Source organism: Oncorhynchus clarkii, chromosome 6, assembly GCF_045791955.1.
Source record: "Oncorhynchus clarkii lewisi isolate Uvic-CL-2024 chromosome 6, UVic_Ocla_1.0, whole genome shotgun sequence".
Taxonomy (NCBI): Eukaryota; Metazoa; Chordata; class Actinopteri; order Salmoniformes; family Salmonidae; genus Oncorhynchus; species Oncorhynchus clarkii.
The window spans coordinates 32,691,196-32,809,668 of NC_092152.1; the positions used below are offsets into that span (position 1 = coordinate 32,691,196).

Genomic DNA, 118,473 nt, shown 5'->3' on the forward strand with positions numbered 1-118,473 from the left:
AATCTTCCATTCCTCTCAAATTTTTTAGAAAAGGCTGTTGCGCAGCAACTCACTGCCTTCCTGAAGACAAACAATGTATACGAAATGCTTCATTCTGGTTTTAGACCCCATCATAGCACTGAGACTGCACTTGTGAAGGTGGTAAATGACCTTTTAATGGCATCAGACTGAGGATCTGCATCTGTCCTCGTGCTCCTAGACCTTAGTGCTGCTTTTGATACCATCGATCACCACATTCTTTTGGAGAGATTGGAAACACAAATTGGTCTACACGGACAAGTTCTGGCCTGGTTTAGATCTTATCGGTCAGAAAGATATCAGTTTGTCTCTGTGAATGGTTTGTCCTCTGACAAATCAACTGTAAATTTCGGTGTTCCTCAAGGTTCCGTTTTAGGACCACTATTGTTTTCACTATATATTTTACCTCTTGGGATGTCATTCGAAAACATAATGTTAACTTTCACTGCTATGCGGATGACACACAGCTGTACATTTCAATGAAACATGTTGAAGCCCCAAAATTGCCCTCGCTAGAAGCCTGTGTTTCAGACATAAGGAAGTGGATGGCAGCAAACTTTTTACATTTAAACTCAGACAAAACAGAGATGCTTGTTCTAGGTCCCAAGAAACAAAGAGATCTTCTGTTGAATCTGACAATTAATCTTAATGGTTGTACAGTCGTCTCAAATAAAACTGTGAAGGACCTCGGCGTTACTCTGGACCCTGATCTCTCTTTTGACGAACATATCAAGACTGTTTCAAGGACAGCTTTTTTCTATGTTATCTATGTAACATTGCAAAAATCAGAAACTTTCTGTCCAAAAATGATGCAGAAAAATTGATCCATGCTTTTGTTACTTCTAGGTTAGACTACTGCAATGCTCTACTTTCCGGCTACCCGGATAAAGCACTAAATAAACTTCAGTTAGTGCTAAATACGGCTGCTAGAATCCTGACTAGAACCCAAAAAATTGATCATATTACTCCAGTGCTAGCCTCCCTACACTGGCTTCCTGTCAAGGCAAGGGCTGATTTCAAGGTTTTACTGCTAACCTACAAAGCATTACATGGGCTTGCTCCTACCTATCTCTCTGTTTTGGTCCTGGCGTACATACCTACACGTACGCTACAGTCACAAGACATAGGCCTCCTAATTGTTCCTATAATTATAATTCTCTCTTTCGGCCTTGTCTCAGGATGGTAAGTTGGTGGTTGAAGATATCCCTCTCGTGGTGTAGGGGCTGTGCTTTGGCAAAGTGGGTGGGATTATATCCTTCCTGTTTGGCCCTGTCCGGGGGTATCATCGGATGGGGCCACAGTGTCTCCTGACCCCTCCTGTCTCAGCCTCCAGTATTTATGCTGCAGTAGTTTATGTGTCGGGGGGCAGTTTGTTATATCTGGAGTACTTCTGGAGTACTTCTCCTGTCTTGTCCGGTGTCCTGTGTGAACTTATGTATGCTCTCTCTAATTCTCTCTTTCTCTCTTTCTTTCTCTCTCTCGGAGGACCTGAGCCCTAGGACCATGCCTCAAGACTACCTGGAATGATGACTCCTTGCTGTCCCCAGTCCACCTGACCGTGCTGCTGCTCCAGTTTCAACTCTTCTGCCTGCGGCTATGGAATCCTGACCTGTTCACCGAACGTGCTACCTGTCCCAGACCTATTATTTGACCATGCTGGTCATTTATGAACATTTGAACATCTTGGCCATGTTCTGTTATAATCTCCACCCGGCACAGCCAGAAGAGGACTGGCCACCCCTCATAGCCTGGTTCCTCTCTAGGTTTCTTCCTAGGTTTTGGCCTTTCCAGGGAGTTTTTCCTAGCCAACGTGCTTCAACACCTGCATTGCTTGCTGTTTAGGCTGGGTTTCTGTACAGCACTTTGAGATATCAGCTGATGTACGAAGGGCTATATAAATAAATTTGATTTGTTTTGATTTGTCTCTCGAAACGTTGGACATTACATTTTTGCATCTGAGCTCCTAGAGTGTGCGGCTCTCCTTTATTTTCTAGGGTCAATATTCACAGACAAACAGCTCGGTCTGTCTCAGTATAATAGTGTAGCCTACGTCAGTGCAGTATCCATTTGTTTCTGTAACTTGGTGACATTAATCACTAATGAAAATAAACAATCTATACTGACAGAGAGGTATATTTTTGGGGTCATTTAAATATTGACTGGCTTTCATCAAGCTGCCCACTCAAGAAAAACCTTCAAACTGTAACCAGTGCCTACAACCTGGTTCAGGTTATCAGTCAACCTACCAGGGTAGTTACAAACAGCACAGGAATGAAATCCATGTATTGATCACAACTTTACTAATGCTGCAGAAATTAGCTTTAAGGAAGTATCTAAATCCATAGGATGTAGTGATCACAATATAGCAGCCATATATAGGACAACCAAAGTTCCAAAGGCTGGGCCCAATATAGTGTAGAATAAGTTTTGTAAAGTTGGTGATGCAAATAATATTTCTTGGTCTGTGGTGTGTAATGAGGAGCAAAATTGCACTTATGAAACATTTATGAAATTTGCTTATTCCAGTTACTAATAAGCATGCACCCATTAAGAAAATGACTGTAAAAACGGTTAAATCCCTGTGGATTGATGAGGAATTAAAAAATTGCATGTTTGAGAAGGATGAGGCAAAAGGAATGGGAAATAAGTCTGGCTGCACAACCGATAGGAAAACGTACTGCAAATGGAGAAATCAAGAGACTAAACAAAATAAAATTAAGAATAAACTATACTATGAAACAAAGATACATTTTATAAAGAATTATAGTAAAAAGCTTAGGAGCACTTTAAATGAAATTATGGGCAAAAAGGCAAACTCAGCTCCATCATTTATCATATCAGATGGCTCATTCATCACAAAACCCACTGATATTTTTTGATTGGCAAACTTCAGCATGACATGCAAGAAACGCTGACACTACACATCCAACACATCCAAGTATAACTGATCAAATAATGAAAGACAAGCATTGTAATTTAGAATTCCGTAAAGTGAGTGTGGAAGAGGTGAACAAATGATTGTCTATCAACAATGACAAGACACCGGGGTCTGACAACTTGGATGGAAAATTACTGAGGATCCTATTTGCCATATCTTCAATCTAAGCCTACTAGAAATTGTGTGCCCTCAGGCCTGGATGGAAGCAAGAGTAATTCCGCTACGCAAGAAAAGTAAAGCCCCCTACTGGCTCAAATAGCCAACCAATCAGCCTGTTACCAACCCTTAGTAAACTTTTGGAAAAAATTGTGTTTGACCAGATGCAATGATATTTTACTGTAAACAAATTGACAACAGACTTTCAGCCCGCTTATAGGAAAGAACATTCAACAAGCATGGCACTTACACAAATTACTGATGATTGGCTGAGAGATATTGATGATAAAACTATTGTGGGAGCTGTTTTGTTAGACTTCAGTGCATTTTTTTACATTATTGATCATAGTCTGCTGATGGTAAAATGTATGTGTTATGGCTTTACACCCCCTGCTATAATGTAGATAAATAGTTACTTGTCTAGGCATACCTAAGTGGCACAGCAGTATAAGGCACTGCATCACAGTTCTTGAGGCATCTCTATAGCCCCGGGTTCAATCCCAGGATGTGTCACAGCCGGCCATGACCAGGAGACCCATGAGGTGGCGTACAATTGGCCCAGCGTTGTCTGAGTCAGGTGAGTGTTTGGCTGGCTGGGATTTCCTTTCCCCATTGCGCTCTAGTGACTCCTTGTGGCAGGACAGGCTCCTGCAAGCTGACGCCGGTCGCCAGCTGTACAGTGTTTCCTCCGACCCATTGATGCGGCTGGCTTCCGGGTTAAGCAAGCAGTGTGTCAAGAAGCAAGTCAGCTTGGCAGGGTCGTGTTTCGGAGGACACACGGCTCTCGACCTTTGCCTCTCCTGAGTCTGTACGGGGGTTGCAGTGATGGGACAAGACTGTAACTACCAATTAGGAAGAAAAAGGGGTAACATTTTAATTTTTTAAAGTTCTAACAGAACCTGTCTAACAGAACACAGAGGGTGTTCTTTAATTGATGCCTCCAACATAATCCAGGTAGAATCAGGAATTCTAGAGGCGAAAGAAACGCACACCTATTTAGGCGAGGTGCTGGCTAGCGGACTGGAACACTTAAAAAAACTTTTCGACAGACAAGCTGTCTTCATCCAGGTATAATGACAAACACTACGAGGTGACTCATTTAAATAGTGTCAAACGACACACACAGGGTGTCTGTAATCATGGCCGGGTGTGGCCTGATATCATTGGTTAATTCTCATATATTAAAATAGCATACAAAAAACATAAATGGATGGCATACAATCACAGATACAATTTGGCTACATAAGTCTACAAACATTTACAATAGCAAAATCACAATAATCATAAGAATGGCTTCAGATCAAAGTCTACGTTGAGACCGAAGGGAGCAAGGGTCTTTAAATTAAAGATCCAGGCAGCCTCTCGTTTTAACAATAAATTGTCGAGGTCACCCCCTCTCCTAGGGAGGTTGACATGTTCGATGCCAATATAACGTTGGAGACGAAATCGAGTGGTTTGCTTCCAAAAAGTGGGCCGCAACTGGGTAAGTTGAGTTTTTGCACCTAATGGTGCTACGATGCACCGAGAGTCGTACTTTTAATTCACGCTTTGTTTACCCACATAATTTTTACCACAAGGTCAAGTTATTAGATAAATAACTGCCTTAGTGGCGCACGAGATAACACCTTTGATTGGGATCTGTTTCCCTGTTTGGGGTTGTTTGAAGGCTCTACATTTATAAGTGCCATTGCATTGAGCACAGCCATTACAGTTTCCATCCAGTAGGGGTGCAAATATACATTGTGCAGGGATATCTTGGGGTGGTAAATCAGAGTTTACCAATTGATCTCTGAGGTTTTTCCCTGCGAGAATACAACCAAGGGAAGGTCTGAAAACACATTAACGATACTATCATCGGATCTTAGAATGTGCCAATGTTTGTGAGCAATTCCCTTAATTTGTTCAGAGCACATTGAATAGCGGGTAGTTAGAACGCAAGAACGCTTATTTTTGCGAGACTGACCTTGAAAAAGGTCATGTCTCGTTTTGTTTTTAATTTTTCAATGACAGATCAGGAATTCTTCAGGGCAGCTGTCTAGGCCCCTTACTTTTTTCAATCTTAACAAATGACATGCCACTGACCTTGAGTAAAGCCAGTGTGTCAATGTATGCAGATTAACACTATGCACATCAGCTACTACAGAGAGTGAAATCACAGTAACACTTAACAAAGAGCTCCAGTTAGTTTCAGAATGGGTGGCAATGCATAAGTTAGTTCAAAATATTTAAAAACTTAAAGCATTTTATTTGGGATAAATTATTCACTAAAACCTAAACCTCAACTAAATATTGTAATAAATAATGTGGAAATTGAGCAAGTTGAGGTGACTAAACTGCTTGTAGTAACCGTGGATTGTAAACTGTCATGGTCAAAACATATTGATACAACAGTAGCTAAGATGTGGAGAAGTCTGTCCATAATAAAGCGCTGCTCTGCCTTTTTAACAACACTATCAATGAGGCAGGTCCTGCAGGCCCTGGTTTTGTTGCACCTGGACTACTGTTCAGTCGTGTGGTCAGACGCCACAAAAAAATTGCAATTGGCTCAGAACAGGGCACCACAGAGGTGTCTGGTTAAACTACTTTCACACAGCTCGGACACCCATGCATACCCCACAAGACATGCCACCAAAGGTCTCTTCACGGTCCCCAAGTCAAGAACAGACTATGGGAGGCACACAGTACTACATAGAGCCATGGCTACATGGAACTCTGTTCCACATTAGGTAAGTGATGCAAGCATCAGATTTTAAAAAGAGATAAAAAAAATGCACCTTATGGAACAGCGGGGACGGCGGAGAGACACACACTCAGGCACAGACACACATTATAAGACATGCACTCTACACACACGTACACATGGATATTGTATTGTCGACATGTGATAGTAAAGTAGTGGCCTGAGGGAACACACTTAATGTGTTGTGAAAAGTGTTATGAAATGTAATGTCATGTAATATTAAATTTTTTATATAACTATATAACTATATAATATATGCCTTAATGTTGCTGGACTCCAGGAAGAGTAGGTGCTGCCTTGGATCCTTAACACGAACAGGAGACAGCACACACTCCCACTCTCCTCTTCTCCCTCTTTCCTCTCCCTACTCTCCTTCGCTCTACTCAGTCCCTCTCCTCTCACTCATACTTCCCTCTTGCCTAGAGATGTGGTGAACCACAGACTAATAGGAGCAGAGTGAGGTTTCATATAGCCACAAATGTGTGATGAACAATCAACTCCTCTAAACACACTAAACGGTATCAAAATCAAAGGGGTTTATCAATGTGTCACATCTTATTGTGAACACGCATTGTACGTTAATGTCTACCTCTTAATGGTTATATCCTCTATAAAACCACTCTGTAGGAACACTAAAAAAATGTTTTTATACAGTACATAATGAGCGTAGGCCTAAATAACTTAAATTAGACTGCTTATCGAGATTGTCATCCGCTTTAGAAAACCTGCAACTCTCCTCTTGACTGTCCATAATGTCTACAGTCTTCATCTGTGACAGCTTGATACAACCACACTTTGTCACCAAAGCTAACTGACACCAAACCTTTAATCAAGGCTAAACACATTGATTTTTACAGTCAAATTATGTTCCTGAAAAAGGAACTTAAAAAAAAAAAAAAACAGTATTCACAGACGAACAACCAATTATCGTACAGGTAATATGAATGGGTAATCTCATGTATTAGTATACCGGAAAGTATTCAGACCCCTTGACTTTTTTTTACATCACAGCCTTTATTCTAAATTATATATTTTTTAAATAATCTATATCAATCTACACACAATACCCCATAATGACGAGGCAAAAACAGGTTGAGAAATGTTTTCTCATTTATAAACTGAAATATCAAATTTACATAAGTATTCAGACCCTTTACTCAGTACTTTGTTGAAGCACCTTTGGCAGCGATTACAGCCTTGCGTTTTCTTGGGTATGACGCTACAAGCTTGGCACACCTGTATTTGGGGAGTTTCACCCATTCTTCTCTCTAAATCCTCTCAAGCTCCGTCAGGTTGGATGGGGAGTGATGTTTGATCAGGTTCAAGTCTGGGCTCTGGGCCACTGAAGGACATTCAGAGACTTGTCTCGAAGCCACTCCTGCGTTGTCTTGGCTGTGTGCTTAAGGTCATTGTCCTGTTGGACCCGGTCTGGGATCCTGAGTGCTCTGGAGCAGGTTTTCATCAAGGATCTCTCTGTACTTTGCTCCATTAATCTTTCCCTCGATCCTGACTAGTCTCCCAGTTCCTGCCACTGAAAAATATCCCCAGAGCATGATGCTGCCACCACCATGCTTCACCGTAGGGATGGTGCCAGGTTTCCTCCAGATGTGACACTTTGCATTCAGGCCAAAGAGTTTAATCTTGGTTTCATCAGACCAGAGAATCTTGTTTCTCATGGTCAGATTCCTTTAGGTGCTGAGGATTGGCTTCCGTCTCTTGCCACTCTACCATAAAGGGCTGATTGGTGGAGTGCTGCAGAGATGGTTGTCTGTCTGGAAGGTTCTCCCATTTCCACAGAGGAACTCTACAGCTCTGTCAGAGTGACCATCGGGTTTTTGGTCACCTCCCTGACCAAGGCACTTCTCCCCCGATTGCTCAGTTTGGCCCGGCGACCAGGTCTAGGAAGAGTCTTGGTGGTTCCAAACTTCTTCCATTTAAGAATGATGGAGGCCACTGTGTTCTTGGGGACCTTCAATAATGCAGACATTTTTTGGACCTTATAGACAGGTGTGTGCCTTTGCAAATCATGCCCAATCAATTGAAGTTACCACATGTGGTCTCAAGTTGTAGAAACATCTCAAGGATGATCAATGGAGACAGGATGCACCTGAAATCAATTTCAAGTCTCATAGCAAAGGGCCTGAATAAATCACATCAAATCAAATTGTATTTGTCACATGCGCCGAATACAACACCTGATCAAACATTAAATGCTTAATTTACAAGCCCTTAACCAACAATGCAGTTTTTTTTAAAGTAATAAAAGTAACAAATAATTAAAGAGCAGCAGTAAAATAACAATAGCGAGCCTATATACAGGGGTTACCAGTACAGAGTCTATGTGTGGGGGCAACGGTTAGTCAAGGTAATTGAGGTAATATGTGCATGTAGGTAGAGTTATTAAAGTGACTATACATAGATAATAACAGAGAGTAGCAGCAGCGTAAAAGAGGACCTAGACTTGGCGCTCCGGTATTGCTTGCCATACAGAGAGAACAGTCTATGCCAAGCTTCCTGCCTGGATGGCACCAGTGATGTACTGGGCCATATGCGCTACCCTCTGTAGTGCCTTGTGGTCTGAGGCCGAACAGTTGCCATAACAGGCAGTGATGCAACCCGTCAGGATGCTCTCGATGGTGCAGCTGTAGAACCTTTTGAGGATCTGAGGACCCATGCCAAATTTGTACAGTCTCCTGAGGGGGAATAGGTTTTGTCGTGCCCTCTTCACAACTGTCTTGGTGTGCTTGGATGTTAGTTGTTGGTGATGTAGACACCAAGGAAATTGAAGCTCTCAACCTGCTCCACTACAGCACCGTAGATGAGAATGGGGGCATGCTCAGTCCTCTTTTCCTGTAGTCCACATTCATCTCCTTCGTCTTGAACATGTTGAGGGAGAGGTTGTTGTCCTGGCCCCCCATGGCCAGGCCTCTGACCTCCTCCCTATAAGCTGTCTCGTCGTTGTTGGTGATCAGGCCTACCACTGATGATCAGGCCTACCACTGTTGTGTCATCTGCAAACTTATTGATGGTGTTGGAGTCGTGCCTGGCCGTGCAGTCATGAGTGAACAGGGAGTACAGGAGGGGAATGAGCACGCACCCCTGAGGTTCTCCCGTGTTGAGGATCAGCATGGCGGATGTGTTGTTACCTGCCCTTACCACCTGGGGACGGCCCGTCAGGAAGTCGAGGATCCAGTTGCAGAGGGAGGTGTTTAGTCCCAGGGTCCTTAGCTTAGTGATGAGCTTTGAGGGCACTATGGTGTTGAACGCTGAGCTGTAGTCAATGAATAGCATTAGTCAATGAATGAATAGCTGTAGTCAATGAATAGCATACTCTCCTGGTAATCCGTCTGGCCCTGCAGCCTTGTGAATGTTGACCTGTGTAAAGGTCTTACTCACATTGGCTGCAGAGAGCGTGATCACGCAGTCGTCGGGAACAGCTGATGCTCTCATGCGTGTTTCAATGTTACTTGCCTCGAAGCGAGCATAGAAATAATTTAACTTGTCTGGTAGGCTCGTGTCACTGGGCAGCTCTTGGCTGTGCTTCCCTTGGTAGTTTGCAAGCCCTGCTACATCCGACGAGCATCGGATCCGGTGTAGTACGATTCAATCTTAGTCCTATATTGATGCTTTGCCTATTTGATGGTTCATCGGAGGGCATAGCGGGATTTCTTATAAGCTTACGGGTTAGAGTCCCGCTCCTTGAAAGTGGCAGCTCTACCCTTTAGCTCAGTGCGGATGTTGCCTGTAATCCATGGCTTCTGGTTAGGGTATGTACGTACAGTCACTGTGGGGACGACGTAATCGATGCACTTATTCATGAAGCCAGTGACTGATGTGGTGTACTCCTCAATGCCATCGGAATAATCCCGGAACATATTCCAGTCTATACTAGCAAAACAGTCCTGTAGTTTAGCATCTGCTTCTTCTGACCACTTTTTTATTGACTGAGTCACTGGTGCTTCCTACTTAAATTTTAGCTTGTAAGCAAGAATCGGGAAGATAGAATTATGCTCAGATTTGACAAATGGAGGGCGAGGGAGAGCTTTGTATGCGTCTCTGTGTGTGGAGTAAAGGTGATCTAGAGTTTTTCCCCCCTCTGGTTGTACATTCAACATGCTGCATTAAAGTCCCAGGCCACTAGGAGCGTATTTCTAAATGTGCAAATATTTCTAAAATTCTATTTTTGCTTCGTCATTATGGGGTATTGTGTGTAGATCGATGAGGAAAATGTTTTATTTAATCAATTTTAGAAAAAGGCTGTAACGCAACAAAATGTGTAATAAGTCAAGGGGTCTGAATACTTTCCCAATGCACTGTATTAATGTGATACACAGATCTGGGGATGTTCTGGCATGTCTACACACATCTCCAATTAGACTGTTCTCTTCTTACTACTGTCCCACTCTCCCTCTCTACAGCCTCCATTTATCAATTTCTCTCTCCTCTCTCTCCTTCTCTCCTCCCATTCTATCTCGGCTGCAAGTGAACACACTCCCTTCTACCTCCCTTTCTTCCACCCTGTCCCAGCTGCACGAGCATATACGCTCCTGTTATTCACGTCTGTCAAGTGGCTTTAACATGAGGCCACTGTACGCATACATAAGGACCATGGAGTCTATGTGAATTTGAGTGTGTGTTTGTGAGAGAGTAAGGGTGGAGAGAGAAAGTGAGAGACAGAGGGGGGAAAGAGAGAGAGAGATAGCGAGAGAGAGAGAGAGTGCGAGAGAGCGAGAGAGAGAGATGAGCTGTCAGGATGTGTGTATGCATGCATGTAAGGGGGAGCTAGAGGCCTGATCCTTCACACAGCTTTTGTCAAGCTCTACATAAAAAATGAAGGGTGTGTGTGTGTGTGTGTGTGTGTGTGTGTGTGTGTGTGTGTGTGTGTGTGTGTGTGTGTGTGTGTGTGTGTGTGTGTGTGTGTGTGTGTGTGTGTGTGTGTGTGTGTGTGTGTGTGTGTTTGTATGTGTGTCAATCTATCTGTGAGAGGGGCGGAGGGGCAGCCCCATGTCTAATCCTCTGGGATGGGAGGGTTTATGTCGGAGAGGGAAGTTTGAGACTGGAGATGTGTTCACTGATGCATATACATCACTAAGCTGAAAGAAGCCATGGAGCTCTGTGTGTGTGTGTGTGTGTGTGTGTGTGTGTGTGTGTGTGTGTGTGTGTGTGTGTGTGTGTGTGTGTGTGTGTGTGTGTGTCACTGGTGCATATATCACGCAGGCTTCCATACTGAAGGAGACAGGTCTCGGGGGATCCCTGTCAAAGATTTTGAAAGAAAAGAAACTGTCCGGGTCAGATACTGTCTTTTTTTTTTTAAGTAATAAAGCTTTGGTTGATAACGGTGACTGGCACCAACTGTTTTAAGTCATGTACGAAATAAATAGATGAAGAAATGATCATCATAATTTGTAGTCTTCAACATAGTAATTTTGTCATAAAGCAGTATTTAGAAAATATTAATAAAACAAGGCAACTGTAAACATGTTGTCCCCCACAAATGATGCAGCAACGCCCTTGGGCCGATTAGTGACAACAATTCAAGCTCAAATGGGACAGCAGATACAGGGCCTTCAGAAAGTATTCATACAGCCTGAAAAATGTATTCAATTCATTTATTTTCTCACCCATCTACACACAATACCCCATAATGATAAAGTGAAAACATGTTTTTTGGAATAAATGGAAATACAGAAATATCACATTTACATACACTACTGTTCAAAAGTTTGGAGTCACTTGGAAATGTTTTTGAAAGAAAATCACATTTTTTTGTCCATTAAAATAACATCAAATTGATCAGAAATACAGTGTAGACATTGTTCATGTTGTAAATGACCATTGTAGCTGGAAACACAGAGGCCACACAGAGGCCACACATATCCACAGAGGCCCATTATCAGCAACCATCACTCCTGTGTTCCAATGGCATGTTGTGTTAGCTAATCCAAGTTTATCATTTTAAAAGGCTAATTGATCATTAGAAAACCCTTTTGCAATTATGTTAGCACAGCTGAAAACTGTTGTGCTGATTAAGGAAGCAATAAAACTGGCCTTCTTTAGACTAGTTGAGTATCTGGAGCATCGGCATTTGTGGGTTAGATTACAGGCTCAAAATGGCCAAAAACAAAGAACTTTCTTCTGAAACTCGTCAGTCTATTCTTGTTCTGAGAAATGAAGGCTATTCCATACGAGAAATCGCCAAGAAACTGAAGATCTCTTACAATGCTGTGCTGTGGCTCTAACCAGAATAGAAAGAGGGGTGGGAGGCCCCGGTGCACAACTGAGCAAGAGGACAAGTACATTCATGAAGGGGCGTGACCTTTCAAAGGTTTTGTACATGCCGGATCTCTATGGCAAGATGCATCATACACCCAAGCTTTGTCAAAATCGGACCAGTGATGTCTGAGGTATTGAGTGTGACTAAATAACATACAAATGACATTATGGACAGAGATGCGTGGCCTGAACATTAACACACATCGTATGTGGTATGGTTTAAGAAGCATAAGGACCTTATCTTTCACATCTGCAATAATATTTTTTCTAAAAACAAAAGGTTAAATTGATGCATTAAATGTATTGCGTTAACCCCTTATTTTTGGCACTAAACAATCTAAGCCCTGCCTAAGCCGGGGAGGGCGAATTGGCTCTGGAAGACAAAACAGCCAAATACTGAATCGAAACGTGAATCGATTCTCAATTGCGGTATGGTTCTGGAAACATAAATCCCTTTACTTTCATATCACATAAAAATATTTCCACAACAGCAAAATACACCGGTTTTAAAACAACAGACCACTATAGTGCCTGTGCCCAAGAACACTAAGATAACCTGCCTGAATGACTACCGAACCATAGCACTCACGTCTTTTAGCCATGAAATGCTTTGAACGGCTGGTCATGGCTCACATCAACACCATTATCCCAGAAACCCTAGACCCAATCCAATTTGCATACCGCCCTAACAGATCCACAGATGATGGAATCTCTATTGCACTCCACACTGCCCTTTCACACCTGGACAAAAGTAACACCTATGTGAGAATGCTGTTCATTAACTACAGCTCAGCATTCAACACCATAGTGCCCTCAAAGCTCATCACTAAGCCAAGGAGCCTGGGACTAAACACTTCCCTCTGCAACTGGATCCTGGACTTCCTGACGGGCCGCCCCCAAGTGGTGAGGTTAGGTAGCAACACATCCGCCACGCTGATCCTCAACACGGGGGCCCCTCAGGGGTGCATGCTCAGTCTCCTCCTGTACTCCCTGTTCATTCATGACTGCACGGCCAGGCACGACTCCAACTCCATCACCGACAACGATGAAACATCCTATAGGGAGGAGGTCAGAGGGAGAGGACAACAACCTCTCCCTCAACGTGATCAAGACAAAGGAGATGATTGTGGACTACAGGAAAATATTCCTATTATCATCGACAGGGCTGTAGTGGAGCAGGTTGAGAGCTTTTGTTCCTTGGCGTCCACATCACCAACAAACTAATATGATCCAAGCACACCAAGACAATCGTGAAGAGGGCACGACAAAACCTATTCCGCCTCAGGAGACTGAAAAGATTTGGCATGGGTCCTCAGATCCTCAAAAGGTTCTACAGCTGCACCATCGAGAGCATCCTGGCGGGTGGCATCACTACCTGTTATGGCAACTGCTCGGCCTCAGACCGCAAGACACCACAGAGGGTAGTGCATATGGCCCAGTACATCACCGGGGCCAAGTTTCCTGCCATCCAGGACCTCTATACCAGGTGGTGTCAGATGAAGGCCCTAAAAATTGTCAGACTCCAGCCACCCTAGTCATAGACTGTTCTCTCTGCTACCGCACGGCAAGAGTACCGGAGCGACAAGTCTAGGTCCAAGAGGCTTCTAAACAGCGTCTACCCCCAAGCCATAAGACTACTGAACAGCCAATCAAATGGCTACCCAGACTATTTGCATTTCACTGTAACCTGTTGTATTTGGCGCATGTGACCAATAAAATTTGATTTGAATTTAATTTTTCATTGACAACTAGTTTGTGGTGTCGGTCTTCCATTTACACACAGTTGTTCTGAGATGCAGATAGGTAATTACCACAGGTAGTCCACTCTGTCTTCCATCGGTTTTCTGTAAACAAGCGCAGCAATATGTAAATATGGCTTTGTGGGAACCTTAAATACATGAAAAAAAAAAATACAAATGTATCCTGATCTTTCTTATATGTCTCAGATATAGGACAGACACTTCAGAACAAACTTTATTTAAACACATTTGGGGCGACTATTTGTTGTTCCATGTAGTGAAACTATTACTTAATGTGTTTGTGTGGGCTAATAGCAGTAAGGCCAAATACAATGTTTAATCAAATATTTTTGTATCGATTTTTTTGCCATACTTTAAGGGGTCTTAAAATTCAAAATCAAATAGCAAAATGATCCTTGGTGTGACCTTAAAACAATTATATATAGCTCCCCCAGCTTAGACAGGGTTTAGAACATTTACAGTTCTTGGACTAAGTAGTAACGTTAGGCTTCATTAGTCCAATAATGGGCTAGGACAGATCCAGATCCACAGTCCCCTCCCTGATTTCATCCTGGGTGACAATAATTTGCCATATTACAAGTGCGTTTCTCTTTTTGACAAAATGAGATAGAATATCTACACACCTATCGTTACTATTTGTTTTGTGGGTTAGATCATATAATCACGTCGATATCAGTCTTCGGGTTAATAGTAACCAACAGATGACGCTGTTGGTCAAAAATTAACACTCAAAACGATGTTCGTTTCACCCGGAAATACTTATGGACCTTTAACAAAGCCGGAAGTTGGAGGAATTGCAGTTTGAAATTGTGATCATGGCGCTTGATGTAAAGTCCCGAGCAAAAAGATATGAAAAACTAGATTTTCTGGGAGAGGGTCAGGTAATGAGAAACAGTATTCTCTTGCCAAAGTAGTGTTTTGCTTATGAGCCGCTTTGTTTAGATTAACGTCAGCGCTTTATAGGTTCAGAGAAAACTAAAGCTCGATTGCTAGCTGCTACCTTATACTATCCTAGCTAGCAAGCAGCACAATGAGCTAGCCATGGCATGAGTTGTGATACGTTGCCGATTTCTGCAAAGGCAACAGCTTCAAAATTACAGTAATTAAAAAACCGTCTGATGATAACCTGAATTAACTAGCTAGCAGTAATTCATTAGCTAACTACACTAACGTCAGCTGTGTTTGAGTAGCTAGCTACATTTATGTGCTTGTCACTTTTGAAGTTGATGGTAACGTTAGTTTCACTCTGTTTTACTTATCAACGAATGTTGTTATTCCTGCCTTCCCACAGTTTGCCACTGTTTACAAAGCCAGGGACAAGACCAACGACACAATAGTTGCAATCAAGAAGGTAAAGTCCCTAAGATCTGGGATGAATGGTTCAGGATCAACAAAATGCACCACTAAAGAATGGAAAATGAGATTTGGTTTTGTCTAACAGGATGGTCTCAATGGTGTATCTGTAGCATTTCGTGAGAGTCTTAGGGGCCTAGCCAACTTACTTTATCCTCCTAAGGTTGAAGAGGCGCTGTTGCGCTTTCTTCACCACACTGTCTGTGAAAGGACCATTTCACGTCGTCAGTGATGTGCATGCCGAGGAATTTGAAGCTTTTCACCCTCTCCACTATGGCCCTGTGGATGGGGGCGTACTCTCTCTGCTGTCTCCTGAAGTCCACGTTCTGCTTCTTAGTTTTGTTGAGGGAGAGGTTATTTTCCTGCCATTTCTCCACTATGGCTCTCACCACCTCCCTGTAGGCTGTCTCGTCGTTGTTGGTACTCAGGCCTACCACTGTTGTGTCATCAGCAAACTTGATGATTGAGTTGGAGATGTGCGTTGCCATGCAACCATGGGTGAACAGGGAGTACAGGAGGGGACTGAGCATGCAGCCCTGTGAGATCCGCATGTTGCGGATCAGCGTGGCAGAGGTGTTGTGCCTATCTTCACCACCTGGGGGCGGCCTGTCAGGAAGTCCAGGACCTAGTTGCACAGGGCGGGGTTCAGATCCAGGGCACCATACGGTAATCACCCTCTCTGCCACCATGATCATAACATTTTTCAACTGGTTGTTCAGTACCGTTTCCGTTAAATTCAACGTTGCACACCGTTCTGTCGTACTGAACACACCCCTGATTCAAAGGGGGTGTGACATTTCAAAACATTTCCCCGATAGGATACACTTGTGCTTCCTCGGCAGGAGGAGATGGTCGAGGAGAGGAGGACACTTCTCTGTTCGGTTATCAACCAATTGACACTCCTACATATGGCTTCCATTTTCCCGGTCGTGGAGGAGGAGAGGACTGACTTTTGCTATGTTGAGAATCTTCCAAAGTACATTGCCAGCAGCAGCAATTTTTCTGCGTAAGGTTGTTGTGTAGGCCTTGTAGGGTATAATCTGGGGGCCGGGGAGAACAGGATGCTAAGGACAGACAATATGCAAATGAGCTATGACCAGGATTACACCATGCCATTCAATTCATCATGAAACTGTTGATTTCATATCCACACTTTAAAGCTATGGTGGTTTGATTATAATGTACACTATTAATAGTGTGTGCTGTTTCTCCTGACAGATCAAAGTTGGACACAGAACAGAGGCTAAAGATGGTGAGTGTGTGTCCACGCACCCCAGTACAGGAGCTTCAGAGTGGTTTAGATTCAAACTTATGTATGGGGTGGTTTCCTTGATACAGATTGACTTACTCCTGGACTAAAAAGCAAACTCAGTGGAGAATCTCCATTAAAATGTTGTTTTTTTTTAAGTCAAGGATTAGGCTTAATCTTTGTCTGGGAAGCCACCCCATGAAGTATGATTCAGAATATTTGTCTCATGTTTGTTGATCATGTGTCTCTCAGGCATCAACAGGACAGCCCTACGAGAGATTAAACTACTGCAGGAGTTAAGTCACCCAAACATTATTGGGGTAAGAATCAAACTAAACCACTGTTGTAATGGAAACTGTCAGTAGTAATATTAATGCTTTCCTGGTAGAGCCCTGAATCAGTTTCCTCATCAGTTGCATTTATGATCATTTAGAGCTCATTTGGATATGAATCCATAACCAAAGCATCCTTTCTAAACTATCTTCATTATCTTGCTCACCATCACCTTTACTGTGAAATTGTGTAATGTTCTCAAAGTAAGCACAATATCATGTATCAGTATATCCCTACATTTACATCACCGTGTGTCCATATCTCTGTTTCTCAGCTGCTTGATGCATTCGGGCACAAATCTAACATCAGCTTGGTGTTTGACTACATGGAGACAGATCTGGAGGTAAGACTGAGCTTTATGTTTTGTTCATATTGGGATGGTATTCTAGAAGTGGCTTTGGACACTAGAGGCAACTACAGGGATACTCCATTTCTTTCCAGAGAGAGAAGGCACTACTTGGGACTCATGGGTTAATATCCTTTTGAATATGCGAGAGGCTACCTTTAGACTAGTACTCTGTTCATTCTGAGAGCTCTCTGGTATGTCCTCCCTGAGGCACAGATGGGTTCAGTCAAACTGAACATCAAAGACTGCCCAGAGAGAGAGCAGCCTGAGAGCTATGGTATTAGTTGGTTGCTATCTCTCTCTGAGGAGCTCTGTAGGGCCAGCTCTGGCCCTGGGGAACAAATCTCTCTCTCTCAGCCCATCCCAATTTCTCTCGCCATCTCTCCTATTAAATCTGTATTTATGGGAGTCTGTGGCTGCCCGATGGCTTCAGATGAATCTCCAGTTTCACCGCCAGTAAAACTCAGGTAGAGAGCAGGAAAACAGACCCCCTAAGAGCCGCCATATCCCGCTCTCAAGATGATCTAATGACCATTATCAGATCATTGACAGAGAAAGTGCACAGAGGTCTGACATATGAGGATTTGATAGCCTTTCTATGTATAGAGATGTTGAGCTGAAAATCTGTCAGATCAGCTTGTGCTTTCCTGAGATGTGTTTTGTTGTCTGTGAACCTGAACCTGTAGAGTTAAAGGGGGTTGTAGACTATTGAGACTGACATCCCTGGTATAACTCCCTTTCCTGTGTTCTAGGTGATCATCAAAGATACCAGTCTGGTTTTGACTCCAGCCAACATCAAAGCCTTCATAGTGATGACTCTACAGGGCCTGGAGTACATGCACCACCACTGGGTTCTGCACAGGGTAGGTTAACACACACCTTCTCAAAGCATGCTCATACAATACACACCTTCTCATAGGTGCCTGTGTGAGGTAATGTTAGGGGCAGTAGACTGATCTTCAGAATCTGTTTGTAACTGTAAAACCCCAAAATATATACATATACTGAACAGAAATATGGGGTGGTGTGGTTACACATGGGTTGCGGTTGTGAGGTCGGTTGGACGTACAGATAAATTCTCTGAAATGACGTTGGAGTGGACTTATGGTAGAGAAATGAACATGAAATTCTCTGGCAACAGCTCTGGTGGGCATTCCTGCAGTCAGCATGCCAATCACACGCTCCCTCAAAACTAGAAACATCAGTGGCATTGTGTTGTGTGACAAAACTGCACATTTTAGTGGCCTTTTATTGCCCCGGCACAAGGTGCACCTGTGTAATGTTCATGTTGCTTAATCAGCTTCTTGATATGCCACACCTGTCAGGTGGATTATCTTGGCAAAAGAGAAATTAGTAAAATACTGTGTCTGTGTGTAGGATCTGAAGCCCAATAACCTGCTGCTGGATGAGAATGGTGTGTTGAAGCTGGCTGATTTTGGTTTAGCTAAAGCCTTCGGCAGCCCTAACAGAGTCTACACTCACCAGGTAGTCACCAGGTAGGTGTCACACTCAAACTCCTTTTCAAAGCCTTTGTCCATTTAGTTTTTAAAAAATGCATTTAATTTATATTTCATTGTGTTTGTGATGCAATCTTTGCGCTCTCTCAGGTGGTATCGTTCTCCAGAGTTGTTGTTCGGTGCCAGGATGTATGGGGTGGGCGTTGACATGTGGGCTGTGGGCTGCATCCTTGCAGAGCTCCTCTTAAGGGTATACACACTCACACACCACATAAGCTCAGTCCAATTTAAGCATTGAGACAAGACAAAACGACTCAATTTGTCTGTATAATGGTACAAAAATGCTGTGAAACTAGACAGCTCAGATTCATCGAAATTCCAAAATTGTCTTGTCTCATGGTGACTTTTTGATCTAGACTGAGCATTAAGGTTCCAGACCTGTATTGTCAGACACACATCTTTCTGTACACACGAAGGCTGTGTCACAAATGGAACCCTATTCCCTATATAGTGCACTACTTTTGTCCAGGGCCCGTAGGAATATGTTGCCATTTGGGACTGAGCCCATGCTCACTGCATGTTTGTGGTGTAACACCCTCTGTCTCTCTCCAGTTACCCTTCCTAGCTGGAGACTCAGATCTGGACCAGCTAAGTAAGATCTTTGAAGCTCTGGGGACTCCTACAGATGACACCTGGCCTGTGAGTACTTGTCTGTGTTTTCTGCGTCTGCAGGTGTGGTTATTTTAAAACAAAGCATCTGCTTTAAAATACCTGGTTCCTTAATTCTAAATTGTGGATTTAAATCATGCCTTCATGTTTCCGTCTCTCTCTTTATCTCTCTCTCCATCTCTAGGGGATGAGTAGTCTACCTGACTATGTGTCGTTTAAGTTGTTTCCTGGTACTCCTCTGGAACACATCTTCAGTGCTGCAGGAGACGACCTCTTAGAGCTACTTCAGGGTCTATTCACCTTCAACCCGTCCACACGCCTTACAGCTACACAGGTATGTTGGTGTGCTGTGGCACTGCGTATCTTTCACAAGTTACTTCATTTTTTACATGGTTGTATTACCCTGCAGATTATATGCACCTCCTAATGGCATCCTGTTCCCTATATAGTGCACTACTTTTGTTTTTGACCAAAGCCCTATGGGGAATAGGGTGCCACTTGTGATGCAGCCTTAGTTCAGCTTCTCTGTGTATATTCATTGCTGTTTCTCCTAGCTCTAAAGCCCCCCCCTCCACTCCCTGTCGCCAGGCTCTAAAGATGAGGTACTTCAGTAACAGACCAGGTCCGACCCCCGGGCACCAGCTGCCCCGGCCCAACTCATCAGCAGAGGCTCTCAAAGAGAAGGAGAACCTCACCATCGGAATCAAGAGGAAACGAGACGGACTGGAGACGAGTAAATAACACCCCCCCCCCCCCCCTCACCACAATAGCACAGGCATCATTATTCCATCATACATGGTTGTGTTTGACCATGGTATTAATGATATTGGGAAATATTATTCTACTTGCTTATTTAAACTGACAGTTTGGCTTGTACAACGGAGTCGAGGACTGGTTTCCAGATTTGGTGGGGCCAGAAAGCGGCCATTCCAAGAATGCATACATATTTTTGTACTGTGACCAATTAAATTCAATGAAAAACACGTAATCTCACAGTCTGAGCAACGTGTTGTTACTTGCATAGAGCTGGAATCCCATTTAGATTCCAAGCCCAGTTATTAAAAGGGTGTCAGTGGTAAAAATGACTGCTAGAGCAACCCAGGACTAGAACACACACAGTTGAAAGGGTGGTGGCAGTACATTTTACTGCAACAGAAACCGTGTTACTGGGAGGTTCCAAGCAGTGGTTTGGGAACTATTATGGTCGACTGGGCTGTATATTATAATACCCTGAGCGGAGCTTTATTTTTAAGAGGCTCTGGGTGCCGAAATCTGAATTGAGTTGTTAGCAGATGGTGAGTCTATATGTTCATTAAATCAATGGTTGTTTTTCCTTTTCAGGCACCATAAAGAAGAAACTGATACTGTGAGGGGGGATTTGATTCAGTGGAGCAACATGACCACTCCTGCTGTTGAACTTAGTGTGGTTCATTGGACTCGATAGAAGTTGCCCCTAACCAGTGGTCCAGGGTCATTTTTCTTTCTTTCTACATTTGGTGTTAACCACTGATCTAGGATCAGATTATTTAAGGGGCAAGTACTTCTACCTCCGGTGTGGTCTAGAACAGTGGTTCTGGATATTCTTCATTGCAACAATGATTTCTGAGCTCTGTAAGAGCCTGCTAGAGTAGAACTATTTATGTGGTCGAGGAAAAAAACAGCAAGACGTGCTTTTCGTTATAATTCATTTCATAGATTTAGTTTTTTTTTTTTTTTGTGTGTAAGTGATGTAGGATAATAAATGATTCTGTCTGAGTTGATGCTCTTGTTCATTTGGTTGACACCTCTGAAATAACGTGACACCTCAACTCTTAGCCAACTCGCGTCACAATGAAGTATCACATTTGATACTGTTTTTTTTCATGAATTTTATGAAAATTGTTAGTGGGACATTTTTGTGGAATATAAAATATGGAACTTGTGTTTGGGAATCCTCATGTCACCTTTCCCACTCTCTGGTTTGTGTTGGCATTCACCCCACATGGAGGGCAGGGCAGATTACACTACTTAAACAGTGACTCTGAAACCTGATAAATGTATAAAGAATAAACCTTGAGGTGAGGAAAGCAAAGAAACACTAAAGCATATAACACTGTATGTGGACAGCCCTCCAAATGAGTGGATTTGGATATTTCAGCCAAACTTGTGACGGGTGTATAAAATTGAGCACACAGACAAACATTGGCAGTAGAATGCCCTTACTGAAGAGCTCAGGGACTTTCAACGTGGCAACGTCATAGGATGCCACCTTTCCAACAAGTCAGTTCGTCACATTTCTGCCCTGATCAACTGTAAGTGCTGTTATTGTGAAGTGGAAACGCCTAGAAGCTCAGAACAACAGCCCAGCTGTGAAGTGGTAGGCCACACAAGCTAACAGAACGGGATGGCTGAAGCGTGTAAAAATCGTCTGTCCTCGATTGCAACACTCACTACTGAGTTTTAAATTGCCTCTGGAAGCAATGTCAGCACAAGACCTGATCGTCAGGAGCTTCATGAAATAAGTTACCATGGCCAGGCAGCCGCACACAAGCCTAAGATCACCATGCGCAATGCCAAGCGTCGGCTGAAATGGTGTAAAGTCATGCTTCATTGGACTCTGGAGCAGTGGAAACACGTTCTCTGGAGTGGTGAGTCACGCACGCTTCACCGTCTGACAGACTAATCTGGGTTTTGTGGATGCTAGGAGAACGCTACCATAGTGCCAACTGTAAAGTTTGGTGGAAAAGGAAAAATGGCCTGGGGCTTTTTTTCATGGTTTGGGATCCTTAGTTCCAAGGAAGGGAAATATGAACACTACAGCCTACATTGACATTATAGACAGTTCTGTGCTTCTAACTTTGTGGCAACAGTTTGGGGAAGGCTCTTTCCAGTCTCAGCATGACAATGCCCCTGTGCACAAATCAAGGTATATACAGAAGTGGTTTGTTGGGATCGATGTGGAAGAATTTGATTGGCCTGCCCAGAGCCCTGACCTCAACCCAATCTAACACCTTTGGGATGAATTGGAATGCCGACTGAGAGCCAGGCCTAAACGCCCAACATCAGTGCCCGACCTCACTAATGCTCTTGTGGCTGAATGGAAGCAAGTCCCTGCAGCAATGTTCCAACATCTACTGAAAAGCCTTCCAGAACAGTGGAGGCTGTTATAGCAGCAAAGAGGGGACCAACTCCATATTAATGCACATGATTTTGGAATGAGATGTTTGATGAGCAGGTCATGTAGTGTGTGTATATAATAGAAAACTAACTAAAAATACACATAGTTTAGTCTGCAATGAAAACCCAAAAAGGAGAATCTCGCAAAATAATGTGTGTGGACAGAAATATGGATACCGGCGACAGGGTTTGATTAGATTTTGAGTGTGCAAGTTCATTTTGCATGGTCCGGTTCCCCGAGTTGGTAGAGATTTCACTTCAGGACCAATAGAATGGCATGAAATGAGCAGGCCCTGCCCACCCTGGGGCACCGAGCCATGCAAAACAAACTTGCCCATTGTGTTTGTGGGAGGGAGGGAGAATGTGTGCGACAAGGAGACATAATGCCTCCAGGGCAGACGGTGGCACAGTTCAGCTCCAGTATGACACCAGTGTGCCACCAGCAGTGCTGTATGTCAACAGTCTAAAGTGACCTCCTGTCCCCTAGGGCTGGGAAATTCCACGGACTTCACAATACGATATTACGACAATACTTACAGTACCACTCAAAAGTTTGGACACACTTATTAATTCAAGGGTTTTTCTTTATTTGTACTATTTTCTACATTGTAGAATAGTAGTGAAGACATCAAAACTATGAAATAACAAATATGGAATCATGTAGTAACCTAAAAAGTATTAAACAAATCAAAATACATTTTATATTTTATATTCTTCAAAGTAGCCATCCTTTGCCTTGATGACTGCTTTGCACACGCTTGGCATTCTCTCAACCAGTTTCACCTGGAATGCTTTTCCAACAGTCTTGAAGGGCTTCCCACATATGCTAAGCACTTGTTGGCTCCTTTTCCTCAACTCTGCGGTCCAACTCATCCCAAACCATCTCAATTAGGTTAAGATTGGGTTATTGTGGAGGCCAAGTAATCTGGTGCAGCACTCCACCACTCTCCTTGGTCAAATAGCCCTTACACAGCCTGGAGGTGTGTTTTGGGTCATTGTCCAGTTGAAAAACAAATGACAGTCCCACTAAGCACAAACCGGATGGGATGGTGTATCGCTGCAGAATGCTGTGGTAGCTATGACAGTGTCACCAGCAGAGCGGCAGGTAGCCTAGTGGTTAGAGCGTTGCTGGATCGAATCCCCAAGCTGTCAAGGTATGAATCTGTCATTCTGCCCCTGAACAAGGCAGTTAACCCACTGTTCCCCGGTAGGCCATAATTGTAAATAAGAATTTGTTCTTAACTGACTTGCCTAGTTAAATAAAGGTTAAATGTAAAAAAATATATATACAAAAAAAACAGAAAAACACCCCCACACCATCTCCTCCATGCTTCACGGTGGGAACCACACATGCGGAGATCATCCATTCACCTACTCTGCGTCTCACAAAGACAGCGGTTGGAACCAAAAATCTCAAATTTGGACTCAACAGACCAAAGGCCAGATTTCCACTGGTCTAATGTCCATTGCTTGTGTTTCTTGGTCCAAGTAAGTCTCTTCTTATTATTGGTGTCCTTTAGTAGTGGTTTCTTTGAAGAAATTCGACCATGAAGGCCTGATTCACGCAGTCATCTCTTTGTCATTCCTATGGTATACAGTCTGATATACCACGGCTGTCAGCCAATCAGCATTCAGGGCTCGAACCACCCAGTTTATAATCAAAAATAATATTGTGATACTCTACTGTATATACTTTCCCCCAATCACTACTGTCCCCTCTGTCCAGACTGATCTAACACAACCTGACAAGTGAGAGCAGATCTCATGACAGACTTAGTCTCTCGCCAAACTCAGGGCAGTCAGCACTCCATAGAGGTTGAGAGAGGAGACTACCTTTTAGCTCTTCCCTGTCCAGTTGTGTCAGAACAGAGCATGTCAAAAGCTGCCATCCTCTACACCTGTACTGTAGTGAGGCCCTTATTGCCTTTCACCCATCAAATGCTGTTGGATCAGTGATTGTTATCTCAATGAAAAGGAAGGAAGGACATCTTATTGGAGTATTGGAGCAGGACTCAGTCCAGACAGACCTCTGTCATTTGGATCATGGGGCTCAGGGTTGAGGTGAGGGCAATGATGCCCCACAATACAATACAGCACTGGAACAGCAGAGCAGGGACACAATGGCCTTGTGTGGCGGCCGAGCCTGGAGAAATGACAGGGTCCAGTGTGTGTGTGAATGGATGGTGTGTGTGTGACGGCGGCGTCAGATGACACACACAGCAGTTGTACACAAGAGGCCAGTTATCAGCTCACACTGTGATAGCAGAATCACTCCAAGAATAGTTATGAGCGCCATTGTTAAGCCCTACATCGCTCATTCTGTGAGAGAATGCGAGACAGAATGAGAGAATGCACGTTTGACTCAAGATCAAATGCCAGCTCCCTTATCTGACTTTGACTTCAATATCACATGATATTGGTTCTCGGCATCACATGATATGAAAATAAATATTAATATTATGTTAAATTAAATAAACACCCAGGCTTCCCTGTCCCATATTACTCACAAGGACAGAGTAGGAAAAGGCTGCCTGTGTGAGTGGGCTCAGATAAGCCATTCTGTATCCATGTGAAGGTCATTTTAGTCCACACAAACACATAGACAAACACACACACACTGAGTGAGAAAAAAAAAACAGCCCCTCTAAACATTCCTCCCTGTATCTTGTTTGCGTTTCTCTGTGGAAATGAAAGAGAGAAAAGAGAAAAGTTTGAGAAGATGAGGTCAGTGTCATCACCCAGGTTCCGGCTAATAGACAAGTTGTTGAAGCTGAGAACTGAGATTTCGTTGTCTGTCACTATGGTGACTACAGTGATAGTCCCACTATGGAACATTATGAAAAGCCAACGCCAGAATCGGTAACACTTCTGTAACAAAAACACACAACGTGACAGATACATTAATAACAGACGCGCACGCGCACACACACACGGTTTATTCAAAATGATTTCACTGTGACTGTAGGACATTTCTAATCCCTAATATAACAGTTTATTGACCAACTGTTATGAACGGAATCTATATGAACCTAGAACAATGTGACTAAAACGGAAGTGAGAAATAAATGAGAAAAGACAATATTATAAATGAAATGTGTCATTGTCACAGTATCGTATCTTCTTTTGTCGTATTAACTGTTTATAACGCTTCATAGTGATTTATTACACAGTACCTCTACATCTTACTTGCTTTGAGTCACGCTCTAGTGACTCAAAGGTTAAATAGTGGCTTTTGTCTGTGCAATGAGTGGTTCAGCAGCTGCCTGTAGCAAGTAACGCCATCACGGTAAATACAGTGGGAGGAGAGAGGGGGAGAGAACGAGAGAGACGGGGAAGACTGGGTCACACGTACTGTCCCCACGGTCTTTTTAAGTAGATTCTACAAGAGAACGTCCGGAACTGGAAAAGTGGGCTACATTCTGAAAGGGTATTTTTGACCACCGTAACAAGATGTGTACCCCGCGCTGTATAGGGCAGGTGAGTAATAATAAGCAAGTGTGTTCACTGATGTTGGAATATTAGTTGGCACGTTTATGTAAAAATCTCCGGCACCAGCTAATATTATAGCTAGCTATCCCTGTTTTGCTAATACTTTAAATTCCAGCATAATGTGTAGTTTACATTTGATGGACAATGTCGACATGTAGTGGTTTTTGTTTTATTCTTAATTTCAATGTGTATTGAAGGTTTAAATTAATTTCTGTATTTTATTAAATGTGTGTGTGCATATGTGTCTTCCAACGGTTGGCTAAAAGCTAATTTAGCTAGCTATTCCTTGCCGATGACAACTCGAAGATAATTTAGCCAGACAGCTTCCAAAAATGTATACAAAGTAACGTTAGCGCACAATGCATCTACAAAGCTGTTGTGATTCGTGTCAGAAGCGATTCTGTAACATTTGTGTAAACTGGCAAAAATGTTACTGGTGTTAGCAATGTCAGTTCGACTGTAAACAATGTACTATAATATCGTTGCACTGTTTATCATGCGGTGACACAATTTTGGGTTCAGTGCCTAAATTTGCCGCTCAGGCTACCTCTACAAACATAGTCTAGCCTTTGTGTTCGGCTTGGTCCAATTCGTTTTTTGAATTGATCTCACAGTTTTCCAGTGACGTAATGCTGTGTGGTTCTGATGGCTTTGGCAGATCTCTTCTTTCCCAGTTTAATGATATGTGTCCGCTTGACTAGCAGTACTGAGTTTAATTCAATATACAATGCGATCTTCGTATTCTGATAGCAGAAGTCGCGTCTAAGTGTCAAGTGTAGACATGACCACTGGGACGTCCCTACCCCAAATCCTAACCTTAACCCCTAACCTTAACCCTAAATGTAACCGTTACCTTAACCACCATAGGAGTTACGGTTATGGTTGGGATTTAGGGTAGAGATGTCCCAAGAATCGTGTCTACACTTGACACATACATGCAACTTCTGCTATCAGAATAAAATTCGACATACCAATTAGGATCTAAAAATACTTGAAACAGTTATTGAACCCATTGCCCTTTATGGTTGTGAGGCCTGGGGTTCGCTCCAAGAATTCACAAAATGGGACAAACACCAAATTGAGACTGGATGCAGAATTCTTCAAAAATATCCTCTGTGTACAATGTAAAACACCAAGTAATGCATGCAGAGCGGAATTAGGCCGATACCCGCTAATTATGAAAATTCAGAAAAGAGACGTTAAACTCTACAACCAGCTAAAAGGAAGCGATTCCCAAACCTTCCATAACAAATCCATCACCTACAGAGAAATGAACCTGGAGAAGAGCCCCATAAGCTAGCTGGTCCTGGGGCTCTGTTCACAAACACAAACAGACCCAGCCCCAGGACAGCAACACTTAGACCCAACCAAATCATGAGAAAGGAAAAAGATAATTACTTGACACATTGGAAATAATTGACAAAATAAACAGAGCAAACCAGAATGCTATTTGGCCCTAAACAGAGAGTACACAGTGGCAGAATACCTGACCACCGTGACTGATCCAAAATTAAGGAAATCGTTGACTATGTACAGACTCAGTGAGCATAGCCTTGCTATTGAGAAAGGCCCCCAAAGGCAGACTTGGCATGGAAAAGAAGACAGGCTATGTGCACACTGCCCACAAAATGAGATGGAAACTGAGCTGCACTTCCTAACTTCCGGCCAAATGTATGACCATATTAGAGACACATAGTTCCCTCAGATTACACAGACCCACAAAGAATTTGAAACAAATCCAATTTTGATAAACTCCCATATCTATTCGGTGAAATATCACAGTGTGCAATATTTATGACCTGTTGCCACAAGAGGAGGTCAACCAGTGAAGAACAAACAGCATTATGTTTATTTGTTATTATGTTTATTTTTTTCCCCCTTTTGTACTTTAACTATTTGCACATCATTACAACACTGTATATAGACATAATATGACATTTTAAATGGCTTTATTAATTTGGAACTTTTGTAAGTGTAATGTTTACTGTTTATTTTTTTTGGGCTTGTTTCACTTTTGTTTATGATCTATTTCACTTTCTTTGGCAATGTAAACATGTTTCCCATTCCAATAAAGGCCCTTAAATTGGAATAGAAAATTGAATTGTGTTCAGATCTGGCTGACCCCTTCAGGAGGTGGTCAGGGATGCATTGTGTGCGGGTTTCTTCTCAGTCTGGACTCTGTCAGGCTACTGAAAGCACATACAGCGGGCGCCGTCATCCTCACTTCGCCCACAAGTCTTCATAAAATATGTGTTTTGGGAGCGAGAGGCACCTTTTTTTCATTAAACATTGGAGGAAATGCGTTCCTAGCCGGTGAGGAACGTGTTTGCTGGCTACATAAATGCTAGCCAGCTAGCTTATTAGGAAAACTATTTTTTGTTTGGCTAGAGTTATGCTAACCTTTTTGCAATCCCTTCAGTTGGCTAGTTACAGAGGCTAGCTGGCTAGTTAGCTACAGCAGTTGGCTACTGCCATCAAGTTGTTGTTTTGTTATTATCAGATTTATACTCGCATACTGGCATTTAAATATAGCGCGGGAAAAGGGAATCCAGACACTCCATGATCAGAATACAAAAGTTGCATGAGCTGCCAAGTCTAGACACGATACCCTTGAACTGAACTGTTGGTTAAGGGCTTGTTGTTTTCGGCGCATGTGGCAAATAAAGTTTGATTTGATTATCCTAGGTGTAGACACATGACGTGATCAGAATACAAAAGCTGCATGAACTGTCAAGTCTAGAGACGGCTACTTGGGGATGATATGGCCAACCCATTAGGTGATGAGCAGAGCTTCTATGGCTGTAAAGACTACGGGGTAGTTTACTCATAGGTTTCTAGTGTCAAACCAACCAATCAAAAGTCCACTAACACATAGTTAAACATGACTTCATGTTGAGATATTTGAGGAAAATATATCATCCAAGCAGGGATACAGAAAACGTATATTTCCCATGGAATAGACCTAGTTCTTGGCATTGTTCCATTAAGGAGGAGTGGATCATGGGCCAGGGCTGATCCTAACTGCCTGCTAGTCTAACCACACGGAATAGTTTCTCCTCCAGATGAATTTAATTACAGGGACACATCCCTTATCCAGTGCAGTCAGGGCCATCCCTTCAGCCCATTCAATGGAGAAAGGAATCAAAGGAAATGAGGGGTGGTGTGTGTGTGGCTGAGATTTGCAGGAAATTAAGCACAAACACTTTAGTCAAAATTGTCCTGCTGTACAGGCCACATGCTAATCCGGTCACAGACTCCTATTAGCTTTGTCCCTATCAACGTGTGTGTGTATTTGTGTTTGTTTTGACAGTGTGTGTATACGTTTGTGTGTGTCTGTGTGTGTGGTCTGTTCATTTCCTCCTTGGTTGAATGTGGGGGGGCTGGCTGTTTTGGATTAAATTAGTATTGGAGAGAAACGGGCCAGAGCTTGACAGAATAGGGACAGAAACGGTGGTGTAGATGGACGCGGAGAGAAGTAGTCTGGGACAGGAGAGTCTGGACCAGGGAGGTGTCTCTGATAGGTGCAGCCGTAACTCTGACCTACGTTGGAAACATAACGTTATGGTGACAAACACAGCAGTGAGAGGTAGGGACACACTGTAGTCACACACTGACTCAGCATACACCTGCCTTGCAGTACTAGTCTGGCAGACACACACACCTGCAGCTGACTAACATAAACATCCAGTAGATGTCTGTCACTCCGGGCCTGCCACAGTGCCACATGGCCCCACTCTGCATTCAGACACAGATCCCAGGCCTGCTGGGCAGTTTAGCCCATAATAGTAGAGGTCAGGCCTTGGGCAAATAGATCTGACCCTGGAACAGTGACAGAAGGTTTCCTTCTGAACCAACGTGGCTAAGTAAACACAGCCATAGTGTAGATATGCATAGTCAGTCTCATAGACTGACTGTCTTCATGTTTAGGAAACAACACGTGTAGTGATTATGATGAAGTGTCCTTTCAAAACCCCTCTGCCTGTGAGCACAGACTAATACAGGCTTCCATAGGAGGAGGGGACTTGAGCTGAGCCCTCAATCAAAACCCAGGATAATGTGGTCTTTGATTGGCTTGGCCTGTACCAGGTATAGCCATTAGAAGACTAGAGTTTGGCTCAGGCTACGATGAGAGCATAGTTGTGGTTGGGAGTAGGACTATGTCTGGAGCTAGTTGCTCTGCTTTAGTTTAGTGTGTGTTTATGTTTGGATGTTTATTTAGCATGTACCCGGATGTGCTGAGGGTCTGCATGTAGAGAGGGTAGTATGATGATACCCAGTGAAATGCCCGTCTGCTTGGTGCTAATGGAAGCGAGAGAGAAAGAGAGATGTAGACACCTGAGCTGAGCCATAAGGGAGACTAGGCATCTACCACCCCACTATCAGATTAGGGGGGTGGGGTGGGGAGGCAATGTAGCAGATTGTTTTTGTCTCCCCACTTTGGTTCTGAAATCACCATCACCCACCAATTCACTTGTCATTTTTGCAGATTAAGTATTTGAGCTAGTAATGTATCAATATTTATCGCCAAGGAATATATAGAACAACTTTGGATTTCACCCCCATCTCAAAAACGAATGGTCTTCTCCTCTTGCTTCTGCCATCCAGTAAGCCTCTCTAAAAGTGACCATATACAGTACACTGATTGTTTAAAGCAAAACTACCAAAACTATTGCTGATGGTGAACCTGAACAATCTAAATAATATCTATTGTAAGCCCCGTTCAGCAGGTAGCTTACTTTTTTTCCCGTAAAACACAATTTTCAACAGTGCATAGATATCAATAACCTAGCAAGTTACATAGTTTGTCACTCAACGAATAAAGCATAATATCACACAAACCATTTTAGTATTTGAACGCTGAAGATGCCGCGCAGATGTGCAAGATCAGGAAAGGTCAAAGATTTTTTTAAATTGGCCTCAGCTTCATGTTGAATCCACTCTTCCACTGTTTTGTAGCCGTGGTAATTGTAAAAGTGAGGCCTGCATATGACTGAAGCTCCCTGACCCAGTCTGCCCGAAGCGGTAGGACTTTCTTCCCATTCAGCTTCTGGCATTTAGATCCAAACAGTGCACTGCCACCACCACCAGTTCTTCTTTTGACGTCAAAGCGAAAATGTATTGTTGCGTTTTTGATAAATGAAGTGTATACTTTTTTTTAATGATCAACTTTTGCATAAATACTGTTTAGATGGAATATCATCAACCTAAGTTGTTCGTTTTGTGGAAATATATTGTGCAACCTTCCCTTGCCTATCTGTGAATCGTTACATCCCTATAAACCGCTGACTCAGCCAGCACTTGACAAGAGATGGTTGCATAATGCATAGGCATACATGTGTTTGGTACTTGATATCCATCTCAGATGAAAAAAGCTGCTACACATTGAAGTTTGACATGTAACTAGAGGTATTCCATTGTCTATAACACAGTTATTAGCAAGATGCTTTATCTGTGCGGTTGTGTCGGAGGTAAAGGTAAATATGGCTGTGTAGCAGTGTGTTATGACTGGACCACATTCTGCCTCTGTGTACTGTCTGTCTGTCCGCCTGTGCCTCTGTGTACTGTCTGTCTGTCCGCCTGTGCCTCTGTGGGTCTCTTTTCTTCAGTTTGTTACTGTCATGGATGCCTCTTGGGTTGCTCAACATTCCCTTTGTCCCTTTCTCTCTCACTTTCTCTCTCGCTTTCTCACTTCCTTTATACGCCTGTCTTTGTTTAGCGTAACCAGGGGCTGTATTTACCCCGTTAAGGAGTTGGTAAACCTGTGTGTGTGATTGTGTGTATGTGTGATTGTGTGTCCGTGTCAGTGTATAGGAAACAGTTCAGCGTAGAGGTCGGCCGATTAATCGGAATGGCCGATTAATTAGGGCCGATTTCAAGTTTTCATAACAACCGGAAATCTGTATTTTTGGACACTGATTTGGCCAATTTAAAAAAATGTATTATTATTATTATTTTTTACACCTTTATTTAATCTTTATTTAACTAGGCAAGTCAGTTAAGAACACATTCTTATTTTCAATGACGGCCTAGGAACAGTAGGTTAACTGCCTTGTTCAGGGGCAGAATGACAGATTTTTACCTTGTCAGCTCAGGGATTCAATCTTGCAACCTTACAGTTAACTAGTCCAACGCTCCAACCACCTGATTACATTGCACTCCACGAGGAGACTGCCTGTTACGCGAATGCAGTAAGCCAAGGTAAGTTGCTAGCTAGCACTAAACTTATCTTATAAAAAACAATCAATCAATCATAATCACTAGTTAACTACACATGGTTGATGATATTACTAGTTTATTTAGCGTGTGGTTATATGCATATAATCGATGCGGTGCGTATTCGCGAAAAAGGACTGTCTTTGCTCCAATGTGTACCTAACCATAAACATCAATGCTTTTCTTAAAATCAATACACAAGTATGTATTTTTAAACCTGCATATTTAGTTAATATTGCCTGCTAACATGACTCGTTGCGAACTGTGAAGACTATTTCTTCCTAACAAAGACAGCCAACTTCGCCAAACGGGGGATGAATATTTCGACTTAGGGATGCCACCCGTTAGATCAAATAAGGAACGGTTCCGTATTTCACTGAAAGAATAAACGTCTTGTTTTCGAGATGATAGTTTCCGGATTCGGCCATATTAATGACCTAAGGCTCGTATTTCTGTGTGTTATTATGTTATAATTAAGTCTATGATTTGCTAGAGCAGTCTGACTGAGCGGTGGTAGGCACCAGCAGGCTTGTAAGCATTCATTCAAACAGCACTTTCGTGCGTTTTGCCAGCAGCTCTTCGCTGTGCTTCAAGCATTGAGCTGTTTATGACTTCAAGCCTATCAACTCCCGAGATTAGGCTGGTGTAACCAATGTGAAATGGCTAGCTAGTTAGCAGGGTGTGCGCTAATAGCGTTTCAGACTTGGAGTGGTTGTTCCTTGCTCTGCATGGGTAATGCTGCTTCAAGGGTGGCTGTTGTCGATGTGTTCCTGGTTTGAGCCCAGGTAGGGGCGAGGAGAGGGACGGAAGCTATACTGTTACACTGGCAATACTAAAGTGCCTATAAGAACATCCAATAGTCAAAAGTATATGAAATACAAATCGTATAGAGAGAAATAGTCCTATAATTCCTATAACAACTTCAACCTAAAACTTCTTACCTGGGAATATTGAAGACTCATGTTTAAAGGAACCACCAGCTTTCATATGTTCTCATGTTCTGAGCAAGGAACTTAAACGTTAGCTTTTTTACATGGCACATATTGCACTTTTACTTTCTTCTACAACACTTTGTTTTTGCATTATTTAAACCAAATTGAACATGTTTCATTATTTATTTGAGGCTAAATTGAATTTATTGATGTATTATATTAAGTTTAAATAAGTGTTCATTCAGTATTGTTGTAATTGTCATTATTTCAAAAACATTTTTTTTTAATCGGCCGATTAATTGGTATCGGCTTTTTTTTGGTCCTCCAATAATCGGTATTGGTATTGGCGTTGAAAAATCATTATCGGTCGACCTCTAGTTCAGTGATACATTTCTGCACTGTGCATGTAGCTGCCTAGCTATAGAGAAAATGGAGCTGCTGTCAGTCAGGGGAGAAAGTGGCACAGGTCAACTCTACTCTATACTACCCCAAGCCCTGGCTCCTAACTCTGTCGGCCCGTGTGTGTGTGTGTGTGTGTGTGTAGGCAGGTGTGTGTTTGTGTGTGTGTGCCTAAGCCTTCTGTCTTTGTCTTCCTGGGTTTCTGTATGTGGTCACATCCTCTCTCGTTCTCTGCAGACACAAAGCGAGGGAGGGAGTGGGTCATAGCCATGGGAAGTAGTTTAAGGGTGGGGTTGCTGCAAATGTTTTCGCCAAACGGGGATGCTGGCTGGCTTGATGTAACCATAGCATGACTTTACATGTAACTGTTGTGTTCAGATACAGTCCTATCCTGATTTGCCGGTGTTGTGTTCTGCTTATTGTTTCACAGTCTGGGTTTGACCTTTGTTTGTGTGTGTGTGTGTGTGTGTGTGTGTGTGTGTGTGTGTGTGTGTGTGTGTGTGTGTGTGTGTGTGTGTGTGTGTGTGTGTGTGTGTGTGTGTGTGTGCGTGTGTGCGCACGCGCGTGCGTGTGTGCTCTCCACCCTCTTTTGTTGCTATCTCAGTCCTGTAGTGGTATCTCATAGTGTTAGAGATATCCCTCGACCTGGGAACAGCTGTGGGTTTCACACACTCATCTGTCTGTTGTTGTTGTGTCAACCTGCTGATTCATTCTTTTTCAAGCCCTCAATTTTGTATTGATGTCTAAATGCAGTGTGTACACTGAGCATGCAAAACATTATGAATGCCTGCTCTTTCCAAGACACTGACTGATCAGTTGAAACCTGGTGAAAGCTATGATCCCTTATTGATGTCACTTGTTATATATATACAAAAGTATGTGGAAACCCCGTCAAATTAGTGGATTCGGCTATTTCAGCCACACCCATTGCCGACAAGTGTATAAAATCGAGTGCACAGCCATGCAATCTCCACAGTCAAACATTGGCAGTAGAACGACCTCACTGAAGAGCTTAGTGACTTTCAATGTGGCACCGTCATAGGATGACATCTTTCCAACAAGTCAGTTCGTCAAGTTTCTGCCCTGGTCAACTGTAAGTGCAGTTGTATGTGGAAACGTCAAGGAGCAACAACGACTCAGTTGCGAAGGGGTAGGCCACACAAGCTCACAGAACTGGACCACTGATTGCTGAAGTGTGTAGCGCTTAAAAATTGTCTGTCCTCGGTTGCAACACTCACTACCGAGTTCCAAACTGCCTCTGGAAGCAATGTCAGTGAAATAGGTTTCCATGGACAAGTAGTCGCACACAAGCCTAAGGTCACCATGCGCAATGCCAAGTGTCTGCTGAAATGGTGTAAAGCTCGCCGCCATTGGACTCTAGAGAAGTGGAACACTTGTCTGGAGTGATGAATCACGCTTCACAATTTGTCAGTCCGACAGATGAATCTGGGTTTGGCGGATGCCAGTAGAACGCTACCTGCCAGAATACATAGTGACAACTGTAAAGTTTGGTGGAGGAGGAATAATGGTCTGGGGCTGTTTTTCATGATTTGGACTAGGCCCCTTAGTTCCAGTGAAGGAAAATCTTAACACTACAGCATACAATGACATTCTAGACGATTCTGTGCTTCCAACTTTGTGGCAACAGTTTGGGGAAGGCCCTTTCCTGTTTCAGCTTGACAATGCTCCTGTTCACAAAGCAAGGTCCATACAGAAATGTTTTTTCTAGATCGGTGAGGAAGAATTTGATTGGCCTGCATAGAACCCTGACCTCAACCCCATCGAACACCTTTAGGATGAATTGGAACACCGACTGCGAGCCAGGCCTAAACGGCCAACATCAGTCCCCACCCTCACTAATGCCCTTGTGGCTGAATGGAAGCAAGTCCCCGCAGCAATGTTCCAACATCTAGTGGAAAGCCTTCCCAGAAGAATGGAGGCTGTTATAGCAGCAAAGGGGGGGACCAACTCCATATTAATGCCCATGATTTTGGAATGAGATGTTCTACGAGCAGGTGTCCAGATATTTTTGGTCACGTAGTGTATGTACTACACAGAAATGCATAATTATGAATGTCATTCTCTACATGGTGATGTATCCTGAATAGGTACACAATGGTAGAAATATTTAATTTCCACTTTGGCATGTTTGGGTATTATTCTGCACACTGGCTAGTACTCTAACGATCTCCGCCCCAGACAAGACCAAATGTTCCGGATTGGACCAAACATGTGCCAATCATAGACGTCTATGTTTCACATGTTTGGACATCACAGCACAGTAGAGTAAAGTTCATTACAGTACAGCACAGTACACTACAGTATAATTCAGTAATGTACTGTATAATTTAGTTCAGTACAGTACAATACAGTAAATTATACTGTACTCTACTCTAGTATTCTCTACTGTACTAAACTCTACTCTACTTTTCTTTACTGTACTGTTCTGTACTGTACTGTACTTTACTATCAAACTTATGAAACAGACGTCTGTGATTGGTTCAGATTTGGACTGACCAAATTTCAACGACCTTTCAACGTCCATGGATGTCCCGTGTCGGTCGGTGCTCAGTGGGTGAGAGGGCTGTTTATCAGTAAATGGAAAGAGAGGGGACTCATTGGTGGCTGTCACTAAGAGCTGGGAGAGGTGACATTAACTGGAGAGAGAGAGAAGAGAGACAGGGAGAGAGAGAGGAAGGTGTTGTCCAGACAGTTTTCATACTCTTGCTTTGACCACCCTGCAACAGAAAGAAAACCGTTATGAGCTGAACATAACAGTATGTCAGTGGAAGGGAGGACAGTAGCAGGTGACCCAACTGTGGTTTGTCACTACTATGAATTCCCATTGTAGCCAATTCAGTTGCAGTCATTCTGTTACAGATTTATTGGTCATTCTGCTATCAATTAGGTAACAGAATGACACATTTTAGTCACTTAATAAGTTATAAACCAAATTGTTATCAGTAAAAACACTATAACTTATTGGTAGGTCTACGTTCACTTCTTTTTTCTGTGAGCTTACATTATCCTCACGAGGGACAGAAAATATCTTAACGGTATGTGGGTTTTTGGTAACAGAATTACAAAACAGTTGGTAATATTTCTTAAACTTAGAGAAGGCAAATAATTTCTGCAAAACTTAATTTGAATGTTGATATTAGTTGGCAGGGGTCTTTACTTCAAAATGATTGTGTTTTGATTAGGGTTGGGCGGTATCTAGATTTTCATACTTGATCTTGACATCTAGCTACTCAGCTAGAAAGTTAGCAAACCAAATGCATAGCTGGAGTCCTGAGCTGAAAGTCATTTATGACACATCTTAGATTTCTTATAGTTAGAATTAAAAGTGCAATATGCAGAATTGCGTCTCCATTTCCTGATTGATAAAATTCTAATAGTTCACCAAATTGTATTTTATGTGACAAAACAAATAGTCATTGTGTAGAGAATCATTGTACCATCTAAACTGCTGTGAAATATCTTTTACATAACCAAAAATATTGTATTTTCAGCTGTTTGAAGCTGGTGTACAAAACCGAAAGTAAAAGACACGAACTAAAACTAAACTTAAGAACAGGAAGCGTAGAAATAGAGCACCTAGAACAGATCTATCGCTTCCTAGATTGGCTTTAAACGATAATGACACATTTCCATGTGAATTTGGTCAGGTTGCACAGAAAGTTACATATTGTAGGTTTAACTTATAGTTAGTTAATATTAATGGCGTACAACGCACTGCGCAGCCCCCACAAGGCAGGGGTTCCCCCCCCAAAAAACATGTAATATATACAGTACCACTCAAAAAGTTTGGACAGGGTTATTTTCTACATTGTAGAATAATAGTGAAGACATCAAAACTATAAAATAACACATATGGAATCATATAGTAACCAAAAAAGTGTTAAACAAATCAAAATACATTTTATGAGAGATTCTTCAAAGTAGCCACCCTTTACCTTGATGACAGATTTGCACACTGTTGTCTGCTTTTCCTTCCAGCACAGAACCCCCACACATCACACCTCCTCCTCCATGCTTCACGGTGGGAACCACACATGCGGAGATCATCCATTCACCTACTCTGCATCTCACAAAGACATGGCGGTTGGAACCAAAAATCTCAATTTGGGACTCATCAGACCAAAGGACAGATTTCCACCGGTCTAATGTCAATTGCCCGTGTTTCTTGGCCCAAGCAAGTCTCTTCATATTATTGGTGTCCTTTAGTAGTGGTTTCTTTGCAGCAATTCGACCATGAAAGCCTGATTCACGCAGTCTTCTCCGAACAGTTGACGTTGAGATGTGTCTGTTACTAGAACTCTGTGAAGCATTTATTTGGGCTGCAATTTCTGAGGCTGGTAACTCTAATGAACTTATCCTCTGCAGCAGAGTTAACTCTGGGGCTTCCTTTCCTGTGGCGGATCTCATGAGAGCCAGTTTCATCATAGCACTTGATGGTTTTCGCAGCTGCACTTGAGGCCACTTTCCAAGTCCTTGAAATTTTCCAGATTGATTGACCTTCATGTCTTAAAGTAATGACGGACTGTCGGACTTTCTTATGTATACGAACCCCACCTGGTCACAACACAACTGATTGCCTCAAATGCAAGAAGGAAAGAAATTCCACAAATAAACTTTTAACAAGTGTCGTGGAAAATTGCAAGATTATGTTATAATGTTTGTATTGCATTGTAATAGTTGTTACATTCGACAGAATAGAGTACTGTGTGTGTGTTCCACTGAGGATGGGCCTCAATGAGATAGCACTGACAGAGGAGATTTACAATGTCTTTGGGTGATAAAACCTAAAGAGCATTCCAGATTGGATGAGGGTAATGGTTCTGTGCTATGAAGTACCAGGAACGAGATTAGAACCTCGTCTGAGGGACCAAACTGAACGATAATTTATAGTGAATGTTATCTGGCTAAGGGATACTCCTTTCTCAAGAAAAAGTATTTCTTTGTGAACAGTTCCTCAGATCTGTGGATCGTCATGTAAGTTGAGAGGGATGTATTTTGGCTATAACAGATCTTTGTACTTTTCTGGTGGGACTTTTCAATGGTTCATTAGAGATAGCGCATCATTGAAGGTCAAAAAGGGCTATTGCAAAGCTCTTAATAAAAAAATATGTAGTTTAAGTGTAACTCTGACTGGTGTGTAGTTTGTAACTCTCCTCATTTGTTAAAGCAGAAAAATGCCACCACACAAGGCACACCTGTTAATTGAAATGGATTCCAGGTGACTACCTCAAGAAGCTGGTTGAGAGAATGCGCAAGAGTGTGCAAAGCTGTCACCAAGGCAAAGGGTTGATACTTTGAAAAATCTCAAATATAAAATAAATGTTGATTTGTTTAACACTTTTTTGGTTACTACATGATTCCATATGTGTTATCTCATAGTTTGTCTTCACTATTATTCTACAATGTAAAAAATAGTAAAAATAAATAAAAACATTGAATGAGTTGGTGTTTCCAAATGTTTCACTGGTGCTGTATGTTTTTTTTAATGTTTTTTTTACAGTATTGAAAATCATACAGTCAGTATTTTGAAATACCCCGGTATACGGAATAAACGGTTTATCGCCCAAGCCTAGTTTTGATGTATTTCTAATACCTTTGAAGATTTTGTCTGCTAGATGTTTTTTAAGACCTCTTTTCCATCTGTTTGACCAGAAATCAAAGCATTCATCTATTCCCAATTTTTTGAACATCAAATTTGGAAAAAAATGATATATGCCTTAATTTCTAAAACATATAGACTCTTAGCTTTCATTTTACACCAAGTTTGATGTGCTTCTATGAACTTCACGTTAGTGCTCATGGGACTTTTTACATGGAATGCACTGAAGTAAATCCAAGGCCAAGCATCCCGTTATACTAAAGCTCTGAGTGGCCCACTGGTTTTACACAGAGGAAAATGGGTTTGTGCGTGGACGTATGTATTCATGCATGTGTGGGACTGTGTGCGTCTTTGTGTGAGAACAACAGGGCAGGGTCTCTAGTTTACCGACCCCTTTAGGGAAGGGGCTATCCCATTCCACCCCTAACTCCTGGGACAGCTGAAGGATGGGAGAGGGAGAAAGAGAGGGAGAGTATAACAGAAAGATCTAGAGGGAGAGAGAGAGTTGTCATTGTCCTTAGGGTCCAGCGATGGTTGAGTCACAGTGGGGGTTGGTGTGGTGTCAGTGGAAGAGGAGTGTGGTTGTGTAGGCTTTTTGTAGAACTGGTAGCCTTGCCATGTAACCCTTTGTGGGTGTAGTGTATGTGATTGCGTGTGAGTGTGTGTAGGGGGGAATGAGGGTGGTGTGGTTGGGATGAGGGGTGGATGGATACAGATTGAGGGGTAATAGTTTGGCAGGCTGGCTGCTAATATTGTCTGACCTGGGGCTTCCAAACATACAGGCAGACCACCTGAGGGAGGGGAGGGTCAGAGTTGGTTGTCATGGCATCTCCATTGTCTCTGTGTGCTGTGGAATGCCTCGGTACAATAGCTAGCTATTCACTCAGCCCCACTTAGCTCCTCTAGCCCCCTCATTGTCTGTTCGTCCCACTGTGTTAGTGTTAGAGCGTCCCCATACACTGGCTCTATTAGATTAGCTAAACGGCTAAATACACACTCACTAAAGACAGCCAACACCCACTCAACCCTTTTTCTACTCCACTTCTTGAGTCTGTGTTGCCTAATTAATTATTATCAAAGAGAGGAACTAATCCCATTTAGTCCTGTGTAGTGTAGTAGAGGATTTAGGCCCAAAATCAACTCCCTACCTCTACACAATATCCTGCACATTACCTCCAGCCCCCACTCGTTGACACTTCCTGTAATACCCCATACACTGGTAGATCTGAAAGAATTTGGTCACGTACACAGTTTAGCAGATGTTATAGCGGGTGCAGCGAAATGATTGTGTTACTAGCTGCTAACAATGCAGTAAAATGTCAAACAGGTACACACATAATCAACTAAAAAATAGAAAGAACAACAAGGAACGAATCCAGTTAACAGTTCAAATAGCACTGTAACAGTAATCCAAATGCTATCTTTACGTATCTACACCGGATGAATTTGCACTATATGTACTAGGAATGATATGTATAGCAGTAGATATATTAGAGTTAGCTACACAATACTGTACATATAAAGTGGGTCAACAGTATGTCAACTTTAAACTGACCAGTGACTGTTAGGTGGAAACTTTCCGTGGGAATTAACAAAAATATATGGAAATTAATGGAAATCTATGCAAATTAATATTACTACTATTTAAATGTTTTTTTGCATTGGATATATTTACCATATCATATGGAGACAAATATAAACCTTTTACCTTATCATAAGTAGACATAATTGCAAATGATTAAATTCTTCCAATAGAAAAATAAAAATAACAATTTAGTTACGAATTGAACTTTAATTAAATGAGTTGACTCTTCACATGGGGTGATTTCACTGAACAACAAAAGAAAGGGAACATTGAATGATCCCCAATGATCCTTCGCATCTCCCAAAAATGTTTTCAACATACATCTGTAAAATGATAGTCTAGAAACTAAAGCTTTAGTTGTTATCCTCTCAGGCTTCCATGTCTTCTCCCTGGACCTCCTCAATGTCCACCACTTGAACATCAGACTCTGAGGCCTCATCTTCACTGTCACTTTCCAACCTGGTTGAGGATGGCTCGTTGTCAGGCTCAAAGAGCCTAAACTTTGTCTGGATTTCCACCAATTTTTCAATCCTTGTATTGGTCAACCTGTTGCGTGCTTTGGTGTGTGTTTTCCCAAACAAGGACCAGTTGCGCTCTGAGGCGTCTGATGTTGGTGGGATTTGGAGGATGAAAAAGAGAAAGAGCCTTAGATCCACAAAGTCCCTTCCACCAGGTGGCTGATGAGATATGTTGGGACGATAGATGCCATATTGCATCTCCATCCCAAAGCCCTTGCTTGGAAGTGTACTTCGCCAGACTGCCAAGAACCTTGCCCTCATCCAGGCCAAGGTGGCGAGACACGTTAGTGATGACACCATAGGCATTGTTGATCTCTGCACCAGACTGGATGCTCTTGCCAGGATGCTTGGGGTCCAACATGTACGTTGCGGCGTGTATGGGCTTCGGCAGAAGTCTTAACGTTTTTTGATGTATTTCAGAATTGAAGTTTACTCTGCTTGGAGCAACAGTGAAGTGGGCAGGGTGGTACAGATTTCTTCTCTTACATCTGCAAGCAGAGTCTGAACATCAGACAGGATGGCATTGTCTCCCTCAATCCGTACAATGGCTACTGCTGTAGGTTTCAGGAGTTTCAGGCTGCTTACCACTCTCTCCTTAAATACATCATCCAGGAGGATCGTCTTGATGGGGCTGTCCATATCGGCAGACTGTGATATGGCCATTTCTTGGAGAGACTCCTTCCCCTCCAGGAGGCTGTCAAACATAATGACAACAACACCCCAACGGGTGTTGCTGGGCAGTTTCAATGTGATGCTCTTATTCTTCTCACTTTGCTTGGTGAGGTAGATTGCTGCTATAACTTGATGACCCTTCACATACCTAACCATTTCTTTGGCTCTCTTGTAGAGTGTATCCATTGTTGTGAACTCTGCATCCAGCAAATGAGTAGATATATCATGTCTGCTTGGAGGGGTGTATGCTGGGCAAAGAACATTAAGAAATCTCTTCCAATACACATTGCCTGTGCGCATCAGAGGTGAACCAGTTGCATACACAGCTCGAGCAAGACATTCAACAGCATTTCTCTTACTACCTTCCTCCATTGAGTCAAAAAAACTTCTGATTCCAAGAACATGAGCTGTTGCTATCGATAAGGTATCTGATTCATAATTTTCACCTTGAATAGAAGTAGAAGTACTTTTGTCAGAGGTTGCTTGTTGTGAGCGCAGAGGGGACTTTATGCACTTGGCCAGATGATTCTGCAACTTTGTTACATTCTTCACATATGATCTGGCACAGTATTTGCAAATGTACACAGCTTTTCCTTCTACATTAGCTGCAGTTAAATGTCTCCACACATCAGATAGTGCCCATGGAATTTTCCTGTAAAGATTAGAAAGAAATTAGAAAAAAATTCCATGTACAGATAAATAGTTAAACAGTTAGATTAAACAACTCCTTTGTAAGATTAATGTTTTAAAATGAAATGTGTATGGAAACAGGTGAATTAACACTCCTCAGTTAGAAGGCTCAAGCAAGCTAAAACCCACATGGTAGCAAAACCTAACTAGCAAAACCTAACTAGCAGAAGTTGTTAATGTTGTTAGAAATTATTTAAACACACTTTGTTGTAGGCTACTATTTACTAGTTAACAAACAATCATGTATGTCATATAAAATATATTCACCCCACCCAGAAAGCATGTAGTCCTTGGCTCAGACAGTGTAGTAGTGTGGGCTCAATAGCATCTTATTAGTGTGCAAGATCTTGAAAATCAGCTGTACATGTGATGGAAGAATGTATTGTGCATGCAGAGGGTTGCAACTCCATTGAATTGAGGATAGTTTAACAAAATATGCCACAAGACCTAGATTTGCCTTATGTGTATCCCACAAAAATGGTTCACTGTTATAAGCTAACTTTTTTTGATGAATTTAGGAGAAATTCCCCAAATTCCTCGGCTTACCTTCCCATGGAAAGTTTCCGAAAATTTCCCGTAAAGTGTCCGACCCTTTGCAAACCTAATGACTGTACAGTATGTACTGTACATAGGGCAGTGGTCACTAAGGTACAGGGTAGACCTAGTAGCCGGCTAGTGACAGTGTCTGAAGTTCAGGTCAGGGTACTGGGCAGAGGCCGGCTAGTGGTGGTCCAACAGTCTGATGGCCTGGAGATAGAAGCTGTTTACCAGTCTCTTGGTCCTAACTTTGATGCACCTGTACCGTCTCTGCCTTCTAGATGGTAGCGTGTGAACAGGCCGTGGCTGGGGTCCTTGATGATCATCTTGGCCTTCCTGTGACACCGAGTGCTGTAGATGTCCTGGTGGACAGGCAGTGTGCCCCTGATATTGTGTTGAGCTAACCACACCACCCTCTGGAGAGCCCTGTGGTTGCGGTGGGTGCAATTGAGGTACCAGGCGGTGATACAGCCCGACAGGATGCTCTCTTTAGAAGTTTGTGAGGGTCTTATGGCCCGGGGCCAAGCCAAATTTTTTCAGCCTCCTGATGTTGAAGAGGTTCTGTTGTGCCTTCTTCACCACACTGTCTGTGTGAAGGAACCATTTCAGGTCGTCGAACTTGACGTTTTTGACCCTCTCCTCTGCTCCCCCATCGATGTGGATGTCTCCTGTAGTCCACGATCAGCTCGTGTTAAATTTAAGGGAGAGGTTATTTTCCTGGCACCACTCTGTGAGGGCTCTCTTCGTTGTTGGTGATCAGGCGTACATACCACTGTTGTATCGTCGGAAAACTTGAAAATTGAGTTGGAGACGTGTGGCAATGCAGTCATAGGTGAATAGGGTGTACAGGAGGGGGTTGATTCTCCTACCCATCAAACCCACGCTGTTGAAACTGAAGCCTCTGAAGCTACCAATCAGCACACAGAGATGGGCCTGTTCTGTCTAACTGCTCTCATAAGCAGAGGCCTTGTCTTCTTTTCTGAAGGAGGGAGCTGGATAATTATACACCATACTGAGATACTCTCCTTTATTCCTCTAGTTAGAACCCCACCCTCTTGCTGTTCCGTTCTCTAGCCTAAAGATTTCCAATAGATCCTACAGAATACACACAGCTGTGGTGAGGAAGTTAGGGTGGGTTTGCACTGAGCTTCAGTACTGGGGGACAAAAACAGTGTGCACAATATCCTTTTCTGATCCCATGCCTGTCTTTTCCTCTCATGTCTCTCTTACATGATACATTCTTATAACTAAACAGACGGGATTTAGACCTACAGAGGCCTACAGAGTTTGTGACATAGTCTGTTATATGGGAGTGAACTATCCTACCATCTGAGATGCCTCTGTCTGTTGCATAAACTGTTTGTAATACAAAAGGGACACAAGCCAGTCTATCTAACCCTACACAGTAAAACGCATGTGTTTGTAACGGTCTGATGTGTTCTGTTCCAGTGCTAATGACCAACTGGTAGATGCTTATTTATAAAACCCTCTTAGTTCCTCACTCCACCCTATCTGAGATATCAACTGCAGCAATGTCTGATTTTCAAGGTAGGCTATTCCATGATGACTGATTTGCACATTGCAAATATTCAACCAGGCCTGGCATTATGGGTTGGCCTTAGGGACCTTGGCCCTCCTCATTGCCTTTCCAAATAAAATATTGGTCATTTATTTGACAGAGGCGCGCCACGACAGAAAAACGCATCTATCTCAGCGCCTGTCTGTCTCAGTATGTGTCGACCATGTATCTGATGCTGTCTGGACCAAAAGAGTATGGCTTGTCATGCTATTCCTGGCCAGACAGCATCAGATACATTGGGCGCTGTTTTCGCTCGTTTGGATGCTTTCTCCGGTGATATAGTGTCAGCAGAGAGGAAGAGGCGAAGCGAGAGGGCTCACTTTCCACAAAATCTGTCCAATGTAAGCCCAACTAGTTTCTATGGGAATAATGTGCAGACTTAAGCTTGTCACCTGCCTTCCCGCCTTTTGGACAAAGACTGCCATTGTTAGGGCGGAGACATGATGATCTCATCATTATATATAGATCCAGGGGCGCAACTTTCACTGGGTATGGTGGGGACATGCCCCCCAATTCTGAAATTGCATTTTAGAATTGGAATGTGAATCAAAACGGTGTGTGCTTTAGGACCATGGGGACGTCTCCAAGCAATCGGGTAGGCTGTTTGCAGTGTAAAATAATAATAATAAAATGAAGAAAACAAAGTCCCCCCCACCAAAGTTGTGCCCCTGTACAGCTCTCTGGTTTCAGCCTCTTGCGAATTGGAAAGGAAAGTTGGCAGGTGCACAGTGCACCGTTAGGATGGTGGATTGCCCTAAAGTAAATTGATGTTTCATCAAAATTATCTAAATGATATCATTCAAAATACTTCACCAGCCTCTAAAATATGTGTGAAGATAATGTGTCTTGAGTATAATTTAAAACTTTGCTTCAAGAAGAAGGGGAGGGGGGTTTGGCGAAGATATGGTGCGTCTCTCTCGACATAGCAAGCAAACAGCTTCGGGAATCCATCTGTTTTTTAATCAATTATATAGCCTAGATTAAAAATGACATTATTACAGTATATTCTTTCACTGGCCCAAGCTGCACACTGACGGGGATGATAGACCGGGCCAGAGGGTTTCAAATCCTCCCTATATGTCGAGCCCTTACACACACAGACAGGAGCATCCCTGTGCCTTTGTTGCCTTTTCAGAAAGTTGGTTTAATTTTGGTTAATTGCACATTACCGGTTGAATAAATCAGGAATAAAAAATAAAAAAAACGGTATATTTTTTTCAGTGGGACCCTCGAACCAATTTAAAATGTGTGTCGCACTGCCAAGCCAAATAGTCACAAATGCGACTGCAGTATCGAACCCTGTCGTGCTCTGTACTCTACCAGCCAGGGTTCTGCTGAAGCTGCTACTGCTCTAAACCCTGTTGCCAGGCTCAACCACTTAGCTGCATCAAGGCCCCCCCCCCCCCCCCCCTCCTCCCTCTCTCTGTGCAGTGCATTTCCCCTCCTTGAGTTGTAAGCAGAAGTTTCTGGGTCTGATTACATTGTTATAGGGATGGATTCCCCCTTCACAGATGAAGCCTAGTGCTGGACATAACTTTTTTTGTTTATCTCAATGGAGAATCTCCTTTGAAAATGCATTTTTAATCCAGGACGAGGTATAATCTGTGTCGGGGATACCGCCCCATAATGGTATTGAGCATAATGACATTCTACTGTATCGGTGCCTCTCCTCCTCTCTCCTGGTGTAGCTGGCGTGCTGCTGTGGCTCGGCAGGCTGCTCCTGTTGTTGTGGCTGCTGTCCTAAAATCAAGCAGTCCACATCGACACGCTTCATGTATGCCCTCTACTTCCTCCTCGTCACCGTCATCTGTGTCGTCATGATGTCACCCACCGTGGAACAGGAGATGAGGGACCACGTGAGTACGCGGACGATCGCATGTAGACAGTCACACCCGCACGCACACACACACACACCCGCACGCACACACACACACACACACACCCACACGCACGCACGCACACGCACGCACGCACTCACGCACACACACACACACACCCGCACGCACACACACACACACACACACACCCGCACACACACACACACACACACACACACACACACACACACACACACACACACACACACACACACACACACACACACACACACACACACACACACTCTGCTCTACATGCATGCACACACACATGAAACATGCTCACACCACCTAAATGTCTGGTCTTGTCTCGTATCCGGCCTTGATGTTGTTTTAGGCACAGAGACCCAGTAAATCTCTAGAATAGTTTTGGACGCTCTAAACTCCACATCAACCCTGTAATAAAGCCTTCCCTGGAAGAGTGGAGCGGTTCAATGGAAAAGGCTGCTGTGTGTCATTTCCTGTGTGTGTAATTGTACGGTAGTTAGGATGGCCTAGTTTAGTGCAGGCTGCCATGGGGGCTAACACAGAGTTACAGCCTCCCTCAGTGTGCTCTGTCCTGCTGTCAGTTCACTCCTGACTACAAGAGGAACGTGGCATGTACAGTAAACCCCACAGTTCAGTTACTATACCCTAGCTCAGTTATTCCAAATATATGTCCATGTACTGTAGGCTACATCTATTTACCAGGATACTCTACCAAGTTAATGCTTCATTCTCTGTCGGCCCCAGCTCAGTTAGTACAGAGGGCTCCAGTCTCCACATGGGCAGGTGAAGGCCACAGGTGTGAGGCTGCGAGGTGGTTATTATTCACAGAGGGAGGGTAGGGACTAGGGAGCTGAGTGAAAGAGGGAACGCCACGGTGCTATTCAGCGTTTCCTGGGTGTGTGCTTCTCTTTCTTCAGTATTATGGTGTTCTGTCTTTGCTGTGAGAAAGCTGCCACTTTCCGAATGGCTTTACTGCCCCAGACTGATCCTCTCTGTGGACTCTTAGCCAGTTGTTATTATGGAGAAAAGTCTTAGCAGCGCTCTGTTTGTTTGATCCACCCATTGTGAAAGTATTGTCTCGTGGGTTTGGACCGGTGCTGGAGCTGGGTCAGGAGTTGGGTCAGGAGCTGGGTCAGGAGCTGGGTCAGGAGTTGGGTCAGGAGCTGGAGTTGGGTCAGGAGTTGGGTCAGGAGCTGGGTCAGGAGCTGGGTCAGGAGTTGGGTCAGGAGCTGGGTCAGGAGCTGGGTCAGGAGCTGGAGCTGGGTCAGGAGCTGGAGCTGGGTCAGGAGTTGGGTCAGGAGTTGGGTCAGGAGCTGGGTCAGGAGTTGGGTCAGGAGTTGGGTCAGGAGCTGGGTCAGGAGCTGGGTCAGGAGTTGGGTCAGGAGCTGGGTCAGGAGCTGGGTCAGGAGCTGGGTCAGGAGCTGGGTCAGGAGCTGGAGCTGGGTCAGGAGCTGGGTCAGGAGCTGGGTCAGGAGCTGGGTCAGGAGCTGGGTCAGGAGCTGGAGCTGGGTCGGGAGCTGTAGTAGGGTCGGGAGTTGGAGCTGGGTCAGGAGCTGTAGTAGGGTCGGGAGCTGGAGCTGGGTCAGGAGCTGTAGTAGGGTCGGGAGCTGTAGTAGGGTCAGGAGCTGGGTCAGGATCTGGAGCTGGGTCGGGAGCTGTCGTAGGGTTGGGAGCTGGGTCGGGAGCTGGAGCTGGGTCGGGAGCTGGGTCAGGAGCTGGGTCGGGAGCTGGGTCAGGAGCTGGGTCGGGAGCTGGGTCGGGAGCTAGGTCAGGAGCTGGGTCAGGAGCTGGGTCAGGAGCTTGGTCAGGAGCTGGGTCAGGAGCTGGGTCAGGAGCTGGAGATGGGCCAGGAGCTGCAGTAGGGGGTTTCCCTTCTGGATGAGATTCCCTCTAAAATGAGCCTAGCCCTTCATGAGCTAATGATGTTATCTTTCTCTGTCTCTCCGATGGTGATGTTATTATGCCTCATTGTAACAAAATACTATTACAACACTTTTCTACGTGTCATCTGGCTTGGTCACTTGGTCTGAGTAAATAGGAGAGCGTGTCACTCTTGTTGACATGGTCTGTAGAGAGTGCAGCAGTGACACACAAGATCAACATGGTTTTGGCTGAAAACTATAACCAGCTTTAGTTCTAGGAAATAACACTAATTGTTTATCATATTAACTATTCAATTGTATTGGGATCCCCATTAGCCGACGCCAACATTTAAAAACATGAACATAGACATTACAGACTTACATTACTACATCTGTACATAGGCCTTAACTAGGTTAACTAGGTCAGACAGGCGTTGTTTTGTGAGGTGTTGTTTTATTGTTTTTTTTAAAGATAATTTTGCTGTTTGCTTGAGTAATTTGAGATGGAAGGGAATTCGGGTGATCATGGCTCTATACAACACTGGTTATATAATAACTATCATATTATAAGACCAAAGTAGGGCAGAGTGAGCGTCAGTGAGATCTCTTTTCCTCTCCCTATTGTATTTCCAAGTTGACCACCACTCAGACCAATCAGACTGTTTTACTATGGCACTGATTGGGACTACTCTACCACTGATAGAGCTGTCAAAGACTCTCTCTCTCTCGCTCTCTCTATGTCTGTCTGTGTCTCTCTCTCTCTGGGTCTATCTCTCTCTCTATGTCTCTCTATATGTCTCTCTCTCTAGGTCTCTCTCTAGGTCTCTCTCTCTCTATATGTCTCTCTCTCTAGGTCTCTCTCTATGTCTCTCTCTCTATATGTCTCTCTCTCTAGGTCTCTCTCTAGGTCTCTCTCTCTATATATGTCTCTCTCTCTATGTCTCTCTCTCTCTCTCTGTATAGAGCATACCCCTTGCTTTGTATCTCCATATGAAACAGATGTTTCACACACACACACACACACACACACACACACACACTTGCACACACGAACACACCATTGGCGATTTTAGCATGTAAATCTTGGTGGGGCAAACATGCATGTCAGCAAAACCACTACACAATTATTAGGGTGAGGCACACGGGCTACTTACAGCTTACTACACAACATAGTGAACATCCTACCCTTCTGTGTCCTACTACTCTGTATCCTACTATGTATCCTACTACTCTCTATCCTATTACTCTGTATCCTACTCTGTATCCTACTACTCTGTATCGTACTACTCTGTATCGTACTACTCTGTATCCTACTACACTGTATCCTACTACTCTGTATCCTACCACTCTGTATCCTACTACACTGAATCCTACTACTCTGTATCCTACTACTCTGTATCTTACTACTCTGTATCCTACTATTCTGTATCCTACTCTGTATCCTACTACTCTGTATCCTCCTACTCTGTATCCTACTAGTCTGTATCCTACTCTGTATCCTACTACTCTGTATCCTACTGCTCCTGTATCCTACTACGCTTTGTCGGCAGTGGCTGTGGTGCTGCACTTTAACTTCTTAAGGTATAGGGGGCAGCATTTTCACTTTTGGATAAATAGCGTGCCCAATTTCAACTTCCTGCTACTCATGCCAAGAATATAAGATATGCATATTATTAGTATATTTGGATAGAAAACACTCTGAAGTTTCTAAAACTGTTTGAATCATGTCTGTGAGTATAACAGAACTTATGTAGCAGGCAAAACCCAGAGGACTAACCGTTCAGATTCTTTTTTTTGAGGTCTCTGTCTGTTCAGTGAGTTCTCATTGGGAAACAATATTTCTTAGGAACTTGTTTTCAGTTCCTATCGCTTCCACTGGATGTAACCAGTCTTTGGAATTTGGTTGAGGTTATTCCTATGTGCAATGAAGAAGTACGGCCATCTAGGAACTGCATAACACTGTTGAGAGTTACGCAAGACTTGAAAAGTAGCTTGGTTTGTTGTCTTCCTATATTGAACACAGATAGACCCGTCTTCAATTTGATCGATTATTAACGTTTAAGAATACCTAAAGTTGTATTACAAAAGTAGTTTGAAATGTTTTGGAAAAGTTTACAGGCAACTTTTGAGATATTTTGTAGTGACGTTGCGCAATTTGGAAGCTGTTTTTTTTCTGGATCAAACGCGCCAAATAAATTGACATTTTGGATATACAGTGCCTTGCGAAAGTATTCGGCCCCCTTGAACTTTGCGACCTTTTGCCACATTTCAGGCTTCAAACATAAAGATATAAAACTGTATTTTTTTGTGAAGAATCAACAACAAGTGGGACACAATCATGAAGTGGAACGACATTTATTGGATATTTCAAACTTTTTTAACAAATCAAAAACTGAAAAATTGGGTGTGCAAAATTATTCAGCCCCCTTAAGTTAATACTTTGTAGCGCCACCTTTTGCTGCGATTACAGCTGTAAGTCGCTTGGGGTATGTCTCTATCAGTTTTGCACATCGAGAGACTGACATTTTTTCCCATTCCTCCTTGCAAAACAGCTCGAGCTCAGTGAGGTTGGATGGAGAGCATTTGTGAACAGCAGTTTTCAGTTCTTTCCACAGATTCTCGATTGGATTCAGGTCTGGACTTTGACTTGGCCATTCTAACACCTGGATATGTTTATTTTTGAACCATTCCGTTGTAGATTTTGCTTTATGTTTTGGATCATTGTCTTGTTGGAAGACAAATCTCCGTCCCAGTCTCAGGTCTTTTGCAGACTCCATCAGGTTTTCTTCCAGAATGGTCCTGTATTTGGCTCCATCCATCTTCCCATCAATTTTAACCATCTTCCCTGTCCCTGCTGAAGAAAAGCAGGCCCAAACCATGATGCTGCCACCACCATGTTTGACAGTGGGGATGGTGTGTTCAGCTGTGTTGCTTTTACGCCAAACATAACATTTTGCATTGTTGCCAAAAAGTTCAATTTTGGTTTCATCTGACCAGAGCACCTTCTTCCACATGTTTGGTGTGTCTCCCAGGTGGCCTGTGGCAAACTTTAAACGACACTTTTTATGGATATCTTTAAGAAATGGCTTTCTTCTTGCCACTCTTCCATAAAGGCCAGATTTGTGCAATATACGACTGATTGTTGTCCTATGGACAGAGTCTCCCACCTCAGCTGTAGATCTCTGCAGTTCATCCAGAGTGATCATGGGCCTCTTGGCTGCATCTCTGATCAGTCTTCTCCTTGTATGAGCTGAAAGTTTAGAGGGACGGCCAGGTCTTGGTAGATTTGCAGTGGTCTGATACTCCTTCCGTTTCAATATTATCGCTTGCACAGTGCTCCTTGGGATGTTTAAAGCTTGGGAAATATTTTTGTATCCAAATCCGGCTTTAAACTTCTTCACAACAGTATCTCGAACCTTCCTGGTGTGTTCCTTGTTCTTCATGATGCTCTCTGCGCTTTTAACGGACCTCTGAGACTATCGCAGTGCAGGTGCATTTATACGGAGACTTGATTACACACAGGTGGATTGTATTTATCATCATTAGTCATTTAGGTCAACATTGGATCATTCAGAGATCCTCACTGAACTTCTGGAGAGAGTTTGCTGCACTGAAAGTAAAGGGGCTGAATAATTTTGCACGCCCAATTTTTCAGTTTTTGATTTGTTAAAAAAGTTTGAAATATCCAATAAATGTCGTTCCACTTCATGATTGTGTCCCACTTGTTGTTGATTCTTCACAAAAAATACAGTTTTATGTCTTTATGTTTGAAGCCTGAAATGTGGCAAAAGGTCGCAAAGTTCAAGGGGGCCGAATACTTTCGCAAGGCACTGTATATGGATGGAATTAATTGAACAAAAGGACCAATTGTGATGTTTATGGGACATATTGGAGTGCCATCAAAAGAAGCTTGTCAAAGGTAATGCATGTTTTATATTTTATTTCTGCGTTTTGTGTAGCGCCTGCAGGGTTGAAATATGCTACCCTCTTTACTGTTGTGCTATCATCAGATAATAGCTTTTTACAATCTGACATGTTGGCTGGATTTACAACGAGTGTAGCTTTAATTTAGTATCTTACATGTGTGATTTAATGAATGTTTGATTTTTATATCATTTTATTTGAATTTGCCGCGCTGCATTTTCCCTGGCTTTTGGCCAAGTGGGACGCAAGCGTCCCCTATACCATCAGAAGTTAACAGCTCTATCCAGTGACTGCCTGACTATACTACAGTCATGCTGGGGGTTTCAGACTCAACCAATTATCTGCCAAGATGAACAGTTAGGTGCCCTGATTGACGTAGACTGAAGGACGTTTTAAGGTTTTTGTTAGTTTGTTTTGATAGAGCGGTAGTACGTAGTACTTGTGTACCAGTACGCTGCTACAGAGGTTTAACCACGCTGGTTTAAAATATTTTCTAGAGTCTCCCTCCTCCCAGCGTTGAAGCAGCTCTTTTGGTTTCACGTAGACATTACTCAAGTGACTATTGTTCTGGCTTTCTAACTCTCATTCACTTTCTATAGGCATACTCCTTCTCTCTCGCTCTCTCTCTCTCTTTCTCGCTATCTCTCTCTCTAACTCTCTCGTTAGCTCTCTCTCTCTCTAGCTCTCACTCTCTTTCTCTCTCTCTCTCTCTCTAGCTCTCACTCTCTCGCTCTAGTTCTCGCTCTCTCTCGCTCTCTCTCTAGCTCTCACTCTCTCGCTCTAGTTCTCGCTCTCTCTCTCTCTCTCTCTAGCTCTCACTCTCTCTCTCTCGCTCTAGTTCTCGCTCTCTCTCTCTCTCTCTAGCTCTCTCTTTCTCTCTCTCTCTCTCTCTCTCTCTCTCTCTCTCTCTCTCCTGCTCTTTCTGTTTCATTTGTTGTCTCTGCTGAAAGCAGGCTGGTAATGTATTCCTCTATGTCTTTGTTTGTTGTGGCTGACAGCCTCAGTAACAGGTCGGAAAGAAAGAGGGGTTGGTGTCGCTGCATGTTCCATTAGAAGTGTGACACTCAGAATGTAACTTATTAGGTCGACACTGTCTGAAGCCTATTCGCTGAGGGCGTCCTGCTTCCTCTAGAGCAGGGGAGTCAAAACATCTCAGTCAACATTAAAATGACTAAAACCAAACTGAAACAGTGTAGAAATGATAATGGACCTACATCTATAGTCTCTTTACTCTGTCCAGCTTGATAACAGTCATTATAGTATCTTTACTCTGTCCAGCTTGATAACAGTCATTATAGTCTCTTTACTCTGTCCAGCTTGATAACAGTCATTATAGTATCTTTACTCTGTCCAGCTTGATAACAGTCATTATAGTCTCTTTACTCTGTCCAGCTCGATAACAGTCATTATAGTATCTTTACTCTGTCCAGCTTGATAACAGTCATTATAGTCTCTTTACTCTGTCCAGCTTGTTAACAGTCATTATAGTCTCTTTACTCTGTCCAGCTTAATAACAGTCATTATAGTATCTTTACTCTGTCCAGCTTGTTAACAGTCATTATAGTCTCTTTACTCTGTCCAGCTTGTTAACAGTCATTATAGTATCTTTACTCTGTCCAGCTTGCTAACAGTCATTATAGTATCTTTACTCTGTCCAGCTTGTTAACAGTCATTATAGTATCTTTACTCTGTCCAGCTTGTTAACAGTCATTATAGTATCTTTACTCTGTCCAGCTTGTTAACAGTCATTATAGTATCTTTACTCTGTCCAGCTTGTTAACAGTCATTATAGTATCTTTACTCTGTCCAGCTTGCTAACAGTCATTATAGTATCTTTACTCTGTCCAGCTTGTTAACAGTCATTATAGTATCTTTACTCTGTCCAGCTTGTTAACAGTCATTATAGTATCTTTACTCTGTCCAGCTTGATAACAGTAATTATAGTATCTTTACTCTGTCCAGCTTGATAACAGTCATTATAGTATCTTTACTCTGTCCAGCTTGATAACAGTCATTATAGTATCTTTACTCTGTCCAGCTTCATAACAGTCATTATAGTATCTTTACTCTGTCCAGCTTGATAACAGTCATTATATTCTCTTTACTCTGTCCAGCTTGATAACAGTCAGTATAGTCTCTTTACTCTGTCCAGCTTGATAACAGTCATTATAGTATCTTTACTCTGTCCAGCTTGATAACAGTCATTATAGTCTCTTTACTCTGTCCAGCTTGATAACAGTCATTATAGTCTCTTTACTCTGTCCAGCTTGATAACATTCATTATAGTGTCTTTACTCTGTCCAGCTTGTTAACAGTCATTATAGTCTCTTTACCCTGTCCAGCTTGATAACAGTCATTATAGTCTCTTTACTCTGTCCAGCTTGATAACAGTCATTATAGTATCTTTACTCTGTCCAGCTTGATAACAGTCATTATAGTCTCTTTACTCTGTCCAGCTTGATAACAGTCATTATAGTCTCTTTACTCTGTCCAGCTTGATAACAGTCATTATAGTCTCTTTACTCTGTCCAGCTTGATAACAGTCATTATAGTATCTTTACTCTGTCCAGCTTGATAACAGTCATTATAGTCTCTTTACTCTGTCCAGCTTGATAACAGTCATTATAGTCTCTTTACTCTGTCCAGCTTGATAACAGTCATTATAGTATCTTTACTCTGTCCAGCTTGATAACAGTCATTATAGTCTCTTTACTCTGTCCAGCTTGTTAACAGTCATTATAGTATCTTTACTCTGTCCAGCTTGTTAACAGTCATTATAGTATCTTTACTCTGTCCAGCTTGTTAACAGTCATTATAGTATCTTTACTCTGTCCAGCTTGATAACAGTCATTATAGTATCTTTACTCTGTCCAGCTTGTTAACAGTCATTATAGTATCTTTACTCTGTCCAGCTTGCTAACAGTCATTATAGTATCTTTACTCTGTCCAGCTTGTTAACAGTCATTATAGTATCTTTACTCTGTCCAGCTTGTTAACAGTCATTATAGTATCTTTACTCTGTCCAGCTTGTTAACAGTCATTATAGTATCTTTACTCTGTCCAGCTTGTTAACAGTCATTATAGTATCTTTACTCTGTCCAGCTTGTTAACAGTCATTATAGTATCTTTACTCTGTCCAGCTTGTTAACAGTCATTATAGTATCTTTACTCTGTCCAGCTTGATAACAGTCATTATAGTCTCTTTACTCTGTCCAGCTTGATAACAGTCATTATAGTCTCTTTACTCTGTCCAGCTTGATAACAGTCATTATAGTCTATTTACTCTGTCCAGCTTGATAACAGTCATTATAGTCTCTTTACTCTGTCCAGCTTGATAACAGTCATTATAGTCTCTTTACTCTGTCCAGCTTGTTAACAGTCATTATAGTCTCTTTACTCTGTCCAGCTTAATAACAGTAATTATAGTATCTTTACTCTGTCCAGCTAACAGTCATTATAGTCTCTTTACTCTGTCCAGCTTGTTAACAGTCATTATAGTATCTTTACTCTGTCCAGCTTGATAACAGTCATTATAGTATCTTTACTCTGTCCAGCTTGTTAACAGTCATTATAGTATCTTTACTCTGTCCAGCTTGTTAACAGTCATTATAGTATCTTTACTCTGTCCAGCTTGTTAACAGTCATTATAGTATCTTTACTCTGTCCAGCTTGTTAACAGTCATTATAGTCTCTTTACTCTGTCCAGCTTGATAACAGTCATTATAGTATCTTTACTCTGTCCAGCTTGATAACAGTCATTATAGTATCTTTACTCTGTCCAGCTTGTTAACAGTCATTATAGTATCTTTACTCTGTCCAGCTTGATAACAGTCATTATAGTATCTTTACTCTGTCCAGCTTGTTAACAGTCATTATAGTATCTTTACTCTGTCCAGCTTGTTAACAGTCATTATAGTATCTTTACTCTGTCCAGCTTGTTAACAGTCATTATAGTATCTTTACTCTGTCCAGCTTGTTAACAGTCATTATAGTATCTTTACTCTGTCCAGCTTGATAACAGTCATTATAGTATCTTTACTCTGTCCAGCTTGTTAACAGTCATTATAGTATCTTTACTCTGTCCAGCTTGATAACAGTCATTATAGTATCTTTACTCTGTCCAGCTTGTTAACAGTCATTATAGTATCTTTACTCTGTCCAGCTTGTTAACAGTCATTATAGTATCTTTACTCTGTCCAGCTTGTTAACAGTCATTATAGTATCTTTACTCTGTCCAGCTTGTTAACAGTCATTATAGTATCTTTACTCTGTCCAGCTTGTTAACAGTCATTATAGTATCTTTACTCTGTCCAGCTTGATAACAGTCATTATAGTATCTTTACTCTGTCCAGCTTGATAACAGTCATTATAGTATCTTTACTCTGTCCAGCTTGATAACAGTCATTATAGTCTCTTTACTCTGTCCAGCTTGATAACAGTCATTATAGTATCTTTACTCTGTCCAGCTTGTTAACAGTCATTATAGTATCTTTACTCTGTCCAGCTTGTTAACAGTCATTATAGTATCTTTACTCTGTCCAGCTTGTTAACAGTCATTATAGTATCTTTACTCTGTCCAGCTTGTTAACAGTCATTATAGTCTCTTTACTCTGTCCAGCTTGTTAACAGTCATTATAGTATCTTTACTCTGTCCAGCTTGTTAACAGTCATTATAGTCTCTTTACTCTGTCCAGCTTGATAACAGTCATTATAGTATCTTTACTCTGTCCAGCTTGATAACAGTCATTATAGTATCTTTACTCTGTCCAGCTTGTTAACAGTCATTATAGTATCTTTACTCTGTCCAGCTTGTTAACAGTCATTATAGTATCTTTACTCTGTCCAGCTTGTTAACAGTCATTATAGTATCTTTACTCTGTCCAGCTTGATAACAGTCATTATAGTATCTTTACTCTGTCCAGCTTGATAACAGTCATTATAGTATCTTTACTCTGTCCAGCTTGATAACAGTCATTATAGTCTCTTTACTCTGTCCAGCTTGATAACAGTCATTATAGTATCTTTACTCTGTCCAGCTTGTTAACAGTCATTATAGTATCTTTACTCTGTCCAGCTTGTTAACAGTCATTATAGTATCTTTACTCTGTCCAGCTTGTTAACAGTCATTATAGTATCTTTACTCTGTCCAGCTTGTTAACAGTCATTATAGTCTCTTTACTCTGTCCAGCTTGTTAACAGTCATTATAGTATCTTTACTCTGTCCAGCTTGTTAACAGTCATTATAGTATCTTTACTCTGTCCAGCTTGATAACAGTCATCAAAACAAAAGCTAGTGTTACGTCCGTTATTAGAAGGAGACCAAGTATAAATATAGGCGTTATATTTATATTTTATATATATTATACTTTTATTTTAAATGACACCAAAAAACAACGAAATGCAAAACGAACGTAAAGCTATATGCAGTGCAGAAAGAAACTAGACACAAACAAGATCCCACAACTGAAGGTGGGGAAATATGTATGATCCCCAATCAGAGACAACGATAGACAGCTGCCTCTGATTGGGAACCATACCCGGCCAACAAAGAAATAGACAAACTAGAAAGCCCACCCAAATCACACCCTGACTGAACCAAATAGAGAAATAAAAAGGCTCTCTAAGGTCAGGGCGTGGCAGCTAGACAGTCAGGGAAAATATAACACATGTTAAATGCAGCCCTCCGGACCTCTCTATCTCTCTCTCTCTCTCTCTCTCTCTCTCTCTCTCTGTTGTAGATCCCATTCTACAGTGACCTGTGTGAGAAGCTGAATGCTGGTGAGAACTGCTCTATCTTGGTGGGTTACTCTGCTGTGTACAAGGTCTGCTTCGGCATGGCCTGCTTCTTCTTCTTCTTCTGTATCTTCACCCTACGAGTCAACTCTGCCACCGGCTGCCGCGCCGCCATACACAATGGGTAAGTGTGTGTGTGTGTGTGTGTGTGTGTGTGTGTGTGTGTGTGTGTGTGTGTGTGTGTGTGTGTGTGTGTAGTGACGTTTATGTCTCTCTCTCTCTCTCTCTCTCTCTCTCTCTCTCTCTCTCTGACAGGTTTTGGTTCCCGAAGTTCATAGTGTTGTTGGCCTGCTGTGTTGGAGGATTCTTCCTGCCAGAGCAGGACACCTTTCTGGAAGGTATGGACCCTTATATCCTTCTCCTGTCTATAGTCTTTGTTCTCTCAGAGGGGACTGAGACCGTAGCCCTGCTCTGCTCTATCACACTGTGGAGTCTCAAATCTCTGTCACCTATACTTACCTGTAGAGGTCAGCGTGACTGTCCTTGACTTGTAATGCCTTTCCTTAACCAGCTTTGAGAGAAGAGAGAATGGAAATAAAGAGAGAGAAAGAGAGGAGAGGGAGTCTGTTATCTGCTCCCTTCAGAGGAGAGGACCCTTTAGTTACCGTGTGTATGTGTGCCTGAGAATCTAGTCCCTGTGGTTGTCTATGCGATGACAACACACGAGGAGTTATGCAGCAGCTAAGTGTGCACATCCTGCAGAACATATGGAACAAGAGATTAGATATTTGATGGTTAGCTTTGCAATACTTTAAATGTGCGATCACCCTCCCTCCCTCTGTCTCTCTCCCCCGCCTCTCTCTCTACTCCTCTCTCTCTCCTGCCTCTCTCTCTCTACTCCTCTGTCTCTCTCCCCTGCCTCTCTCTCTCTCTACTCCTCTGTCTCTCTCTCCCCTGCCTCTTTCTCTCTACTCCTCTGTCTCTCTCCCCTCTTTACCCCTGACTCTGTCTCTCTTCCCTCCTCTCTCTCTCTCTCTCTCTCTCTCTTTCTCTCTCTCTCATTCTCTATCAACCTCTCTCCCCCTCCTCTCTCCCTCTGTCTCCCTTCCCTCCACTCTATCTCTCTCCCTGGCCCCTCCTCTCTCTCCTCCCCTCAGTGTGGAGGTATGTGGGAGCTGTAGGGGGGTTTCTCTTCCTGCTGATCCAGCTCATGCTGCTGGTGGAGTTTGCCCACAGATGGAACACTAATTGGTGAGAACAGCAACACTTCTAATAAAGCTCTCTTTCTCCTACAGCCTTTCTTTCTGTCCTCAGCCAAAACAGTCACATGTGAATGCATGAAGACAGAGAGAGAGAAACAGGGAGGAAGAAAGAGAAACAGAGGGAGAGACAAAGAGATAGTGGGATAGAGAGAGAGAGACACAGGGAGAGGGAGAGAAACAGGGAGAGAGAGAGAGAAAGAGAGTGAGAGAGAGAAAGAGAGTGAGAGAGCAACATAGAGGGAGAGAGAGCGACACAGAGGGAGAGAGAGAGACACAGAGGGAGAGAGAGAGAAACAGAGGGAGGGAGAGAGAGAAACACCCGCCCAAACGCCATCCTGCGACCTAAGAGGTATGTATCAGATGCTCAACATGCTCTGCTCACACCTACTGTGACAATATGGAACACAACGCTTTTACTATCTCATCCTGGAATATACAAGGTCTGAGGTCATCTGCCTTTGGCGTAAAGACCCGGAACCCAGACTTCATTAAAGAAATTGGAAATATAGACATTGTCATCTTACAAGAAACATGGTATAAAGGAGATGGACCCACTAGTTGCCCTCTTGGTTACAGAGAGCTGGTAGTCCCACCCACCAAACTACCAGGTGGTAGTTTACCAGACTACCAGACTCAGGGGTTATGCTATTTTGGGGGGTATGCTAATACTAGTCTGTGGCGACCTAAATGCCAGAACTGGGCAAGAACCCTAAGCACACAGGGGGACAAACACCTACCTGGAGGTGACAGCATTCCCTCCCCCATATTCCCACCTAAACACAACTATGACAACATAACACAGCAAAATCACACTCTACTTGAGCTATGCTCAAACATGAGGCATCAAAGCCAAAGGAACTGAATAAAATTAAGAAATGTTATAGATGTGAGGATGTGTGGAAATCTAGCAAAAAACAATTAGGCAACAACAAATTCAAACCTTTCTAGACAATTTCACTGTAATAGTGAAGTTGTGAACTTGGCAGTAGAAAACATAAACACTATATTTGACCTTTCAGCTTCCCTAACAAATCTAAAAATGTCAAGCAGACAACCTAAGAAAATTAACAATGACAAATGATTTGATGAAGAATGCAAAAACCTAAGAAAGAAATTGAGAAACCTGTCCAACCTAAAACATAGAGACCCAGAAAACCTGAGCCTACACCTTCACTATGGTGAATCACTAAAACAATACAGAAATACACTATGGAAAAAGAAGAAACAGCATCTCAGAACTCAGCTCAATATATTTGAAGAATCCATAGAATCTAACCACTTCTGGGAAAATTGTAAAACTAAACAAACAACACGCAGAGTTATCTGTCCAAAACAGAGATGTGTGGAAAAACACTTCTACAATCTTTTTGGCTTTATAACAAAGAACAGCAAAAACCTATACAGTTGAAGTCGGAAGTTTACATACACCTTAGCCAAATACATTTAAACTCAGTTTTTCACAATTCCTGACATTTAATCCTGGTAAAAATTCCCTGTTTTAGGTCAGTTAGGATCACCACTTTATTTTAAGAATGTGAAATGTCAGAATAATAGTAGAGAGAATGATTTATTTCAGCTTTTGTTTCTTTCATCACATTCCCAGTGGGTCAGAAGTTTACATACACCCAATTAGTATTTGGTAGCATTGCCTTTAAATGATTTAACTTTGGTTAAATGTTTCGGGTAGCCTTCCACAAGCTTCCCACAATAAGTTGAGTGAATTTTGGCCCATTCCTCCTGACAAAGCTGGTGTAACGGAGTCAGGTTTGTAGGTCTCCTTGCTCTCACACGCTTTTTCAGATCTGCCAACACATTTTCTATAGGCTGGAGGTCAGCGCTTTGTGATGGCCACTCCAATACCTTGATTTTGTTTTCCTTAAGCCATTTTGCCACAACTTTGGAAGTATGCTTGGGGTCATTGTCCTTTTGGAAGACCCATTTGCGACCAAGCTTTAAGTTCCTGATGTCTTGAGATGTTGCTTCAATATATCCACATAATTTTCCTCCCTCATGACGCCATCTATTTTGTGAAGTGCACCAGTCCCTCCTGCAGCAAAGCACCCCCACAACATGATGCTGCCACCCCCGTGCTTCACGGTTGGGATGGAGTTCTTCGGCTTGAAAGCCTCCCCATTTTTCCTCCAAACATAACGGTGGCCATTATGGCCAAACAGTTATATTTTTGTTTCATCAGACCAGAGGACATTTCTCCAAAAAGTACGATCTTTGTCCCCATGTGCAGTTGCAAACTGCAGTCTGTCTTTTTTTATGGCGTTTTTGGAGCAGTGGCTTCTTCCTTACTGAGCGGCCTTTCATGTTATGTCGATATAGGACTTGTTTTACTGTGGATATAGATAATTTTGTACCTGTTTTCTCCAGCATCTTCACAAGGTCCTTTGCTGTTGTTCTGGGATTGATTGGCACTTTTCGCGACAAAGTACATTCATCTCTAGGAGGCAGAACGCGTCTCCTTCCTGAGCGGTATGACGACTGCATGGTCCCATGGTGTTTATACTTGCATACTATTGTTTGTACAGATGAACGTGGTACCTTCGGGTATTTGGAAATTGCTCCCAAGGATGAACCAGACTTTTGGAGGTCTACAATTTGTTTTCTGAGGTCTTGGCTGATTTCTTCTGATTTTCCCATGATGTCATGCAAAGAGGCACTGAGTTTGAAGGTAGGCCTTGAAATACATCCACAGGTACACCTCCAATTGACTCAAATTATGCCAATTAGCTTATCAGAAGATTCTAACGTCATGACATCATTTTCTGGAATTTTCCAAGCTGTTTGAAGGCACAGTCAACTTAGCCTATCTTAGCTTAGCTTATCTTCTGACCCACTGGAATTGTGATACAGTGATTTATAAGTGAAATAATCTGTCTGTAAACAATTGTTGGGAAAATCATTTGTGTCATGCACAAAGTAGAGGTCCTAACCGACTTGCCAAAACTATAGTTTGTTAACAAGAAATTTGCAGAGTGGTTGCAAAATGAGTTTTAATGACCCCAACCTAATTGTATGTTAACTTCCGACTTCAACTGTACATGATCAAATACAAATCTTAGAAACAACTATTCAAGACTACCAGAACCCACTGGATTGTCCAATTACATTGAATGAACTACAGGACAAAATACAAGCCCTCCAACCCAAAAAGGCCTGTGGTGTTGATGGTATCCTAAATTAAATTATAAAATATACAGACCACAAATTCCAATTGGCTGTACTTAAACTCTTTAACATCATCCTCAGCTCTGGCATCTTCCCCAATATTTGGAACCAAGGACTGATCACCCCAAATTTGACCCCATTAACTACCAGGGGATATGCGTCAACCGCAACCTTGGGGAAATCCTCTGCATTATCATTAACAGCAGACTTGTCACGCCCTGACCATAGAGAGCCCTCGGCGTTCTCTGTGGTGTTTTAGGTCAGGGCGTGACTCGGGGGTGTTCTAGTTGTTATATTTCTGTGTTGGTGTTTTGGTATGGTTCCCAATTAGAGGCAGCTGATTATCGTTGTCTCTAGTTAGGGATCATACTTAAGTTTATTCCCACCTGTTTTGTGGGATATTGTTTGTGTTAGTGTTTTGAGCACTACGGCTTTCACGGTCGTGTTATGTTTATTGTTTTTGTAGTTTCACTGTGTAATAAAGTATGTGGAACTCAACTCAAGCTGCGCCTTGGTCCGTTCCTATCGACGATCTTGACAAGACTGGTACATTTTCTCAGCGAAAACGATGTACTGAGCAAATGTCAAATTGGCCTTTTACAAAATTACCATACGACGGACCACGTATTCACCCTGCACGCCCTAATTGAGAAACAAACCAAAACAAAGGCAAAGTCTTCTCATGCTTTGTTGATTTTTTAAAAGCTTTCAACTCAATTTGGCATGCGGGTCTGCTATACAAGTTGATGGAAAATGGTATTGAGGGAAAACATACAATATTAGAAAATCCATGTACACATTGGCAAAAAACACAAACATTTCTTTCCACAGGGCCGGGGGGTGAGACAGGGATGCAGCTTAAGCCCCACCCTCTTCAACTTATATATCAACGAATTGGCGAGGGTACTAGAACAGGCTGCAGCACCTGGCCTCACCCTATTAGAATCTGAAGCCAAATGTCTACGGTTTGCCGATGATTTGGTGCTACTGTCCCCGACCAAGGAGGGCCTACAGCAACACCTAGATCTTCTGCACAGATTCTATCAGACCTGGGCCTTGACAGTAAATCTCAGTCAGACAAAAATAATGGTGTTACAAAAAAGATCCATACCTCGGCCTAAACATCATCACCACAGGTAACTTCCACAAAGCTGTGAACAATCTGCGAGACAAGGCAAGAAGGGCCTTCTATACAATCAAAAGGAAAATAAAATTTGACATACCAATTAGGATCTGGCAAAAAAATACTTTAATCAGTTATAGAACCCATTTCCCTTTATGGTTGTGAAGCCTGGGGTCCGCTCACCAATCAATAATTCACAACATGGGACAACACCAAATTGAGATTCTGCATGCAGAATTCTGCAAAAATGTCCTGTTAACAACGTAAAACACCAAGTAATGCATGCAGAGCAGATTTAGGCCAATTACCGCTAATTATCAAAATCCAGGACAGAGCCATTAATTAAATTCTACAACCACCTAAAAGGAAGCGATTCCAAAACCTTCCATAACAAAGCCATCACCTACAGAGAAATTAACCTGGAGAAGAGCCCCCTAAGCAAGCTGGTCCTGGGGCTCTGTTCACAAACACAAACAGACCCCACAGAGCCCCAGGGCAGCAACACTAGACCCAACCAAATCATAAGAAAGCAAAAAGATAATTACTTGACAGATTGGAAAGAATTTACAAAAAAACTGAGCAAACTAGAATGTTATTTGGCCCTAAACAGAGAGTACACAGTGGCAGAGTACCTGACCACTGTGACTGACCCAAAATTACGGAAATATTTGACTACGTAGACCGCCAAAGGCAGACCTGATTCTCAAGAGAAGACAGGCTATGTGCACACTGCCCACAAAATGAGATGGAAACTGAGCTGCACTTCCTAACCTCCTGCCAAATGTATGACCATATTAGAGACACATATTTCCCTCAGATTGCGCAGACCCACAAAGATTTCGAAAACAAATCCAATTTGTGTGCAAACACAGCAGCAAGATTTGTGACCTGTTGCCACAAGAAAAGGACAACCAGTGAAGAACAAACACCATTGTAAATACAACCCATATTTGTGTTTATTTATTTCTCCTTTTGTGCTTTAACTATTTGCACATCGTTACAACACTTGACAGTATATGGATATAATATGACATTTGAAATGTCTTTATTCTTTTGGAACTTTTGTAAGTGTAGTATTTACTGTTCACTTTTTATTGTTTATTTCACTTTTGTTAATTATCTATTTCACTTGCTTTGGCATATGTAAACATATGTTTCCCATGGCAATAAATTGAAATTGAATTGAGAGAAACAAAGGGAGAGAGAAACAGAGGGATAGAGAGAGGAACAGAGGGAGAGAGAGAGTCTTGTGGTATACGGGACAAGGGAGGGGTTGGTCAGTGTCCAGTTTTCAGACAGGATGCACATGGCAGAGGAGGGTATGCTCACAGTTTCCTCTCCCCTCTGAGACACGCACACACACACACACACACACGCACACACACACACACACACACACAGTAGCAATTAGCATGAAAGGGGACCATTTTAAAGGTTGTTTTTATATTTTCACTAACTGGGAATGTCTTTTTGTGTGTGTGCCTGGGTGGAGGGGACGCTCTGGTCGGCTTGCCTGAGTAAAAGTACTACGAATGTGGAAAATCTGCCAGCAACCCTACACCTGTCTTTTAGTATCCTCAGGAATAAAATATAGCAATCTCCTCTCTCTCTTCCTCTCATTTCCTTACCCTACCTCCCCCTCTCTCTTCCTCTATTTTCCTTACCCTACCTCCCCCGCTCTCTTCCTCTCTTTTCCTTACCATACCTCCCCCTCTCTCTTCCTCTCTTTTCCTTACCCTACCTCCCCCTCTCTCTTCCTCTATTTTCCTTACCCTACCTCCCCCTCTCTCTTCCTCCCATCCTTCCCTCCCCCTCTCTTCCTCCCATCCTTCCCTCCCCCTCTTCCTCCAATCCTTCCCTCCTCTCTCTTCCTCCCATCCTTCCCTCCCCCTCTGTTCCTCCCATCCTTCCCTCCCCCTCTCTTCCTCCCATCCTTCCCTCCTCTCTCTTCCTCCCATCCTTCCCTCCACCTCTCTTCCTCCCATCCTTCCCTCCTCTCTCTTCCTCCCATCCTTCCCTCCTCTCTCTTCCTCCCATCCTTCCCTCCCCCTATCTTCCTCCCATCCTTCCCTCCTCTCTCTTCCTCCCATCCTTCCCTCCTCTCTCTTCCTCCCATCCTTCCCTCCCCCTCTCTTCCTCCCATCCTTCCCTCCTCTGTCTTCCTCCCATCCTTCCCTCCCCCTCTCTTCCTCCCATCCTTCCCTCCTCTCTCTTCCTCCCATCCTTCCCTCCCCCTTTCTTCCTCCCATCCTTCCCTCCCCCTCTCTTCCTCCCATCCTTCCCTCCTCTGTCTTCCTCCCATCCTTCCCTCCCCCTCTCTTCCTCCCATCCTTCCCTCCACCTCTCTTCCTCCCATCCTTCCCTCCTCTCTCTTCCTCCCATCCTTCCCTCCTCTCTCTTCCTCCCATCCTTCCCTCCCCCTATCTTCCTCCCATCCTTCCCTCCTCTCTCTTCCTCCCATCCTTCCCTCCTCTCTCTTCCTCCCATCCTTCCCTCCCCCTCTCTTCCTCCCATCCTTCCCTCCTCTGTCTTCCTCCCATCCTTCCCTCCCCCTCTCTTCCTCCCATCCTTCCCTCCTCTCTCTTCCTCCCATCCTTCCCTCCCCCTTTCTTCCTCCCATCCTTCCCTCCTCTCTCTTCCTCCCATCCTTCCCTCCTCTCTCTTCCTCCCATCCTTCCCTCCCCCTCTCTTCCTCCCATCCTTCCCTCCTCTGTCTTCCTCCCATCCTTCCCTCCCCCTCTCTTCCTCCCATCCTTCCCTCCTCTCTCTTCCTCCCATCCTTCCCTCCCCCTTTCTTCCTCCCATCCTTCCCTCCACCTCTCTTCCTCCTATCCTTCCCTCCTCTCTCTTCCTCCCATCCTTCCCTCCCCATCTCTTCCTCCCATCCTTCCCTCCTCTGTCTTCCTCCCATCCTTCCCTCCCCCTCTCTTCCTCCCATCCTTCCCTCCTCTCTCTTCCTCCCATCCTTCCCTCCCCCTTTCTTCCTCCCATCCTTCCCTCCTCTCTCTTCCTCCTATCCTTCCCTCCTCTCTCTTCCTCCTATTCGTCCCCCCTCTTTAGGAGTTCAGGTGTGAAGGACAACCGTCTGTGGTATGGGGCGCTGGCTCTGGCCACCTTGGTGTTGTTCAGTGTCGCCGTAGGAGCTGTGGTGTTCATGGCTCTGTTTTACACACACTCTCAGGCCTGTCTGCTCAACAAGGTGTTCCTGGGGGTCAACGGCAGCCTCTGTTTCATAGTCACTATGCTGGCTATATCTCCCTTCATACAGAGACGTGAGTACACACACACACACACACACACACACACAAACAGGGACACACACACATACAGTAACAGTCCATCTGTTCTCCTCCAGTCCAGCCTAAGTCTGGCCTGCTCCAGCCAGGAGTGATCAGTGTGTACGTCATGTACCTCACCTTCTCAGCCTTCTCCAGCAAGCCCAAAGAGAGTAAGTATACCGGAGGCTCAGCCCATAGCGTTCTAGTGTTTCATTGCCTATATGAATTGCCTATTAACAGGTTTCATGTGTTTGCATTTTGTTAATTTACACTTTAAATGCCTCCATGAATGCTATGCTCTGTTTGGCCCAATGTGCCTCTTACAGTATTAACATCATCCTCTTATTACTCTTCTTTCTCTCTCTCTCTTTCTCTGTATAGTGTTGGAGGTTAATGGGGTGAATACGACAGTGTGTGTGTTCCCTTTCAACTCTGGTTCAGAGAGCGACAAGAGGATCGTAACAGGAGTGGGAACTGTCATCCTGTTCGGCTGTGTGCTCTACTCCTGGTAAGACACACACCCCGTGTTGCTTTCACCTATCCCCTGTTTTTAGATCTGTCCAGAGAAGAGAGGGGGCTGTGTTTTTAGACTTTTTGCAGTGAGGTAATTTGTTATTGACTGGAGGAAAAGTGAGATTGTTTCTGATTGGCTGGGGCTGTTGAGAGGGTTCGTGTGATTGGCTGAATCTGTTGAGAGGGTGTGTGTGATAGCCTGGATTTGTAGTTAGGGTGTCCACATGTGTTTCACATTAAGCTCAGACATACAGCTTATCCTGTGTTCATCTCTGTGAAAGACTTCAGCTATTCTCAACCAGAAATGTATGGAAAAATGTAGGCTTGGGCGGTATCCAGATTGTCATGCCTTCATACCGACCTTGTGCCATTCCTGGGATATTCTGTAATACCAGCACTGAACACAAGGGGCGCTGCTTTCAAACCCCACTGATACTCTGTAATCCTAAGGTTAGCGATGCTAACAAGTACATATAAAATCCCATAGAGAATGCTAAGTAAATGCAATGATAACGAGTGGATTGCAAACATTTTGTACAGTTTCTAACCTATACAAGTCACTCAAAAATGCTCAAAACAAATATTAGCCAGCAAGGCTCTTGATCCAAGAGGGGATTGTCTGCTGTTACCAAGCAAATGCTTGAATTTGGAAGAAGCTAACCACTTAGCTAGATAGTTAACAAGCTACTAAATTTGCAAACCAATACACAACTGCAGAGCATTTAGCACATTTTAGACAGTTAACTTAATAGTTATGAGATATCTAGCTGGCAATTTAGTTGTGAAATCCATACTGTAATTAGATCACCTGACACATGTTGCACAACAGTGAGTGACTCACAAGGCTCCGGTCTCTCGTTGTTGTGTGCTTGTAAACAAACACCACGTGACATGTGACTGGGGACTACTGTAAGCTTCATAATAATGTGACAGGTGATATGAAAAAACACAATGTTATTTTTTTATAAAGTTTACAAAAGTTGACTGCAGGTATTTACTTTAAAGGTAGAATTCAAATGGAATTCAACACTTCAAAGAAATTGTTTCCATGGTATTGATGGTATTACAAAACCATTCCGTGGCTTTTTCCAAATACCCCAGTATGTGGTATATACGGTATATCGCCCAAGCCTAGAAAATGTCTTCTGACAGATTTGTAATCGGTGTGTGTGTGTGTTTGTGTGTGTGTGTGTGTGTGTGTGTGTGTGTGTGTAGTTTGACGTCCACCACCAGACGGAGCTCTGCAGCGATGCGTGTGATTAGGAACAGCGTGCCTGAGACTGAAGTAAGACCATCCACGAACACACACACACACACACATTACAGATCTGTCAGAATACATTTTTCCAGTTATTTGTGGTCCAGCCAATCACACACATCCTTTCAACAGCTGTGTGTGTGTCTGCACCAGAGTATGTGGGCAGAGTTGAGCGGTCGGAATACCCCTCCTCACTCACAGGAGAAAAAAAATGCTGCTCCAAATTCAAATTCACTAAAATCACCATTTAACCAACACCATCTATTATTGTGACTACCTGGACCTACCATTTGGTTTTGAAGTATTGGAACCAAACCATATGATTTGAATGAAAAATATTTTAATAAATAACAAACTGTGACTGTCAGAAGTGCTCATCATTTCAAATAGGCTACATGTCTTAGCATATACAGCATAATTAAGCAAGGCTCTTGATAAGCATATATAGTGCCTTTGGAAAGTATTCAGACCCCTTAACGTTTTCCACGTTTTGTTACTTTACAGACTTCATTTAAAATGAATTAAATAAAGAATGTTCCTCATCAATCTACACACAATAACCCATAATGACAAAGCAAAAACAGGTTTTTATAAATATTTGCAAATGTATAAAAAATAAAAACAGAAAGACCTTATTTACATAAGTATTCAGACTCTTTGCTATGAGACTTGAAATTGAGCTCAGGTGCATTCTGTTTCCATTGATCATCCTTGAGATGTTTCTACAACTTGATTAGAGTCCAACTGTGGTAAATTAAATGGATTGGACATGATTTGGAAAGGCACACACCTGTCTATATAAGGTCCCACAGTTGACAGTGCATGTCAGAGCAAAAACCAAGCCATCGCGTCAAAGGAATTGTCCGTAGAGCCCCGAGACAGAATTGTGTCGAGGCACAGATCTGGTGAAGGGTACCAAAACATTTCTGCAGCGTTGAAGGTCCCCAAGAACACAGTGGCCTCCATCACTCTTAAATGGAAGAAGACTCTTCTGAGAGCTGGCTGCCTGGCCAAACTGAGCAATTGAGGGAGAAGGGCCTTGGTCAGGGAGGTTACCAATAACTCTATGGTCACTCTGACAGAGCTCTAGAGTTCCTATGTGGAGATGGGAGAACATTCCAGAAGGTCAACCATCTCTGCAGCACTCCACCAATCAGGCCTTTATGGTAGAGTGGCCAGAGACGGAAGCCACTCCTCAATAAAAGCACATGACAGCCCGCTAAAGACTCTCAGACCATGAGAAACAAGATTCTCTGGTCTGATGAAACCAAGATTAAACTCTTTGGCCTGAATGCCAAGTGTCACACCTGGAGGAAATCTGGCACCATCACTACGGTGAAGCATGGTGGTGGCAGCATCATGCTGTAGGGAAGTTTTTCAGCGGCAGGGACTTGGAGACTAGTCAGGATCGAGGCAAAGATGAATGGAGCAAAGTAGAGAGAGATCCTTGATGAAAACCTGCTCCAGAGCACTCAGGACCTCAGACTTGCGTGAAGGTTCACCTTCCAACAGGACAACCACCCTAAGCACACAGCCAAGACAACACAGGAGTGGCCTCGTGACAAGTCTCTGAATGCCCTTGAGAGGCCCAGCCAGAGCCTGTACTTGAAGCTGATCGAACATACCTGTGTGTTTTATCAGTTTCTTTATGAAAATATTTAGTGAACTCCATGACAGTAGCTAAAGAAAGGGGCTATAGCAGCACACAAGTGGACTAGAAATGCATGCTGGGCCAGGATTTTTTTTTTTACCTTTATTTAACTAGGGAAGTCAGTTAAGAACAATTTCTTATTTTCAATGACGGTCTAGGAACAGTGGGTTAACTGTCTGTTCAGGGGCAGAACGACAGCTCGGGGATTTGTCCAACACTCTAACCACTTGGCTACCCTGCCGCCCCGGAATGCCCTGAGCTCGTGAAGTGAAGTGAGTGCTACTGGAGCGGGCGAAAAGGCCGACCCTCCAGCCTTTGGGAAACTCACTCTGGGCTCCAGTCGAATTGGGCACACTCCACTCCTCGCTCCGCTCCAGCTCGGCTCACATGCTCTGGTGTGCATGTGTGCGTTTAGTGTAAGGGCTATGTATAGTTGATTAGTTGATACATTCCTGTACAAGTACTAACTCACCTCAATCCGGCAGAGAGCGCGCTGCTGTTTCTGCTTTGGAGATGACACAGGTAAACACAAACATATTCGTTCTCTCCCTCTCTTTCTCCTTCTCTCACTGCTTTCTGTATAAAATACCATCGCTCTCAGTATTCTACTGTACTACTGTAACACCACCAGAAACAGGCAGTGTTCTTGTATATTCTCTCATACACATAGTAACAGTGAAGATGCAGGAACAGCATTGGTCAGTAAACAGAAATGATGTCAGTGTTACCAGGAGGAGACTATGACTGGTGGTTGGAGATAGACTAGTCAGATAGTAGTAGTAGTAGTAGAACTGAGGGAAGGCTGCAGCTGCCCTCTGGCGGGGTAAAGCAGCACTGCAGCCAGGGAAATAACAGCGCAGAGCATGTCACTTCATTTATGAATGTATTATACAGATATTTGGGGGGGGGGGGGGGGGGGGGGAGAATAACAAGTGTACAATTAAGAACAATACATTTGATTTAAAAAAAAACTTAAGCCCTTCTCAGTAGACATAGTAATTTTCAGAGAGTTTCCTGTCCTGCAAAGCGGAGAGAGAGAAATAAGAGGTTAGAGACCAGGAAAAAGGAAGGAAAACAGGAATATTAGTGAGAGTTTTATTGGATAGAGCCGAGTTTATCGTGATGATAATAATGATTTTAACAACGGTTTTCTTTTCATCATAAGTGTTATATGTAATGTTGCTGTGGTGTTGTGGTTGTGTTGACTGATGTAAGGTCGTAATTAAGTTGCTGTGATCAATCAGTCAAATGCATTTATAAAGCCCTTTTAACATCAGCAGTCGTCACAAAGTGCTGATACAGAAACCCAGCCTAAAACCCCAAAGAGCAAGCAATGCAGATGAAAAATTCCCTAGACAGGCATGAACCTAGGAAGAAACCTAGAGAGGAACCAGACTCTGTGGGGTGGCCAGTCCTCTTTTGGCTGTGCCGGGTGAAGATGATAAGAGTACATTGTCATTAAGGCCAGATCGTTCTTCAAGATGTTCAAACGTTCCTAGATGACCAGCAGGGTCAAATAATAATCACAGTGGTTATAGAGGGTGCAACAGGTCAGTACCTCAGGAGTAAATGTCAGTTGGCTTTTCATAGCCGAGCATTCAGAAGTCGAGACAGCAGGTGCGGTATAGAGAGAGGGAGAGAGAGAGAAGGTCAAAACAGCAGGTCCGGGACAAGGTAGCACGACCGGTGAACAGGTCAGGGTTCCATAGCCACAGGCAGGACAGCAGAAATTGACAGCAGCACAACCAGGGGGACTGGGGACAGAGTCAGCCAGGAGTTGTCAGGCCAGGTAGTCCTGAGGCATGGTCCTAGGGCTCAGGTACTCCAGGAGAGAGAAAGAGAGAGGGATGGGATGGGGAGAATTAGAGGGAGCATACCTAAGGTCACACAGGACACCAGATTAAACAGGAGAATTACACCAGATAGGACAGACTGACCCTAGCCCCCTGGGACATATACTATTGCCACATAGAAACTGGACACCGAGACCAGGGGTGGGGTGGTTGTGATTGTGTTGTGACTATGATGTAAGGTCGTAATAACGTTGCTGTGATTTTGTGGTTGTGGTTATGATGTAAGGTCGTAATAACGTTGCTGTGATGTTGTGGTTGTGACTATGATGTAAGGTCATAATAACGTTGCTGTGATGTTGTGGTTATGAATATGATGTAAGGTTGTAATAATGACGCTGTGAAGTTGTGGTTATGACGTAAGATTGTAATAACGTCGCTGTGATGTTGTGGTTGTGACTATGATGTAAGGTCGTAATAACGTTGCTGTGTTGTTGTGGTTGTGACTATGATGTAAGGTCGTAATAACGTTGCTGTATTGTTGTGGTTCTGTTGTCCAGATGACTATGATGAGGAGCAGACTGGAGGAGGACAAAATGTTTTATACGATGAGAGACAGGGAACCATCTACAGCTACCCCTACTTCCACTTTGTCTTCTTCCTGGGTTCACTCTACGTCATGATGACTGTCACAAACTGGTTCCAGTAAGTAGCAGAGTTACTGTGGAAACCCTTACTACTAGCAGAGTTACTGTGGAAACTCTTACTACTAGTAGAGTTACTGTGGAAACCCTTACTACTAGTAGAGTTACTGTGGAATCCCTTACTACTAGTAGAGTTACTGGGGAAACTCTTACTGCTAGTAGAGTTACTGTGGAAACCCTTACTACTAGTAGAGTTACTGGGGAAACTCTTACTGCTAGTAGAGTTACTGTGGAAACCCTTACTACTAGTAGAGTTACTGGTGAAACTCTTACTACTAGTAGAGTTACTGTGGAAACCCTTACTACTAGTAGAGTTACTGTGGAAACCCTTACTACTAGTAGTGTTACTGTGGAAACTCTTACTACTAGTAGAGTTACTGTGGAAACCCTTACTACTAGTAGAGTTACTGTGGAAACCCTTACTACTAGTAGAGTTACTGGGGAAACTCTTACTACTAGTAGAGATACTGGGGAAACTCTTACTGCTAGTAGAGTTACTGTGGAAACCCTTACTACTAGTAGAGTTACTGGGGAAACTCTTACTACTAGTAGAGATACTGGGGAAACTTACTGCTAGTAGAGTTACTGTGGAAACCCTTACTACTAGTAGAGTTACTGGGGAAACTCTTACTACTAGTAGAGATACTGGGGAAACTCTTACTGCTAGTAGAGGTACTGTGGAAACCCTTACTACTAGTAGAGTTACTGGGGAAACTCTTACTACTAGTAGAGATACTGGGGAAACTCTTACTGCTAGTAGAGTTACTGTGGACACCCTTACTACTAGTAGAGTTACTGTGGAAACCCTTACTACTAGTAGAGTTACTGTGGAAACCCTTACTACTAGTAGAGTTACTGTGGAAACCCTTACTACTAGTAGAGTTACTGTGGAAACCCTTACTACTAGTAGAGTTACTGTGGAAACCCTTACTACTAGTAGAGTGACTGTGGAAACCCTTACTACTAGTAGAGTTACTGTGGAAACCCTTACTACTAGTAGAGTTACTGTGGAAACCCTTACTACTAGTAGAGTTACTGTGGAAACCCTTACTACTAGTAGAGTTACTGTGGAAACCCTTACTACTAGTAGAGTGACTGTGGAAACCCTTACTACTAGTAGAGTGACTGTGGAAACTCTTACTACTAGTAGAGTTACTGTGGAAACCCTTACTACTAGTAGAGTTACTGTGGAAACTCTTACTACTAGTAGAGTGATTGTGGAAACTCTTACTACTAGTAGAGTGACTGTGGAAACTCTTGCTGCTAGTAGAGTTACTGTGGAAACCCTTACTACTTGTAGAGTTACTGTGGAAACTATTACTACTAGTAGAGTTACTGTGGAAACCCTTACTACTAGTAGAGTTACTGTGGAAACCCTTACTACTAGTAGAGTTACTGGTGAAACTCTTACTACTAGTAGAGTTACTGTGGAAACTCTTACTACTAGTAGAGTTACTGTGGAAACCCTTACTACTAGTAGAGTTACTGTGGAAACTCTTACTACTAGTAGAGTTACTGTGGAAACCCTTACTACTAGTAGAGTTACTGTGGAAACCCTTACTACTAGTAGAGTTACTGGGGAAGCTCTTCCTACTAGTAGAGATACTGGGGAAACTCTTACTGCTAGTAGAGTTACTGTGGACACCCTTACTACTAGTAGAGTTACTGTGGAAACCCTTACTACTAGTAGAGTTACTGGGGAAACCCTTACTACTAGTAGAGTTACTGTGGAAACCCTTACTACTAGTAGTTACTGTGGAAACCCTTACTACTAGTAGAGTTACTGTGGAAACTCTTACTACTAGTAGAGTTACTGGGGAAACTCTTACTACTAGTAGAGTTACTGTGGAAACCCTTACTACTTGTAGAGTTACTGTGGAAACTATTACTACTAGTAGAGTTACTGTGGAAACCCTTACTACTAGTAGAGTTACTGTGGAAACCCTTACTACTAGTAGAGTTACTGGGGAAACTCTTACTGCTAGTAGAGTTACTGTGGAAACCCTTACTACTAGTAGAGTTACTGGTGAAACTCTTACTACTAGTAGAGTTACTGTGGAAACTCTTACTACTAGTAGAGTTACTGTGGAAACCCTTACTACTAGTAGAGTTACTGTGGAAACTCTTACTACTAGTAGAGTTACTGTGGAAACCCTTACTACTAGTAGAGTTACTGTGGAAACCCTTACTACTAGTAGAGTTACTGGGGAAACTCTTCCTACTAGTAGAGATACTGGGGAAACTCTTACTGCTAGTAGAGTTACTGTGGACACCCTTACTACTAGTAGAGTTACTGTGGAAACCCTTACTACTAGTAGAGTTACTGGGGAAACCCTTACTACTAGTAGAGTTACTGTGGAAACCCTTACTACTAGTAGAGTTACTGTGGAAACCCTTACTACTAGTAGAGTTACTGTGGAAACTCTTACTACTAGTAGAGTTACTGGGGAAACTCTTACTACTAGTAGAGTTACTGTGGAAACCCTTACTACTAGTAGAGTTACTGGGGAAACCCTTACTACTAGTAGAGTTACTGTGGAAACCCTTACTACTAGTAGAGTTACTGTGGAAACCCTTACTACTTGTAGAGTTACTGTGGGAACCCTTACTACTAGTAGAGTTACTGTGGAAACCCTTACTACTAGTAGAGTTACTGTGGAAACCCTTACTACTAGTAGAGTTACTGGGGAAACTCTTACTGCTAGTAGAGTTACTGTGGAAACCCTTACTGCTAGTAGAGTTACTGGGGAAACCCTTACTACTAGTAGAGTTACTGTGGAAACCCTTACTACTAGTAGAGTTACTGTGGAAACCCTTACTACTAGTAGAGTGATTGTGGAAACTCTTACTACTAGTAGAGTTACTGTGGAAACTCTTACTACTAGTAGAGTTACTGTGGAAACCCTTACTACTAGTAGAGTTACTGTGGAAACTCTTACTACTAGTAGAGTTACTGTGGAAACTCTTACTGCTTGTAGAGTTACTGTGGAAACCCTTACTACTAGTAGAGTTACTGTGGAAACCCTTACTACTAGTAGAGTTACTGTGAAAATCTTACTACTAGTAGAGTTACTGTGGAAACCCTTACTACTAGTATAGTTACTGTGGAAACCCTTACTACTAGTAGAGTTACTGGGGAAACTCTTACTACTAGTAGAGATACTGGGGAAATTCTTACTGCTAGTAGAGTGATTGCGGAAACTCTTACTACTAGTAGAGTGACTGTGGAAACTCTTGCTGCTAGTAGAGTTACTGGTAAACTCTAATTATAGCTTCAGTTAGTAGAATAGTCACTAGGGAACTTTAATTATAGCTTCAGTTCGTAGAAGAGTCACTGGGGAACTCTAATTATAGCTTCAGTTCGTAGAAGAGTCACTGGGGAACTTTAATTATAGCTTCAGTTCGTAGACGAGTCACTGGAGAACTTTAATTATAGCTTCAGTTAGTAGAATAGTCACTGGAGAACTTTAATTATAGCTTCAGTTAGTAGAATAGTCACTGGACAACTTTAATTATAGCTTCAGTTCGTAGAAGAGTCACTGGAGAACTTTAATTATAGCTTCAGTTAGTAGAAGAGTCACTGGAGAACTTTAATTATAGCTTCAGTTCGTAGAAGAGTCACTGGAGAACTTTAATTATAGCTTCAGTTCGTAGAAGAGTCAATGGAGAACTTTAATTATAGCTTCAGTTTGTAGAAGAGTCACTGGAGAACTTTAATTATAGCTTCAGTTAGTAGAATAGTCACTGGAGAACTTTAATTATAGCTTCAGTTAGTAGAATAGTCACTGGAGAATTTTAATTATAGCTTCGTAGAAGAGTTAGCCTACTGTGGAAACTTTAACTAGGTCCCAGTTAGTTGTAGAGTTACTAGGGAAACTTTGTGTCTTTATTTATTCCACTAATTAAAATGTTGTGTAAAGCTAAGAGTATGCTATGTTTGTTTTCCCGTAGCTATGACAACCATAAGATAGAGAAGCTGCTGGATGGCAGTTGGTCTGTGTTCTGGATCAAGATGGCGTCCTGCTGGGTCTGTCTCATCCTCTACATGTGGACCCTGCTCGCCCCCATGGTCTGCCCCAAACGCTTCGAGGCCTAACACACACACATGCAGACACCGAAACACAGCCCAACATTATTTTCAGCTTTCTACATGGGTTTTTTGTGTTGCGTTTTGTTTTTAATGTTTTAGTGTTTTATATTGAATTTTTGACCAGTTATGAATACTTTAAGCTATTGTTGCCAGGAAGGCAGTTGATGTCTTTCATTTTTACTATTATTGATGTATGGGGTTACATTCAGGTTGGACTCATAGCTTGACTCTTGGGGGTGCCTAAAACAATGGGCTGGACTAATGTTCATACAATAATGTATGTGGCTCCCCATGGTCCAAGAGGTGCCCAGATTCTGTTATGGGAGTGTCCAGCACCAATATCATTTCCACCCTGTTTACATGTTTGCTTATATGTGTGATACCCATACTTGTCTCTGTTATTCTTTTATTCCCATGAAGAGAAGTTTCATTTTTCAGGCTCATACATCAGCTTGCTTGTTATTTTCTTGATTTTGTTTACCCCTTTTTCTCCCCAATTTCGTGGTATCTAATTGGTAGTTAGTCTTGTCTCATCGCTGCAACTCCCGTTCGGACTCGGGAGAGGCGAAGGTCGAGAACCGTGCGTCCTCCGAAACACAACCCAACCAAGCTGCTTCTTGACACAATGCCCACTTAACCCAGAAGCCAGCCTCACTGATGTGTCGGAGGAAACACCATACGCATTGCGCCCGGCCCGCCACAGGAGTCGCTTGTGAGCGATGGGACAAGGACATCCCTACCGACCAAACCCTCCCCTAACCCGGACGACGCTGGGCCAATTGTGCGCCGCCCCATGGGTCTCCCAGTCGCGGCCGGCTGCGACAGAGCCTGGACTTGAACCCAGAATCTCTAGTGGCACAGCTAGCACTGCGATGCAGTGCCTTAGACCACTGCGCCACTCGAGAGGCCCAGCTTGCTTGTTATTGAACCCTTTTGTAGAATACTTTTTCTATGCAATTAAACAAGCTGTTTTGATTTGATTTGTCTGTCTTTAGGTCACACAGTCATGTGAAACGTGTTAGTTAGGAGTAAATAGGATCGATTATATCAACGCTCCTTTTGAGGTAGAACTTTAAATGCCAGTCGTTTGTACACACACATTTATTGTACAGTTGTGTTTTCCAAATAGCAGAGCGCCGGCTGGCAGGTAGAGGACTGTGGGACCAGAGAGTCACTACTGTTGAAGGGAACTGCAATCATGGAGGGGAAAATCAACAGTTTGATTTAAAACGTTTGCCAAAGGTAGATCTCAGAAACAAGGAACAGACACGCTCAAGTTTTTCACCCGAGTATCTTCTCCCTCTATAACTGCTGCAATCCTCCAACTCCTCGGCCCTAGAAACGTGCTTGGTGTGCTCTGTGTTGCTGATGAAGGGTTACCTACAGAGCTCCTTTCGGGTGTGTGAAAATAGAAGGGGAAGGGGATATGGGCCATGAACCGGGACCTTAGTGTGTAGTGGTGGTTACTCAACACTGGTTGTTGATGTTATTGACTGAACAAACCCAGACTAAGACTTGCCTGACAGGGAGCAAGAAACTATTCTCCAGAACTCCAAACCATTCAGCTATTATGCTTTTCTGTTTTCATACTTACAAACCTACAGTATATAACCCTTTTGATACTAATATGAAATATGTACACTTTGGTTTAATATATTGGTATTTGTTGAAGAAAAACAACTTGAAAATTGTGATATTTAAGATGTATGTCTTTTTTTCCCTTAGATTTCAGATGAGATAAATATCAGTGGACTTTGCTGAATAGAATAATCAGATAACCCAATGAGCCAGCAGTTTGTTGATGCATATTTATGCCATAACGTTTCCACTGTGACTGAAGTTCCTTCACCTCAGCCGTTGTTATGAAGGGATTAAACCCGTCTGGAGGGATAGGATGTGTACAGGGTTAGGCTCCATTCATTATCCATTCAGTGATGCCATGGAGGGTTATTGGAATTTCAATTAAACAATGAAATGCTTCCATTAAAAGAAGTACAATAATTGTGAAATAGAATTTCCCTTTACTGAATGATGCTGAATTGACTGGAACCCTGGTGTAAAACATGTTGACTGATCACTTCCTTTTTGCTATTAGCAGATTCTGTCCACATGTCATTTCAGACGAGTTGTGTTTTTTATCCTGTCTCCTGTGGAGGATCCAGATAGACAGGACGTGGTGCTCTACTGCAGCTCAGCTCTACACCAACAGGTCAACCTCATGTTAACTCATTAGGGATCAAAACCAAGCCTTCTGATTGGGCTGTGTGCTGCCATACATGACATGTTGTGGTCCATTTTATGTTCTCCATTGTTAAGATGACCAATAGGTGTGTGCACAGGAGTGTGAGTGGAATGTGAGTGTGTTTGTCTCATTTTATTTGTACAAGAGCACTTGCGTTAGTGAGTTTTGCTCTGTGAAGAAAATTGAGTGTGTGTGTGTGTGTGTGTGTGTGTGTGTGTGTGTGTGTGTGCACGCGTGCATGTTTCCAAACACTGCTCGCACTAATTCTCTGTACACAATTTGATTTAGTCCTAAACACAAAAATAAAACGAACACCTTTTAATTTTGTCTTGTGTGTTTGTGTAAAGTGATCATTGATAGCCTCAGCTTGAAATACAGTGGCTTGGGGTAGATATCCCAATGCATTCTATTCAACAACAACTAGCAATATGTTCCATTTAGTAACACCAAACAAAAGACTCAGAGAGGGCGTTTTACCAAATGCTCAGAATATTTATTCATAGATTAACTGAACAAATAATGACATCTATTGAATGTAACGGATGATGGACATCGGTTGTTTTAATGTAAGAGCAGTCAATACCAGCTCCTTCATCTTTTTCCCTTGTCTATGTTTTCCTCCAATGGCAGAAATAGGAGAGACCCTAACTACAGTTTGAACCCCTAGATACAATAACCCTCACCTCAGATAGTAGACATATACAGGTTCACTACAATCTACATCAGTCTTTTAGTTGAACCAATTCCACATGTACAGTACAGTATAGCGTGTGTAGACACAGCATTAACAAGTCATGTCTGGAAGTCTGTTGCCCTGATGAGTAGACGTCAGTCTTCATACCAGGCAAAAGTCTAGCAGTAATAATAATGCTTTTATAAAAGGGATGATTGCTTGTGGAAAGCCCCTCTAAAAGCCTTGCTCCTCATAATGCCCCCCCGAAATGCACAATCTCCTCTCCTCCTTTTCTCCCCCTCTCTTCTCTGTCCCATCCTCATTTTTCTGTCCTCTAACACCCCCTCCCAATATCTCTTCTCTGTTCCTTCTCTCCTCTTCCACGCTCGGTGTGTTTATTCAGTGTTCTGGGCACTGTACTCCTGGTAATCTTCAGGGATGGTGTCTGTAGAGGGACAAACAGAACAGAGAGGTGTTGACTTAAACATCCTGTAGCAATGACAATACTTAGACAGCTTCTGTCCTATCAGAGTGCTGTGACCGGTGCTAGTCTCTGTATCTGTCTGCTAGTTGGCTGAGTGGGCTGTCACTCACCATTGCAGCGGTACTTGAGGTTGGACCAGATGATGTTTTCCTGGGAGAAACAGAAGACTCCCAGTCTCCCTCCTCGCATACTGTTGTCTATCTTCACCCCAGAGTCTGCTACCAGGTTGGGACCCTCATAGAAACGCGCCCTGAACAGAAAACACACATGGTTCAGAGTGTTTGTGTGGGTGTGTGTTAGTGGGTGTGTCGTCTCCAAACCCGACCCTAGCCTACACAGTGACTAAGGTCTGGTTTCAATTATGGACTCTAGGCATAGAGGAACTACCTCACTGGCTACATCACTACTTAATCTGCTTTAATCAAATACAAAATAGTAACTATCAAGATAGAGATCACGGAGGGTTTTTTAATGAGTGCATTTCGCAAGTGGCTACCTAAACTAAAACCACTGCAAAGATTTTTTGCCTGACGTAGTTCCTGTATGACAAAAGAGTCCATAATTTAAACCAGACCCTAGTCACTGTGTTGCCTAGTCACTATGTTGCCTAGTCACTGTGTTGCCTAGTCACTGTGTTGCCTAGTCACTGTGTTGCCTAGGGTCGAGTTTTCCAGACTGTAGTGTGTGGTTGTGTGTCTCTCACCTGATGTATCCAACCTGTGGTCTGTGCTGTAGATACCAGCGGTAGGACACCTTGTCCTTCCAACCCACGTTCCTCTTGTCCTTCCACAGCAGGCGTACCTGGTCGTTGGTGTCTCCTGTATGCCACAGGGAGTTCCTCAGATACTCCCCTGGACCTGTCTTAGACTTCACAGCCTGGAGGAGGGAGGGAGAGGTAGGACACGGTAACAAAGAAAGGTCAGAAGCCTTTTGAGATTGATTCAACTTTTATTTAACTAGGCAAGTCAGTTAAGAACAAATTCTTATTTACGATGACAGTCTACACCGGCCAACCCCGGACCAATTGTGCGCCGCCCTATGGGACTCCCAATCACAGCCGGTTGTGATACAGCCTGAATTCAAACCAGGGTGTTTGTGGTGACACCTCTAACACTGAGATGCAGTGCCTTAGACCGCTGCACCACTCATGAGCCCATGTAAATCAATCAAAATATATAGAGCCTTTTTACATCAGCAGACGTCACAAAGTGCTATACAGAAACACAACCTAAAACCCTAAACAGCAAGCAATGCAGATGTAGAAGCACAGTAGCATACACACACCCCTATACCTTCCCTAGATCTATAGGGCACCAGGTACACTAGCCATTATAGCATTGGGCCAGTAAACAAAAGATTGCTGGTTCGAATACCTGAGTCGACAAAGTAAAAAATCTGTCGATGTGTCCTTGGGCAAGGCACTTAACCCTAATTTGCTCCAGGGGCACGTACTACCATGGCTGACCCTGTCAAACTGCACCTATCTGGTGTATGTGACCATTTATTTGTATTTGTTACCTTGAGCTGTATGCCAGGCTCAGCCACAGCTCTGAAGGGTACAGCCTGCCAGTAGGTCTGCTCAGTCTGTTTCCACATGACCACATAGAAGGAGGAGGAGTCCTGGTAGCCGAAGATGAAGCCTGCATAGTCATCATCAGTCACCGTGTTCACGTGGAACGTCCCCTCAAAGTCCACCCCACTGAACGCTGTGTAGCCTACACACAGACACGCACACACATACACACAACACAGGCTTATTACATCAAATCAAATTGTATTTGTCACATACGCCAAATACAATACCACATACGCACAAATACCTTACCATGAAATGCTTACTTACAAGCCCTTAACCAGCAGTGCAGTTCAAGAAGAAAATATTTACCAAATAAACTAAAGTAAACAATTATAAAAAGTAACACAATAAAATAACAATATTAAGGCTATATACAGGGGTTACTGGTATCGAGTCAACGTGCGGGGGTACAGGTTAGTTGAGGTAATTTGTAGGTAGGGGTGAAGTGGCTATGCATAGATAATACACAGCGAGTAGCAGCAGTGTAAAAACAAAGTGGGGGGTCAATGTAAATAGTACGGGTGGATATTTGATTAATTGTTCAGCAGTCTTATTGCCTGGGGGGTAGAAGCTGTTAAGGAACCTTTTGGTCCTAGACTTGGCGCTCCGGTGACAATTTTGGGGGCTTTTCTCTGACACCGCCTGGTATAGAGGTCCTGGATGGCAGGAAGCTTGGCCCCAGTGAGGTACTGAGCCGTACGCACTACCCTCTGTGGCGTCTTACGCCTGAGCAGTTGCCATATCAGGCGTTGATGCAACCGGTCAGGATGCTCTCGATGGTGCAGCTGTATAACTTTTTGAGGATCTGGGGACCCATGCCAAATCTTTTCAGTCTCCTGAGGGGGAAAAGGTGTTGTCGGGCCCTCGTCACGACTGTCTTGGTGTGTTTGGACCATAATAGTTTGTTGGTGATGTGGACACCAAGGAACTTGAAGCTCTCGACCCGCTCCACTACAGCCCCAACAATGTCAACGGTGACTGTTCAGCCTGCCTTTTCCTGTAGTCCACGAACAGCTCCTTTGTCACACACACACACACTGAACAATGTGGGGCCTACACATACAGAGTGAGTGGCAGAGAGGGTGGACATCCGCCTGTCAAATGGGAACTAAGAGTTGTCTTACCTACAGCGAGGCCAGGGTCAGAGTTCATAGTCTGGACTATCTCCATACCCTGGGGAGAGAAGGAGAGAGAAAGTTATGATACTACAGATGACATACTAGAGAGTACTCCACTACCTACTGTACACAGCATAGATCAAACTTAATCAAATAACTCAATCGAGGATCGAATGGTGTACTTCATGCTCTTATTTTTGAATACTCTTTGACCCTACAACTGTTATTGTTACTCAATATCTGCTAGATGACTAAAATGTTAGCATGTTTAATGACGATAAGGTCACCTGGTTGAGAACCACCCAGTTGGGATCAATCTGGGCGTCACCCTCAGGGTCCAGTACCACCGTCTGATAGGCTCTGAAGTCTGTCAGGGTGACCTCAGCATTCTCTGGACAGTTGTCTATCCTGTCAATCACCTTGTCCTGGTCAAAGTCCCCTGCACACGCATCACCCACGCCGTCATCTGGAACACACACACACACATACGCCGGATTAGTGTACTGTACATTAATGCATTATTTAGCCAGCTAGGTCTTTGTGACACACACACATACACACACACACACACACACACGCACACTGAAGAACAACTAGACTAGAGAGAGCATTGCTATAATACAGCGGGAAGGAAGAGGATCAGTGTTGTGACTGACTATCCTCATCTGTCTGGTCAGGGTTGACCACCAGTCTGCAGTTGTCTGCTTGGTCCAGGATACCGTCGTTGTCATCGTCATCGTCACACTCGTCTCCCTGTCCGTCCTTATCTGTGTCCAGCTGGGAGGAGTTGATGACTGTAGGACAGTTGTCCTTAGTGTTCTGGTGACCGTCCCCATCACTGATAGAGAGGAGAGTCAAAGTCAACCCAGTACACTCACTATCAGTAAGATTCACTTCTAAAGGTGTGGATGTGTTTATAGAAGGATCTACCTGTCTATGTTGGTGTCACATGTGTCTCCTACAAGATCATCATCAACATCTGACTGTGGGAGAAGAAACATCAATATTATTCAATAATGTCATGAGGCTGCACTACCCTGATACTGGCTACATTAACAGTGGGTTTCAGTCTGGGGTTGGGGTAAAGGTTTGATATTTGGTAGGATATTTTACCTGTAGGTTGTGGTGCCATGGTTGTGTTGTGGTTGTGTTGTGTTGTAGTTGTGTTGTGGTTGTGTTGTGCAGTGTTGTGGTTGTGCTGTAGTTGTGCTATGGTTCTGTTGTGGTTGAGTTGTTGTTGTTTTACGGTTACCTGGTTGGGGTTGACCATGTCAGGACAGCTGTCACAGGCGTCTCCCACCCCATCGTTGTCTCTGTCCCTCTGGTCTAGGTTGGCCACACGCTGGCAGTTATCCAGAATGTTCTTCAGGCCTGACCACAAAAACACAAATACAGATAAAAACACAGACACAGTTATTTTTCTAGTCTGAGTGTTTAGTGTCCTCGGGCCCCAGATGACAGTGTTTGTTCAGGGCAGAGTTGAATAGTTTCCACTGGCTGCTGGCAGGGTTTATAATGTTGTTTTTTTTTTGCAGAGACAGACATGACCAAGTGTTAGAGGGGTAGACATGACCAAACGATCAAGAGGTTGGAGACCTGCCCCAGTGCACAGGCAGGAAACATCAAACGCACGCACACACACAAACACACACACACAATAAACCAGGGCACAGTTTCACTGCATCTGCCAATGGAACAAATGAGAGTTTAAAAAAAGAAGGTCATCTAGTAGCTAAAGAGCACAATTCCAAATGGATCAATTATATTGAGAAATGGGAACTCATTTAAATCAATGTTTTTACTAGTGTTTAGAACTTAATGAGGCGGAACCCTACCCCCAGCTCCTATTTTCCCTGTAAACAGATGAGCTAATAGGTAGCAGACTGACTGAAACAGACTGAAACAGAGAGGATGTGAATGGATTCAACAGATATGGCTCTGCTCTGTTGAAGACAGTGAAAATGTCTGGAACCGCTGGAGACAGGAGACTGTTTTCAACCAGACAGCTAGACTGACCTCAGACTAATTGTGGTTTTGGGAAAAACGTCATGGATAAAGACGTCTCGGTGTGAAAAAGTACTGCTACGATCCCTACCTTAAAATAAATCACTAGCTGTGGTAGAATTTCCTTCCGTCTCCAACTCTCTAATGACCAAAGCCTGGGGAAGGCACGTCAAAGCACACACACACACACACACACACACACACCGTCTCCATCCATGTCATCGTCACAGTCATCGCCTAGCCCGTCCTTGTCCGTGTCTCGTTGATCAGGGTTCTCCGTCGTCAAGCAGTTGTCACACGCGTCGCCATGGAGATCCTTATCGCTGTTCTTCTGGTTCACGTTAGGATGCAGCCAACAGTTATCCTGAGTTACACAGAGACAGAGTTACTGCACATGTTAAAGGTGTATCCTACTTGATTGTGAATGCACTATACCTGAAAGGTGTGTAACAGTTGTGTGCTTGTACCTCTATGTTAACGATGCCGTCGCTATCAGCGTCATCATCACAGGCGTCCCCGAGCCCGTCCCTGTCTGCGTCCTCTTGGCCAGAGTTAGGAACAAACATACAGTTGTCCTGGAAACAAACATGGAGGCTGCCTTACTATGGGGGAGAGAGAGAGGGTAAGAGGGAGGGAGAGGTAGAAGGAGAGGTAAAGAAGTAGATGGAGCTGGATTTTACCTTCTTACAGTTGTTGTCCCTGCACCTTAGCTTGTCGTCTGGGTAAGCATCGATGTCTGTGTCCTTCCCACACACATAGCCATTACCTGCCCACCCTATGTCACACTGATGGACGGAAGAGGAAAGGTTTTGGATTTGATCTTGGATTGACTGCGCATTAGTGTCACGTGTGTGTTCTCACCTCGCAGCTAACACTCCCGTCTCTCTCCACTACACACTGTGCATTGCTGTCACAGGGGTTGGGCTGGCCATTCCCACAGAGCCTCCCACCACTGCAGCCGCTCACCTGGTCCCCAGAGAAGCCACTCTTACACTCCCCACAACGGAATGAACCCTGGGAGAGACAACAAATACAGGCCCAGGCTTCATCTCAGGCCTATTATCAACAGGCTTGAATGGGAATATTCAAGCTGCTGTGACTCTTACCCTGGTGTTGTGGCAGTGAGAGTTGGCGGTGCAGCCTCCGTTGTCAGGAGGACCCTGGCATTCATCTATGTCATCACACACCTACCGACACACATGGAGAGGAATACACACACACACACACGGTAACCAGTGGTGTAGTGGTGCTTGGAGAAGTGGGTAAAAATTACCAAAGGGCCCACCCGATGAAGGAAAGGCGCCCTGTGTGAAAAATTCTGTGACAAACAGTGACATACACTCTGAATGACCTAAAATGATAAATCCCATATTGGTCTTTCACAGTCAGGCCAACCCAAGCTGTACTGTGCAAGTAGGCTGATAAATGAGGCTGTCAACTCGGTCAGAAATTCACAGGTTTCTGATTTTCCCTTTTGGGGGGTTCACTCTCAAAGTCTATTACATTTTTTTGGGGGGGGGGAATCAACAACATTTGATGTTCTAAGTTCACAACAATGTTTAAACCACATCAGGAGACCACTTTTGAGGTCTGGGAAAAATCTAAGACATTTAAATGTTTTGAGTGTATAGTACTGTTGTTTGGTTAGCAGTGTTTCTGTAGAGCACAAGTTGGCAAAACAAATGGCCACTGGATTGATGCAAATAGTCATGATATCATTCTGCCAGGTAGGCATGGGCTACAATGTAGCAAGTTAACATTTAATTGAGAAGGTTCTTGAGAACGCCATTCCATCCACCAGAAGACAATTAAGCCAATCATTAGCATCGCTATATATGTTTTACTTCATATTATTAGGCTTGTCTTGCGCTGCTTCAAAGCAGCCTATAGCCAAAAACCCACCATATAAACGTGGAGGTAATTCTTTTATAAAGACTTCCTCATATGCGCTCTCCTGTTCTATTGGTTTTCAAATTAACTTCCTTTCATTGTCTTGCAGGCAAAGGCATTATTGTAGTCATATTAGCAACCTATGATAGTTGTTGCATTCTAAATTACTAACGGATATTTCAATCTCTGCCCATGATACCGCTCGCATGTGTGGTGCGCATTATAGAACGTTTTTTACCCGCAAATTGCATTTTGGGACATTTGCGCGAAGCCATCTGCACATTTCTGTACTTAAAATGAGAATAAATAATAGTTGATCAACATATTAAGCTAAGCATTCTTTGAATCTGTTTCATCCGCCTTATTAATTGATACAGGCTATACCTCCACCACACTACTTTGATACTCATTGTGTGTATTAAGAAGAGAATATATGCAATGGCAACAGAAAAAGTGGGTCTATGGTGTATACCTGCATAATCCCTCCACTACACCATTGACTGTAACAAGGCAGCAGACAGCCTAGTGGGGCGGTAGGTAGCCTAGTGGTTAGAGCGTTGGACTTGTAACCGAAAGGTTGCAAGATTGAATCCCTGAGCTGACAAGGTAAAAGTCTGTCGTTCTGCCCCTGAACAAGGCAGTTAACCCACCGTTTCTAGGCCGTCATTGAAAATAAGAATTTGTTCTTAACTGACTTGCCTAGTTAAAAAGGTTAAAACATTTTTTTAAAACAGCAGCTCTCTTAAGTATAACACACTCTATACCATGTGCCTATTACTGTTCATCAGCAATTTGCACATGTGGTACCTGTTTGTGTGTGACTGTGTGGTACCAGCCTGTGTGACTGTGTGGTACCTGTTTGTGTGACTGTGTGGTATCAATTTGTGTGACTGTGTGGTATCAATTTGTGTGACTGTGTGATATCAATTTGTGTGACTGTGTGGTACCTGTTTGTGTGACTGTGTGGTATCAATTTGTGACTGTGTGGTACCTGTTTGTGTGACTATACGTCACCTGTTTGTGTGACTGTGCGTAGGACACTCCCACTCCGTTGATCTCAAGACCAGTGTATCCCAGAGGGCATCTCTCACAGTGGAACCCAGGAGCTGTGTTCACACACCTCACACCGGGGAAGCAGGGGTTAAACTGGCACTGCAACACACACACACACACGTTAGCGCTCACACCATACGCTGGGGAAGTAGGGGTTAAAGGTTAAACTGACCCGGTAACACACACACCCTACCTCGTTCACGTCATCACAGTGAACTCCGTCTCCAGTGTATCCGTCGGGGCAGGGGGCGCAGGTGAAGCGTCCTCCCTCGGCCGGGATACACATGTCCTGATTGAAACACATACCTGGACTACACTTGGACGGGCCTGACTGTGGACCTGTACCTGGGCCTGACGCCATGTTGCCACCCAGACCTACAGACAGAGACACACGCATGTATAATATAACATCACACACAACCTGAGTATCCTCAATCAGTATCAGTCTCATCAGTATCTGATCCGGTTTCAGTTGACAGCTAAAATAAGAGCATGCACATTAGGAAGTCATTCATTATCATCAGAAAGCATTAGTCCTAAGCGGTAACAGTAGCACTGTATTAGTAGTAATAGATCTAAGAGAACAGCTTACCACATGCCAGACACTCTGAGATGGTGTTTCTGAGGAATGTGGTCTCCTTAATCTTTTACGGGGGAAAGAAAATACCAGTTTACTGTAGACACAGAGAAAAAGACAAATGGCGGTGCCTTGAAAGGTGAGGGTACAACAGCATGTCTACTGTAAGGCAGGTGATGTACCTGCTGGAGGAGCAGGTCCTTCATCTCTGACATCATCTTGTGGAGCTCTAACATCTGAGACGGATCCTGTCCGCCCGCCTGGAGGCCTGTGGGAAATGTAGTCTTTAGCTACAGTTTAGCTAAAGTGTATTTCTATGTTCCATCATACAGACTACATGACTTGATGGTTTATGATAACTTATGTCAAAATGCGGGTCTCAAGTGGGTCAAATGTACAGTATGGCAGAGACCCACAATGTGACGTCAGGAACGGTCAAGTCATGTTTCAGGCAGCTTATAACAGGGGTGTGTTCTTACCCAGTAGCTGAATAGTACCCAGAGACTCGCTCTGCTGTATGCTGCAGTCCTGGAGCGTAGCGACGTTATCTAACGTGTCCTCTATCACCAGTTTCAGGTCCGTCAACTCATCCTGACAGAGACAGGTGGTTGGTGAGTGACAACACAAAAAAAAAATCGTACTCATCTGTACCTATGCTAGTCTTGTGTCCTACCTGCCCGGTGGGCTGCAGGGTCCTAAGCGCCACCTTGTTGTGTCCAGGTGTCAGCGACCCGAAGGCAGCAGGCAGCTCGTCCACAGTGTGAGCCAGTCTACAGTCTACGTAGACCGCCATACGACCTGGTCCTCTCTGCAGACCGCTGGCATGGATCATCACATGATGCTCCTTGCCGTCCGCCAGAGAGGGGTGGCTAAAACTGGTGGTGCCAGCCCTACCATCAGTCTTCTGGTAACGGATCGTCACTGAGGGAAAGGTCAGTTAGTTGCTTAGGAATGATAATCGAAGAGGGAGGGAGAGAAGGAGGAAGATTTGATTTAGATGTATGATCCCATTTGTAAATTGAGACAGACAGCACGGCAGTGTTTACCCTTGTTGAGTTTGGCCTGCAGGGTGAACTCCAGGTACTTGCTGTTGTCCCTGGGGTTGATGATGCTGTAGAGATGAGAGGGGGTCTTGCTATGGAGCCTGAAGGAGGAGAGGAGGAAGGCCTCATCCAGACCTTTATTCTTCAGCCCTCCCTGCGTCAGGTCAGGCAGGCAGTCTGGAGACACCAGCAGGTCGTACACTAACACAGGACACACACAAACAACACAGAGACAACGTTTATTCAGAAGTCATGTGTTTGTGCCTGTGTGCATGTGTGTGTGACTGTTATTAGTGAGTTTATTAAGTGTGTGACGTCATGCTTGTGGCAATTACTGATGAGCTGTAGAGCTGCTCGTGCTGAGTGTCATGGCTTTATGAAGTGGTTGTGTGTGTGTGTGTGTGTGTGTGTGTGTGTGTGTGTGTGTGTGTGTGTGTGTGTGTGTGTGTGTGTGTGTGTGTGTGTGTGTGTGTGTGTGTGTGTGTGTGCGTGCGTGCGTGCGTGTGTGTGTGTTGCCACTGTTTTATGGCATGGCAGATTGACCAAAGGGCCAGCAGTAAACTCTTTCCACTGGAACAAATCCACTGCTTCTACAGCCATGACCCAAATTCTGGAATAATACTAAGAGATGTGTGTTTGTATGGAAAAATTGATGCGTTTGGACTCCAGAGAAATTAAGTTATTGCACACTTTCCTAAAGCCAATCAGTGTCATTCTATTTGGGTCACCCTATCGATATATGTGTAAGTATGTGACCTATTCCACAACACAATGCATTAAACCCAAACCCATTAAAGTCAATTTTTTATTTTATTTTATTTTTTATTTCACCTTTATTTAACCAGGTAGGCCAGTTGAGAATAAGTTCTCATTTAAAACTGCGACCTGGCCAAGATAAAGCAAAGCAATGCAACACAAACAACACAGAGTTACACATTCAATAAACAAACGTACAGTCAATAACACAATAGAAATGTCTATATACAGTGTGTGCAAATTAAGTAAGATAAGGGAGGTAAGGCAATAAATAGGCCATAGTGGCAAAATAATTACAATTTAGCAATTAAACACTGGAGTGATAGATGTGCAGAAGATGAATGTGCAAGTAGAGATACTGGGGTGCAAAGGAGCAAAAAAGAATTAACAATATGGGGATGAGGTAGTTAGGTGGGCTATTTACAGATCATTTTAACTGAGGCGCTGCTAAATATATCATTATAATTCATCAGAAAATCACTGCAAAATGCATGATTTAATGAGTAATGGAGAAATGACAGATTCAGAGAAGCAAAGTTAGATATTCAGATTTAGTGTAGATTGAGTAGATTTAGAACTTATAGATTAAGAAATTACAGACTCAGTAGATTAAGAAGGTACAGATTGAGTATATTGATAAGGTACCACAACAAATAAAGGTTACTGGTTTACTACTTTAGGAGCATTTTGATAGGTCAGAGAGGGGTATTGATAGGTGATAGGTTGAGGTACTCACCAATGCCTTGTGCTGTGACAGTCGTGGCCAGTTGTAGCATCAGCAGAGAGAGGACCACTTTTCTGATCCACACCCCCATCCTCACACTTCCTAGTCTTCAGCCTTCAGCACAAACCAGTCCTGAGAGCCCAGGCTGGGTCACCGTCACGACTAGTACACAGTACACCTGGTCCTACAGACAGGGATCAATACAGCAGCTATCTATTTAGAATACCCCTGGTGCTGACTGATTGATAGACAGACTGACAAACTGACAGATGTTGAAAGCAGAGTCCCAGTAGCAGTGGGGAGATTCTCCTGTGGCTACAGACGGGCTTTTTTAAAGGGGCCAGACTTTAAAGTAGAGGGGTGTGTTCCTGCATTCCTGTAGCTGCAGAGGGGTTTTGAAAAGGGAGGGTAACGTCTCAGTGTTCCTGTAGGGACTGTGTTTTTAAAGAGTTGGTGTGTGTGTGTTTGGTCCAGGAGGGAGATGTCCAGACCTTGGACTTTGAGACAGTTTTGAACTCTGGAGGAGTTTCAAGTTGAGAGTCTGGTCCTCATCTCTGGGCTCCTTTTGGTAACCGCAAGATATTTCTACATCTTAGAGGCTTCAGAAAAACAGACCATTCCCAGATGCATTTACCACGTTCTGTGTGTCGGTCTGCCTGTTTTTCTATTTTCTCATTTTATTTGACCTTTCTTTGACCAGGAAGTCTTTTAAGAGAGAGAAATTAAATCTATCAGATAATCACATAATTTCCTATAGTTCAAGTGTCCGTAGTTCAGTTCACCCAAATACCTATTCTGGCTGTGGGCACTGGCCCACCCTATTCCCATCAGGTGCTGTACGGACGCCATATTGGAGCCTTTGCCTATGAAAATTACACAATGCATGACCATGTCATAAATACTTCACATTCTTTCTCCTGGACATAGCACTTATGATATTTACTATCTTGTAAAGATATAGGGCCCAGGAGACCTATATACTGTAGTAGAAAACCACCTTTAAAAGAATGACTATTTTAAGACATGGAGAGTCCATTGCCATATGCATGGACATGTAGAGTTAGACCAGTCAAGTCTGACTGCAATAATTGTTCCGCTATGTAACTTCCTAGTAATGGAGTCACCCCCTCATAATCATAGGTTTTATGGTCATAGAGCTGCAGTTAATGAATACGGGCCCTGCAGGTTGCAATGTAATTGAAGGACAATCATTGAAGAACACACATCCGTAAAGTGGGCGTGGAAGAGGTGAAAAAAGGATTGTTATATAACAACAATGACAAGCCACCTGGGTCTGACAACTTTGATAGAACATTACTGAGGATTATTGCAGACTATATTGCCACTCCTATTTTTTTATCTCTTCAATCTAAGCCTGCAGGAAAGTGTGTCCCCCTGGAGGGAAGCAAATGTCATTTTGACCCTGCTGGTCATCTATGAATGTTTGAACATCTTGAAGAACAAACAGGCCTTAATGACCATGTACTATTATAATCTCCACCCGGCTCAGCCAGAAGAGGACTGGCCACCCCTCAGAGCCTGGTTCCTCTCTAGGTTTCTTCCTAGATTCCTGACTTTCTAGGGAGTTTTCCCTAGCCACCGCGCTTCTACATCTGCATTGCTTGCTGTTTGGGGTTTTAGGCTGGGTATCTGTATAGCACTTTGTGACATCTGCTGATGTAAAAAATGCTTTATAAATAGATTTGATTGATTGATTCCGCTACCCAAGAATAGCAAAGTACCCTTTACTGGCTCAAACACCTGACCAATAAGCCTGCGACCAAACCTTAGTAAACTTTTTGGGGAAAAATTGTTTGACCAGATACAATACTATTTCACAGTAAACAAATGACTGACTTTCAGCATGCTTATAGGGGAGGACACTCAACATGTGCGGCACTTACACAAATGACGTATGATTGGCTGTAAGAAATTGATAAAAATAAGCTTGTGAGAGCTTCGTTAGTCTTCATTGCAGCTTTTGACAGGATTGATCATAATCTACTACTGTAAAAACATATGTGTTACGGCTTTACACCCCCTGTTATATCGTAGATCGAGAGTTACCTATTTAACAGATCACAGAGGGTGTTTTTTAATGGAAGCCTCACCAACATAATCCAGGTAGAGTCGAGCATTACCCAGGGAAGTTGTCTAGGACCCTTACTTTTTTCCATTTTTACTAATGACCTGCCACTGGCACTGAGTAAAGCGTGTGTGTTTATGTATGCTGATGACAACATTACACACGTCAGCCTGCACAGCAAGTGAAATCACTGCAACACTTAAAAAAGAGCTGCAGTCAGTTTTAGAATGGGTGTTAGGTAATAAACTAGTATTAAATAAGTGAAAAACTAAAAGCATTGTAATTGGTGACAAACCATTCAATAAAACCCTAAACCTCAACTAAATCGTGTAATGAATAATTTGGTAAGTTGAGGAGACTAAACTGCTTGGTGTAAGCCTGGATTGTAAACGGTCATGATCAAGACATAATGATGCAACGTTATGGAAAGGTCTGAGATGGGGAGAGGTCTGTCTGTAATAAAGCGCTGCTCTGCTTTCTTGACATTGTTATCAACAGAACAAGTCCTACAGACCCTAGTTTTGTTGCACCTTGACTACTGCCCAGTCATATGGTCAAGTGTCACAAAGAGGGACATAGGAATATAACAGTTAAATGTACATGGAGAGCTGACATCAATTACATCCCTGTCAATCTCTCCTGGTTCAAAGTAGAGGAGGGATTGAATGCATTACTACTTGTCTTTGTGAGAGGTATTGATCCCACAAGACATGTCACAAGGGGTCTATTCACCGTCCCTAAGTCCAGAACAGACTCCTGGAAGCGCACAGTACTACACAGAGTCATGACTATATGGAACTCTATTCCACATCAAGTAATTCATGCAAGCAGTAAAATCATATTTAAAAAACAGAACAATGCGGACTGTGAAGAGGCACACACACACACACACACACACACACACACACACACACACACACACACACACACACACACACACACACACACACACACACACACACACACACACACACACATTGTAAAATTGATGCATAGTGGTATTATACATTTTGTATTGTAGATATGTAATAATGTAATAATGTAATAATGTGTAATAATGTTATATGATGCACTGTTTAAAAAAAAAAAAATTGTGATGTAAGTGAGCTAATGTGTTTGGACCCCAGGAGGAGTAAGCCAGCAGCTAATGGCCAGCAACCCAGGAGGAGTAAACCATCAGTCCTGTTTGTCGTAGAAATATACTATTTGAATATACTTTTTTTTGACATCACCCATTTCCTGATCACGGCAGCAAACAAACATGGCGGCCACCATGGAGCTGAGATGCTGGGGAGGTGATTGGGGTTTGCCTTCCGTCCACACAGAGTCTCTCATAGTGCTGGTAAATGCGTTCATGAAATACGAAATTATGATATGATCTTTGTGTCACGAATGTTGTACTGCATGGCTACATTTCTCATTGTTTTATCTGACAATCTTCACCTCTGATGATGCAAAACCATCAACAAGACTGAGCTATTTTAGCTAGCTAGCTAGCTAACATTAACAAACTGGAAAGTTAGCTAAGTAATAGTGGTAGAATCGATATTTGGTATTTTGTTTTTTCTAATCATCTAGCCTTTTACAGGCTTTTCAATGAAAACTTGAACCAACTAACAACATGCACTGTTCAGAATTTGTCTAACTGTCTGTAGCTAACTAGCTACAGTAGCTAATAGCTGTCAGATGCCATTCTCATTGCTAACATTTCTTCAAGTTCAAGGTCAGCTCTATCTTGATTTACTACTACTGTCCTCGGTACGACCATTATCCTGTCTTCTTATGCTTAACTGTGTAGTTATGTATCCCAGTAGTTAATTTGAACATATCCCTATTTTGCTAGGACACTTGCATGATCCCGTTCCCTATAGGCTAGTTGCAGATACTGTATGAACAATGCAACGAATTTGCACAAGCTCTCATAACAAGGTGACACCGTTCCTGTTGAAAAAGGTGTACAGCTGCCAGATAATTTGCTGGCTGAGAGTGTCAACAAAACAATTTGGCATGATTACTATAAGCCTACATGTTCCCTGCACTTCCTCTGGACTACACTTTTCCTCATAGCTACCTTTCTGGGCTACTCTTTGCCTAGCCATATCTATTGACTAAAAAGACAAGACGTTTAACAATCTAAGTTCTTTGTATGAGATACGAAGAACTCAGATTGTTAAATGTCGTCTCTTTTTAAGTCAATAGACATGGCCTCCCGTTGCCATGTGTGTTATCACTGTCACTTGTCCACTAGGACTGCCATATCTGTATTGTTGTTCTTGGTGCTTACCCACCATGCTGATAGTCTGCTTTTAGAACTGGAGCCAATGCCAAATGATACCTAGTGATATCTTGTAGGGCCGTGACGATACCAGTATAGCCATACTTGTTAGTACGGTGGAAACAAAACGTGAAGCTTCAGACGCACTTTATTTGGATAGAGCATCTACAGATGGACTATCAACAAACATTCTGTTGATAAGCAACTGCTTGCTGAGGTTATGGTAAGGTTTATAATAAGGATACGGGCTGAGGTTAGGGTAAGGTTTATAATAAGGATACGGGTTAAGGTTAGGGTAAGGTTTATAATAAGGGTTAAGGTTAGGGTAAGGTTTATAATAAGGGTTAAGGTTAGGGAAAGGGTTAAGGTTAGGGTAAGGTTTATAATAAGGGTACGGGTTAAGGTTAGGGTAAGGCTTATAATAAGGGTTAGAGTTAGAGTTAGGGAAAGGGTTAAGGTTAATGGTTAGTAGATAGTTAGTTGAAATGTTACTGATAGTCCATCTGTAGATGCTCTATTATAGACTATCCAAATAAAGTGTTACTTTAACTTTTGGGGGGAAAACTGCACTAATTCTGCAAACAAACATGTTTAAGTTGTCACCCAGAGTCAAATGTATTTATTTTCTAAGCTATAGCACACAATATTTTACATACAGTTTTTTAAAGGACCAACGAGTTTGGTCTGCTTCGTGGTTTAATTTTTGCCATGGAAAAAAATATTGTGATTCTGGTATCGTCACAGCCCTCATATCTTACAGAGCTTAACATGCCATACCCCAGAAAGCGTACTACTTTGACAACATTGATATGAAAGCCTACATGGTACTCTGACAACATTGATAGGAAAGCCTACATGGTACTCTGACAACATTTATTGAAAAGCCTACATGGTACTCTGACAACATTGATAGGAAAGCCTACATGGTATTCTGACAACATTTATTGGAAAGCCTACATGATACTCTGACAACATTGATATGAAAGTTCATAGTACTCTGACAACATTGATTGGAAAGCCTACATGGTACTCTGACAACATTGATATGAAAGTTCATAGTACTCTGACAACATTGATTGGAAAGCCTACATGGTACTCTGACAACATTGATATGAAAGTTCATAGTACTCTGACAACATTGATAGGAAAGCCTACATGGTACTCTGACAACATTGATATGAAAGTTCATAGTACTCTGACAACATTGATTGGAAAGCCTACATGGTACTCTGACAACATTGATATGAAAGTTCATAGTACTCTGACAACATTGATTGGAAAGCCTACATGGTACTCTGACAACATTGATATGAAAGCCTACATAGTATTCTGACAACATTGATAGGAAAGCCTACATAGTACTCTGACAACATTGATTTTAAAGCCTACATAGTACTCTGACAACATTGATATGAAAGCCTACATAGTACTCTGACAACATTGATATGAAAGCCTTCATAGTACTCTGACAACATTGATATGAAAGTTCATAGTATTCTGACAACATTGATAGGAAAGCCTACATAGTACTCTGACAACATTGATATGAAAGTTCATAGTATTCTGACAACATTGATAGGAAAGCCTACATGATACTCTGACAACATTTATTGGAAAGCCTACATGGTACTCTGACAACATTGATAGGAAAGCCTACATGGTACTCTGACAACATTTATTGGAAAGCCTACATGGTACTCTGACAACATTGATAGGAAAGCCTACATGGTATTCTGACAACATTTATTGGAAAGCCTACATGATACTCTGACAACATTGATATGAAAGTTCATAGTACTCTGACAACATTGATTGGAAAGCCTACATGGTACTCTAACAACATTGATATGAAAGTTCATAGTACTCTGACAACATTGATTGGAAAGCCTACATGGTACTCTGACAACATTGATATGAAAGTTCATAGTACTCTGACAACATTGATTGGAAAGCCTACATGGTACTCTGACAACACTGATATGAATTTACCTGGCTAGAGCAAGGAACAGTTCATAACAAATGACTGTCATGTCTTCTACCATTACTCATAGTTATTATTGTTATGTTGGCTTTATAATAAAGTGTTGTTCAGTAAAGTTGTCAAATACTCTTATTTCTTGTCATTCCTCTGAACAACTAACGTATCTATGCTCTCTCTCAGGCCTATGCCAAGTTCTCTGGAGCCACGATCACAGTAACTCCCATAGACTGGACGTGGAAGACTTTGACAGGTACTGCTGCTTGGTTTAAAGTCCAAAGAAACAGAATTCAGTTGTTCTTATACAAGTAATAACATGATAATTATGTCATTTCACCATGTAAAAAATATCACTAGGCTACTACAGTAGGTAGGAATAGATACATGACTATCTGATGCAAGACTATCAAATTGACTGCTTACTATACATATAGCACATTGTCAGTCTGAGGTGTTGTCTCTATGCCTGCTCTACTGTAGTTGTGTAGTCCATGACATATGGATTGTGCAGTAGCACAGGATGAAAGACACCCTGTCAAACTCCCCTATAACCAACACTACTGGCCCACTGTTTCCCCTCTATCCAACACTACTGGCCCACTGTTTCCCCTCTATCCAACACTACTGGCCCACTGTTTCCCCTCTATCCAACACTACTGGCCCACTGTTTCCCCTCTATCCAACACTACTGGCCCACTGTTTCCCCTCTATCCAACACTACTGGCCCACTGTTTCCCCTCTATCCAACACTACTGGCCCACTGTTTCCCCTATAACTGGCCCACTGTTTCCCCTCTACACTACTGGCCCACTGTTTCCCCTCTATCCAACACTACTGGCCCACTGTTTCCCCTCTATCCAACACTACTGGCCCACTGTTTCCCCTCTATCCAACACTACTGGCCCACTGTTTCCCCTCTATCCAACACTACAGGCACACTGTTTCCCCTATAACCAACACTACTGGCCCACTGTTTCCCCTCTATCCAACACTACTGGCCCACTGTTTCCCCTCTATCCAACACTACTGGCCCACAGTTTCCCCTCTATCCAACACTACTGGCCCACTGTTTCCCCTCTATCCAACACTACTGGCCACTGTTTCCCCTCTATCCAACACTACTGGCCCACTGTTTCCCCTCTATCCAGCACTACTGCCCCACTGTTTCCCCTCTATCCAACACTACAGGCACACTGTTTCCCCTCTATCCAACACTACTGGCCTACTGTTTCACCTCTATCCAACACTACTGGCCCACTGTTTCCCCTCTATCCAACACTACAGGCACACTGTTTCCCCTATAACCAACACTACTGGCCCACTGTTTCCCCTCTATCCAACACTACAGGCACAGTGTTTCCCCTCTATCCAACACTACTGGCCCACTGTTTCCCCTCTATCCAACACTACTGGCACACTGTTTCCCCTCTATCCAACACTACTGGCCCACTGTTTCCCCTCTATCCAGCACTACTGGCCTACTGTTTCCCCTCTATCCAACACTACTGGCCCACAGTTTCCCCTCTATCCAACACTACTGGCCCACTGTTTCCCCTCTATCCAACACTACTGGCCTACTGTTTCCCCTCTATCCAACACTACTGGCCTACTGTTTCCCCTCTATCCAACACTACTGGCCCACTGTTTCCCCTCTATCCAACACTACTGGCCCACTGTTTCCCCTCTATCCAACACTACTGGCCAACTGTTTCCCCTCTATCCAACACTACAGGCCTACTGTTTCCCCTCTATCCAACACTACTGGCCCACTGTTTCCCCTCTATCCAACACTACTGGCCCACAGTTTCCCCTCTATCCAACACTACTGGCCCACTGTTTCCCCTCTATCCAACACTACTGGCCCACTGTTTCCCCTCTATCCAACACTACTGGCCCACAGTTTCCCCTCTATCCAACACTACTGGCCCACTGTTTCCCCTCTATCCAACACTACAGGCACACTGTTTCCCCTATAACCAACACTACTGGCCCACTGTTTCCCCTCTATCCAACACTACAGGCACACTGTTTCCCCTATAACCAACACTACTGGCCCACTGTTTCCCCTCTATCCAACACTACTGGCCCACTGTTTCCCCTCTATCCAACACTACTGGCCTACTGTTTCCCCTCTATCCAACACTACTGGCCCACTGTTTCCCCTCTATCCAACACTACTGGCCCACTGTTTCCCCTCTATCCAGCACTACTGGTCCACTGTTTCCCCTCTATCCAACACTACTGGCCCACTGTTTCCCCTCTATCCAACACTACAGGCACACTGTTTCCCCTATAACCAACACTACTGGCCCACTGTTTCCCCTCTATCCAACACTACAGGCACAGTGTTTCCCCTCTATCCAACACTACTGGCCCACTGTTTCCCCTCTATCCAACACTACTGGCACAGTGTTTCCCCTCTATCCAACACTACTGGCCCACTGTTTCCACTATAACCAACACTACTGGCCTACTGTTTCCCCTCTATCCAACACTACTGGCCCACTGTTTCCCCTCTATCCAACACTACTGGCCCACTGTTTCCCCTCTATCCAACACTACTGGCCCACTGTTTCCCCTCTATCCAACACTACAGGCACAGTGTTTCCCCTCTATCCAACACTACAGGCACACTGTTTCCCCTCTATCCAACACTACAGGCACAGTGTTTCCCCTATAACCAACACTACTGGCCCACTGTTTCCCCTTCTATCCAACACTACAGGCACAGTGTTTCCCCTCTATCCAACACTACAGGAACACTGTTTCCCCTCTATCCAACACTACAGGCACAGTGTTTCCCCTATAACCAACACTACTGGCCCACTGTTTCCCCTCTATCCAACACTACAGGCACAGTGTTTCCCCTTTATCCAACACTACAGGCACACTGTTTCCCCTCTATCCAACACTACAGGCACAGTGTTTCCCCTCTATCCAACACTACAGGCATACTGTTTCCCCTCTATCCAACACTACTGGCCCACTGTTTCCCCTCTATCCAACACTACAGGCACAGTGTTTCCCCTTTATCCAACACTACAGGCACACTGTTTCCCCTCTATCCAACACTACAGGCACAGTGTTTCCCCTCTATCCAACACTACAGGCATACTGTTTCCCCTCTATCCAACACTACAGGCACAGTGTTTCCCCTCTATCCAACACTACAGGCACAGTGTTTCCCCTCTATCCAACACTACAGACACACTGTTTCCCCTCTATACAACACTACTGGCCCACTGTTTCCCCTCTATCCAACACTACAGGCACAGTGTTCCCCCTCTATCCAACACTACAGGAACACTTTTTCCCCTCTATCCAACACTACAGGCACAGTGTTTCCCCTATAACCAACACTACTGGCCCACTGTTTCCCCTCTATCCAACACTACAGGCACAGTGCCAGAGTTGGTCTACCAGGGATCCACAATAACCGAACCTGCTCAGATTCTCAACTTCCTGAGAAAACAGGTAAAGTCTCCTTTCTGCCTTCACCATAAATTACCTTTTTAAGAACTGTATTTGCAGTGCAGTGCTAACAACAAAGCCTGTGTGTTGTCTAGCAGAGGTTTAATGCAGACTATGAGTTGTATTTGCAGTGCAGTGCTAACAACAAAGCCTGTGTGTTGTCTAGCAGAGGTTTAATGCAGACTATGAGTTGTCGGCGAGGCAGGGAGCAGACACCATGGCCTACATCGCTCTATTGGAGGAGAAACTACGACCAGCCCTGGTAGGAAAAACCTGTGTGTGTAGTTGTGTTGTGTGCTGATTGTTGTGGGTGTGTATGTTGTTTTGCACTTAGACACATTTTGAAAGTTCAGCAGTTTTTTGTTTGTGTACTGAGAGTGTTATGTGCCCTGTATTGTGTACTGTATTCTAAATATGTATTCTGTGTGTGTGTGTGTGTTGTCCTGTAGCTACACACATTCTGGGTGGATGCTGAGAACTATGCTAACCTGACTCGGCCGTGGTTCGCCTCCCGCTCTCCCTTTCCCCTCAACTTCCTGGTCCCTGGTCGCCATGCCAACACAGCCCTGTCCCGGATCCTTCTGACCAAGGGAGAGTCTCCTCTACACACTATCACTGAGGTGGAGGGAAAGGTAGGACAGATCTCTCTACACACTATCACTGAGATGGAGGGAAAGGTAGGACAGATTCCCTCTACACACCATCACTGAGATGGAGGGAAAGGTAGGACAGATTCCCTCTACACACCATCACTGAGGTGGAGGGAAAGGTAGGACAGATCCCTCTACACACCATCACTGAGGTGGAGGGAAAGGTATGACAGATCCCCTCTACACACCATGGAGGGAAAGGTAGGACAGATCCCTCTACACACCATCACTGAGGTAGAGGGAAATGTAGGACAGATCCCTCTACACACCATCACTGAGGTGGAGGGAAAGGTAGGACAGATTCCCTCTTCACACCATCACTGAGGTAGAGGGAAATGTAGGACAGATCCCTCTACACACCATCACTGAGATGGAGGGAAAGGTAGGACAGATCCCTCTACACACCATCACTGAGATAGAGGGAAAGGTAGGACAGATCCCCTCTACACACCATGGAGGGAAAGGTAGGACAGATCCCTCTACACACCATCACTGAGGTAGAGGGAAATGTAGGACAGATCCCTCTACACACCATCACTGAGGTGGAGGGAAAGGTAGGACAGATCCCTCTACACACCATCACTGAGGTGGAGGGAAAGGTAGGACAGATCCCTCTACACACCATCACTGAGATGGAGGGAAAGGTAGGACAGATCCCTCTACACACCATCACTGAGGTGGAGGGAAAGGTAGGACAGATCCCTCTACACACCATCACTGAGGTGGAGGGAAAGGTAGGACAGATCCCTCTACACACCATCACTGAGGCGGAGGGAAAGGTAGGACAGATCCCTCTACACACCATCACTGAGGTGGAGGGAAAGGTAGGACAGATCCCTCTACACACCATCACTGAGGTGGAGGGAAAGGTAGGACAGATCCCTCTACACACCATCACTGAGGTGGAGGGAAAGGTAGGACAGATCCCTCTACACACCATCACTGAGGTGGAGGGAAAGGTAGGACAGATCCCTCTACACACCATCACTGAGGTGGAGGGAAAGGTAGGACAGATCCCCTCTACACACCATCACTGAGGTGGAGGGAAAGGTAGGACAGATCCCTCTACACACCATCACTGAGGTGGAGGGAAAGGTAGGACAGATCCCTCTACACACCATCACTGAGATGGAGGGAAAGGTAGGACAGATCCCTCTACACACCATCACTGAGGCGGAGGGAAAGGTAGGACAGATCCCTCTACACACCATCACTGAGGTGGAGGGAAAGGTAGGACAGATCCCTCTACACACCATCACTGAGGTGGAGGGAAAGGTAGGACAGATCCCTCTACACACCATCACTGAGGTGGAGGGAAAGGTAGGACAGATCCCTCTACACACCATCACTGAGGTGGAGGGAAAGGTAGGACAGATCCCCTCTACACACCATCACTGAGGTGGAGGGAAAGGTAGGACAGATCCCTCTACACACCATCACTGAGGTGGAGGGAAAGGTAGGACAGATCCCTCTACACACCATCACTGAGGTGGAGGGAAAGGTAGGACAGATCCCCTCTACACACCATGGAGGGAAAGGTAGGACAGATCCCTCTACACACCATGGAGGGAAAGGTAGGACAGATCCCTCTACACACCATGGAGGGAAAGGTAGGACAGATCCCTCTACACACCATCACTGAGGTGGAGGGAAAGGTAGGACAGATCCCTCTACACACCATCACTGAGGCGGAGGGAAAGGTAGGACAGATCCCTCTACACACCATCACTGAGGTGGAGGGAAAGGTAGGACAGATCCCTCTACACACCATCACTGAGGTGGAGGGAAAGGTAGTACAGATCCCCTCTACACACCATGGAGGGAAAGGTAGGACAGATCCCTCTACACACCATCACTGAGGTAGAGGGAAATGTAGGACAGATCCCTCTACACACCATCACTGAGGTGGAGGGAAAGGTAGGACAGATCCCTCTACACACCATCACTGAGGTGGAGGGAAAGGTAGGACAGATCCCTCTACACACCATCACTGAGGTGGAGGGAAAGGTAGGACAGATCCCTCTACACACCATCACTGAGGTGGAGGGAAAGGTAGGACAGATCCCTCTACACACCATCACTGAGGTGGAGTGAAAGGTAGGACAGATCCCTCTACACACCATCACTGAGGCGGAGGGAAAGGTAGGACAGATCCCTCTACACACCATCACTGAGGTGGAGGGAAAGGTAGGACAGATCCCTCTACACACCATCACTGAGGTGGAGGGAAAGGTAGGACAGATCCCTCTACACACCATCACTGAGGTGGAGGGAAAGGTAGGACAGATCCCTCTACACACCATCACTGAGGTGGAGGGAAAGGTAGGACAGATCCCTCTACACACCATCACTGAGGTGGAGGGAAAGGTAGGACAGATCCCTCTACACACCATCACTGAGGTGGAGGGAAAGGTAGGACAGATCCCCTCTACACACCATCACTGAGGTGGAGGGAAAGGTAGGACAGATCCCTCTACACACCATCACTGAGGTGGAGGGAAAGGTAGGACAGATCCCTCTACACACCATCACTGAGGTGGAGGGAAAGGTAGGACAGATCCCCTCTACACACCATGGAGGGAAAGGTAGGACAGATCCCTCTACACACCATCACTGAGGTAGAGGGAAATGTAGGACAGATCCCTCTACACACCATCACTGAGGTGGAGGGAAAGGTAGGACAGATCCCTCTACACACCATCACTGAGGTGGAGGGAAAGGTAGGACAGATCCCCTCTACACACCATCACTGAGGTGGAGGGAAAGGTAGGACAGATCCCTCTACACACCATCACTGAGGTGGAGGGAAAGGTAGGACAGATCCCTCTACACACCATCACTGAGGTGGAGGGAAAGGTAGGACAGATCCCCTCTACACACCATGGAGGGAAAGGTAGGACAGATCCCTCTACACACCATGGAGGGAAAGGTAGGACAGATCCCTCTACACACCATGGAGGGAAAGGTAGGACAGATCCCTCTACACACCATCACTGAGGTGGAGGGAAAGGTAGGACAGATCCCTCTACACACCATCACTGAGGCGGAGGGAAAGGTAGGACAGATCCCTCTACACACCATCACTGAGGTGGAGGGAAAGGTAGGACAGATCCCTCTACACACCATCACTGAGGTGGAGGGAAAGGTAGTACAGATCCCCTCTACACACCATGGAGGGAAAGGTAGGACAGATCCCTCTACACACCATCACTGAGGTAGAGGGAAATGTAGGACAGATCCCTCTACACACCATCACTGAGGTGGAGGGAAAGGTAGGACAGATCCCTCTACACACCATCACTGAGGTGGAGGGAAAGGTAGGACAGATCCCTCTACACACCATCACTGAGGTGGAGGGAAAGGTAGGACAGATCCCTCTACACACCATCACTGAGGTGGAGGGAAAGGTAGGACAGATCCCTCTACACACCATCACTGAGGTGGAGTGAAAGGTAGGACAGATCCCTCTACACACCATCACTGAGGCGGAGGGAAAGGTAGGACAGATCCCTCTACACACCATCACTGAGGTGGAGGGAAAGGTAGGACAGATCCCTCTACACACCATCACTGAGGTGGAGGGAAAGGTAGGACAGATCCCTCTACACACCATCACTGAGGTGGAGGGAAAGGTAGGACAGATCCCTCTACACACCATCACTGAGGTGGAGGGAAAGGTAGGACAGATCCCTCTACACACCATCACTGAGGTGGAGGGAAAGGTAGGACAGATCCCTCTTCACACCATCACTGAGGTGGAGGGAAAGGTAGGACAGATCCCCTCTACACACCATCACTGAGGTGGAGGGAAAGGTAGGACAGATCCCTCTACACACCATCACTGAGGTGGAGGGAAAGGTAGGACAGATCCCTCTACACACCATCACTGAGGTGGAGGGAAAGGTAGGACAGATCCCCTCTACACACCATGGAGGGAAAGGTAGGACAGATCCCTCTACACACCATGGAGGGAAAGGTAGGACAGATCCCTCTACACACCATGGAGGGAAAGGTAGGACAGATCCCCTCTACACACCATGGAGGGAAAGGTAGGACAGATCCTCTCTACACACCATGGAGGGAAAGGTAGGACAGATCCTCTCTACACACCGTGGAGGGAAAGGTAGGACAGATCCTCTCTACACACCATGGAGGGAAAGGTAGGACAGATCCCCTCTACACACCATGGAGGGAAAGGTAGGACAGGAACATACACTGTGGGGACTACTTGATACCAAATGATATCCCGACCCTGCATTCTAAGTAAATTCACCTTTCCCTGTCCCCTCTCTCGTCAGATTTACAGTGAAGCTAAGGAGTGTCTGAATCTGCTTTCCCACAGATTGGGGATGGCCTACTACTTCTTTGGGAACACGTGAGTTCTTGTGTAATTTGGTCAGATGCTAGATTAGGCTGGGTGTGATTATATTATGTGTGGTGTATTAATGTAGCTGTCTTTCTCTGTGGCCCAGGCCATGCAGTCTGGATGCGTTTGTGTTTGGCTTTGTAGCTCCCCTCCACAAGGCCAGCCTACCCAGCAGCCCTCTGCAGAGCCACCTCAGACAACTGGACAACCTCCAGCGCTTCTGTGACCACATACTCAACGCTCACTTCAGCAGTCATCCCGGTGAGACCAGCGCTCTATTGTGTGTGTGTGTGTGTGTGTGTCAGTTTATACATTGATGATTGCTTCAGGTCCAGGGTATTGGGTAAGGGTTACAAAGATCCTGCTGTGTTTTTAATAGAACGTGTCAGTGAAAATCTGGTGAACTTCAGGTCCTGCAAAGCCTTTTCTAAACACAGGACGTACAACTTTTGCCAAGTTGTCATTTGCAGCAGGAGCAATAACTAACCGTCTGTGTATGTGCCTGTGTCGGTGCGAACACGGTTTATTGCTTCTTTGGTCTGGGCTGTGATGGAGAACTTCTGCTGCGTTCTGGCATATCTCTCTCTGCTCTCTGTATCTGGGCTTTCTTAGTATAATGGGCTCTCTCTCTCCCCTTGTTCCTGTTCCTGCTCCACCCACCCTCTCTCTCCAGGGTCTCCCCAGCCGGTTCAGGAGACGGTGGATGCCAACCTGCAGAAACTCACTCAGCTTGTAAACAAAGAGTCCAACCTCATAGAGAAGGTCCTGCTGCTCTCGTCTCCGTGTGTATTTGCGTGTGTTGTGTTAGTCATTGGAGTATATTGTGAGCATTAGTTAGACACTTTTTTGTTGTTGTACGTACAGTGCCTTGCGAAAGTATTCAGCCCCCTTGAACTTTGTGACCTTTTGCCACATTTCAGGCTTCAAACATAAAGATATAAAACTGTATTTGTTTGTGAAGAATCAACAACAAGTGGGACACTTGTAAAAAATTATTCAGCCCCTTTACTTTCAGTGCAGCAAACTCTCTCCAGAAGTTCAGTGAGGATCTCTGAATGATCCAATGTTGACCTAAATGACTAATGATGATAAATACAATCCACCTGTGTGTAATCAAGTCTCCGTATAAATGCACCTGCACTGTGATAGTCTCAGAGGTCCGTTAAAAGCGCAGAGAGCATCATGAAGAACAAGGAACACACCAGGCAGGTCCGAGATACTGTTGTGAAGAAGTTTAAAGCCGGATTTGGATACAAAAAGATTTCCCAAGCTTTAAACATCCCAAGGAGCACTGTGCAAGCAGTGCAAGCATAATATTGAAATGGAAGGAGTATCAGACCACTGCAAATCTACCAAGACCTGGCCGCCCCTCTAAACTTTCAGCTCATACAAGGAGAAGACTGATCAGAGATGCAGCCAAGAGGCCCATGATCACTCTGGATGAACTGCAGAGATCTACAGCTGAGGTGGGAGACTCTGTCCATAGGACAACAATCAGTCGTATATTGCACAAATCTGGTCTTTATGGAAGAGTGGCAAGAAGAAAGCCATTTCATAAAGATATCCATAAAAAGTGTTGTTTAAAGTTTGCCACAAGCCACCTGTGAGACACAACAAACATGTGGAAGAAGGTGCTCTGGTCAGATGAAACCAAAATTGAACTTTTTGGCAACAATGCAAAACGTTATGTTTGGCGTAAAAGCAACACAGCTGAACACACCATCCCCACTGTCAAACATGGTGGTGGCAGCATCATGGTTTGGGCCTGCTTTTCTTCAGCAGGGACAGGGAAGATGGTTAAAATTGATGGGAAGATGGATGGAGCCAAATACAGGACCATTCTGGAAGAAAACCTGATGGAGTCTGCAAAAGACCTGAGACTGGGACGGAGATTTGTCTTCCAACAAGACAATGATCCAAAACATAAAGCAAAATCTACAATGGAATGGTTCAAAAATAAACATATCCAGGTGTTAGAATGGCCAAGTCAAAGTCCAGACCTGAATCCAATCGAGAATCTGTGGAAACTGAAAACTGCTGTTCACAAATGCTCTCCATCCAACCTCACTGAGCTCAAGCTGTTTTGCAAGGAGGAATGGGAAAAAATGTCAGTCTCTCGATGTGCAAAACTGATAGAGACATACCCCAAGCGACTTACAGCTGTAATCGCAGCAAAAGGTGGCGCTACAAAGTATTAACTTAAGGGGGCTGAATAATTATGCACACCCAATTTTTCAGTTTTTGATTTGTTAAAAAAGTTTGAAATATCCAATAAATGTCGTTCCACTTCATGATTGTGTCCCACTTGTTGTTGATTCTTCACAAAAAAATACAGTTTTATATCTTTATGTTTGAAGCCTGAAATGTGGCAAAAGGTCGCAAAGTTCAAGGGGGCCGAATACTTTCGCAAGGCACTGTATATCAAGATTAGTTCACTTCTTCTGTTTGTGTGTGCACGCTCGCATGTATGTGCGTCCGTGAGTGCGTGTGTGTGTTTATATTGTGGTTAGTAACTGTGTTATACAGTGCCTTCGGAAAGTATTCACACCTCTTGTTATTTTCCTCATTTTGTTGTGTTAAAAAGTTGGATGAAAAAGAGTTGAATTGTCATTTTTGGTCAACGATCTACACAAAATATTCTAATGTCAAAGTGGAGGAAAAATTGTAACATTTAATGAAAAATAAAACACTAATCTTGATTAGATAAGTATTCACCCCCCTGAGACAATACGTGTGAGATACACCTTTGGCAGCGATTACAGCTGTGAGTCTTTCTGGGTAAGTCTCTAAGAGCTTTGCACATCTGGATTGTACAATATTTGCCTATTACTCTTTTTCAAATTCTTCAAGTTCTGTCAAGTAGGTTGTTGATCATTGGTAGAGCGCCATTTTAAAGTCTTGCCATAGATTTCAAGACGATTTAAGTCAAAATTCTAACGTTCAATGTCGTCTTTGTAAGCAACTCCAGTGTAGATGTGGCCTTGCGTTTTAGGTTATTGTCCTGCTGAAAGGTGAATTTGTCTCCCAGTGTCTGTTGGAAAGCAGAAAACCAGGTTTCCTCTAGGATTTTGCCTGTGCTTAGCTGTATTCCGTTTCTTTTTATCCTAAAAAAATGTATCCCTAGTCCTTGCCGATGACAAGCATACCCATTACATGATGCAGCCACCTCCATGCTTGAAAATATGAAGAGTGGTACTTGGTGATGTGTTGTGTTGGATTTGCCCCAAACATATTCATGACATTATATATAATATATTTTTGGGAGTATTACTTAAGTAGGGGCGGTAGGTAGCCTAGTGGTTAGAGCGTTGGGCCAGTAACCGAAAGGTTGCTAGATCGAATCCCTGAGCTGACAGTAACCGTCGTTCTGCCCCTGAGCAAGACTGTTCCTAGGCCGTCGTTGTAAATAAGAATTTGTTCAATAAAGGTTCAAGTTAAATAAAGGTTCAATTTATTTCAAAAAGTGGGCCTCCCGGGTGGCGCAGTGGCTAAGGGCACTGCCAGCGCCAGCTCTGCCACCAGAGACCCTGGGTTCGCGCCCAGGCTAGCTTCCGGGTTGGATGCGCGCTGTGTTAAGAAGCAGTGCGGCTTGGTTGGGTTGTGACCTTCGTCTCTCCTGAGCCCGTACGGGAGTTGTAGCGATGAGACAAGATAGTAGCTAGAAATTGGTTCGTGGTATCCAATTTTAAGATTTTTTTTTTTTTTAAACAGGAAGTATGTTTTGGAATATTTTTATTCTGTGCAGGCTTCCTTCTTTCCACTCTGTCATTTAGGTTAGTATTTGGTGAGTAACTAAAATGTTGTTGATCCATCCTCAGTTCTCATATTACAACCATTAAACTCGGTAACTGTTTTAAAATCCTCATTGTCCTCATGGTGAAATCCCTGAGCAGTTTCCTTCCTCTCCAACAACTGAGTTAGGAAGGAGCCAGTATCTTTGTAGTATTTGGCTGTATTGATACACCATCCGAAGCGTTGTTAATATGCTCAAAGGGATATTGCTCACCATGCTCAAAGGGATATTTAGGGTTTGCGTTTGTATTTTTACACATCTACCAGTTGGTGCCCTTCTTTGCGAGGCCTTGAGAAACCTTGGTGTGGTTGAATCTGTTCTTGAAATTCAGTACTCGACTGAGGGACCTTACAGATAATTGGGGTAGTCTTTCCAAAAAATGTATGTGATTTGTTAGCACAGTTTTACTCCTGAACATATTTAGGCTTCCCATAACAAAGGGGTTGAATACTTATTGACTCAAGACATCTCAGCTTTTCATTTTTTATTAATTTTTTTACATTATGGGGTATTATTGTGTGTAGGTCAGTGACACAAAATCTCAATGTATGGTTACTGACTGTGTGTGTTCTCCTGCAGATGGATGACAACCTGAGGAGCAGCCCTCAGCACAAACCCCTCAGAGCAGACCCCAGACCCAGCCTGGGCAACGACAAGAGCTCTACCCCTGCCTAACCCCTCACCTCTAGCCCACGACCAGCCTGGTGGATGGGAGGGGTGCTGTATTATACTAAACCTGGTTCTGTAAATGCCCTAGCCTGAGTGCCAGTCTGTTTGTACTAGCATGCCAACTCTTTCTTACTCATTGACAAGCAATGGAGTTGGCAAGAGCACAAACAGATCTGGGATCAGGCTACAAATACCCTAGGTTATCCTTTAAATTATGCATTTGATTGTTTTAGACAGTTTATGCCTTGCAAGTGTAATGAAAACTGCCCTGAATGGAAACTATCAATGAAGAAAAATAATGGCAGAATTGTGGACTATTTAGAGATGATGATGTCTGTAAAATAGATATGGTTTCATGAAATGAGGGAGAAGTGCACGGCAAAATGGAAAAGTTTTAGTGGTTCAGAGCGGAATGCTGAGGACTGCTACCAAATAAGAAGCCTTTAAACATTGAAAGGCAAGAGGCAGGAAATGAGAAGGCCAGTTGGGTTAAAACGCTCTGAGAGAGAGGTACTGCCTTTCTACTGACCTGCTGTAAGATAGGGAAAACCTTTTCTAACAGATTCTAAAGGGTTTAAATGACTGAGGCCCCAATTCATTCCACCCTGCATTGTAGTATGTATTAAACACAGGAACATGTGAACATGTTTTCTTTCCTGTGGTCGGGTAATATCCAAATGCAAAACTCCTCCCACAGGTACATGTACTGTAGATGCTCTCAGGTTTCAGAAATAAGTTGTGTTCATGGGTAGTGGACGTGTAAACAAGGTTACTGCATAAACACTAATATGGCAGGTTTGCTGGAATTTATTCATAGATAAGGGCTAAGTCTATGCTAAATATACAAGGCAGTTATTCTTTAGCTCTGTGGTATAATGGGAAATAAAATGTATGGGTCACTTAATCTACATGTTTGTAATGAACAGTACAGGTTGAATTGATGCATCATTTTGAGAGATTCTGGTGTAAATGAGGTCATTACTGACAGGCAGGCACTGACACTGGTCTACTTGTGTTTTGAAACGTCATAGCTACTGTAGTTGCTGTTGCACAGTCCTAAATGATCAGAATCATGCTCTTTCCTCACCTGAGGACTGACTCGACCGTTTCTCTGCTGAGACTCGACGCTCGCCCCAAATGGCACCATATTCCCTATATGGTGGGCTACTTTTGACCAGAGCGCTATGGGCCCTGGTGAAAAGCAATGCACGATAAAGGGACTACAGTGCCTGAAACAGGTTTTCCTCGAGGATTTTGCCAGTGCAAAGCTGTATTTCTAGCTGTCTGTGGTGGTTCCATCCAGACCTGATGTATCTATGTACATAATCATTAAATGTTAGTATTACTTTATGAGGGCATGTGCTGTACAGCTGTCTAGTTTCAGTTCATTTGTGTTCATATTGAATGGGGGGATGTTAAATGCAATGCAGATTATTTTGTTTGTTAGAATGTCACTTATTTTACCGAGGGAGACGTCTATAAGCCTAAAGTTTTCCCTTTAACAAATAGACCATCTTTACAACTTGTTTAAGGTAGCTCTGTAAATAGACTTTAAGTATATATGTACAGTATGTATGCTATCATATCGCTGTAGAAGTTAGCTTGTTTAATTAGCTATAGTCCTGCCTCTTCATTAACAGATCGAGTCGTTGTGATCGTAACGTTGTATCATTGTAAATACATTTAAATACTAATCCTATGCATTTCATTCGGTATTGTGTCTTTATAACGGTGCTGCTTAGATGAATGCGGTTCAACTCTCCTCGTGTGTTTTCTTTCTTTAGCTAAGACTGAAGTGAGTTATTGATTCTACAGTTGGGCTTCATTTATAAGGCATACGTGTTTTAGATTATTGTTCAGCAGTATCAAAAAGCACTACGTTTGTATATTGCCCTACAAAACGCAGTACCTATGTTTGTTTGTTTTTTTACTGCAAAATCTGACTTCAAAGTCTTTTTATGTAAAAGACAGCCATTTCTGATATACTCTGATCAAAAGATCAAAGATTTTTGACCAAATTCGTAGTTATTGCGTTTTGCCTTTGTAGGCCAGGCAGTATATTGTGAGGTATTTTACTTTTGATATCAAATCCATCAAGTCTGATCTCAAACACAAACAAAAAAGGTGTAATGGATTCTGACTCAAAAGATGTTGCATATTTTCTCTTTTGATCTCGAATTTGCCCCATGTTGTGGAGTTGTTTTTGTAAAGATGTGCTTTGTTGATCATGATTTATTCTATATTAGTTATTATATTAGTTATGCTGTGCCTACATCACTATCGCCTTGTCTGTTATGAGCAGGTCCATCTATTTGGGAACATGCCTTGCATTAGACAATGATGGAGAACTCTGCTAACATACTGTACGCCATCTCTGCCTGCAGATGTCAGAAGTATGTCATTACTGCATGTTTGAAGTATGTCATTTGTCTCCCACTGACATCCGGAGACATATATTTATATGACTCTGGTGACATCCAGGCATCAGCTACTGTAATAGTGGCTCTATTCACCTGAATGTTCCATGTTGTTTCCTGTGCTTTGCCTTTGCTGTTGTTTACTTCCTTTGTTGACAGGATTAACAGGGACTGTTCAGTGCTTAAAGGGAATGTATCCATGTAGTGAATATTCCCTTTAAGCAATGAATATTATTCACTTCATGGATACATTCCCTTTAAGCGCTATGGAATTAGTTACAACTTTATTAATTGTTTTGGTTTGTGTAAGAAAGAGAAGAAAGGTTGAAATACATGTATAGGAGAAAGGGAGACAGTATTAGGAAGGACTGGTACTGTGTGTCTTGATAAGACTGCAGAAGCGATTGTATAGCTGTAAACTACTGTAACCAACTTTCTCAGATTAAACTCATGTTTGGAATTGTAATAACACTTTTGTCACTTTTATCCAAGTTTAGAAAGTCACAGTTAGGATTTGGCCCATTGTCCTTAGCTGGTCAATACTTGAAGTTCAAACAACTTTAGTAAATTCATTCTCCTGAGGTTTTGTGATGGGATGACAAACAGAGTTTTAACCATGATATTGCCATTGTAATATCATATTCCTGGTTCATTCTTTGTGCATGGTTGCAAATTAATGCTTTCATTTCAATTTAATAAAAGTATAACCTAACCACCTATTTAATTTGAGTCTATTGTAAAATGAAGAACAACCTAATTTACACAATTGCCAATTTTCCCTTCTCTTCCCTGCCTCTCCCATTCACTCTCACTCTCTCTCTCCCCTGGTTGTGTTGTGGCTGGGTGGGTAAATCTCCTCTTTGTTTTGTCTTGGCAATCAGCCTGGAAAATAAAAGTGATTAAACCAATGGGAAATGATGCAAAGCCCTGACCTCAGAAATAACCCTATTTGTTTGTCATTAAAACTGATAGACTTTACTAGCCTGCTGCCTGTGTGTTTTTGCTCTAGCCTGGTGCCTGTGTGTTCCTGTTCTAGCCTGGTGCCTGTGTGTTTCTGCTCTAGCCCGGGGCCTGTGTGTTTCTGCTCTAGCCTGGTGCCTGTGTGTTCCTGTTCTAGCCTGGTGCCTGTGTGTTTCTGCTCTAGCCTGCTGCCTGTGTGTTTCTGCTCTAGCCCGGTGCCTGTGTGTTTCTGCTCTAGCCTGGTGCCTGTGTGTTTCTGCTCTAGCCCGGTGCCTGTGTGTTTCTGCTCTAGCCTGCTGCCTGTGTGTTTCTGCTCTAGCCCGGTGCCCGTGTGTTTCTGCTCTAGCCTGGTGCCTGTGTGTTTCTGCTCTAGCCTGCTGCCTGTGTGTTTCTGCTCTAGCCCGGTGCCTGTGTGTTTCTGCTTTAGCCCGGTGCCCGTGTGTTTCTGCTTTAGCCCGGTGCCCGTGTGTTTCTGCTCTAGCCGGTGCCTGTGTGTTTCTGCTCTAGCCTGCTGCCTGTGTGTTTCTGCTCTAGCCCGGTGCCCGTGTGTTTCTGCTCTAGCCTGGTGCCTGTGTGTTTCTGCTCTAGCCTGGTGCCTGTGTGTTTCTGCTCTAGCCTGCTGCCCGTGTGTTTCTGCTTTAGCCTGGTGCCTGTGTGTTTCTGCTCTAGCCTGCTGCCCGTGTGTTTCTGCTTTAGCCCGGTGCCCGTGTGTTTCTGCTCTAGCCGGTGCCTGTGTGTTTCTGCTCTAGCCTGCTGCCTGTGTGTTTCTGCTGTAGCTCGGTGCCCGTGTGGTTCTGCTCTAGCCGGTGCCAGTGTGTTTCTGCTCTAGCCGGTGCCTGTGTGTTTCTGCTCTAGCCGGTGCCTGTGTGTTTCTGCTCTAGCCGGTGCCTGTGTGTTTCTGCTCTAGCCCGGTGCCCGTGTGTTTCTGCTCTAGCCGGTGCCTGTGTGTTTCTGCTCTAGCCCGGTGCCTGTGTGTTTCTGCTCTAGCCCGGTGCCCGTGTGTTTCTGCTCTAGCCTGGTGCCTGTGTGTTTCTGCTCTAGCCTGCTGCCTGTGTGTTTCTGCTCTAGCCCGGTGCCTGTGTGTTTCTGCTTTAGCCCGGTGCCCGTGTGTTTCTGCTTTAGCCCGGTGCCCGTGTGTTTCTGCTCTAGCCGGTGCCTGTGTGTTTCTGCTCTAGCCGGCTGCCTGTGTGTTTCTGCTCTAGCCCGGTGCCCGTGTGTTTCTGCTCTAGCCTGGTGCCTGTGTGTTTCTGCTCTAGCCTGGTGCCTGTGTGTTTCTGCTCTAGCCTGCTGCCCGTGTGTTTCTGCTTTAGCCTGGTGCCTGTGTGTTTCTGCTCTAGCCTGCTGCCCGTGTGTTTCTGCTTTAGCCCGGTGCCCGTGTGTTTCTGCTCTAGCCGGTGCCTGTGTGTTTCTGCTCTAGCCTGCTGCCTGTGTGTTTCTGCTGTAGCTCGGTGCCCGTGTGTTTCTGCTCTAGCCGGTGCCAGTGTGTTTCTGCTCTAGCCGGTGCCTGTGTGTTTCTGCTCTAGCCGGTGCCTGTGTGTTTCTGCTCTAGCCCGGTGCCTGTGTGTTTCTGCTCTAGCCCGGTGCCCGTGTGTTTCTGCTCTAGCCGGTGCCTGTGTGTTTCTGCTCTAGCCCGGTGCCTGTGTGTTTCTGCTCTAGCCCGGTGCCCGTGTGTTTCTGCTCTAGCCGGTGCCTGTGTGTTTCTGCTCTAGCCGGTGCCTGTGTGTTTCTGCTCTAGCCCGGTGCCTGTGTGTTTCTGCTCTAGCCGGTGCCTGTGTGTTTCTGCTCTAGCCCGGTGCCTGTGTGTTTCTGCTCTAGCCCGGTGCCTGTGTGTTTCTGCTCTAGCCGGTGCCCATGTATTTCTGCTCTAGCCGGTGCCTGTGTGTTTCTGCTTTAGCCGGTGCCTGTGTGTTTCTGCTCTAGCCCGGTGCCTGTGTGATTCTGCTCTAGCCGGTGCCTGTGTGTTTCTGCTCTAGCCCGGTGCCTGTGTGTTTCTGCTCTAGCCCGGTGCCTGTTTGTTTCTGCTCTATCCCGGTGCCTGTGTGTTTCTGCTCTAGCCCGGTCCCTGTGTGTTTCTGCTCTAGCCCGGTGCCTGTGTGTTTCTGCTCTAGCCCGGTGCCTGTGTGTTTCTGCTCTAGCCCGGTCCCTGTGTGTTTCTGCTCTAGCCCGGTGCCTGTGTGTTTCTGCTTTAGCCGGTGCCTGTGTGTTTCTGCTTTAGCCATCCACATGGAAGCCATTAAGTGTTTTCTGACCAGCCACACGTTTCACTTCTGCACATGCACCATGAAAACAATGCAGAAATAAATCAAATCATTTCTCCTTACCTCTCTCTCTTTTATGAAGGGAAGTATTAAAGGACAGTCAGAGGTGGTGCGGAGCCTGGAAAAGAGTCATGTAATTATGTTGGGAGTGAGATAATATATTTCCTTTGGAAAAAGAGAAGGCCTCAGCATAGTTCTGAGATTAGGTTTTAGATCAGGCCAGCTCTGCTAATAGTTGTTTATTAGAACATTTAAAGATGTTAAATACCAAGTATCAATGCTTACAGACTAAAGTGGATCTAAAACCTTTTCTCTAACTTTTCCAACAAGCAATAAAACTATCAGTAGCCTGGGTGTCATTTTGTGTCTGTTTTAGCCAACTATAGCCATCAAATCTGGATATTCTTGAGAAAGGCTCAAGTTGATGTGAAGAATAAAAAATGAACTCCACTATTCTTGCCTTTTCTAAAGTACGTTCTTTCTGTGTGTGTGTGTGTGTGTGTGTGTGTGTGTGTGTGTGTCTATCTGTCTGTTTATCCGAGCCAGAAGGTATCAGGAGGCATCAGTGTGTTTACTCTGGGCAGTGAAGAGTCTTTCACCTGTGTAGGGCCCTTGGGTCCATCAATGTAATATGTCCCAGTCCATCCATAACGTTAGGATTTAGGCTTGTGTTAGACAGTGTGTTATTATTAGATCATTAGAGGTAAGAGGACTTTTGAAGCATTTGTCCATTTGTACATGTTTCATTCCAGACTAGAAGTGTGTGCAGAAAGGAGGCCCTCTAGTGGTGAAAATGGCCATCTACCAAAATCTCTGTCCTGCTACTTAGTAGACATGAAGCTCAACCAGAACCCTAACTCTTGCCTTAACCCTAGCTTTAAGTCTACCTCCCGGTTCAGCCGTGGTTGAATTTAATCTGCCACTGTGTCTTATTGACTCAGCCTTAGGCCTATATATCCCTTTGTCAAGGCATATGAACAAACAGGATACAGAGCAAACAATGCAATTATCACAACACATAGGTTGTGATATGGCTATTTCCTCCTGGCTTGGCTTCCTCAGTGATTTTACCTACGCACCACTACTGGATACCCTAGCCTCAACCCTTTCCTTGACCTCAACCTATGGTCATAGCCTTAACCTAATGCTGGGCATAGAAAATCATCATGTAAAACATGAACTTACCTGGTTTTTCCATTAGGAGGCATGCTTTCTCTAGAGATAGTGAGAGACCACAAAAATACACCAAGCTGAACACCTTCAATCACAAGGTGGCAGCCAATGGATCTCCACACACAAAAACACAATACACACATGACATGAATACAATTTGTTTATTTCCTATCATCTTATACACATAGTTTGTACATTGCTTGCACTTGAAGGTACAAAACAACGTGGAATAGACATTGAATTGACGTCTGTGCCCAGTGGGCTGAATAGTGGAGGTCATGAATATGCATAATCACAGATGAGGAAGTAGATGACAGGGAATTTGAATGTAGAGATGTTTGAAGTTTCAATCTCAGCAGGGTAATGGCTACTATTCATGTACAGGTAAATAATAATCTCACACAGACAACATCCTGTTGGAGTAGAGATATTTCCCTTTTTTATAACATAGACTTAATATCAGTACAGCATATGGCATACCCTAATTTCTCTATCTTCCACAATACTGCATTTTCACGTATAGTACGAGTTCACCAACAGATAGCTAGCAGGAACAGTATATAGTGCATGAATACATCCGTAGAAAAGGTACACGCATACAATAAGTAATAAACACCCATTACACTACTTCACCGCACTGCAAATCCCAGATAAAGCGCGCACACACACACACACACACACACACACACTTAGTGTGATGCTTGCAGTGCCATACAATACAACACCAACATCAGACCAGTCACTCAACTGCAGGTATACGGTACTAGAAGGACTATGTACAGAAATAAATTCCTAAAATATTGCACTTGTTGGCCCATTGCATCACACAGCCAAAGCTATGAAGATGCACTTAATTCTATATCTATAACATAGATAACATACACCCTTAGATATATAAATATAGATAATTCAATGTCTTCATGCTACTTTTCTTTTTTGAACCTTCCATTTTCTATGCAAAGACACGATGTAAAACAAACTACAGACAGTTTTCTTTGTTGGCACAATTACAGTTATCAAATGTTTTATGTCCTTATTCCCCTATTATATGGTAGATTATCTTCACTGGGAGGTACAGGACTGTCACGACATCCTATATGTAAAGGACAATTTGCTTCAGCCAAGGATGGACACAATAACAACGTGGTTCAAGGATGTGGAAAAGGTGCACTTTCTTAGGTATATGAAATATGGACACCATTCTCCCTAAAAATACTGTTTCGGAGGATATTGATGTTTATCCAGTCAGACAGACTCTATCATGGCTTCAGTATCCACCTGTCATAACATATCATATCTTGGCTGTGGTCATTTTTTATTTTCTT

The 118,473-nt window shown here is 43.6% G+C and overlaps 4 protein-coding genes across 6 annotated transcripts; 3 read left to right on the forward strand and 1 right to left on the reverse strand.

The window, feature by feature from the left end:
* Positions 1 to 14,650: 14,650 nt before the first annotated feature.
* On the forward strand, positions 14,651 to 21,047 carry LOC139412032 (cyclin-dependent kinase 7). Its single transcript, XM_071158816.1, has 12 exons — positions 14,651 to 14,766; positions 15,177 to 15,236; positions 16,457 to 16,490; positions 16,740 to 16,807; positions 17,095 to 17,163; positions 17,919 to 18,029; positions 18,544 to 18,662; positions 18,774 to 18,873; positions 19,236 to 19,322; positions 19,477 to 19,626; positions 19,881 to 20,025; positions 20,634 to 21,047. Exons 1-12 carry the CDS (start codon positions 14,701 to 14,703, stop codon positions 20,660 to 20,662), a joined length of 1,038 nt encoding a protein of 345 aa, XP_071014917.1. The 5' UTR covers positions 14,651 to 14,700; the 3' UTR covers positions 20,663 to 21,047.
* Positions 21,048 to 25,661: 4,614 nt separating this feature from the next.
* Positions 25,662 to 79,476, forward strand: LOC139411006 (serine incorporator 5). Of its 2 annotated transcripts, XM_071156774.1 has the most exons (12): positions 25,662 to 25,925; positions 46,371 to 46,538; positions 58,072 to 58,250; positions 58,382 to 58,464; positions 59,224 to 59,317; positions 66,689 to 66,900; positions 66,984 to 67,076; positions 67,288 to 67,414; positions 68,635 to 68,704; positions 70,814 to 70,850; positions 72,679 to 72,823; positions 76,774 to 79,476. In XM_071156774.1, the coding sequence occupies exons 1-12, from the start codon at positions 25,899 to 25,901 to the stop codon at positions 76,916 to 76,918; spliced, it is 1,380 nt and encodes a 459-aa protein (XP_071012875.1). In that variant the 5' UTR covers positions 25,662 to 25,898; the 3' UTR covers positions 76,919 to 79,476. The 2 variants fall into 2 exon arrangements, with proteins under 2 accessions (XP_071012875.1, XP_071012876.1); XM_071156775.1 differs by lacking the exon at positions 46,371 to 46,538 and having other exon boundaries at positions 25,786 to 25,925.
* A 144-nt stretch (positions 79,477 to 79,620) lies between these two features.
* LOC139411007 (thrombospondin-4-B-like) lies at positions 79,621 to 91,571 on the reverse strand. Its single transcript, XM_071156776.1, has 22 exons — positions 91,065 to 91,571; positions 89,576 to 89,773; positions 89,203 to 89,450; positions 89,009 to 89,120; positions 88,712 to 88,797; positions 88,545 to 88,596; positions 88,146 to 88,327; positions 87,914 to 88,051; positions 86,116 to 86,196; positions 85,871 to 86,023; positions 85,690 to 85,794; positions 85,477 to 85,584; positions 85,214 to 85,373; positions 84,258 to 84,376; positions 83,936 to 83,988; positions 83,662 to 83,843; positions 83,293 to 83,471; positions 83,012 to 83,060; positions 81,830 to 82,026; positions 81,015 to 81,187; positions 80,422 to 80,561; positions 79,621 to 80,272 (listed from the first exon to the last, which is right to left on the reverse strand). Exons 1-22 carry the CDS (start codon positions 91,141 to 91,143, stop codon positions 80,223 to 80,225), a joined length of 2,844 nt encoding a protein of 947 aa, XP_071012877.1. The 5' UTR covers positions 91,144 to 91,571; the 3' UTR covers positions 79,621 to 80,222.
* Positions 91,572 to 94,393: 2,822 nt separating this feature from the next.
* Positions 94,394 to 113,481, forward strand: LOC139411008 (metaxin 3). 2 transcript variants are annotated; one of them, XM_071156777.1, is made up of 9 exons: positions 94,394 to 94,480; positions 97,575 to 97,644; positions 100,789 to 100,865; positions 101,029 to 101,124; positions 101,312 to 101,494; positions 105,811 to 105,887; positions 105,985 to 106,139; positions 106,552 to 106,640; positions 110,251 to 113,481. In XM_071156777.1, exons 1-9 carry the CDS (start codon positions 94,400 to 94,402, stop codon positions 110,344 to 110,346), a joined length of 924 nt encoding a protein of 307 aa, XP_071012878.1. In that variant the 5' UTR covers positions 94,394 to 94,399; the 3' UTR covers positions 110,347 to 113,481. The 2 variants fall into 2 exon arrangements, with proteins under 2 accessions (XP_071012878.1, XP_071012879.1); XM_071156778.1 differs by having other exon boundaries at positions 101,032 to 101,124.
* The last annotated feature ends 4,992 nt before the right edge of the window (positions 113,482 to 118,473 follow it).

What these genes read in the sequence shown, in the direction of transcription:
- LOC139412032 (XM_071158816.1), top strand. Translation starts at nt 14,701, where the DNA reads ATGGCGCTTGATGTAAAGTCCCGAGCAAAAAGATATGAAAAACTAGAT. An exon ending in CAATAGTTGCAATCAAGAAG is followed by an intron (nt 15,237 to 16,456) that starts GTAAAGTCCCTA and finishes TTCTCCTGACAG; the next exon opens with ATCAAAGTTGGACACAGAAC. An exon ending in CAGAACAGAGGCTAAAGATG is followed by an intron (nt 16,491 to 16,739) that starts GTGAGTGTGTGT and finishes TGTGTCTCTCAG; the next exon opens with GCATCAACAGGACAGCCCTA.
- LOC139411006 (XM_071156774.1), top strand. Translation starts at nt 25,899, where the DNA reads ATGTGTACCCCGCGCTGTATAGGGCAG. An exon ending in CGCGCCGCCATACACAATGG is followed by an intron (nt 58,251 to 58,381) that starts GTAAGTGTGTGT and finishes TCTCTCTGACAG; the next exon opens with GTTTTGGTTCCCGAAGTTCA. An exon ending in ATCTCCCTTCATACAGAGAC is followed by an intron (nt 66,901 to 66,983) that starts GTGAGTACACAC and finishes GTTCTCCTCCAG; the next exon opens with TCCAGCCTAAGTCTGGCCTG.
- LOC139411007 (XM_071156776.1), bottom strand. Translation starts at nt 91,143, where the DNA reads ATGGGGGTGTGGATCAGAAAAGTGGTCCTCTCTCTGCTGATGCTACAA. An exon ending in GGGTACTATTCAGCTACTGG is followed by an intron (nt 88,798 to 89,008) that starts GTAAGAACACAC and finishes CATTTCCCACAG; the next exon opens with GCCTCCAGGCGGGCGGACAG. An exon ending in CTCAGAGTGTCTGGCATGTG is followed by an intron (nt 88,328 to 88,544) that starts GTAAGCTGTTCT and finishes CTCTGTCTGTAG; the next exon opens with GTCTGGGTGGCAACATGGCG.
- LOC139411008 (XM_071156777.1), top strand. Translation starts at nt 94,400, where the DNA reads ATGGCGGCCACCATGGAGCTGAGATGCTGGGGAGGTGATTGGGGTTTG. An exon ending in TCAACTTCCTGAGAAAACAG is followed by an intron (nt 100,866 to 101,028) that starts GTAAAGTCTCCT and finishes TGTGTTGTCTAG; the next exon opens with CAGAGGTTTAATGCAGACTA. An exon ending in AGAAACTACGACCAGCCCTG is followed by an intron (nt 101,125 to 101,311) that starts GTAGGAAAAACC and finishes GTTGTCCTGTAG; the next exon opens with CTACACACATTCTGGGTGGA.